Source organism: Aedes albopictus, chromosome 3, assembly GCF_035046485.1.
Source record: "Aedes albopictus strain Foshan chromosome 3, AalbF5, whole genome shotgun sequence".
Classification (NCBI taxonomy): domain Eukaryota; kingdom Metazoa; phylum Arthropoda; class Insecta; order Diptera; family Culicidae; genus Aedes; species Aedes albopictus.
In genome coordinates, this window is record NC_085138.1 from 34,101,289 (window position 1) to 34,245,467 (window position 144,179).

Genomic DNA, 144,179 nt, shown 5'->3' on the forward strand with positions numbered 1-144,179 from the left:
TCCGGATTCTGAAAGAATCCTCGTCCGGATTCTGAAAGAATCCTCGTCTGGATTCTGAAAGAATCCTCGTCTGGATTCTGAAAGAATCCTCGTCAGGATTCTGAAAAATCCTCGTTAGGATTCTGAAAGATTTCTCGTCAGGATTCTGGAAGAACCCTCCTTATGTTTATGGAAGAATCCTACTCAGGATTCTCGAAGAATCTTGTTCAGGATTTTGGAGAATCCTCCTCAGGATTTTGGAAGAATCCTCCTCAGGATTGTGGTAAAATCCTTTTCAGGACTTTGGATGAATTTTTCTCCGGATTGTGGTAGAATCCTTTTCAGGATTCTGAGAGAACCTTCGACAGGATTTTGGCAAAATCCTCCTCAGGATTCTGGAAGAATCCTCAAGATTCTGGAAGAATCCTCCTCAGGATTCTGGAAGATTCATCCTCAGGATTATGAAAGAAAACTCCTCAGGGTTCTCGAAGAATCTTGTTCAGGATTTTGGAAGAATTCTCCTCAGGATTTGGGAAGAATCCTCTTCAGGATTGTAGAAAAATCTTTTTCAGGACTTTGGTGAATCTTTCTCTGGATTGTGGTAGAATCCTTTTCAGGATTCTGAAAGAACCTTCGACAGTATTCTGAAAGAATTCGCCTCAGGATTCTGGGAGAATCCACCTAAGTGTTCTGGAAGAATCCTCGACAGATTCTTAAAGAATCTTCCTCAGGATTCTGGAAGAATCCTCCTAAGGCAATTGAACTCGACACTGAGGTGGTTATAGGGACCTTCAGGCAAATCTCCCTCAGCATGGCCTTTCGCAGGTTTACCCTCTAAAAAATCTTGAAAGTATAAAAAGAAAATGGATTTCGGAAAATAATAAATATTGTTTTACTGTACACATTTTTATTCATACATCTGGGCTACGATTGCGCGCACATTTATCTTGAGAGTAAAAGGAATTTCAAGGAACTTCACTAATTTGCTAGTAATGTGTTAGGAAGTACAAAAAATCGAAGAATACATTGTGAGTAGATAGAGAAGAAGTTGAGCAGAGATTCTACTGGATTGTACATGTTTCTACTGACTAAAGCTTGTCTTTGCTGTCTTACAATCTTAACGGTAATAAATCGAGAGATTTTGTCAATAAGTTACATAAGTTAGTGTTAAATCTAATGTTTAAACTGAGGATATGTTAAGTTATATACAAAATACTTGTTTAAATATTCGAATCTTCTCTTCTTCTATCACATATTTGTATCGTTATTTCTCCTTATGGCGATATTTGTTCGTTTCCCTTCCTCACTTCACTTCTTGGTATTTTCTCGTATCCACTCCATGTACTCGCTTACCCTGGTATACACTCCCGGGTATCCCGGTTCCCCGCACTTGTTCCCAAATGAAACCACTCCGACCTGCGTCCACCGTGCCTCGACCAGCATCATCAGCGGTCCACCGGAATCGCCCTGACAGGCATCGACGCCTCCCTCGGAAAATCCAGCGCACAGGAAGTTGTCCGTAATTGGCTGGAAGTACGCATGGTTACAGTCCTCGTTGCGCCAAACCGGAAGCGTGGCCTGCTGCTGCTTGGTCGATTCCTTCCCACCGTAGTAGGTCGTACCCCAACCGACCACCGTTGCTCGACGACCTAAAAAGTGTGCACAAGCGTTAACCCACGGCAGAACCCCCCACAACCGACCCTCACATACCTGCCATCCGATCTTTCGACGGAAGATTCGCCTTCGGCGTGCACACCGGAATCACGTATTTGGACTTCCGCACCGGCCGGTCCAGCACCAGAATGGCAATGTCGTTGTAGAATCCCACCCTGGAAAACTTCGGGTGAGCTCTCACCTCCGTGACCTTGAACGTCACCGGAGCCGATGGTTCCGCGTCTGTCGAAAGGTCGATGTCTCCCAGCCGAACGGTGAACTGCCGAGCGGCAAACGGCCTCTGACGGGAGTCTCTGGTGCAATGGGCCGCCGTCAGGATGTACTTCGTCCCGATCAGCGAGCCACCGCACCAGAACTCCGTCCTCTTCGGGCCGTGCAAAAAGATGGCTGCCATCCACGGCCATTGGCCAACAGGGGCTTCTATGCCGCCGACGATTCGCCCGGAAGAGTACTCCTGCTGACCGCAGTCTTCCGGATCCACGAAGTTCTCGGAGATGGGTTTCAACGTGGCGGCAAGAATCTGCTCCGTCGTTGTAACCGGCTGTGCAGGAACTGGAGGCCGCTTCGTTGTACTTGGTCTGGTAACCACTGGACTAAGAACCAAGCTTTGCGAGGTGGTTTGAGGGATTGGCCGCTGGGTAGGGCGTTGAGTTGTAAGAAGAGTACTAGTCGGTGCAGGGCAACACACCCCGGGTACAAACAACCGCTTGAAGCACAGAGATTCTCGAAGATGCGTCAGATCTAATAGCAGTCCTGGACAGGTACTCAAGTCTTCACATCGTCCTGGACGTCCGTCTGGAGTAGTGCACGAATTCTCCGAGTCTTTCGTCGACTCGACGATTTTGTCTAAAATTAAGCAAACATAAGGTTATAATAGTAGCTCATGACTCACAAAAGTACTCACTAATGGGGGCAGGTTTCTTCGTAGTTTCGACGTGGGTTGGATCCTTCCTCTTGACCTTGTTCTTCTTCTTTTTCTTTTTCTTCTGCATAGAACTGGATGGAGTCGCAGCAGCGACCTCCTCTTTCTTCTGTACCACCAAAGGCTGCTGTTCAGTAACCACCTCAACCACTTCCGTGGTAGATGTGGTCAACTCAGTGGTAGTCGTGGACTCAGTGGTGGTGAACGCATCCACAGGACTTACCGTAGACTCAACTTCCGGTCCTCCAACGCGCTTGATCAGCGGCTCAATTGTCTTCGTGACATTCGGGCCCAGCATCGTCTTCGTCAGAGTCAGTATGGCATTCGGGACGTTCTCCTTCTGGTCCTGGTTGACGGAGTTCACCGGAGCCGGTTCCTGTCCCTTGGTGATATTCACAATATACCTACCAACGGTGTTCAACGCCCCAAGCGTCTGAGATATCTTGTTGAAGGCATCCGCGGACCATAACCGACTACCACCATCGGTACTGGTTTCCTCCTCCGCCTCCTCTTCCTGTTCTTCCTCGTCCTCATCATCGTCTTCCTCTTCTTCCTCTTCGTCATCGTCATCGCTGTCATCGTCATCATCTCCGAGGAAATCCAGGAAGTCATCATCGTCATCATCATCGTCGTCCGTGCTTGGCTTCTTGCGCTTCTTCTTTGTCGTCGGTGTTGTCGTAGTTGACGGCGTAGTCTGCAAACGAGAACCTTTCGAAAAATTACTGGATAACTCTGGGCCGTGCAGAACCCTAGGCAGCAGTAGATTACTTTTATCTTTCATGGTCAAACATTGTAAATGTATGGTATAACTAAAGATGGGAGATGTGAGGTCAGATAAACTACTATCTCCTGGGTGCCTGTTAAAGAACTCTCGTCTTAAGCCTACCTAAAACCTTTATTTCAAGAAAATGGCAATGCAAAAATCGTTGCTTCCGGGAAGTAAAACTCAGTTCCCAAAGTACTGGAGCATGGCTTTACTGAAGTTATTGCCCATTCTCCGGCATCTCCTACCCCTACCTCCCGGACCCAGCCGGACTGTGAGCAGCCTCAAAGAAGATCGGGTAACTCAGTGGAAACTTTGGTCGTAGGCTGATAAGGGAGGGGTACCAGAAAGTTAGGGGATTGTCTGGTCCTATGAGCCAGTCGTAAATACAATTCCAACAGGAAGTCAGCAACCGTGTAGTACGAACCGCGACCAACGGCAACGATTCCAGCGACGAAAAATGACTTGCGATTGCAAGCTCTGTACGTGGAACGGTCGATTTCCCAACTTCCGCAAACTCGCCAATCTACTGAAAGACCGTGCGTCCAAAACTCTCCGTCATCAACAATGTGAACAACAGAATTTCAAGGCAACGTAACCGGACCAGAGTGAGATCGACCCGAGGCTATAGACCGCAGGAGTGGATACGGTACCGTCATTTGAGCATCTGAGAGCACCATTGGGTTTGTAGAATGGAGTCAACGAAACGAAGCGTTCGAGGAGTACTGAGCCCAGGCAGTATTGCTGCAGCATGGAACCCGATAGAACATGGAACGTTGCAAACACAATCATCTCTTTCGAGAGAAAAAGCCTGGAAGAAACCATTCTCAAGATGAACTTTAGTTCATCTCATCACAATTGAAACTCAATTCCGATGGCTCAGTGGAGTGATTCAAAGCCCGTTCGGCGATCAAAATTGTAGAGTACTACGGGACCTACAGTGTTGTCCACCTGAAGTCCGATATGATCGTAACCTCATGTCCCTGGCGCCCGGAACGAATTTGAAAAACAGAAGATGAATACCGTGATGATGTTCTTGCAGGGCGAACTTGAAGAGGTGGAATTATTTATGGAACAATCAGAAGGTTTCGTAGCAAGTATCAACCAAGGTCTGTAAGTAGAAGAAGGCTATGTACGGAGCTGTGTGTAGGTTGAAACAAGACGGCGAGCTAAAACGAATTGGGTTAAGATGAAACATCAAGGAATCCCATTACGATTTTGCATACAAACTTTAGAGGAACAAATCTGATGAACGAAGCATCAAACCAAGCCACACTTGTTTATCCTAGCTTTGCTCAATTGCAAAAAGAGGCAGTTTTTCCAAATCGAGAGCATTTGTTTACGAATTTTCAAGAACGTGAGTAGGGGACCAAGTGGGCAACTGTGACAGCCATCTTTGTATTCTCTCATGTTTCTCCTTGAAGTACTCCGAAAACGACACCTGTATTAGAAGTTTGAAAATGGGTACACTGGAACCTAATGAAACCTCATAAGAGCCCCCTGAAAATACCCTTGAATCTCCTCTGAAATCCAATGAAACATTCCCGGAACGCTCCCGAAACCCCCTGAAATGCCCAAGAGAACCAATTAATACTCTTGGAAAGCCCTGAAATGATCCTAAAACCCCTGAAACTCTTGAGATCACTTGAAACGTCCCTGAAACCCCACTGAATCTTCCTAAGACGCCCTGAAACACCTCTGAGATCCCCTTGAAACCCTAATTAAACCTTTTAATACGAATCCGTCCTAAGGCCCCTGAAACGCCCTAAAACCCCCTTAAACATCCCTGATGCTCCCCTGAAACTTCCTGGGATTCATTCAAAGGCTTCTTGCAACCCCAGGTAGTCGGAAGTCGGCTCCAGAGGCATTACTCCAGGTGTTCCATCAGAGATTCTTCGAAGAAGATTCAGGGATGTCTTCTCGAGATCCTTCTGTGATTTGGCTTTCAGTCTAACAGATCGCGTTGATTAATTTCTTATCATCGCCGACGTTTCGGTCCGGCTATTGTACCATCTTCAGGGCCTAAGTATTTTATTGAAAATTGGTACAAATTAACATCCAACATGTAGCATTTTGTCAACATTCACACTAACTCACTCAATTAATAAATCAACAGCTGACCTAGGTCACACAAATTCTGCTAATTTTCAAACAGTCAGGTTGTAAAGGGTCACGCCGTCTGGTACACTTCTGGTCCATGTTCCGATTTGATTGGGGAATTCCCTAGCTGGTGTACGGACACAACCTACTATCAACCGGTCGGTACAGATTATTGCCTCTCTACTGATAAGCTGATAAGCTGTTACCTATCGGTGTTGTGTTGTGTGTGTTGCAACAGTGTATTGGTTGCTCGATCTATCCGACCGCCCCTGTTTTTCTCCGGAGATCGTATACCGATGCGATGAGAAAGCTGTAGGTAGCGCTCATGTCTGCTGTAGGTATCGGTACGACGATTCACTGTTTGTGGGGTGGTGAGAATGCGGAATTGATCAACGCGACCTGTTAGACTGAAAGCCGAAATCTCCCAAAGTTAACAACCATCCAGTCGAAACTTGTTATCCTTCAGTGATTCATTTAACCCTTATGTGGCCGACAGGGTACCCGGGTACCCAGCACCCATTTAAAATACATGGTGTAGAAAAAAGCAAAAAGTTTGTCGGACACATAACGGTTAAAAGGGAAAGGAATTACCATAGGAGGTCCTTTAGAGATTAGTGTTGGAATTCCTACAGAAGTTTTTTAGGAATTAGTTCAGGCAGGAGTTCAGAGATTCCTCTGGAATTCTAATCAAGGATATTTCCTGGCGTTTCTTTGGGGTTCTATCTAGGAGTTCAATCAAGGGTTCCTACAGGATCCCTCCAGAAATTTCTTCAGGGATTATCGCAGAATTCCTTCAGAAATTTCTCCAGGACTTCTGCAGGGATACACTTCAGAAATTTCTACTGCAGTTGCGTCTGGGTTTCCTCCTGAAAATCCTTCGAGGAATCCGCCTGGAGATCCTTCAAGATGCCTCATGGAGATTTTCGAGGATTCTTTCAGAAGTTCTTTTGAAAATTTCTCGAGGAGTTCTTTCAGGTATTCCTACAGAAATTCCTCCAGTAATTAATCCAGGTGTTCCTTCAAGAATCCCTGCAGTACAGTACTGCCGCTCTTTGCATGTCAGCCCCATGTTGTTTTTCAAAGCGCCTACGTTTTGTACTATAACTCCAATTATTTAAAAAAAAATGTATTCAATTCTTGCAAACCCTTTTCGTAACATATTTAGCTGTGAAATGAGGCGGGAAAGATATCAAATTTGTTTAAAATGACCTCGTAAGTGACAAAAATATAATTCGCATTAGAAATGACATGGGACTGACATGCCAAGAGGGGCAGAGTACCCGAGCAAAGTTCAACAACAAAATTACAGCAAATCGAAAACATGTTTTGTATTCAGCAAAAAAATGATATCACATTTTAATATCAGTTTATCTTTACTTAATTCGATTTCAAATTTTGTTTTCAGTTTTCTGTCTTCTTCTTCTTCTTCTTCTTCTTCTTCTTCTTCTTCTTCTTCTTCTTGGCGTAACGTCCTCTCAGGGACAAAGCCTGCTTCTCAGCTTAGTGTTCTATGAGCACTTCCACAGTTATTAACTGAGAGCTTCCTCTGCCAATGACCATTTTGCATGTGTATATCGTGTGGCAGGCACGATGATACTCTATGCCCAAGGAAGTCAAGGAAATTTCCTTTACGAAAAGATCCTGGACCGACCGGGAATCGAACCCTGTTGTGTTTCGGGTTTGAGGACAGGAATAACTTGGGCAGACTTGAACAAGTAATAAGAGCTTTATTAAAAAACACGACTAGCTTGTAGGAGTTCTGGTTAGGGAATAAGTTTTTTACAGTAACAAACAAACTGGTTACCTAGGGTCACTAGGTGCTGTAACTAGGTATGTATCGCAGCCGATTGCTACTACGACAACAAACCCGTCACCCTCAGCATGGTCATGCTGAATACCCGTGCGTTTACCGCCTCGGATATATGGGTCCTTGCTTGCAGTTTGCTGTCATTTAGAATAAATGCAAATGTTAAGTGTTAGAATAGTTTTAACTATTTTAAGAAAACTATGTAAAGTAATTCTAGGCTAGGGATATATCATTAGTGCAATTATACTATTTGATTTATGATTTGATATCAATCGAAAAACTCTACATTTTACGATTTTTCATTTTTCTTGCACTGATAACAAAAACAGTTATCAATTTGCTATCATCGATAGCAGGAATTGTTTTCAATTTGCTGTCACAGGAACATTTTTCTGCTCTCATTTTTGATGTTTTAACCGTTAAAACGACCAAAACGACAACAACCTGAGTTATCAAAATTTGCAATATCATAACATCAAAATTAGTTTTCAATGTGCTATCAGACTTTGCTCGGGTAGTTCTCTCAGGGATTGCTCCAGAAGTTCCTTCAATGGTCTCTAAGAGAGGAGAAGTTCAGGAGTTCTTTCAGTGATTCCCCTGTAGTTCCGAAAGGATTCAGGAATGCTTCAAAATGTTTCATCAGGGATTCCTTCAGAAGTTCCCTCAGCTATTCTAACAGCAGGTAATTCAGGTATTCTTCCCAGAAGTTTCTGCAGAGAATGCCTCTTGGATGCCTTTTAGAGATCCATCAGGAATTCCCCCAGAATTCCTACAGGAAATTCTTTAGAAATTAGTCTGGGAGTTCCTCCAGGAATCCTTCCGAAGTTCCTTCATGAGTTCCTACAGGAGTTCCAATGGGAGTTAATCCTGAAGTTACTTCAGAGATTCATCCAGGAGTTTCAGCGATTCGTGCAGATGTTTTTCACAGATTCCTCGGAATTCGTTCATGGATTCCTCATTGAATTTCTAAGGGGATTTCTTCTCGAATTTCTTCGAGGATTCCTCTAAGATCTTTTTCGGGGATTCTCTTGTAAGCCCTTCTAGAATTCCTTTCAAATTCCAATTAGAGGTTTCTGCAGAGATCTCTCTAAGAGAGATTACTGAATCACCAGGAATTTTTACAGAAGTTCCGTCAGGGTTTTGTTCCTGCAAGAGGATTCCTAGGAAATTCCTCCAGGAATTCCTCCGGAATTTCCTCTTGGAATTCCTCCGGAAATTCCTCTAGCAATTCCTTCGAAAATTCCTCTACGAATTTCTCCGAAAATTCCTCTGGAAATTCCTCCGGAAATTCCTCTAGAAATTCCTTCGGGAATTCCTGTATGAATTCGTTCGGAAAATCCTCTAGATATTCCTCTGGAAAAGCCTCTAGAAATTGCTCCGGAAATTTCTCTGGGAATTATTCCGGAAATTCCTACAGGAATTCCTCCGGAAATTCCTCTAAGAATTTCTGAGGAAATTCCTCTAGGAGTTCCTCCGGAAATTCCTCTAGGAATTCCTCCGGAAATTCCTCTAGGAATTCCTCCGGAAATTCCTCTAGGAGTTCCTCCGGAAATTCGTCTAGGAATTCTTGAGGAAATTCCTCTAGAAATTCCTCCGAAAATTCCTCTACGAATTCCTCCGGAAATTCTTCTGGGAATTCCTCCGAAAATTCCTCTAGGAATTCCTACGGAAATTCCTCTAGGAATTCCTCCGGAAATTCCTCTAGAAATTCCTCCGGAAATTCCTTTAGGAATGGGGCACGTTCGGTGTAGTACTAGATTTGTAGTAATGAGCTGAAATTGTGTATGGTGAGAAGGACAATTCTCCGTTTCTGCAATGAAATGGTGCAAAAAGCGTGGGTATTATCATTGGCGTAGCTAGGGGGGGTTCCGGGGTGTCTGGCACCCCCTAGATTTTTTTCTTGACAGACACCTAAAATTTAAAACTTAAGACAATAATTATAATATTTGTTAATGGCACATTTCAACAAAACTTAAGCACACACAGAATTACTTGCATACTTGTTGTACGTTTTGGCGATTAGGATATTGGTAAGAACACTAAACAGACTTCTCTATGGATTTCTGCAGAAATACTTCTATCTATTCATACAGTAATTTCTCTAGGCTTCCTTATGGATTCCTACCATTTATTTATTTTTTTTTCAATACTTCCCTATGGATTCTCCAGGCAGTCCTGATGGGGTTGTTCATACTAGAAATTTCTGCAGAGATTGGTCCAGCAATTTCTCCTAGGATGTCTTTGGAAATGCTTACTTTGTTACTGCTCGGAATTCTTCTAGGGATTCCTTTAAAAATTTCTATTGGGATTCCTTCAGGAATTTCTGGCTGGATTATTCAAGACAAACTTCCTGGGATCCTTTCAGAATTTTGTCCGATGATTCTTTCAGGAATTCCTTCAGAGATTTTATTCAGAGATTCTTCCAAAAATTTCTCATGGAATTCCTCCAGGAGCTTATATTGGCTTTCCTCCGGGAATAGTGGCTAGGATTCTTCAAGCAACTTCTTCTGCGATTCTTGCAGCAATTTCTCCTAGAACTCCTCCAAAAATTCTCAGGTATTCTACTAGGGAAGTTCCAGAAATTCTTCCTTAAAATTTCCCTGGGATTTTTCTAAAAATCCCTTCGGTGATTCTACCAGAGATTTCTTCAATGATTTCTCCAGGACTTCCTCCAGAGTTTCTTCCAGAAATTCCACAGAAGATTTCTCCAAGAACTTCTATTGACCTTCCTCCATGAATTCCAGCTGGAGTTCTTCAAGCAATCCCCATTAAGACTCCTTCAGAAATACTTCTTGGGAATTCTCCTGGCATACTTACTTGCTGCAATACTTTCGGAGATTCCTCCAAAAATTCCTCCTGCGATTCCATCAGGGATTCCTCCAGTATACTTCTACCGATTCTTTCAAGGAAAACTGTAGGTATTCCTCCAGGCATTTGTTAGAGGAACTGCTTTTAGGATGCCCCCGGCATTTCTGATTCTAGCATTTTTCTAGAAATTTCTTCTATTAAACCTCCCGGAATTCTAAGAATTCCTCCAGATAACTTTAGAAATTTTAGCTTTCTCCTGGTTTTGTTGCTGGGATCTTTCCAGACAAACTTCCTGGAATTCTTGCAGAAATTTCTTTGATTGTTCTACCATAGATTTCTCCAAGGACTCATCCAGGAATTCCTTCAAAGATTTATCCAAAGACTCCTCCAGAAATTCCTGCAGAAATTCTTTTTGGCCTTCCTCCAAGGATATCTCAAACAACTTTTCCTGCGATTCCTCCAGAAATTCTTACTAGAATACGTCCAGAAATTCTTCTAGTTATTCCTATACGAATTCATCCTAGCATCCAAAATACCTTCACCGGTTCTTGCAGGGACTTCTCTAGGTATTCCAAGGATTTTTTCTTTGCACTTTCCCAGGCATTTCCTGTATAGTTTCCTCCAGCAATTCCTCCTAGGATTTATGCTGAGATTTCTACAATGATACATCCCAGAATCCTTCTAATAATACCTTTCGAGATTTTTCCTGTTATTTTTTCAGAAGTTCTCCGGTAATTCCTCCATGATTTTTTATCCAAAATATTTTATCCATAAGCTTCTCATGCTCTTCCTCTAGGAATTTCAGCTGGATTTCTCAAACTATTTCTGCTGTGATTCTTCCAAAAAATCCTCCTAGAACTCCTTCAGAAATTCCAACTGAAGTACCTCCCGAAATTCTTCTAGGGATTCTTCTAAAAATTTCTCCGGGATTCCTCCAAAAACATGCTGGGATTATTCAAGGCAATCTTCATAGGTGCCTTGCTTTCAGTGTTTCCTTCTGGAAATCCTAAAGGATGTTTTTCTTGGGATTTCTACAAATATTTATCATTGGATTTCTCCAGGAACTTCTCTGAACTTTCATCCAGGAACTCCTCCTGGGATTCCATAAGCGATTCCTGCTGCCTCGAATGTTTCAGCAATGCCTCCTTGGTCTCCTCCAGATATTCCAGAATCCTTCTAGGGATTTCTTCTGGCATTCTTGCTGGGATTCTTCTAGGTAATTTTCCTTGGATACTTTCAGAAACGCCCTTGATTCTGCCAGGGATTTTTCTTAAGACTCATTCAGGAAATCCTCTAGAGTTTTTATTCATGGAATACTCTAGAAATTAATCATGATATTACTCCTGGAACTTGTAACTATTCTAAAACCGGGCAATCTCTCAGTAACAAGAGACCCCTCGAGCTGGGTCTCAGGGTCGGCTTGCTACCGGGTAAGCTGAGGGGCTACACGAACAAGGTGTGCTGCGTACGGTCACCTGACTAGCACTATTACAAATGTGGATTGAAAGATTGAGTTTGGAGGAATATCTTGGAATTTATTTCAAAACTGGACTATTGAGTCAAACTAATCTATGGCGAATATTAAGGGTTGTATTTTGGTGTATTGCAAGCTATTTGTTCTGGGTGGGTGTGGGTTATTATAGAAAATACTATTCACGTACCGGTACGACTTCTCCTTCTTACTGCATCCGATGATTCTCTGGAGTTCAGCGAGCGCTCGCCGATGTTGGACTGGAGAACTGGCTATCTGGTGACTACGTTGACGACAGTATACAATGTCGTGAGGGGGTTGGTCAATACGGCGTCTTCCCTCTTTGACTGCAATCGGCGCGGTCCAGGACGGTACCAGAGTGACCGAGCCGAGAGGGGACAAGCTCCTTTTCGTTTAGGGGATTTGCCCGAGCTTTCGACCTCAATTACGACCGACGTGGCCAGAGGTCCTCGATGATCCTTGTCGGGTTAGGCGTAGTAAACTGAAGTCAACTAGGCCGAATCGTGTGTATCTGGCTGGTCGCCAGACCAGACAAGATGGCGAATTTATATAAAAGGTAAAAAGGTCCTGTGAGGGTAATGGGGCATTAACTGACCGTACTTTCCAACTTTCTTGTCATTAGTTTTAAGTCATAGATTAAGTATTAACTATACCTGACGAATTCAAGTTTCTCTCCCACTCTGACGAAAACCACTCACGTTATTTTACTATGGACACTTCTATAACTTCCTTATGCACACGAACGCCGTTTACCAAGTGAGGCAATGGCGCTTCTTGGAATCGACTCAACCCCCTCTATTGTACATTCTTCCCTTCCTTGTTTCCTTGTTAATTAGTTGGGGGGTTGTTGCCACCTGTTTAGTGCGATACGCCTGCCGACCCACTCCTCGTTTTATGTTGTACCCACAGCTTGTATGCAATTTCACCCTTCAGTTTCAATTACATTCAATGATATCGATCGATTCAAACAAATTTACTAACATTCATACTCACATTATCTTAGCACTTGACTTATCTTACTAACCCTTTTATTTATTACTCTACAAGTATCCTACACCACTTAGTACTAAAAACGTGACTGTACACAAAACAAAAGCACGAATTAAAAAAAACTAACAACTTGTAACAAACGGTTACAAACTCCTCTTGGCCTTCTTCAAGGAATTCCAGCTGAAGAAATCCTTATATAAATCTCTGGAGGATTCCCTAAACGAATTTTGGGAATAGTTGGAGTTTCCAGAGAAATCCTAGGAGGCATTACTAGAAAAATCTCTAGTGACATCCTATAGGGATGTACGGGAAAAAAATTGAAATTTATTAGAAGGCACAGAATATTGCTAATAGACAAATTGAGAGATGGGTGGGATTCGAACCCACGACTCCGTGTTCGTTAGACCGCAGTATGGGCATTTCTTTGCGAGTTCCTTCAGCATGTTTTATTTTTAATTTCTGCGGTAGTTTCATTGAAATTTAATTTATAATATTTTTTTGTAATTTCAATGGTCATTCTCTGAATTTATTTTAGCAACTTTTTTCAGTTGTTTTTCTAATTTTTCAGGCAATTTCATCGTGATCACTTTTGCAATTCTTTATGATTTAAGAAATATTAAAGCTTTTTTAAATTGGCTAAATCCAATCTCAAAATAAATTGCCGAAATATATTCTAAAAAAAAATTTACAAACAAATTTCCGAAGAAATACTCAAAGAATTTTCCAAAATCATCAAAGGAATTCCTAAATAAAATTTTAAAAGAATTCCAAAAGTAATTGTCGTAGTAGGGTGACGAAATGTATTATCGGCAGGTTTGTTCTCCTCGTCATGGGTGGTTCTTGTGAGTAGAATTACCTGAATTTTTGGCATATAACTCAGCTTGGTTGGGAAGGATTTGAAGCTAACTCTGAGCTCAAGAGGTTTCAAAAAACCCCCCATGATAAAGAGAACAAAACTGCCGAAAATACGTAAGTTCCCCTATAACCGTGACAGAATTTTTAAAGAACCGCCAAAGATTTTTTTTCAAATAAATTCTCGAAGGAAATCTTTAAGAAATTTGTCGAATCAATTTCCAAAGGAATTACCGGAGAAGTTCCCAAAGTAATAATCGAAGCTTCCAAAATTTTCAAGGGAATTGCTGATAGAACTCCCAAATAAACTTTCAATGCAAGTAATATCAGAATTGCCGAAGGTGATCTAAAACTATTTGCTGCAGGAATTCCTTAAATAATTTCTGAAGAAATCTAGAAGAAATGTTCTAAAGAATTTTCATTAAATTTACAGAAGCGATTTATAAAAGAATTTTGGAAGAAGTTTTCGAAGGAATTGGCGAAGGAATACCGAATAGTATAGATAATGAAAATCCAAAAAATCGACGAAAATCCAAAAAAAAAATAGAATGATTTGCCGAAGACATTTCCAAAAAAAAAAATGCGAGGAAGTCCCAGAGTCATTATCGAATGAATTACCAAGGCTTTACTAAAAGAACTTTAATAAGAAAATATCAATAGAATTGCTGGAAGGCTACTAAAAAATTGGAGAAGGAACTCCCGAGAAAACATTTCAGAAGATTTGCCAATGAAATTTAAGCCAAATGAACTCGTAATGAAATTGGCGAAGAAATTTTCAAAGTTATTGCCGATAAAATTTTCGAAAGATGCGTGAAAGGTGTTTAGTATCAATTTCTAATCATATTACCAAATGAATTCTTAAAGGATTTGCCGAAGGGAATCCAAAGATATTACCGAAGAAATTTGCCAAAACCAAAGGAATTACTGAGAGATTTGCAAAACAATTTCCAAAATACAAATTCCATGTATTATACGAAATCAAGTTATCAAGTTTCCAAACCTCACAACAGTGTACTAAGAAATTGAGGGCGGATCGGTATTTCCTTTTAGGCGCTGTCCATAAACAACGTAGACTTTTTTTCGACCATTTCAGATCCCCCCTCCCCCCTCGTAGACTTTTGTTCATACACAATTTTCGAAATTTGTATGGAGCGTAGACTTTGGCCAGGCCCCCCCCCCCGTCCCCCCTCAAGAGTCTGCGTAGTTTATGGACAGGCCCTTACTAAAATAGCAAAATAACCTAGAAGCCACTGAAACTGGCACCCCCTAGGTACCCCCTAGGAAAAAAATCCTAGATACGCCCATGGGTATTATGTTTCCTTACCTAATTTGATGCTGTTTGAGTAAAACTTTGGATAACTATGTTGTTTATGTTGCAAGAAATGGAGAAAACAACAACACTGTTGCCCAAAGTTTTGCCTGTAAATTTAATATTATGCATTTCTGTATTCAGTCAATGGCCAGTTGCATTTTTACCTTTTGCACCTGCCTTCACTGTAAGTAATCCTGACTCGGTCTTCAGCGATGGCTTCCTGCCGCCACCTCCTCCTCCTTCGCCTCCCCCTCCGCCGTCTTCCGCCTGGCATGCTGCAATAACAAGCATCGTTACGATCAACGCTGGAACGGAAAGAAATTGGTAAAACTTTGATTAATCCATTTGTCATTATACTTTTAATTATTTTTTTATAATAGACGAGCTTGGTGGTCTAATTGCTACCGTTTCTATTTCCTATACAGAAGGTCCTGGGTTCAATCCCTGGCCCGTCCCTTTCCTCCTACTTTGTATCTTTCTATGTACTCTCATTCTTTCTTTCTACATGTACAACACATGTACAATCATATGATCGTTCATAGCCATCGCTAGAACCAGGAAAGAGTTGAAAAAAAAAACCGTTTCTCTTCCATCGAGCTTTACTGCACAGTATTTATCAGATAACGCCTATGAGTTATGTAATCAAGCGAACTCTGCCGCATCATCTTCTACCATCTAACGCCTGGCATCCACGCACCACTGTGTGAACCCTTTGCCAACCATATCCCACTAACACTCCGACATCCGCATGAATTTGTGCAGACGCAAAGGTATATTCGGTCTGCTGTGGATACAAACCATTGCAATCATCAATTCCTTTCCCTTCCCCATATTGACCTGCAACCTGACGTGGCAGACGTAATTGTCGCCTTATAATAGAAGATCACCAACACTTACACACTGAAGATGCCTGCTTAGTCACCGGCAGAAATCTCATTGGTCCCATTTTTCTAACGGATTCGATAAAATTTTGTTATGTGGTATTATCTCCTATGCGCTTCAACCAATCTTAATGAAATAAACTGTACTGCAGTAGGCCTCAATATTGATATTATTCAAAGGTTAGTAGAAAAAAAAACATATCAGTCAGTATCAGTGGATTAGGTAATCCTCTCAACTCAACACCAGAAATCGTGTCCACGTTTTTACAGAACGTAGTGACCTAAATTTGGCGGCGCCAGCGCCTATGATTAACCCTTAGCACACATTTTAGGCGACGAGGAAAGTGAGTGCGAAAGCAAAATGCTAAAAATAGGGGCGGACGTTGTCGTCGGCGCCACTAACTGCTGGACCCCATGCTCTTTCTAGGCCTAGGCCGATCGCCGTAGGCCGTCCCCCCGCGGTCCGAACAGAGAGTGATCGTCGATTATCTAATCGATCGGACGGATGCGATCAAGTTAAGAAGGTGGTTTTAACGCGGTGTACAGATTTAACCCTCTAGTGGAAACCTAGGGTAAAACACGATTGGGATCATCAGATACAAGAGGACAGTAGTGAGGTGGTGCTTATCTGAGGATTGTGCTCGTTCGTAGAAGTGTCCATTCATTCATGCACGCACTTCACTGGACCATGGCTCTCTCAGAGGTGGGAAAACCGGAAAAATATCCATCCAGTAGAGGACTGCAGCCTGCAGCAGTCCACCCGGCGCGCGATCGATCGATCGCGGTACGCCCATGACCCACGTGGACGCGTCAAGTGAGGCACGCGGAAATGCTCGCCGCGTTGTTGTTGTTGACTCAAACGGAACTTGTTAAGGCAGGTCCAGTTGGTAGCTACACAGGTTCGATGTGGTGTTTGCGGCTGGCGGGCGACGCGATGCCCGCGACGACGACGGTAAGGGGTTCAAAGAAATGCGCGCATCGTAGCAACCAGCCAGCCCGCTGCCATGGCGACCGCTTAGAGAGGGCCGATGGCAGCAAAACGATGTAATGTGGATGGCAAAACAAACAACTCGATCAGCGCTCAGCGCAGCGCCGCGCCGCCTGCTTTTGTGGATGGTTGTAAAATTGGTTGTAGAGCAAAAAGAGACAACCTCGTCGAACGAGGCGGCTGACTGATTCGACAGACTTTGGCTTGCGACGGACTGAATGAATGGATGGGGTTGGTTAACAAGGAGGAGAGCTTTGGGTAAGACGCTCATATGAACAGCAAAATGGCATTCATTCTTTTTTTGGAAGTCTTCTTCTAGGTTCATCCTTCGTAAAATCTGGCAAGAATTTGAAGGAAGTTCTAGGCAAATCTAAGATGATAAATTATCAAACAGTTGCCCAGCTGTCAAAAGGCGATTTTAAAAAATCTCTTTGAAATTGATTTTAGGTATCAGAAGCAGAGATGGCATTCCGCGCTGAAAATGTGCACAGTGAAGCTCATTTTCATATTAAAATCGCGCACACTTGCACTCACACTGAGGAGCATGCCATCCCTGATCAGAAGGAAGTTCCTAAAATCTGGAAAAAAAATATAGTAAAGAAGTGGAACCATCTCGGCAGGGGTCCTATTTTGGGCACTTTTCTGCTATAACTCAGCCAATTCTAAACCAATTGACACAGTTTTTGGAACGCGATGAGATACGTAATAGTATCTAGCCGTGTACAAAATTTCAAGTCAATTGGTTTGTAATTGACTGAGTTATAGCGAAGAGTGCCCAAAATACCGGCCTGTACCCAACTGGTTAGCTACCCTAGCTCAAAAAATCCTAATTAAACTATCTAGCGGTGATGGCGCCTTTCTCGAGCCTTCCAAAGCCCATCTCAACCAAACTTAACTGACATGTTGATGAAAATCGCACTTTCAGCCGTTATTCATGGCACCGTTTATATGGCTTTTGATTTTTGAGCCTTCAACTCCATCTTGAATTTTTAGCCACCATCTTGAATTTGATACAGCCATCGTGGATATTATTGTCGCCATTTTTGGACTCAGCACATCTTCGCCATACCAAATATACCCAACACTAAAACCACATTTTATGCATGTTATTTTTATGCACTTTTAATTTATGCACCCTTTTTATGCCCTGGAATGATACTCAGAACCAATATTGTGCATAAGAATATTCAATAACGACGGGAACTATTCAGTGGCGTAGCAAGGGGGGGTGCGGAGGTGCGGTCCGCACCGGGCCCCCGAATTCAAGGGGCCTCCAAATCAGTGAAGGTTTCTTACACTAGTTTGAATAAAGTTTTTTTAATAGCGAAAGTTTGCTACAATTATAAGTTCAATACTTGCAGATCTGCTGAAGGGTTTGTAGGGGCCCCTTCGTGAGATTTTGAAATGGGCACACAGATGACTTATTTGAAGTCCTATTTTTTCGATGATTGCTCTTTGCACCTACAGGGGTCCCGAAATACAAGAAAAAATGTGCTAAAAATCAAAATATAATTTTACGAAATTCAGTACCGATATGGAAGTAAAATTCATGAGCATAATGAAAATGTCCCTGATACTTATCCCAACCACCGGACAAAACATAGCTGTTTACTTAGCTTAGGATAGCAATTGAAATTCAGAGGTCTCATTTATTAAAGTTAAGGACAAACGTCTTGAAATCCCGCTTCAACAGTGCATCAAAATTTCAGAAGCACAAATCTCAAGAAGCAAGATTCAAACAACAGTGCATTTTATTATTCTGTTCTTGCTCACTTGTAATAAGCTTAAAATGAGAAGCTCAGGTGCGCTGGTTCTGTTTACGAAGAGATTTGTGCCCTCAAAATCGTGAGTAGGTGCCAATGCCGGCCATTTTGGGATTCTAACAAGTCTGTCCTTAAGATCTGAACACATGTCACGTCAAAACTGTAATAACAAAAGTTTGTGGATAAGTTTTACTCTCGTATAAAAAATGCAATCAACTTATTCCAACTATTTCATCAAGTCTCGCGTTTAGTATCATACAGGCGTATCTACAATGATCGATTTCTCTTCATCGATTTTCTCTTCGGAGTATTCCGGAAAATACGACCAATATTCGGATGATCTCTCGGTGTATTTCGGTAAAGGACGACTAGGACTAGCATCTAAAACAACAAAAATAACCGAAAATGATTTACCGGCAAAGTTATTAAAGAAAGAAAATCGATGAAGAGAAATCGATCATTGTAGATACGCCCGTATGATACTAAGCGCGAGAAGTATTTCTTTCTACATATTATTTGAAGGGTTTCTGCGGGAATTCCTTCAGTTAAGGTCCTTGTCTCTGGGATATCTTTTACGATTTATCAGGACTTACATCAGGAGTTCTACAAAAATTCCTCTAAGATTAACTTCAGAACTTTTTTCAGGGATTACTTCAGAAATTCCTATAAGCATTGATTTAGGAAAGCTTACAATGATGCATTCCTTCAGGAACTTTTCCAAGCATTTCTACAGGAACTTCTCAAGAAATCCTTCAGGAATTCCTTCAAGGATTTTTTTCAGGAATTTCTTCAAACATTCGTTCAGGAATACCTCTTCGAATTCCTTCATAAACTCCTACAAGGATTATGCCATGAAGTCCTTCAAGGAATCCCTCAGATGAGCCTTAAGAAATAATCTTGTAGGAGTTCCTCATGGAAAATATTTTTCATGAATTTCGGAAATCACGCTTGGAGCCATACCTGAATGGATCCATGGAAGATTTTCTAAAGAAATTGTGGGGGTATTCCCGAAGGAATTCTTGTAGAAATGTTTGCAAGAATTTTTGGAGGAATTTCTAATAGAATATTTGTCTTGATGAATTCCAAGACGTATTCGGAAAAAATCATTGGGTTGATTTTGCAGGTATCTTTGATGACATTCTTGAAGGATTACTATAGTACTGTATACAGTACAAGGAGTTGCTTGAGGATTTAGGTAAACAATTCCTGAAGAAATTTTGAAGGCAAAGAGATTTTTGGAAGAACTAATGATGGCATGACTGTTATTTCTCAAAGAAATCAATGGCGGAAACCTCAATGAATTCCTCTCAAATTCTTTAGAGCAAATCGAAAAATAAAAGAGATCCTGTATATTTGGAGGAATTCATGCAGGAGGCCTTGGGGGAAATTCTGTATAAATCCTTTGGGGATGTATGTGTTCATACTTGTTGGATTATCTGTAGGAAAACTTTAAAAAATCCTTGAACGAATCTTTATATTGAAGCTTGAAAAAAAAATCCTTGGAGAAAAAGAATATATTTTCAGTGAACTTACATAAAAGATTATTGAACGAATTGTGAAAAAGGACTTGAAAAATTCGCATAAGGGATCTTTGGTCGATTTTTTACAGCAACTATTGGAGGAATTCTGACGAAATCCCTGCAGGTAGAACTAAAGAAATGCTTGAACAAATTCTTAAGAAATCCCTTAAAGAACTTCAAGAAAAACCATTTGAGGCATTGAAAAAAGAAATTCTTGGAGAAATTTAAAAAAAAAAGAATTCCAGAAGGATTCTTCTCCAAAATTGCCTCACATAATCAGGTAGCCCCAAAAGAATCATTTGTGGAAATCTTAAAAAACTTTTTTTAGAATTCATGGGAATACATACATATAATTGAAGAAATTGCTTCAGAAACGCATGGAGGAGTTTGTAGCAACTTTCGAAGGAAATCTTAGAGAAATTTGTAAAAAAGTCTTTGAAGTAATTCCAAGATAAATCGCAAAATATATTCAAGAAAAAGTTCTTGGAGTTCCTCACTTGGAACAAATACATCATGAAATCGTAAGAATCATTTTTTAAAGTTTCATGAAGGGAATCTGGACGAAACTGATGTTCCTGATGGAAACCTTGTAAGAATACCTGAAGGATTCATTGAAAGAATCACAGTAGAATTTTCAGGAGGAATGTCTGTGAGAATTCTGGAAGGAAATTTATTTTTTTTTATTAGAATTTCTGATGCATTTCTTCGGAAATTTCTTTTGGATTTTTTTCACCAATTACTTTGAAAATCCGTGCAGCAATTCGTTAAGGAATATCTTGATCTCTTCAGCAAATACTCTAAAAATTTTCTTCGGAAATTCCTTTAGGAGTTCCCTAAGATATTTTTCTGATTTCATTCTGCATTATTTCTAGAAAATTTCTGTGGCTATTATTTTGGAAACTGTTTCAGCTATTGTGTCGAAAATTGAGTGCGCTATCCCTTTAGTAAAAAATCTCAAGCATTTTTTAGGATCTCTGTTAGAAGTATCATTGAAAATTGTTGAGAAATTGTTAGGCAATTTCTTTGAAAGCTTCTTTAATGAACTCTCGGCAATGCTTCGGCAATGACTTTACGAGCTTCAGATTATTATTTCTATGGAGATTTCTTTAAAAATTTTGTCTGCTACCTTTTGCTGTTTTTTACTATTCATTTGAAAAATCATCTGATAATTACTTTGGGAATAACTTTAACACTCTTTTGAAAACTTCTCCGCCAATTCATATGGAAATTGATTGGTTAATTCATTTGGCATTTTTTTCGGCAATTCCTTTGGAATTTGTTTTTGTAGCTCTTTTGATAATTTTTTGGAAATAATATTCGAAATTGATTTTAGATATTATTTTTGAAGTTTCGATAATCTTTGGGCAATTGCTTTGGAAATTTATCAGGAAACTTCTACGGGATTTCAGCAATTTCATTGAAAGTTTCACCGGCAGTTCCTTTGCTAATATGCCTGAAATTTACGTTTGTTTTTATTTCAATAGTTCCTTTAGAAATTCATTCGACCGGTACTTTGAAAATTTCTTAGTCAATTCGTTTGTCTGACTCCGGTAATTCCTCAGAAAATTCCTTTGGTAATTCCTCTGGATTTTTTCATAATTCTTTACGGAATTACGTCTGTTATGCAGCTGGTTTTTGTCTGGTTTTGCAGTTCTATGAGATACACTCTAGCGAATTAAAAAAAAAATCCAAGAATTTAAAACGGAACGGCCGAAGAAAATCGCAAAGGAATTACCTAAGGAATTTCAAAAAAAAAAAAACAGAGAAGTTTACAAACAATTTCCTAAGAATATCACAAAGCAATTTCTTAAAATGTTTTTTTTTTTATTTTATTTCTTGAAAAAAAAATCTATTTTTTTTTAATTTCTAATGAGGAGTTCTTGAAATCTTGAATAAATTATTGAAGGAATTTCCTAAAAATCTTCGAAAAAATCTTGCTGAAGTAATTATATAAATACATGAAGAAATCCTTGCATGAAAGAATGCCCGAAAGATTTGTTGTAAAAAAATAATTTGTGAAATACTTGGGGACATCAGTTTAACCCTTCAGGACGCGCGTCGTTGTAAAAAGTATGTACATCAATGCCAAAAAAAAAACTCGCTCGTCGTATACAGCGCATGCACAGTGTATTTTTAGGCTCGAACAGGCGCACGTCCTGAAAGTTTAAGTAAGAATGAATGAAATCAATTGAGGAAATTCTAAGAGAATACTTTTAAAAATTTTGAACGAATCTTTGGAGAAATCGTAAGAGCATTTATTGGATGAACTACTAAAGACATCTTTAGAAAAATTCTCGAAGAAAGTTTGGGAGGGATTTCTAAAGGCCTCTTTGAAGGAATTTCTTTAAAATCTATATATATAAAAATGAGTTTGAAGTCCCTTTGAGGCAACAAAACTCAAGAACGGCTGGACCGATCAGGATGACTCTTCCATGGTTCGGTTCGTATTCGTGGTGGCTGTGTTTATATGTACAAAAAGTTACCAAAATCAGCTAGAAAAGTAACAAAATTGAAAAAATAATTATTTTCCATGAGCTGGGAAGGAAATCAACACGACCAAAATGAAATCAATCTAGAGTGCGGTGCTATTTTGAGCTCAACAGTTGTCAAACCAGATGGCAAGACAAAGTTTGCCGGGACAGCTAGTTTTGAATAAAACCTTGGAAGAATTCCTAAAGCGAGTCCTGGAAAAGTCCCAAGAGTAATCCTCGGTAGAATTCTTGGAGAAACTGTTAAATAAATTAAACAAGGAAAGCTTTACCCGATTGATGAAACCCTTGCAGTAATTTCTAACAAGATCCTTGAAGGAATTCTGAAAGATTTTTTTGATAATTTTCGAAAGTTTTGTTTTGGAGAAATATTTAAGAAATCCTTGGAAAAATTCCCGTAGGAATTCTAAAAGCGATCCTCTATGAAATCTTAGGAGGAATCCTTGGAGTAACATGAGATTTTTTTTTATTTGATAAGATAGGGCATCTGTTCCTTTACTATTTAAGCATATACCGTAATTTCGTGTGTAATTGATCAGTGGGGAGAAATTGATCGATGTGAGGGGCATTTTTAATTGTCAAAAATAACGCTCTAAACTTAAAACAATATGTGGGAAATGTCCATCTTCTGGCTCAAGGATTATTGAATGATAAATTAACATGTTTTGTAGCCAATTAGTCACATATTTCTATATTAAATCCAATATTTTCCAATACTGCGTGTTAGGCAAACTTCAAAGACACTTTCAAACTTTTGCAACCGCAGCAGTATCGCACTTGTAATCAATATCCGAATTAATGCTTCTAGCTTCCAAGCATTCGCTAAATCCGATTTCGTCATAAAAAATTCTATAAATATTCAAACTTATTTCGGAAGTACAGTAGTGTGATTACATATTTAGTATGGAATTGCATACTTTCAGGCGTTTTCTTGGGAATTATTAAACTTTGAACTTAAATAATTCAAAATTTAGTAAAGTTGTAAAAGTGTTGCAAAGCTTTTCGCATTCTGGGGTAGTTAATTGAGGTAGAAAAAATGTTTTCAGGACTTACAAAGGCATTTCACTGACTGATCAATTTCACCCCTAAAGTAAAATTCTTGATTTTTTATTTCAAATGACATTTATTGTGTTAAAATGATTTGTAACAAAAGTTTCATCTTCGTTGACTGATGAAAACCATGGTCGTACTTGTTTTAAAACTTTGAGTTCAACCATATCGTTGAATATTCAAACATTAGACGCGAAAAACTGTGAAAAGTGATCAATTTCACCCGAAATCACGGTACGCTCCAATTTTCATCCGTCTCAAATCAAAGGAATGAAGCGCTTTTTGTCTTGTTTCTTTTTTTGTATTTTTGTTAGAAGTGAGCACGAATGATAACAAAAATTACGTAATTATCGGTTCCGTAATAGCTTTGCTTTCGAATAGAATTCATTTGCGATTGTAGGATTATTAAGGGCATGTTGACCCTACCAGGAATTCTCAGAGATTTTTTTAAACGATTTTTTCGGAGGAATTTCTAGCGGAATCATTAATAACCTGGTAAAAGAAGGTATCGAAAGAACTTTGAAAAATCACAATAGATTTTTTTTAAATAGTGCCCAGAGAAATGTTAGCAAAAATTCCTGTAGGAATTTTTGGAAAATGTCCTTGAGTTGATGAATATTAAAGAATTCGTTGGCGGAATTCCAGAAGGATTTTCCGAAAGAATTTCTGCAAAACTCCTACGAAGTTCTTCTGAGGATTTTCTTAGAGGAACTTCTGTAGGAATCCTTGCAGATTTTTATCGAAACAAGCGTTCTTTAAGGAATCATTGGAGGAATTTCTGAGGAAATCCTTGGAATCCTTGTGAGCATAACGTGATTTTATTACGTTTCAATTCCTTTGTGTTCCCGGTTAAATTAACTAAACAGTTTTAATTTCCGTGGGTAGAATGACAATTCAATCGATAAAATGACAGTTCACCCCGAACAAAAAAAAAATCCCCATACAAACTTTAAATGGATTTTAAAAATAGTTCCCGGGCACCAGAAATGATTAAATTTTGGATTTCGATTATTTTTTGGACGGAGATTCCGATTATGAAGCAATCGGGATACCCCTAAAGAACCCGATTCCGATTTTATTTTTTCGGAAGAATATGTGGTTCCAAAAAAATCTTTGGAGAATTTTTGAAAACATCCTCGGAGACAACACTGTAAGAACTCCTGAAGGAGTGCTTATAGAAATACTGAATGACATCCTTGCATTAACGACTTGAAAGATTCTTGAAGACAAATTGTTCTTCAAGAAAGATTTTTTAAAGAAAACGGTAAAGCAATCTTTGAAGGAATTCCTTAAAGATTACTTGGTACAATTCCCAAATAATTTGGTAAAAAAATTCGACATAATTCTTAGAAAAAATCTTACGTTCATTGATGGATTTCATTGGTTATTTTCATCGTTTTGTACAAAATACAACAGTGCGAATTTTCATGGGGGCCCACGAATTTTGTTCCGCACCGGGCCCCCAAATTCCTAGCTACGCCACTGGAACTATTGCAACGGTGGCCAGGGAGTGTTTATATGGGAGAGCAAAGGAAGGTTACAGGGGCGTTCCAGTGGTTTCAGGGGTATCAGGAGATCTTAGGGAGGTTTCGGGGGTCTGATGGGGCTTCCGAAAGCATTGCAGAGAGTTTCAGAGGATTTTCGATGGGCTTTGGAGGCATTATACAGGTACGTTTTCGGGGGTTTCCGAAAGTCTCACGTGTGTTACATGGGGTCCGAGTGTGTATTAGGGGGTTTCGAAGGCATTTCAGGAAGTCTCAGAACATTTTAGGCTGGTTTCAGTGGCGTTGCGGAGGCGTTTTTGGGGTTTCGGAGGGTTTCAGATGCGTTACATGGGGTCCGAGGAGGTATAAGGGATATTTTGGAGGCATTTTAGGAAGTTCCAGATCATGTTAGGCGAGATCCAGAGGCGTTACGGAAGAGGTTTCGTGGGTTTCGGAGCCTCTCAGGTGCTTAACAAAGGATCCGAGGGGGTTTAAGGGAGATTTTATAGGCGGTAAGTTTCAGAGCATTTTCGGCGAGATTCAGAGGCGTTACGGAAGTGTTGCGGAGGAGTTTTCGGGGGTTTCGGAGTCTCAGGTGCGTTACATGGGGTCCGAGGGAAATTAAGAGGAATTTCATAGGCATTTCAGGAAGTTTCAGAGCTTTTCGGCGGCATTCAGAGGGGTTATGTAAGCGTTACGGGGGACTCTAAAAGGTTTCGGACCGTCTCAGGTGCGTTACACGGGGTCCGAGGAGGTTTCAGAGTTATCTTGGAGGCATTTCAGAAAGTTTCTGAGGATTTTTAGAGACTCCATCACAATATCTGTTGAAACGCCCCTGAAATACCCTTTGATTTGGAGGTATTCTTGAAACCCCCTGATACGACCCTGGCCTAAAATGCCTCGTAATGCTCCTGAAATCTCCGTAATCCCTATGAAACGCCCTTGAAATCATCGTAATCAATTAAAAATAGGTCTGAAACCCCTTTCAGACGCTTTTAATAGTGTCTAGAAACCTACTAAAACGCACATGAAAATCCCTTGAAACTCCCCTGAAATACTATCAAACGGCCCTAAAACTTCTAGGGACGCCCTTAAAATGTCCCTGAAACGCCCTGAAGTACTATTAAATGCCTCTGAAATGACTCTGAAATACTTTGAAACGCCCCTCGAACCCCTTGCAACGCCCTTTAAAAGCTCCTAAAAGCCCTTGAATTGCCCTTAAAGCCCGTTGAAACGCCAACAAATCTCGACACGCCCTTTAAAGGCTTCTCAAATTGTTGCAAATTAAGTCCTCTATTAGGGAAAAACTGGAATATTTGTATTTAGGACTTCTCTGTTAACCTAGAACATCCTGAACAACATGAAATTTGGAAAAACGAAATAATTGACATACCAGTTGTTCTAAAAGCTGAATTTGGATGTGGGTTACGTTTATATGTACTCATTAAGCCTTCGTCAAGAATATCAAAAGGTGTTTTATATTCTGGAGTGTTCTAGGTGTTCTAAACTGTCCTATAATGAAGTCCTTGAAATCTACCAGAATAATTATATGTATTTTCGCCACAAATAATAGCATTACATATACTGCTGGGATCCGTGAAGCTCTTGACATCTACAATGTCATTTCTAGACACTATGGGTATTCCAGGTCAGCCAAACTACTTTGGAGTTCAGAACTTCAGGTCTACACTCGTAACAGTAGTCATATTTGTTATACTGATTAACGTTGCATGATCAACAACAATTGCTGGAGCAATCTGAAAGGTACTAGCTTATTATAAACCTTTGGGGCATTCCGGGTCGTATCAAACTGTTCTATAATGAACTCCTGCAAATCTACAAGAAGAACTTTATGTGTTTTCACCATACACAATAGTATTGCATAATCTGCTGGAATCCGCGAAGCTTTTGAAATCTCAAATTTTATTAAGAGACACTACAGGGATATTCCAGGCCAGCCAAACTTCCTTAGAGTTCAGGACTTCAGGTCTACACTCGTAACAACAGCCATATCTGCTATACTGAGTAAAGTTGCATATTTATCCGTGGTTACTGGACCAATCTGAAGTCTACTTTTTTGTTATAAACCTTTGGGACATTCAGGTTCGTCCAAACTGTTCTATAAAGAAGTCCTTCAAATCTACAAGAAAAACTTTATGTGTTTTCCTCATAAATAATAGTAAAGCATAATCTACTGAGATCCATGAACTCAAAAATCATTAAGAGACACTATGGGAATGTTCCAGGTCAGCCAAACTATTTTTGAGTACAGAACTTCAGGTCTACACTCGTAACATCAGCTATATCTGACATACTGAATAACGTTTCAATCGAGGTCGACTGAAAAATCAATCGCGGTGACTGGACCAACTTGAAGTTTTTTTTTTAACTGTATTAACGAGATTTTTAGCCCTAGGCTAGTTCATCTCGGGACCCAGTAGTGTTACATAATCCACTGTAAAGCAGTTAACCCTCGAGCAGTCGCGTCTTTGACTACATGCAACGGCGCCACACTCACGCTGTGTACCACAAGCGTGTATTTTTCATGGTGCGTGTACTCAGCAGAGATGGCATGCTCCTCAGAGCGCTAAGTGAGAAGATAAAAAAATACACATTACACACAGCCTGCAAGATGAGAAAGAGTGCGTGTAAAGAATTATCTTCTGCGCTGTCGGGCTGTACGCGCTCGGCATCGTTGTCGCATCGCGCACGACGGTGAGCGCAGGAAAGCAAGAGAAAGTACAGTCCAACACACAGCTCACATCACAGCGCTGCGCTACTCTGTACTGCCGAGAGCCTACAACTTGCAGCTCAGACAGCGCAGATGTGTAGCACATTCCCAGAAATGAGCGAAGCTCACGCAGAAGAAGTTTGAGCTCTGCGACGCCTCGCGCAGATGGTGTGGCAACTTACACAGTCGCACTCTCACGCAAAGTTTTACGACTGAGCGATGTGTGTTTGTTGCCGGTCCACATTCGTAGCAAAAAAGAGCGGCGCACATTTTATTGAAGAAGTGTACGCAGAGCTGTTTATCAGTGTATCTATGCCATCTCTGGTACTCAGTACACGACGCGACCGCTCCCGGGTTAAAGGAAGAATAAGCGTTGTTATGTATTTTTGGGATACTAAGGGCTTCCTTACTGTTATGAAGCTGTTATGAAGATAAAAACATGTAGCTTTCAGAAGACTTACTGGACATGATAGATTACAAACCGTAGCTTTTAATGAAAAAAGTTACCATTACATCCGTAGACAGAAGGATCTAAACTCAAGAACAGTTTGGATGGCCTAGGATATCCCGACAGATCTGATACTGTCTATTGATCTTCCAGAAGACTTACTGGACTTGATATTGCATATTGTAGCTTTGTATAATGCAAGAAGTTACCGTTACACCCGTAGACTTTAGGATCTAAACTCAACAACAGTACGGATGAACTATGATATCTCGACTGATCTGATATTGTCTATTAACCTTTCAGTAGACTTACTGGACATGATAGATTATAAACCGTAGCTTTGTATGATGAAAGAAATTGCCGTTACACCTATAGACTTTAGGATCTAAACTCAATAATAGTTTGGATGACCTAGAATATTCAGAAAAAAATATTCTTAACTAGCTGTTCCCGGCAAACTTTGTCTTGCCTACTGCGTTTTTTGACGTTTCAAGTCCCTAGCCAAGCCCAAGTCCCCGTTCAAAATGTATGAAAACCCGATTTTCAAACTCTTAATTTTCCCATGTTTTTTGCCTCATAAACCTTCTGGAAAAACTTGTAATTAGAAGGCACGAAATGTTGCTAATTGGCAAATTGAGAGATGAAATTTGTGAAAAAAAATCGCGTTCTGGTGGGATTCGAACCCACGACTCCGTATTCGCTAGACCGGCGCTTTAACCAACTAAGCCACAGAACAGGTAATGGTTCTGCGGAATAGAAAGCCAAACTGACTCCGAAGCCGCACCATGAACACTCCTATTTCACAAACTCATCTCTCTTTTCGGCTTAGATGCCAATCCACAACACACTCCTGTTTGTGCCCACTACCTACAAGTGCGAGCGAGTTATTTATATGAAGCCGAGACTTACTCTCGCACTCCGCATACCTAGCCACCAGGCAGTTTGTTTTGCTGGTGTCTAATTAGTATGCGTCGAGAGCTCGGCACGGTCACAAATTTCATCTCTCAATTTGCCAATTAGCAACATTTCGTGCCTTCTAATTACAAGTTTTTCCAGTATGTTTCAGACATACCAGCTAACCTGGTAAAATGCCAGTAAAATGGGCAATATGTATCATTGTCATAAACCTTCCTTGGGTAAAAACTAATAGAACAAAACTTAGACGACCTAAATCGGACCATCCTTTCGCAAGTTATGCGCGGTCCCACGTATGCCACTGCATTTTTATGTATATAGATAGATTCTACCGTGTTTATGCTGTTGACCACCAAAACTACAGAAAAACGTAGAAAAAACTTTTTTTTTTTTTATTTGTATTTTAACTAGTCGCTAATTCTACACTCATAGAAAAAACTCCATAATAAAGCTAGGAAAAAATTCCGGTTTCAAAGGTTTAAATTATGAGCCACCATCTTGGATTCCAGACCGCCATCTTGGATATTGTGGTCGCCATTTTTGGACTCCTCCCCATAAACAAGTATACCAATATAGCATGGTTTTAGAGCCTTAGACTCTATCAAGCAGCTGCCATCTTGAATTTGAAGCCGCCATCTTGGATTTCGGACCGCCATTTCGGATAATCTGGTCGTTATTTTTGTACTCCGGACATCTTCCCCATACGAAATATACCCATATTGCATGGTTTTAGAGCCTTAAACTCCTTTAAACAGCAGTCATATTGAATTTTGAGCCGCTATCATGAATATTAGGCCGCCATTTTGAAGTTTGAGCCGACATCGTCTAATTTATGGTCTCGGGGAGATCGCAGTAGGCGTGGACGAGAACGGACGCGTTTTGTTTTGCTCGTCGCAAAATTTTCCGAGTTCCCGTTTTTCGTGATTTGGCTAATGGTTTGACTGGGGCTCAGCCACCCGGACTTCCGACGCGAGTGAATTGTTGTTGCATCGAATGCAAGCCACCGCAAAGTAAATTGTCCGTGTCATGAGAAAGAATCAGCCTTATAAAAGTTCACGTGTGGTTTCGATTTTGGTGTGATGAAGTGCGATGCGTGGGGGCCGTATGGTAACGGGTGTGGAAAATGTGAATGCTTTGTGTAGTTCCGCAGATGCGTAACTAGCCCCAGTTCCGCAGATGTGAAACTAGCCGCGTCGTCCGCTGAAACCCCCACAGGAGGTGGTGTTCGGTTTGGAAAAAAAATCACTTCTCCCGCGTTGTCTGTGTCGTACATGCTCTGCCACCGGTGTCGTGCAAATTGGCCTCCCTTGTCCGAAGAGATTTCTTTAGCTGATGCGAAGCTGCCACCGGATAGACAGGAATAATTGTGATTTCATATAAATCTGGAGCAGTTACGTGAGCAGTTATCAAACAATCAACATCAAGCCGTTTGACGTCGTTGGAGCAACAAAAAATAGACCATGGCGTGGATATACCTACATAGATAAACTTGGTGAGAATGTTTCATGCTTCTTGTTATATTATAATATAAATTATTCAACTATATTTTTCACAAATCACGGAGCGTTTGGTACGGTATGTCCACGCATCCTTCCTCCCCTGTAGATTCAAGAAGTGAATCGATGTTAAACGAAAGTTTATGGAAGTCGAATCATTTCAAAGAATCATCTCTGCGGTAAACGCTACGCAGTAGGCCTGGCCGCTTTGACGCTTGTGTCATATCTTTGATATGCTGCAAGCATCAATATTGACAAGAAAAATAATTGGGCGTAATCTAACCCGATTATTTTCCAGGATGCTTTCTTGTACTGGCTGCGTAAGTGTTAGATTAGATTAGATTAGATTAGACATCGTCTAATTTATGGTCTCGAGTGTTGATTTTCGCACAAAACTCGTCAACCATGCTAAAGGTTGCAAAAATCGGCACAATTTGATGCGTCGCATGATGGGACTTGGTTCAGTTTTATATATGGCCGCCAGTTCTAGCAGTGCTGGTCCGGATTACTAAAATGACATAACTCCGGAACGCCTTGGTCGATCCGGACCATTTCCAATAGCAAACAATGTGGTAGAATTCTGGTTCAACTCGGGGTAAAATCTGAAAAATCGGCCAATGGGAAGTGCCTTAAAAGTGGGTGATCTTTTTTGTTCACGGACATACATACACACACATACACAGCTAATCGCGTTCGGTAATTTTTACCGAAATTTCAACTGCTGAGCGTTCGGTAATAGATTTTACCCGGAATTCTGTAAAAAATTCAAAATTTTGGTAACATGTTATCGTTATCTGTCAAACTCTGACGAAGTTCGGTAAATGTTGCCAGCTTTACCGATTTTTGCCTGTCTCGTCCCTAAAATAACCGGAAAAGCTATATGTTCACTCAAAAAATGACTTTTTGATAGAAGGCCCGGTGAGTCGAGTCACATATACCAATCAACTCAGCTCGTCGAGTTGAGGTGATGTCTGTGTGTGTGTATGTGTGTGTATGTATGTATGTATGTGTGTATATGCGTATGTGCACAAACAAACTTACGTCACTTTTTGGCAGTAAATCCCAGCCGATGTTAATGACCGATGGTCCATTCGATGGGGAATCTTTTCCCACTGTTTCCTATTGGAAACGATTCGGATCGGTCCAGCCATTCCGGAGTTATGGCCATTTAGGTGTTCCGGACAGGAAGGGGTGAAAATGCAACAAACCCATGCATGCAACACACCAAACCTGGGCATTTTCGATAACCTGCTGAATAATAAGCAGAAAAATAATTGCAGACCATATCTGAACCGGAAGTATTCCGGAACCGGTTCCGGGTGTCCCGCCGGAAGTGGCTTAATATAAAAGTGAACCACACATCAAACGCGGCTTTTTCGATATTCTGATGAACAGCTTTTTGGAAAAGCTAATGAACGGTTAGTAAGAAAATAGTCTCAGACCACATTTTGGTCAACTGTTAGTTTTTGGGAACCAGCTCCGGGTGTCCCACCGAAATTGACCAACCGGCAGTGTTCCAGAATTGGTTCCGGGTGTCTTGCAGAAAGTGGCCAAACTGAAAAATAGACCAAACCCGTGTATGTGGCATATCAAACAGCTGCTTTTTTGATGGCAAATTAAAAAGAAAATAGTCTCAGACCATATTTGATACAACCGGCAGTGTTCCGGATCCAGTTCCGGGTGTTCCAACGGAAGTGACCAAATGTTAAAGTAAACCAAACCCATGCGACGCATCAAACCAAGGCTTTTTTGATAACCTGATGAACGGTTTGCAAGAAAATAGGCTCAGACCACAATAGTGACTGCCGCTAGTGTTGTCGGCCCAGCTTTGAGTGATTCGCCGAAAATACGAAAGTGAACAAAACCGGTGCAATATGAGAGAACAAAATCTTGACAAAACTAATCATCAAATCACACCTTTTCAGATTTCTGAAGTTAAACTGTACAGTAGGATGGTAGAACGAATTAAAATTGAATCGCAACAACTCCAAACAAAGTTTTTTCAATCCTCAATGATCTGCCTCCAAAGATAGTGAAGTGGTCATGCCGTCAACTAAGAGGTCTGATATTTTTCATGTTGAACTCATGTTCACGTTGAACTCGGAATTTGTCAAGAATATGTGCCTTTAATAAGTTTACCAAATCGATGATGGTTTTGAGAAAACAAATTTTGCTTTCAGGTTGCTTTCAGGAACACTTTGACTTCAGTCGATGAAAAGATCATGAGTACATATTCGACGAGAAAGGCACTACCACCACTAGGTGGATTAATCTGGGTTTTTTTGGTAAACAAAACTTAACGGTTGAGATTTCGGTAAAACATTACCGAAGTCGGTGATTACATACATACATCATTTCAATTCGTCGTACTGAGCAGATCAGTATGTGTGACTAAACCTTCTGAGCCCTATATCAAAAATTCGTTTTTTTGTTAACAGACTACCTATGATCACGTAACTGTCCCATATGAATAGGAAACCCAACAAATACGGGACCAATAGGCAGCATCATAGCCATAGGCAATGGCAGCATATATAGCCTTTCAGGCATAGGCAGCATATGTAGCCTTTCAGTACACTTTGGTGTACGAGAAAGGCAAAAAGGTGCTCTTTCGTATAAAAATTAAAAATCAATATTTTTCAAAATTGTTAAATTTTTGTGTCTTTTTTTTTGATATTTTCAGCTCTAGGCTGGTTTATCTCAACAAAAAAATTTTGTTGAACCCAATTATGTCCAAAAAGAGCGTTTTAGACCCGATCCCCCACTGTATAAACAGAAACCGAGAGATAAGTACCCGGTAAGAGGCGCTAAATTGTACGCTCTGTGTGTGCATATCTCACGCGTCAAAATCACTTTTTTGCGGTACCCAATCAATAATGGTTTGTGGCCTGGGCGGAAGCGCACGTGGACATGAATGGATCAAGTAAAATACAAGGCAGAGGATGAAAAATCCGATCAATTCAAACCCCTCTGGCTGAATCAAAGCCAGTCAGTAGGGTACACGATCGAATCGAGATTGATAGTACACCGGTATACACCCTTTTTCTTCTATTTGAGCGATAATTTCTGCTGGATTGGAAGGTACCCGCACCGCCACACTGCCAAGGCGGTGGTCCCCGGTGAAAGTGACTTATGGATTGACAGATTTGCGCAACATGTCTCAAGAAGAATGGAGATAATTTTACCGTTTTCGGTTGAGCCAGAGCACGGCGGCGACGTCGAATGAGATAATCCGATAATTCCGGATGTTGGGTTGGGATTTAGGAGGCTGGATACAAGCGCTTTGAATGGCGAATTAGGATCAATTGAGTTGTGAAGTTAAAAAGGCAGGCACGATGATTGTGTAAGCATGATTACGTTTGACCTACTTCAGCGGAATATCACATAATAGATGCTTACAAGCATTGCTTTACAAAATCATGACATATTAATTGCCTACATGATTAGTGAAAAGCTGAGCTGGCAAACCGTCAAGTCCAGCTATTCTCATTTGTTCATCTCCTTGATACCTACCAGGGTACAATTATAACGAAAATATACGGTTTTGTAATTTCGGATATAAAACAGACAAAAAACAAACTCTTGAGTCTTGTTTAATTATAGCGTAAGTAAAATGATAAAAGTGATTTATGCAACAAGAGTTACTTTTTCAATACGATATGTGCTGATATTTATCCTATAGGTCTCCCAGGTAACCACTAAGCATTTGAATAAGCCGTACAGAAGACCGTAATAAGCATTTGAACTGCTTGCCGCCCTACATCAGCAGTTCGAATGCATAACTGCCTCGAGCTAGCATAAACTGTGAAGATTTCGGCCGTTAATTGGCATTTCAACAACTTGAGGTGTTTTCGCTACGAGATGTCTCCATTCGCTGATTTCAATAACAATAACAACGCTACACAGTAGGCATGACCGCTTCAATGCTTTTAATACATCGCAAGTGCACTACAAGGATTAATAAATAATAGAGACAAGATATAAAAGTAGTCGATTCTATCATTTTCCAGGATTCTCTCAATGGATGGCTGTGTATGTGTAGACTAGACTAGAAAAGACTAGAATCTAAGGTCGTTTTAAGTGGTCGCGTTTTATTCCAAATTCTGACATTTGGATAGACAAACTCGAAATTTTAGATCTCCATCGGGGCATTCCAAATTCACTTTTCAAACAGTCCCGGTCTAAAAAAATGGAACTGTTCTATGCCTTGTTCAAATTTGCACACGATTTGGAACGACAATCAGTCCGTTCTTTTTTTTTTTTGACATGTGTGTTTTGTTTTTGTTTTTCGTCGTCGTTTGCTCGATCTTCGGTTATTCCCATGAAAAATATGCCCGCGATTTTAATTTATTCGATGCGTGAAGTGGATCATTTAAAAAAAAAACCCGGTTCTTAAGCGCAAGTTAATAAAAAAAATGTGTTGTGATTCTGCTGATTCTTGGGTGGTGCTTAATAGCTTGAAAACTCCAACTGGTTCGGTCACTTGGGAGCCGGAACGGACATCAACACCGCCACTCAGGAGTATCTGCGCTATGCTTCTAACATCAGGCAGATTTCTCCAGGGATTCTTCCAGATATTCCTCCAGGAACATCCACCAGGGATTTCTCCAGAAGTTCCTCCAGAGATTTTTCCAGGAACGTCCATTGGTTCTTCAAGGAAATCCTCCAAGAATTCCTCCAATAGTTTGTCAAGGAATTCCTTAAGAGATTCCTTGAGAATTTCTATACGAGATTTCTCAAGGAATACTTCCTGGAGACCCTTCAAGGGATTCTTTGAGGGGTTTCTCAAGGAATATTCACCAGGATGTCTTCTACGGATTTTCCAAGAATTCCTCAAAGTATCGCTCCAGGAAATTCTTCCTGAGATTCCCTCAGGGATGACTCCAGCCATTCCAGTGAAGATTCGTCCAGGAATTTCTTTAGGGATTCCTCCAGGAGGAATCCGAGGAGTTCCTGGAGGAACCCCTGGAAGAATTCCTGGACAAATCCTAGGAGAAGGTTCTTGAGGATTCCCTGGAGGAATTCCTAGAAGAACCTATGGGGAAATACTTGTAGGAAATTCGAGAGAAATTCACAAAGGAAGCCCTCCAGGATTTGCTGGATGAATTTTTGGTTGCATTCTGAAGGTATTCTGAGAAGATACCCTGTAACGGAATGACCGATTAGTGAAAACTGATTGTAAAGGGAAGGTTAAGTGTTATTTTCTGTAAATTGTTTCCGTAATTTATCCCAAAATCCTTACAGACTTCATTCCGGAGTTCCCACGGAAAAAACCTTAAAGTGTTTCTCTGGACTTCCTTCCGTAGGTCTTAAATTAATTTCCTTCAAAGTTCCTCCAAGAATCTTTTCTCAAATTAGTCAGAACATTCCTTCCAAAGATGCTTTGGAGTATACTTCTGAAGAATCATCTGCCGCTTCTCTAGAAATTCCTCTCAAAGATTCTCCGGGAATCCTTTCTTTCGGAGTTCTTAAAAAAAATACCGTAGTTCCAGTGCGAACTCCTATTGGTGACTCTATAGATGGGGACTTAGGGACTTGCGGAAGAATTCTTTGTGGAATTCCTGGAGAAATATCAGATCGAACTCCTCAAACAAATCCCCGGTGGAACTCCTGGAGGAATTCCTCCTGACGAAACCATAAGTGATCCTCCTGGAAAAATTCCAGGTTGAACTCCGGAATAAATCGCAAATTTGCTGGAACTGCTACTAGTGGAACTCTTTGAGGAATTCTCGGAGGAACACCAAAAGGAATTGCTGGAGGGACTTTAGAGGAATTTCCGGAGGAAACTCTTGGCTCATCCAGTGTGACTTCTAGGAAAGCTTGCAGACCAACTCGTAAAGGAATTTCCTGAACAACTTCTTGAGGAGATCCCGGTGGATCTCTTAGAGGTGTTCCGGAAGCTTTTCATAAAGGAATTCCCGGAGGTACTCTTAGATAAATTACCGGATGAACTCTTGAAGAATTTCTCGGAAGAGCTTCTGCATAAATTCCCGGATAAACTTCTAGAAGAAATCCTGAGAGAACTTCCAGAGGAATTCCCGTTGAAACTCCAAAAGGAATACCCGATAAAAATCGTTAAGGAATCCCCGGATGCACTCGTAAAGCAATTCCTGGAGGAAATCCTAGAGAAATTTACACGGTTATTTCTAGGAATTCCTAGAGGAATTCCAGGAGAAACTCGTAGTGGTATTCCCGGAGCTACTCCTCTATTTTTTCCAGGATGGACTCCTAAAACAATTATCGGACGAATTTCTAGAAGGAACACCCAGTGGACCTCCTAGATGAATTCCCAAAGAAATGCGTGAAAGAATTCCCGGAGGAACTCCTAGGGCAATCCCCGAAGGAGCTCATAGACTAGCTCATAGAGGAATTTCCGGAGACAATCGAAGAGCTTGCCTAGAGCAATCCCTGGAGGAACTCCTAGAGAAATTTCTAGGAGAACTCCTGGTAAAACTACAAAGGGGTACTCCTAGAGATATTCCTGTTTTTTTTTTCTCTGTTCGGAACATAAACCACTGCGACCAAAATTTGATGTATTGTGGTATATCCCGTGTCCTTTGTATAGTGCATGTCGTATTACTTTATCGCCATTGAGAAGTTATAAAGTATTCGGTTTCGTTACAGTAGTCATTTTCAATTTAATCGCAAGGGAGGATTCTGATTGATAGGTTCCGCTTTGAACACGCTCCTTTTTCAAGCAGTTTTTCAGTCAAAATCAGATCCACTAACGAAAAAATCAAGAAATGATACCGATATGGACCATGCTCGGAACCCTAGTCCTTACTGTTTCAAACTAGTGAACACCGAAAAAAAGATTAGGAATACTAATCCATTTGTCCTTGTTTCAAGATCTATCTCGGCCACACCTAAAACCGAGACCTATCACTTTCAACAAGGTGTGAAATGTAATAAGAACCCAAGTGTTTTCCTTTGATTACTAAGTTAGGGAGCGTCCATAAATTACGTCACATTTTTTAGCGGGGAGGGGGGGTTCAACAAAGTGCGACGACCCATACAAAAACTTCAGAGGTCTCATACAAAGAGTGTGACATAAGGGGGGGGAGGGGGTTGAAAATGGGCAATTTTTTCGTGAAGTAATTTATGGACGTTCCCTTATGCTGTTCCACTCTAGTTGGAAGCAGTTAGGACTACACTCTTAGAAAAAATCATGTAAATTTAAGTTCACTTGGATGCACATAAAAGGAGCGGCCCGTTTGACACAAATTTACATCTTCTGTGACAAATAAAGTCGAGCTAGCAATCGCTAGAGCCGAAGCGAGAGATAAAACATATGTAAGTAAAATAATGAACTGGATTCGAACTCTGGTCCGCTGGCACGTACTATACCTCTCGGCTGTATCACCGAGTTGTGGGACAAACGATAAATGTAAAACTGTCTCTACCTATCTGGTCAGATAGGTTTGTTGACATCTTGTGCAACCAACTCGAACTTACATGATGGATGTACAATTGCGTCAATTTTGCCATTCAGTCTTGAAATGTTTACATACGTTTATGATTTACATCACGTGTAAATTCCTAATTTTTAAGAGTGTAGGGTTCGGTTTGATAGATCTTTCTCCGCAACGCAACCCAAAAAGGTGATCTACCCACGCTACGGGCTCCGTTAAAGATCGATCATATTTTAAACCCTCTCGACCATACATCCCTCAGCACGGGTCGCCTGACACCTTGGATTGGGGTTACCTGTTTGATGGACTTTTACCCCCGGAACAGTTGGTCCGTAGTGCTATTCTAAGCTGGCAGCTACACGGGCACTTCTAGGAGAATGTTTGAGGAACACTGGGTTCTAGAGGAACTTCTAGAGGAATATTCGAGGAAGAACTCCTAGAGAAATTCATGGAGGAACACCCGCAGGAACTCCTAAAGGAATTTCCGGAAGAACTCGTACTAGAACTCCCGGTATCTCCTCCAGAGGAACTTTTTGAAGAATTTCATGGGGATATCGTAGAGATATTCCTGGAGCAACTTTTTGTGGAAATCCTAGTGGATCAGTGTAACCAGTGTAATTTCTAAAGGAATGTCCAGAGAAACTCCTTGAAGAAGTCCGATTCGTAAACAACAAGGCCCCGAAACGTCAAAGAATTAGAAAAAAAATCCGTAGCAACCGCAGTATGCAGTGCCCTATAGGGCACCGCACTGTTTTGATTTTGTATGGGATTTTGACGTTTCTTGGCCTTGTTGTTTACAAAATTTCTGTAAGAGTGAAAGAGAAGGAGATAATTTCATGCAGTGCCCTATAGCCATTGTGATCGTGAACATGGGAGTGAAAATGGACGTTAAGAAACATAGGAGGAAAAATGATGGTTTTATGCATTGACGCGCTAGGGAAACACGATTCAATCAGGTAAGAGTGGTTCATGTAAGTTGATTCTCAATTCCAACATGCCATACATCCACAAAATCCTCGTTTCAGGAATCAAACCAAGTTTAAAAAGAGCTGATGACCTTGGCCATGAGGAAAGGGTTTGCAAAATCTGCATTGAGCAGATTTTTTCGGGAACAAGGCGCCTTCAATGGGTCGTTTGGGAAAGTTCTATAGAACGCATACGCTGCTTTTGGCTTACCCGCAGATCGTCGGATTACAAGAGTTGAACTCTGAGCCATTTTGTTTGCCGATAAATAAGCACATCATCATGCCGAAATCTAAATAAAAGAAAAAAACTCCATGATTTGTTTTCTAAGGTTAACCAGGAGTTCCTGTTGGGACCGCTCGGTTCTTGGATTCCTCTAGGAGTTCCTTCAGGGTTTCCTCCAAGGGTTTCTTCTGAATTTTCACCAAAATTTCCTTCTGATTCCTTCCAGGAATTTCAACTGGAATTTCTAACGGGATTCATCCAGAAGTGTCTTACAGGATTCCGCCAAAAGTTTCTTCTAAGGGAGTTTCTACCGGGATTCACTCATTCATTCCAAGATTCATTTAGGAATCCCAACCGGAATTCTTCCAGGAATTTCATCCAAAACATCTCCAAGAGCTCTTTCTGGGATTTCTTCTGGAATTCATTCTAAGAAGTTCCTGTCGAGATTCATCCAGATTTCTTCAGGAGTACTTTTGGGGAATTCCTTGCTTGGTTCCTTCTGCTAGTCCTTCAGGACTAGTTCCTTCTGTGATTCCTCAAAGAGTTCCTGTTTCTTTCTGAGATACATCCAGAAAATATTTCGGGGATTCCTCCAGGAACTCCTTCAAGTATTCCTCCAGGCCTCCGGAGGCTCCTCCCATAGATGCTTCAAGGATTCCTCCAGGATTTTCTTTTGAGATTATATCAAGAGTTTCTTCTAGGATCGCTCTAGGAATTCCACCCGGGATTTTTACCGTGATTCCTCCAGAAGTTCCTTCCGGAATTCCTCCAGAGAGTTTTTTCTGGGATTTCTTAAGGAATTCCTCCCAGCCTTCCACCAGGAACTCCATCCAAGATTCTTCCGGAAACTCCTGGGATTCCTAAAGGAACTTCTTTCGGCACTCCTTTAGAGTTTCCTCTGGGAATTCCTTCCGGGATTCCTCCCGGAGGACTTCTACAATTGGTTTTTTTTTGTTGGGAAACCCCAAGATGAATTGCTGGAAGAACCTCAGAAAGAATTCGTGAAGGAATCTTGGAAGGCATTCCTGAAGGAATCCCGGAACAGCTAGAGAAATCCCAGAATAAATTCCTGGATGAATCTCAGCACGAACCTATGACCAATTCTTAGATTGAATTCCATAAGAAATTCCAGAAAGAACTCCTGCAGAAGTTTTGGGTGTAATTCCTGGAAGAATTCCGGTAGTAAGCGTTCCCAACATGAACTTTTGGTTAACCTTAGAAAACTAATCATGGAGTTTTTTTTTTCTTTTATTTTGATTTTGGCATGTCGACGTGCTTATTTATCGGCAAACATGATGTCTCAGAGTTGGCATTACTGGAAGGTTCAGATTGGTCTTGCAAGAAAGATACAGCCAGTGTCCTTGTATTTTCTAATATCGTGTCGATTGAAAGTCATTGTAGAGCAATCGTAAATTTTATTCAATACATGACCAGTAGTTCAACTCTTGTAATCCGTCGGTCTGCGGGTAAACCAGGAGCAGCGTATGCGTTCTACAGAACTTTCCCAAACGACCCATTATAGGCGCCTAAAATGAATAAATCTTCTCAATGCAGGTTTTGCAAACCCTTTCCTCATGGCCAAGGTCATCAGCTTTTTTGAACTTGGTTTGATTCCTGAAACGAGGATTTTTTGGATGTTTGGCATGTTGGAATTGAGAATCAATTTATAGGAATCACTCCTACCTGATTGAATCGTGTTTCCCTAGCGCGTCAATGCATAAAACCATATTTTTTCCTCCAATGTTCCTTAACCCATATCCGCCCAGCGTCCTATAAATAGGACAGTCCTTTTGATGCGAATATCTCCAGAATTATGCAAAATTTTAGAATACTTTCTTCAGAGAAAATGTTCTCCACACCCATACCTTGCTCATAGTGAACAATATAGTTTGTGACTGGTTCACTAGGTGGTGTAAACGATGCTGCAAAGAATGCATATTGTCACGATTTGTGAGCTTCATTTCCAATGCGAAAAAAAATATTTCCCTGGAATCTTGACTATGGTTAATAATTTACAGTTCATTTCTTCGGCAGAGTTGTTAATCAATACATACAAAAGTCGATGTAGGGGGATTAGGGGCATTATTGAAAAACACCCTAAGCAAATCAGTACGTTAGGCCTATATAACAGAGAAAAACTTAACATATTATAATACTGATATATCAGTTGGCTTACAACTTTAACTTGTTTCCTACGTATTTCAATCATTTACAGCATGTAAAATGTCTTTATTGTGGAGAAATAATGAATTTAAAACCGTGTGTTTTTAAGGGCTGGCAGGAAAGGTACGGGGCGAAATGGACACCCATCGGGGCATAATGGACACCCCTGCATATTTTATGCTGTATCTTTGATAACATCGACCAGTTAAATAATTCGCATACGGAGATCAATACCTTAGGTATAATACTTTATCTTAGACGAGTTTACATAACATCAAAGTTATTTAAATAAACTTTAGACTAAAATAATCGGATTGATTTTTTCCAAACTCTCTTAAACGTCTAACAGTATGCAATGGACGTACATCCATTCGTAATTGCCAGTGTTCATTTCGCCCCGAATCGACTACAACATTAAAATTGCTGTTTTGAGTAAATTCTGATCAAAAATAAAATATTTCATCCATTGCTAAATCTGCGTATATATGTAGATAAGGTAAGAATTTACTTGTTTTTATGGTGGACACTCTTAAACACTCGTAATACCTTATTTGCTGCTCCTTCAAAATTATAAAAATTTCACCAATTGAAAAACATATTTCAATTTCAATGATATTTTGGTTATTTTGGAGGAATATAAATGGAACTTTTGCAAAATAGAACAATTACTTGTTCCTTTACACTTATGCATTAAAAATTTACCATAAAAGTCAACGTTTTCGGCAAAACAGGGGTGTCCATTTCGCCCCGGGTGTCCATTATGCCCCTAATCCCCCTATGTATGATTGTATGTTTATATGCTTGTATGTTTGTCTATTTGTATGTTTATATGCCTGTATGTATGTATGTATATATGTATGCCGGAACATAGGCATAACTCTGAAATGCGTCAAGAAATTTCAATCAAATTTGGTATACACATTCCTTAGGATGTGGAGGTGGTAGCAGGGATAATGAAATTTAAGATGACGGCTTAGGTTCCAAGATGGCGGTCAAAACTCCAGAATATATGTCTTTAACGGCAATGCTGCTTCGGATATGGGTATCTGTCGATCGGGCTTCACAAGTAGAACTCAAAAATGAATATCCGACGCCATTTTGAAATCCAAGATGGCGGACCATATTCAATATGGCGGCCATGTAATGGTAGTTTGATCTATAATACCATGCAATATGGGTATCTATCGATCGGGCTTGATGAGTAGAAGTCAAAAATCGATATTTTACGCCATTTTGAAATCCAAGATGGTGGATCATATCGAAGATAGCCGTCACGGAATGGTAGTTTGAGCTATGATACCATGCAATATGGGTATCGATCGATCGGGCTTCATGAGTAGAAGTCAAAATCGATATTTGACCCCATTTCGGAATCAAAGATGGCGGACCATATCCAAGATGGCGGCCATGGCATGGTAGTTTGAGCTACGATACCATGCAATATGGGTATCTATCGATCGGGCATAATAAGTAGATGTAAAAAATCGATATTTTACGCCATTTTGAAATCCAAGATGGAGGCCACGGAATGGTAGTTTGAGCTTTGCCTTGAGATTCCCTCAGAACTCTACCAGATATGCCTCTCAGAATTCCTTCTGTAAATCCTCCCGGGATTCCTTCGGGGATTTCATATTATCTTTTCGATGTAACTTTGATAGTGCCCAGAATAACACCATAAAACCCACATATTGTTCACGAAAAGCAACCATGGAGTAGTACAAACATAAGTGGAGAAGCCGTGTCGAGTATATCTGGTTGAAACGTGGAATGATGATGAACCTGGGCGTGTTAGTGGAATACCTGTAAATATGAGACACCGCAGACGACCTTATAGTTGAGGTCGAAATACGTATCTGTCAAAGGATACAAATTAAATGGAACAGTACTTAACACGATTTTCTATGAAAATCTTCAGAAAAGTTTGCGTATGGTGAGTACGTAAAGAGAGTTTGTGGGGTGCTGAAGGAACAACTTAATTACTTTATTAGAAATCATTATCTGTGTAAAATCTAACTTCCACAGCATTTTAACGTTTGCTTACGCTACACATTGTCAGCTCTCTTTGTTTGATTTGTTAAAAAAAAATGAAAAATGTTGAACACTGCAGTCGAAATTACATGAAATTACAAGAATCATGCATTGCATACTTTTAGGCGTTTACCGGGTTATATTTCTGTACCAATTTATAAGTCATTTTTCTATTCTTTTTGAGTGGTTATCATCTCTCTCACTTGTTTAGAGCTTTATTGTATCTATACGGATCAGAATATAACAATAGCTTAGAAGTTGGGCTGAAATAGAACTCGAGAAAATTATCAGACATTGAGGACCTACAATGAAGAATTTTTTTGGAACTACACCATAGACTTCCATTTTTTTTCATCAAATCATGCTTATTTTAATGGAACTTGACCTTTGATAACAAATTTATTTGGAGATTAAAATTGTGAGACACCTTGGACGTTAACGGGTTAACGTCCATTTTCACTCCCATTTTCACGATCATGCCGTCCTCAGAAACCAACCAAAGTTGCTAAAATTTTTCTAAGTCCGATTCGTAAACAACAAGGCCAGGAAACGTCAAAGACTTAGAAAAATTTTCCGTAGCTACAGGGGATGAACTAGCCTGCTGAAAATCCCCATAATAAAGAGCCAATAATAATAATAATAATCCGTAGCTACCGCATTATGCAGTGCCCTATTTTGCAGAACATTGAAGACATCAACGCTAAGGGAAAATTTAAGTAACAATCCCAAACGCTCGATAAACCTTAACGCACTTTAGGAAAGTTGAAATATGATATCGGGTTTCGAACCGAAACGAACAAAAAAAGCAAATCAACCTTTTACGATACTACCTCCATTCGTACAACTGTCCCATGTGAATAGGAAACCCAGCTTTTCTAAAGCTAAATCTTACCACATCTTATTCAGCCTTTATAGCGCATTTAGTTCACCACTGGACTTCGCACTCCGTCTTCATAAGTGCGAAAACGTAAATAAAAGTGCGCGTTTGCCACAAATCAACTCGGTGTGTTCAGAGCACTTATTCAGCATAAATCAAAGAAATAATGCGCCGAAGACATCAACTGCATTTGATGCAATCGCGCACTTTTTTTCACGTTTTCGCACTTATGAGTGCGAAGTCCAGTGGTGAACTAAATGCGCAATATTATCTGTTTGTAATCATGTAGTAGTAGTAAATTTTACATACCTGGAAAGAGAAAAAAAAAACAAAAAATGTTGGGAAATTGATAAAATTTCATAAAAATAAATAAATAAAAGTTGAGAAGCTCAGTAAGTCATTGAGAAAATGGCTCAAATTGGTCACACGTTTGCTTCATAAGCAGATGTTCATGGGTTCGATCCCAGCCCCACCAGTTCAACCAGAATATCTCCATAGTAAACAAAATTTCATAGGAAAAGTGCATCGACCCAATTCACGCATCGGATTATTTCCTCCGTCATAGTGTGACATCACCGCGCGCCTTAAAGACCCAGTTTTACCGTTCAAAGTCAATTATCGGTTGCATAATGGTACCGGGGTACCGCCATGACGGTTTGTCGAAAACAAAATGCTATCCAACGCAGGAAGACAAACGTTTCGAAGAAGAAAAAACAGGCCAGGCCATTCACAAGTGCGAGAGCGCGGCGCAAAAAAAAAAAGTGGCACTATACCGAAAAAGGTGTGAATGAATTGTGAAACAAGCGCCGCGCGCAGCCGATAAGTAAATTCAAACGCGCTAAAGCGAAATTTTTCTTCGGAGTGCGAAAGCAGCGGAGAGAAAAGGCGGTGTGGATTGATTCTTCCGTTTTTTTTCTGGCAACGAAACGACCTTCAGCCAATTATATCAATAAACACATTTTGTTTGCGTCGATTGATCATAGCTCGGTGGATGTTTTGGCGGAGAATGTGTGGAAAAATTAGAGTTGAAAATTCGATTGATTCGGTAATAACTTTTGACGGAACCACGTGAAGAAAAAAATAGGAATTTAAATATCAGATCTCAAGTTTTTCATTGCTTTTACATTTTATATTTTATTTGAATAAATGTGTGTTTGAATGATTTTATTCATTAATTTACAAAAAAACGAAGAAATTGACGAAACAGGGCACCTTTTTGGAAAGTGCCCATATAGCCACAGCTGTAAAGGCGTTGGTTGAACATGCTGGTACTGACGGGTTTGATTCCCGGTCTGTCCAGGAACGTAAAGGAAACTTCCTTGACTTGCTTGGGCATATAGTATCTTCGTGTCTGTCACTAGATACACACATGTAAAATAGTCGTTGGCAGAGGAAACTGTGGAAGTGCTCATAGAACACTGAGAAGCGGGCTTTGTATCAGTGGGGACGTTACGCCACGAAGAAGAAGAAGGGTATCTCTTCATCCTGAACCAAGGCGATTAAAATACTCATCAGTGAGAAATTTATTGCCCGCACCACGCGTACTGTCTAATTACGCTTCCGGGGACGGACGGGACAATCAAAGTGCTGCTGACAGCTCTGCTTAGTGACTTGCTGACTTGATGGACTGGTGGTACGACCCGACTCGACAGCATGGTGCCATTAGGGTGCATTTAATTACAATCATGATCGGACAGTGAGGTGAGTGGTGGTCGTTCGGTGCGGGCAATTCAAGATGGTAATTGCGCAAATAGAGATACATAGATGCAGTTGAGCAATATTTTTATGCAATAGATTTGAGATTTTAGTGCTGCAGCTTTGCTAGGCGCAAGTCACGAGCGGGACTGCCAGTTCAGCGTCAGTTCGTTGTGAATTACTGAATTTGTTCATCAAGTTGATAGCGATCTGTTGAATCATGCCAAATTATTAGCAAATGATTCGATACTTGAGTCAAGAAATAGCTATTTATGTAACGAGTTACAAAAAGTTGATTTTTCAGCATAAGTCGTACATTTATCCAACGAGGTTCGCCGAGTTGGATAAATACGAAGAGTGCTGAAAAAATCGAGTTTTGCAACGAGTTCCATACAAAATTGTATGCAATGGTTGTTTGATTATGAACATAATGCAACTATTTTTTATTATACAACTCATTTCTATTGCATAATGATCCAGTTCGGAAAAAATGGCCATTATGATATCAAAATGAGTTATATAAAATAAAAATCATAATACAGAACTGCTTAAAGTTATGTATCAAATGGTGAGTGAAGATTATCATGTGTTCGATATCTAAGAATTTGATTGATATTTTATAACATGATGTCAATTGGATTACGTCACCGACATCCTTCTTGGCGTGTAGATCAGGATTCTTGTAGAAGAATACCAAGAACGTTTTGAATTTTGAGCAGTTCAAGTTTTTCTTGATCACATTTTTTATGCTTATAATTTCTTATTCATCATTATTATTCATATTGGTAATTTTGTCCAGTTCAATGAATCCGCAAAGCAGAGAAACTGACCGGGTTTTGTGAAAAACCATAGCAAACGGATTTCCGAGAATCCGGTATTTAGTTTCACTGAATATCGATAGAAGTATTACCGAGACAACGTTAAAACTTTGCCGATATCTCTGTAATGCAACTTTTTACCGAGATTTCGGCACAGTTTACCGAAACTTGGTAACGATTTACCGATATTTCGGTAAAAATTTAACCAAGAATCAGTATATATTTTACTGAGATATCAGCTATTCCCAAATAACATTTTGATAGCCAATTAGTCTTGTAGAGGTTTTTAAAACCGTCATAAAACCAAATACCTTTTATGTTCGTTTTATGATGCTTCTAAGAACCTCGTCTAGTCTTTTTGACTATAAAATGTTACTTGGGATTGGATTCACTTAGGATGCCTTATGGGATCCCTTCAAGTATTGTATTAGGACCCCTCCACAAATTCGGATTTTTAGGCGCTCCTCCAGAATCCATTCAGGGACTCCTCCCAGGATTCCTTTAGGTATCTCTTTCGGAATCCCTTCGTTGATTTCTCACGGGATTTCTTCAGAGATTCCTCCTAGTTTATCGATTTTCAGGATTTATTGGAGATTTCTTTCGGCATTTTTCCGGGATTCATTCTACGATTTCATCATTTTTTCATTATTGTTTCCGAACTTCTACATAAGTCTTTACCTAGCTTTTGTTCCTGCGAATCTTTCGAAGATTTCTCCAATTTTTTTTGAATTCCGTTGGGATTTTCTCCCGAGATTCTTTTATTGGTTGTACCCGGGATTCGTTAGGAGATATTTTCTGGCATTCCATCAGCGATTCCTCTCTGTAATCCTATTCTCGAGACTGCATCAGAGATTACCTCATGATTCTTCCTGGGTTTTCTCCCGGGATTTCGTCAAGTATTTTGCCCGGGTTTTTGCCAGGGATTCCTTCGGAGATTCTTTCATTGATTACCACTGGGATACCTTGCAGGATTTCCCCCGGGAATCTTTGCAGAGTCTTTTACGTACTATTCCATCAGGGATACCTCCAGGATTTTTCCAAGGTTTTCCCGCAGAATTTCTTCATTGATAATTTCCGGGATTTCGTTATTCATTTTTACCCGGTTCTTTAGGGATTTTTCATTAATACCTTCAATAATTTCTGATTTGATTCCTTTGGGGATTTCTTTCGGAATTTCTTAAAAAAAATTCTATAGAATTTTTGTCGACTTTCTATCATTGATTTCTCCAGAAATTCTTCTAAGAATTTATTTTGGCATTTTTTCCTGCGATTCCTTCAGCGATTTCCCCCGGGATATTTTCCAAGATTCATTAATTGATCTCTCCTAGATTTTCTTTAGGTAGTTCTGTTTTGTTCCTCCAGAGATTTTTTTATGATTCTGTTCCGTAAGCAATTCCTGCCGCAATTTCTTCAAGAAATTATTGTGGGATTCTTTCAGGGATTTCCCTCGATATTACATCAGGGATTTCTCCCAGGATTCTTCCAGAATTCGCGTAGGAATTTCTTCGGATAATTTCCGAGACTGTATCAGAAATGCCTTCAGGATTCTTTCTGGGTTTTCTCCTGGTATTCCCTTACAAAATCATTATACTTTTTGTTTATAGAGCAAAATGTAGTCGTCGTCTTCGCATTTCAACCAAAAAATCATTGGAAAACTTAATACACTTTCCGTAATAACGCACAGAGAGGATCGATGAAGAGAAATTGAGAATATCAGTTAGGCCCTAATGAAGAATCAGTGTCGATTTCTCCCGGATTTCTTTAGGACTTCCTCCCGAGATGAATTCAGGGATTCTTTCAACCATTCTTCCAAGAATTCTTACAGGAAATTCTTCCAAAATTCCTTCTGAGATTCCTTCACTGATTTTTTCCCGGGATTTGTTCAGGCATCCTTGCATTTAATCGTCTCGTAATTATCCTGTGATTCCTTCAATGATTATTTTCGGATTTCTTTAGGTATGTATCCCAGTATTTCTTTAGGATTTCTCCCGAGATTCTGTTAATTTTTCCATCAGGAATTACTTCCAAAAATCCTTCAGGGAGTTCTACTCGGATTTCTCCATTATTCCAGGTTTCCTCGAGGATATTCAAAAAGACTCCTTTCGAGATTCTTTCAGGGATTACCCACCTCATAGATTTTTTTTACTTACAATAATTTTGAAACTTGTAAGTGGCTAGTCTTTGATCAAACCAAAAACAGGGCCACAAAAAAGAGACCTCAAAATCACCCACCAAAATACAACCTTTATTCGCATAGTCCACCAGGTGAAGACCGTAGTGCGGGCAGTAATGCTGCAGCATGGAACCAGAAAGAATGTAAACAGAAGAGTGGGCTGGGGCTTATTTTGCAAAATCTCTCCGGAATATGATTTCCCAAGTGGAAAGTGATCTACTAGTAGAAATAAGGACAAATTTTCAAACATAACTTTTCTAAACTAAATCGGTGATTCTAGAAACCAATTGGGCTAAATTTGACCTCAAAATAACGATATCTCTACTTGTTTTTGAGATATTTGAAAAAAATATCCTTTTTTAGCAACTTTTTCAGTTGGACAAAAATCCTTGAGGGAATCCCCAGTGCAATTCATGCAAAAATGCTGGAGTTAACCCTGAAATAATCTCGAGGGGAAGTTCCACAGAAAATTATGGTGGAATCTCGGAAGGAATTCTAGGAAAAACCTAGGAAGTAATCACAAAGTGTACTGGAAAGGTTCGGTACTCCAGGAAGGGATCAAACATGAAAATGCTTCAAACCCGTGCATGCGGCTCATTTTCGATAACCTGATCAAGGGTAAGCAAGAAAATAGTCTTAGATTCTATTTGAACCGGTAGTGTTCCGGAACCGGTTCCAGATGTCCCGTCAGAATTGGCCAAATATAAAAGTGAACCGCATCCATGCATGCGACACCTTAAACCGCGGCTTTTTTGATAACTTGATGAATAGTTAGCAAGAAAATAGGCCCATACCAGATTCGAAACTACCGGTAGTGTTCCGGAATTGGTTCCGGGTGTCCTGCCGAATATGGCCAAATTTAAAAGTGAACCAAACTCATGCATGCGACACATCAAATCTCGGCTCTTTGGGTAACCTGATGAACGATTAGCAAGAAAATAGTTTCAGACTATATTTCGTACACCCGGTAGTGTTTCGGAACCGGTTGCGGGTGTCCCGCTGGAATTGGTGAAATGTAAAAATTAACCAATTCCATGCATGTGGTTCATCAAATCGCGGCATTTTCGATAACATGATGAATGGTTACCAGTAAAATAGACACAGACCACTTAAGTTACTACCGGTAGTGTTACCGGTTCCGGGTGTCCCGCCAAATGCAATTTGGTCAAATTTAAAAGTGAAACTCATTTTAGCGGCACATCAAATAGGTGCTTTTTGATAAACAAAACTACGAATTTTTAGGGGGTACACTACAAAAAATATTAATTAGTTCAGCAACATATTCATCATTCAACGCCTTATGTCTCACATCAATTCATTTAAATTCTTGAGGGTGCCTGGCAAGGATGGGAACACTCACTTGCAAAGAATTACACTCATTTGCAGTTTTCTCAGCTCAGAAGCGTACAATCAAAATTAAATCAATCAAATTTGATTTGGTAAAACAAAATATTTTGCATGAATCGTTAATTTAGATGTCAATTGACCAATTTATCCTTTGATTGCTTAAAAAATATATTTCCATGCTTAATGGCTTGCAGTCAAAAAAGCCCAGTGGAGCGGACCTGGTGTGTTGGTTATAGAACACTAGACTATCACACCGAGGACCTGGGATCGAATCACACTCCCGACAAACTCGCTAAATGTGAGTTTTTCCCTCGGAAGGGAAGTAAAGCGTGGGTCTCGAGATGAACTAGCCTAGGGCTAAAAATCTCGTTAATACAGTTAAAAAAAATCCCAAAATCGCATATTTTGCCCTATAAATTGAGGTATAGCTCAAAATTGTGACGTGCTGGAGCAAATCTGAGCCCGGATTCAGATTCAGTGGCCCAAAATCTGTCAGAGACACATAAGTTTGCTCTTGAGACAAAAAAAAAAATTGCGCTGTGTAACCCCGAAAGTGTTTCTGGAAGGATTCACTGGAGAAATCACAGTAGAAATTCCAAAAACCAATCTGGGAGAGCTCTTGAAAGGATCGCTGAAAAAATCATTGAAAAAATCTCGGGAGGAATCCCAAAGGAATACCGGAAATTCCTGGAGGAAGCCCTGAAAAAATACAGCTGGAATCCTTAAATGAATTTCGGGAGGAATACCTAAAAGAATTGCGGAAGAAAACCCAGAAAAAAACAAAGAAGGAATTTTAAAAGCAATCCCGGAAGAAATCTCTAAAAGAATAACAAGAAGAATTCTTGTAAAAATCCGTGAATGAACCCTGGAGGAATCTCTAAAGGAAACCTGGGAGAAATCAATGAAGACATCCCGGGAGGAGTTCTCGAAGTAATCCCGGGAGAATCCCATTTGGAATCCCTGAAAGAAGTTCGAGAAATATCCGAGGAATTCCGAATAAAACTCAGGAAGTATTCTGGAGGAATCCGTGGCGTATTCTCGAGAATGATCTTTTTTTTTTTTGAATACTTACCGGCATAAATCCAGGGTAAAATCACTGAAGGAATCCCAGGAAAAAGTCGAAAGAATTCCATAAAAGAACCTCTATAGAAATCAAAGTAGAAATCCCGGAGTCTTTGAGAAATGCCTGAAGAAATTCAGGAAGAATACCTAAATAAATCTCGGGAGGAATACTTTTAGGAATGCCGGTAGTAGTTATTAAAAATGTTGAAAGTAATTATGGGAGAAATCTCTCATGAAATTCCAGGAAAAAATAGCTGAATGAATCTTAGGAAGGATCTCGGTAAAAATCAATGAAGAAATCCCGGAAGGCATCAGTGAAGGAATTCGAAGAGGAATTCCTAAAGGAATCCCCGAAGGAAACCCACACACTAAGAATGAATCGCATAATTCTGTGAAATATTTCACCGAATCTAATCTGTAAACTTTGATTTAACAGATTTTTCTGTGAAATTGAAAGCTCTTCCATCCAACTGTCATAAATTCACCGAAATTTCGGTGAAGGTAAACAAATCACCGAATTCTGTGAAATTTTAACATTGCGGTACGGTAAACAACTAAAGTTTGACAGCGGACAGCGATTTTTACAGAATTTCTGTAAAACCGGCAGTCTTCCCAACCCCGGATTGTCAAAACATATTTGATTGGGTTCATTTGTTGTTCCGCCATCCGTGAAGGTAGTAAAGTTAGTTTTCAGGAAACTGACGTGAAAACCAACAAAAACATAAACATAAGTTGGTTGTTATTTTCTGTAAGTATGCTAATTGCTCTTAAATAATACCTGTTTTTTGTAGGCAATTATCCGTTTTCTCTGCCAGAGAGAAATGACCGGATACATCGTCATAGAAAATCACGTAAAAGCTCCACTTTCGTCTCGATAATTTGTACATCTTGCCTTCTCAATATTGACAATTAAACATTGAAATAAATGTTACAGTTTGAATACAGAATTGAATTTGATTCTGCTTTTGATTTAAAAAAAAAACTCCAGAAAACATCGAATAATTCGGTGGACTGTAGGAAAATAACCGTAAATTTGTTAAAAAAAAATACAGAAAGTTCTGTGAAACCTATAAAATTAAACCACGAGTTCACAGAAAAACTGCGAAAAAAATCACCGAAATATTCGGTGAATTTGACAGACGAGCATTTTCAATCTTTACCGATCGTTCGGTGAATCAAAAAATCACCGAACAATTCACCGAATATTCTGCTGTTGAGATTTCGGTGAAATTTCACAGAATTCTGCGATTTATTCTTAGTGTGCAGAGGAAATCTCTGAAGTAATCCCGGGCGAAACCCCAGGAACTCCTGAAAATCCCTCATAGAATCTAAGTAATCATACGTGAAAGAATTCAGAAGCTATCCCCTAAAATGAAGAAATTTCGGATGAAATGCCATAAAATATCCTTGTACGAAACCCGGGAGAAATCTCTAAGAGAACCCAGGTAAAAATCAATGATAAGTAGGGTGCTGGGTGAAATTCAAAACATATTTCCAGAGAGAGAATAAAAACTAGATGAATGCTAGACATAATCCTAAGGGAACCCCTGAAGGAATCCCAAGAATGGCCTATGAAGAAATCTCGGAAAGAATCCCGGCAAGAGTTATTCCTTCCGGAGACAATGTGCTGGAATATTGTCTATTTATCAAGATATTCACTTCGAAGGTACTACTCTTGTAATAGGGCGGCCCGTAGATGCTACTCCAGTATCGCCAGACCAGCTACATTCACACAAAGAACCAATGAGATATCTGTCGGGGACTAGCATAGGCGAAACTACTGGGGGTGCCAGACACCCCCTAGAATTTTGATGCATTGCTGTGAGATATGTGGCGATGAATAATGAATGGATGAACTTATGAATAAATATGTCCCAAGTAACACAGAAAACATCTTTTCAAATCAGCATTTCTAAAGATGTAATAATAATGTTGTATATGGGTTTCTGAAAACATCTAATGTTGTTTTCAAGCTCTAATTATGCTTCTGAAATACAAACAACAAAAATCTTTTTTTTTCGCTCATCGGTTTCATCATGTATAAAATATAGTTATTATACTTTCAAATAACTCTACCCAAACATCGAAATACAAAGTAATCGTGCTATATTTTTTTTGCGATTCGAACAACTTTGAACATACCCTACAGAAAACATACTCAGCACTCTGCTCAACCGCAAGGTCAGAACAGTAGTTCAAAGCGTTGAAACCCAATCGATGATCCACCCGCATCCACTTGAGATCCATTCAATGCAGCAAACTTTTTGGCTTCACTAGTAATGTTATATTACGTCTTGCAATGGAATCAATTAATTTTTGACGACACCGTCCGCGCCCCACATCTACATCCACCATTGATTCACCAGCTTCCTGATGCGGCTGTTTTGCTTACCTCACCATTTTGTTGGCACTTCTAGTAGCTGCTCATTGCCGATGGTTCTTCTACCAGTGAATATAAACTGCACTGGGATCCCGTCACAGACATCCGATGCTCTCTCGTCATCTCAATTCGTTAGCATCCTTGTACTACTGGTCAATTTTCTTACCATCTATTCCGGTATGTACGTCCATTTGTATAACACTCGCAAATTTTTGCGTACGCGTTTATTAGGCAACAACTGACGATGATGTTGACCATCAAAATAGTAAACATCGCGGTTCTTGACAACAATACTTTGACATTTGATAGATCTAACCTCACTCACGAATAAGTTGTAATTGAGTTATTTTAATGTTGTAATGATTGTTCCAAAACTAAATCAATATTTTTATGTGCGCGTGTTGAACAAATGTTATTCAGACATATTATAAACTTTAAAGAAACCCAAACACAACACCCATTGTTGGATTGCTGTCATAACGCATTTTGAACGTTATTTCAACTTCAGTTCAAATAGAAAATTGTAGAAATGGAAGTATTCTTTGGTAAAAATGTGCACAGTACAGTACCGTACAGATATATGAATACAAATACTTTAAATTATTTAAAAATGTTAAGTAGATTTACATGTTTCCCTTCATTTTCCGATTGAGCAGTGTTTTTTATGTTAACATTGTGATAAGTGAAATTCATTTGAGGCATTATCAGTGACAATTATTATCACTCAGGTTATACAGTTAATTAAAATTGCGATTGGTATAGTTTATAACACTTTGAACGGCACTGTAATTTACTCGGGGAATCTGCCATATTGTATTTCATGTGTATTTACAAATAATATTCACAAATCAATATTATTAGGTTTGTTTATGTAACTTTCTTAATTCAATTCACTGGCGCTAAATTTACGGGCGAGTAAAATCGGTGGTTTCACGATAAATCTCGCGCCGCACGTGAAACAACACCATCACTACTGAGCGAAACCCATTTCAGAATTTATTATCTGACCAAATTTAAAAAGCCATTAAATCATCGAGTTCGAAATTATTTTTCGGGTTGGAGGAATTAGGTTTATTTATAAATACAATTTGTTTTGATTTTCAGTTTCTGCGTCGCTCATTGATTTACTTCATGGTTTGTTATGAAGTATGCATAGTTATATCACCTAGAATTAGTGTAATCTCAACATCTGCACATGGTATGAACTATATGCGTATTTTCTAGGTTATATCACTTGAAGGCAGCTGAATTGCAACCAACAAATATGATTGTATTATTAGCGAATTTTCCAAGTTTATGTTGCCGCCTTGCAGCAAGATGTCGACACTGTAGCAGAATGGTGTGTCGCAAATGGAATGGAGATGAACGCTCTGAAGTGCAAGGTAATAAGTTTCAACAAATCGCGGGGACGATTAAACTTTGAGTACACAGCCAACGGTGTCATATTGGAACGCGTTACAACGATTAAGGACTTGGGCGTGATAATGGATTGTAAGCTGAGCTTTAATGAACACATCACAACGACCACGGCAAAAGCTTTTGCTGTGTTAGGCTTTATTCGTCGAAATGCGTCCGAGTTCCGCGATGTGTATGCCCTAAAAGCTGTGTATTGCGCGCTTGTTCGCAGCTTGCTCGAATATGCTGTCCAGATCTGGGCGCCACATCATGAAGTGCATATCATGCATATCGAAAGAGTGCAACGTAGCTTCGTCCGTTTCGCTTTGCGGCGATTACCTTGGAATGATCCGCTAAGGCTGCCCCCGTATGAGCAGCGGCGCCAACTGATCAAACTTGAATCCCTCAAAGATCGACGAGTTTTCCTGCAAAGAATGTTTGCTTACGATATTGTTACAAACCGGATCGACTGCCCTTCGCTACTGGAACAAGCTAACTTCTTAGACGATGCCCACCAATGCGTGAGTAAACCCAAATTGGCAACCGCCTTCATAACGCACGAACCCCACCAACCGTTGCCAAATCGGTGTTAAAATGACAACCTACCTTCCCGGTGAACAGTGGATTCATATATTTAGCAACCAGACCCAACCGTTGCTATCGCGGTTGATATCACTTTCTTCATGATTTCAATCTGACTAACAAACAAAACAAGACAGCTTTCTACAAGTAAAATATAAAAAAATGATTATCTTTGATAATTTTTGAAACTGTTGTTCTCTCATGCATTTAAGATTGCGTTTGTCACAAATGGACACATATTGAAGATAAAGCTTAATGCTAGGCGAGGTTTGATGTGACGAAAGATTCGATTGTCCAAACGAACCGAAGAACGGTGTATTTTTATAACTATTGTATACGAAAACTTCCTTAAAATTTCGAATGGGAACGTGCAAATGGCTTCGGCAAACCGCAAGCCCCGAGTGGAATACAAAATATTGCGGATTTTTTGAAAAATTTCCACTCTGCGGTAGCCGCCGAGTTCTACCGCAGCTGTCAAAGTCCTACCGCAGCCCTGAAAATCATCGTATCATTGAAACAGACGGTTTAATCAAAGTATGCTTGCAATGTGAATTGCTCTGGGAAGCAACAACAAACAATGATCATCGGCGTCGTATTCAAGGCATCTTTGACCCGATTGATGATAACTTTGTGAAAATCAGTAGTCTGACAGCTGCGGTAGCTTTCTCAATCTTCCGTAAAACGGAAATTTTTCTCTAAATTAGCAATAGGTGACATTCAATCAATAAAAGCGTCAGCCAATTTACTGACTGCATGGCTCCAATCAACACTTGTTCGTAAAAAAAGTGCTTCAGCAATTCCTTCAGGGATTTCTCTAAGAATTCCTTGGCGAATTTCTCCAGGTGTTCCTTGAGGTTCCTTGAGATTCTTCCACCAATTTCTTCAGGATATCTTTTAGGAGTTTATTCTTGGACTACAATGGGAGTTCCTTCCGAGAATTCTTCAGGAGTTGCCTCTGAAATTTCCTAGTCATTTTACCAGGAAAGCTTCATCCGTCCGTTTATATAATTTTCTAGAAATTTCGTCAGGAATTCCTTCGGAGCATCCTCTAGGATTTTTTTTTTCGGGAAATCCTCAAGGAATTCGTTGGAAGAATCATCCAGGAATTCCCACAGGCATTCTTCTAGGAATCTAGAAGAACTCCTGGAATTCCCTCAGGGATTCCTCCGAGAATGTCCTCGGGGATTTATCCAGGAGTTTCTTCCGGGACTCACCTTAGAATTCCTACCGGGATTTTTCCGGGAATTTCTACCGGGATTCCCCCGGTAATTATTTCCAGAATTGCTCAGGGAATTCCTTCCAAGATTCCCAGGAATTCCTTCCAAGATTCCCAGGAATTCCTTCCAAGATTCCCCGGGAATTCCTTCCGAGATTCCCCGCGAATTCCTTCCGAGATTCCCCGGGAATTCCTTCCGAGATTCCCCGGGAATTCCTTCCGAGATTCCCCGGGAATTCCTTCCGAGATTCCCCGGGAATTCCTTCCGAGATTCCCCGGGAATTCCTTCCGAGATTCCCCGGGAATTCCTTCCGAGATTCCCCGGGAATTCCTTCCGAGATTCCCCGGGAATTCCTTCCGAGATTCCCCGAGAATTCCTTCCGAGATTCCTCGGGAATTTCTTCTGAGATTCCTCGGGAATTTCTTCCGAGATTCCCCGGGAATTCCTTCCGAGTTTCCCCGAGAATTCCTCCTAAGATTCCCTGGAAATTCCTCGCGGGATTGCCCCGTGAATTTCTTCCCGGATTGCCCCAGTTATTCCTTTCATAATAGGAGGCAATCAGTGAAGTACTAGATTGAAAGTAGTGAGCTGGATTTTAGTATGGTGAGATGATCAATTCTCCATTTCTGCAATGAAATGGTGCAAACAGCGTGGGTTATATGATTTATTTACTAATTTGATGCTGTTTGAGCAAAAGTTTGGATAACTGTGTTGTTGAAGTTGCAAAAAAAATAATACAACAACACAGTTACCCAAACTTTTGCTCAAACAGTATAAAATTAGCCAATAAATCATATAACCCACGCTGTTTGCACCATTTCATTGCAGAAATAGAGAATTGATCATCTCACCATACAAAAATCCAGCTCACTACTTTCAATCTAGTACTTCACTGATTACGTCCTATTCCCCCGGCATTTCCTCCCGGGAATTCCTTCTGGGATTTCCCGGAAATTTCTTCCGGGATTGCCATGGAAATAGATTCTGGGACTTCCATGGCAGTTTCTTCAGAGATATCTTCAGAAATGCATTCAGGGATTTCTCCAAAAGTTCTTTCAGGGATTCATCAATGAGTTCATTCAAGGATTTATCTAGGAGTTCCTTTAAGGAGTTCTATCATGAATTCTTCCAGGCGTTTCTTCAGGGATCCCTCCAGGAAGTCCATCAGAGATTCTTCAAAGAACTTCTTCAGGAATTAATCTTGAAATTTCTCCAAGGATTTAAAAATTTGAACGAAAGACTTGAGGAATTAATTATCCACATTCGAGATCTTTCGTACAATTGAAAATGATAATATTGTGCCTTGCAAGATAAATCCGCGAAACGCGTTTGTCTTCTTCTTTTTCATCAAGTTGCAAAAATATGACCGCACCACTATGAGCGATCTGATGGTTAGAAAATCTGCATGCGGCGCTTATATCAAATCCACACGAGGCTGCGGCGATATAGCCGCGAGGAGATGCACGTGATACAGACGCAATGTGGAAATGGAAAAAATGAAGCCGCATCCCCCTGCAGCATCACCAAATAACATCCCGATTATTAAACACAAAGGCGACGAGGTGATGCGTATAGTGAATCAATGTCGCGATTAATATTATTACGATTTCTGGCCACCTGAGTTGCCATTCTGTTAAGTTTTGTTTTGATATGAACGGTCTGAAGGCTGCTGCGATGTTGCTGGGTGGGTGACAGTATCTGTTCGATTTTGACATTGCGTCTGTATCGCGGGAATCTCCTCGCGGGCATATCGCCGCCGCTCAATGTGGATTTATTATGAGCGAATATGAGGAACAATAAATGATGTTGTCATTTATTTGCTTCTACTACCAACCACCGGTGGGGAGATGAGGTAGTATTTTACCAACGATGATGTGAACGCCCGGTGCGAAAACGGGTGGGTATCAGAAATAGAACCGATTTGCACACCTCTACTACTCACCGACTTACTACGCACTGATGGGGATAGTCTTAGTACCTGTACGCCGTACTCGTCAAAGGTTGTCGTTTTGGATCCCTGGACATCGGACGCTCTTTGGTCAGAACAATCCTTTAGAGAAATGTTTTAAATTGTTGAACACTGTTGAATCGTTTGATTTTGTAATGAGTAGAAATAGGTTTAAAGCTAGTATTAGGTAATAGGATAATTACTCAGTCTGTACAGCTACTGCTGAAGACATAGTCAAATAAATAAATAAATAAATAAATAAAAATAAATAAATAACCTAATTATAACTATTATTTACTCAAGTGTTGAATTCGTCGTACCGTGGACGTATATGTTAGTACTATAAGTGTATTCGAATACATCTTATATAACTTGTAAGATGTTTTATAAGCCGCCATTTTTTGCGCAGCCGCAAGTGTTTGGTTTCAAGTCAATATAACAAGAAGTTTACTCATGAATAAAGTGAATGAAGTGGATTTTTTACTGTTATGTAACAAGTTGTGTTACTTGGGGTGTATGTAGTGCATCCCCTGGCAAAAATCCGTAGTTTCGCCCATGGAGACTAGCAGGCATCTTCAGTGTGTGAGTGTAGGTGATCTTCTATTTTCAGGTGACAATGGCGCCTCCCACATCAGATTCCATCCAGGTCAATGTGGGGAAAGGGAAAGAAGTGATTATTGCAAAAATTTGTGTTCACATTAGACCGAATATACCTCTGGGTCTGCACAAATTCATGCGGATGTCGGATATGTTTTGCAAAGGGTTCACACATTGGTGCGTGGATGCCAGGTGTAAGGTGATAGAATTGTTTGTTTTATTATTCTGAAGATGTTCAGTACAGTTCGCAGTAAAGCTGGCAGGAAGAGAAACGGATTTTTTCAATGAACTAACATATGAATGTACATGAGTTGTACATGTAGAGAGTAGGGATAAGAGTACATAGAAAGATATTGCTGACTGCACCCCAAATTGGACTGACACAATAGCACAGCAAACAGACGTAACACTTGCGAAATTTCCATCGACCACGCTTTTAACGATCATTTTAAATTTTCATAGTTGTGGCTTTCACAACCAGAGGCGCGCGCATCGTTTTTCTATGCGTTTGACGTTTCACACTAGCGCCTTCTGTTGACGATATTGCACAAGACAGTGATTCGTGCAACTTGTCCACCAGGTGATGGTAGTGTGAACTGGGTGATGGATTTCCATGAAAATCGTTCAAGGTGTTACGTATGTTTGTCTGTGACAATAGTGTGCACATACCTTCAAAGTGTGATTGTGGCGCAGGGCCACGTCGGATTGAGTTGAGGTCTACGGTGCAGTTATTCCTTGTGAATGGAGGAATAAGTGCACCGAAGACGTCGAGACGATCCGACGCAAATGTGCACTTTTATCACACTTTTAAGGCGTGCCAATAAAAGTGTGATAGTCCAATTTGGGATGTAGTCTGCAATACAAAGTAGGAGGAAAGGGACGGTCCAGGGATTGAACCCAGGACCTTCTGCATACGAATCAGATAGAGCGCAGGGTGAACGCAGGATAAGAACAAACTAAGAAAGTCTTCCTTCTCTCTGTCAGGATGAAGCCGTAGATTCAACTAAGTTTCATTCACAGACCCAGAGATGGCTATTCAGCTAAATGTATCCATAAAAAATACTTATTGCTATGTCTGGCATAATCTTCGTGCATGCCTCAATTACACAAGCTTAAGCTTTTTAAAGCCCTTCAGTTTGACTTCGTTTGTTCATGGCAATTAACTTCAGAATAGAACGTCAGTAATTACGAAAGCACCGTTATTTTCTTCACAAAACCAATGAAAAGAACTAAAGCAAGTCAGTGACCTCTAAATACCAAACTAAATGACTTTTACATCATCGCTCATTCTCGGTCAGAAAACGAGAGTTCAACAGCAACAAAAAGCACATCAAACTCCGCCATAATCACCATCATCATCAATTTAATCTCCAGCGGCGATCTTCGCCGCATCACGCCGAATCAGCTAGATCAGCTAGCGCCCAAACGATCGTACCGCGTACCAAAAGCTCCGCCACGGAAAGTGAGATGCACAAAGTAAAACGAAGAATCGACGACGACGGCAAAGCAAAAGAAAGCAAAAGTAAAGTTCCGTGTCAAGGTAACTGCGAGTGAGCTAGCGAAGCCAAATGCAACCCACGCCGCGCAACGCAGAGGTCCGCGTCCCGGAGAGTCCGGTTCGATTCGATCGACTAAAAAACAAAACCACAAGAAGAAACAACAATAACACACGTACGATCGACCAGTTAGCGCACGCGGTTGCGCCGGCGATCTTTCACTAGAGGTAGCGCAGGCGGCTAAATACAGCAGCGCAGTCACAACAACAAAGTAGGCAATCGCGGAGTTTCCAAGTTTACCAACGCACACCGAACGGCCTTCTGCGGCAATCTGCCTGCCGAGCCGATGGGGGTTTGCGTTTGTTGCGGATATGTTGTTGATCATTTAGCATATCCCCAAGGCGGTCACATTTCGTAAACGATGATGACGAGGCGAGGAGAGATGACGATTTCGGACAAAGTGAGTCGCCGCCGCCGCCAAGTTGAGTCGAGCCGGTTGACGAGAGATCACATCTTGGATCACATCACAAATCGACTGATGATAAATGATGTCTGAGCGAGAGAGAAGGGAAGGTCGGATAACCTGTTGTTGGGCCGGGTGAAGAAAGCTTCGGCGCCTGCTTAATGACCAAGTGACTAATCGGTTTGATGGCTTTTAATAAACTCATTTGTTTATTGCCGCAATTAGTGCGCGGGAAATGATTCAGAGCGAGCGGTTGGCTGATCGAGAGAGCCGCTTAGTCGTCCAGTTAGGATTTCCCATCTTACATAATTCGCTGAAGCGCGCAGATGGACGCAGGAGAGGAGGTAGTCGCGTGTCGAAGGCCGATCGTGTCAATACGATCGAAGAGCTGTGCACCGCGGCTTGCGGCGTTGACCCGCATCTAGGTCACACTCACCTCACACTCCGCAACGCAACCCATTCTCAATCGGTGCAGCAATATGTACGGCAGCGTGCGCGCGAACGGCGCGTAATCCATAAATTACGTCGAGCCGGGTTTTGTAAATAATAAATGTCCCTTGGTACAGCCCGGAGAAGTGTTTGCAGACAAGCCGTTTAGTGAGTATTATGCAATCCGCTCGACGTTGAGTAAGTGGTATACAATAGTGTCAACAGCCGTCAGGGTTGTGATTATTCACCACTGTCACGTCGAACGCTGTCATATTATTCACCTCTCTCAATCGGTTATGGCTAGTTTGATGAGGTGGTAGACCTTGAAGTTTCGTTGTTGAAAAGTTTTATATGATTTTGATCAGGATTTCCCCGACACTTCGAATCATCCAAGGCCTTTTATTCTGAAGATTGCAATAGGACAAAGAGAGGGACGTGTTGCTTTCATCAGTCGGATTCAGGGAATTCCAACTAATGTCAAAAGCAGGCGTGCCACGGCTGACTCAAGAAGTCTTGTGTTTCACGTTGTCTTTGCTCATTATTTTCTCAACATGCTCTGCCCATCACATCCTTCCTGCTTTGGCAACGTTCTGAATGCAGGATTCGTCGTACAGTGCAGTTAGCTCGTAATACAGGTATACCTCGATTCAGTGGACCCTCGATTATATAGACCCTCGATTTTATGTACTTCGATTTTATGTACATTTTACCTCGATTTTATGTACATTTTTTAATGGTATTTTTTTTAATACTCAATGAGTTTAAAACTTGCAGATTGTATCATAATGACTTATAATGCAGGGGGTTTCAGCTATTTGACACGCGGGGCACTTCATATCAATAAATTGTACAGTCAGGTCTTTTTTACGTGGTTTTCATTTACGCGGCCGCGTAAATGAAAACTCCATACAAAAAAAAATTTCATCGTCTTATTTTTGCATGATTCGTCGAGAAATGGTGAGACTTTTTTTACGCGGTTTTTCGAATTTTGAACTGAGTTTTTTTTACGCGGTACGTATCCCCCGCGTAAAAAAAACCTGACTGTATTGTGGAGCACCCATACTAGCGCCAAAGCATACCTCATAACATTCTTAGTTCTGTATATTTACCGTAATCTCATACTTCCCTTTCTGACTTTATTTTTTTATAAATATCCCTGGCTTTGTCGATGACCAGGATGAGCGGAGTATATGGAGTGCTTTCTGGCGATATTTTTTTTAAATATCCTCTAGCAATGACAACATTTTAGACGGATGCATGCAAACTGTTTATTCGCTAGACCTTCCCTTAAAATTTTCTAACGAACCCTTTCAAACATGACTTCCTCGCCGAGAATTGTATCATATACCTGATATTTTTAGTAGATGCCTGCTGATTGAATTCCAAAATTTGTCGCAAATTCCATGAAAAGGTCATTGTAATGCTTCGGCTGATTGCTGACAAGATGTGGAATAAGTTATTTATAGTGCTATCATAGTAGAATCAGATATAGTTAGTTAAGGTTCTCAGATTTCAGCGTCCCTTCACGTGTATATTCACAAGGACGAATTCCTGGAGGAATCTTTGAAGGAACCGCTTGAGCAATTCTTGAAGCAACTGCTGGAACAACTTAAAGAAGAATCCATGGAACAACTTTCGAAGAAATCTCTGCCGATATTTCTGAAGTAATTCTAGTAGTATTGAACAAGTATCTAAAAATATTTCCAAAAGTATCGCTGAAGAAATTTCTGAAAGAATTTAACAAAATCTGCAGAAAGTTCAAAATAAATTCCTGGAAGAAATTCTGAAAAAAAGGAATATTTTTAAAATTCATGGATGGATTTTCTGAAGAAGTTCCCGAAGAAATACCTGGGAACTCCTGGTGGAATTACTAACAAAACCTCTTGAGATATTTTTGAAAAAAAAATAATCCTGGAGAAGTCCCTAAATAAAAAACATAAACAATGTTTTAATAAGTCCTTCAGAAACCCATAGAGGAATTCTTGGAGGTACGCTTGAAGAAAATTCTGGAGAATTTCTGATATAATATATAACGGAATAACCGGCGGATATTCTGATGAAATCTCTGTGTCAATTTCTGCAGAAATCTCTGTAAGAATATCTTCAAGCCTTTCCATAGCAATACTTGTAGAAGTCTGCAAAATTATTAAGAAATCCATTTCTGGAAAAGAAATGTCTTCAAGCAATATCTAAAGGAATGTGAAACAATTTTGGGAATTTTCCATATTTCCTGGGAATTCCTACAGCAATCCTTGGAGACAGTTCTTTAGAAATCTATTGAGAAAATTTTGAAAAAGTTTTGAGTTTCTGATTCTGATACATTGAGAATCAGAAACTCAAAACTTTTTCAAAATTTGAATCAAATTCTAAAAAAGTTCATGGAATATTTTTGAGAAATTTCATGGAAGGTTTTCTGGATGGATGCTTTGAAAATATTCTGAGGGAATTTCTTTCAAAGAAATCCGAAGAAATTCGTCGATGAACTTCTGGAACAATCTATGCAAGATTTTTCGAACCCATGCAAATTTTTGAAAGCTTTTCGTGCAAGATTTTCTTAAGGAGCTCTTGAAGAGGTTTCTAAATTACATTCTAAAGTCTAAAGAAATCCCTAAAAGATTTTGTGAAAAAAATTGTAACGGATTTTCTTTTGGATTTCCTGGATAAATTTTTGAAGTAAATCTATGAACAGTTTCCAAAGATTCTTTCAGGAACTCGTGAAAGTTTTTTTTAAACGAACCCTAGGATGGATTTCAGCAAGTGTCCATGAAAGAGTTATCGAAAAATATGTTGAAGTTTTTACAAATTAATAGAGAAATTTGTAAAAAAATCTCTGGAGGAAAATCTGGAGATATTTTTGAAGAAATTATTAGTCGAATTTATAATTAAAGCCATGAGAAATTTTCTGGAGGAACCCCCAGGATAGTTTCTACAGGAATCCTTGCAAAAAAATCTCGAATGGATCACACATTTTTGAGTCCCTGGAGAAATTTCTAGAGAAATTCCAAGAAGTTTTTCTGACTGAAATTCAGTTAAAAAAAAATCTGGAGTAATTTTTAAAGCCAACCCCGGAGATAATATATAATAAGTCATTGAGGGATCATTTGAGAGAATGCCTTAAGGAATTTCCGAAGGATTTTTTGGAAAAAAATATAAAAAAGTCTTGAAAAAAAGGTAAATCTCTGAAGGATTTTCTGAAGAAATCCCTGGAGGAATTCCTACAAAAAATCATACACAACTCTTTCTGAAACTTTTGGAGAAATCATTAGTGGAATTTCGGTAGAAATTGGAAGTTGCTGTGGGAATTTTTGGTGAAATTCTTGGAAAAATTTCCAAAGTAACCCCAGTTAAAATTTTTGAAGGAACTCTTGAAATATTTCCTGAAAAATAGTTTATAAAGGCAAAGCTGAAAGTTTTATTAAAGAAATCTCTGGAAAAACTTCTGAATAAATGTAAGAATCCCTAGAGGAATTTCTACTCAAATTCATGAATATTTTTTTTGGAAAAAAGTGGAGGAATTTCAGAAGTAAATCATGAAAGATGCTTTGAAAGAAATCTTTGTGAAATTTACAGAATAGAAAAAATCTAAGCAATTCTCTGAAGAAAATTTACAAATGAATCTATGGAAGATTTTTTGGAAGAATCCGTAAAGGATTTTCCGGCCGAATACTCGGACAAGTTTCCGTAATCAAAAGCAGAAAGATGTTTCACAAGAGTTTCTGAAGAAATTTTTGGTAGATTTTCTAATGAAACTTCCAAGCATTCTTCAAACGAATGCCTAGAGAAATTCATGAGTAAATAACTAGACGAATTTCTGAAATAATCCCTGGGCAAATTTCTCAAAAAATCTCTGAAGTGATTTGTGAAAAATCATGTAGAAATTAATAAAGTAATTCTTGCCAAATTTCGTTAAATAATTCTTTGTGACTCTTCTGGAGGAACACATGGAAGGTTTTCTTAAATATTCTTCAATATGGTGATTTGATGTGGAAAGTTTCGTTCAGAGACCGTCGTAATAAAGTTGAAAACTCTGGGTTCACTTAATTTTATTTAACAACTCAGAATTGCAACAAAAGGCGACCGAGAAGATAGCTGCACAAGCCTTCACTTCTCGTACAGAGAGATCGTTCGGCAAATATAGCACACCAGTAATCATGCTCTATCGAGTGCTTCTCAGGAATCTTTAAATTTCCGAAGGAATCCCTTGAGGTTTTTCAGATGGGATCCCCGGGGGAATTCATGAAGCAATTCGTAAAGATATTCCAGGGTAAATAAATCCTCAGAGATATTTTCAATGGAGTCCCCGAATGAACTCCGGATTTTTTTCATTTTTGGGACACTTATGCAAATAGCGTTATTGTGTATGTACATTGCTCAAAATATTGAGCAAAAATAAAATAAATATTCAAAATATCAAATCAACCATACATAGTTTTGGGGGCTGTCCATAAACCACGTGGTCATTGGGGGGGGGGGGGGCTCGGCCAATGACCATTTTGTATGGACAAATAAAAAAATTTGTATGGACAAATTGCCACGCGGGGGGGTTTGAAAACTCCCAAAAAAATGACCACGTGGTTTATGGACAGCCCCTTGTGGTTTATTCGTTATTTAGCGAGAATTACTAATTTATGCCAAAAACCCCGAGCCTTTTATCGAAAACTCAATTTTTATGCCGTTTTTATATGTTTTGAAAAATTCGATTTTATAGACATTTGAAGAATTGAAATGTCCACTAAATCGAGTGTACATGCTTCGCCGCCTCACACCATTCTCCAGAACAACGCCAAAGATCGCCTTTAGCACTCATCGCTAGAGTACTGTGCTCAATTATCGTACTGGGCTATTGGTGATCGTTATTTGCATAACTCTGCAGCTCATTGTAACTTCGCTGCCTTTGTTCTACGCGCCATCAGCTGCTCAGCGAAGTGCCGGTTCCACCTTTCGATCACTTCTCGGACGTTCTTCGCAGTGCTTCCGTCTATCATCCTTGCACATTTCGGCTCACAGCGTAGAATCTTTTCGAGTTTCATAAATCTTCTGATAGTACTTTTTCTTCTACTTTGCCCTTAACCCAATAACCAATACCGACCATGGGATGAGCTTGGAGCGGCGGCATGCTATCGCCTCAGTAGGGTCGGGCCTTTTGTCTCGTAATCCTAGCTACGCCTTAAGATATGTTCCTGACCTGTATTCAACCTAGGCAACTAACTGGAAAAATAGGTTCAGATAAATCCTCCTGATTACCGTTGATCTGATTCTGAGCTCAGTCCCCATAAAGGCCTGTGACAACCTTCGGGTGGCATTCCTGCTTGCATAGATAACCACCAGGATCATGAGCGAGTACTTCAATGGTAGACTAATGAAACTACAATGCAAAAAGTGAGCGAGAGCGATGTCGCAGAGCGAGCGACAGTTAACCCGTTCGCGAGAGAAGTAAACTGGCGAGATCGCCACTTCGAGGACTGAGGGTGAAAGCCGGAGTACCCCCCAGTGAGCAAGTAGCATGAGGAGCACTAGGCGGTGCAGCGCTGATTGTGCAGGCACCAGACGACTAGTGTAGATTTCACGCGAGCGTTGAACCGCAACATGAATGGGCTATCAAAAATGTTGGAAGTCGTCGAGCAGCTGGACGAGCTGATCGGCTACACGAGCGGGCGGAGTAACACCAGCAAGGATCTCAAACAAGGTCTGCTGAAGCTCCGCAAGTCGGTGACCCTGGCCATGAAGAAATACGACCTTCTGGCTGAAGAGAGATGTGAGGTCGACACATGCAAGGAAAAGTGGTCCACTCAAATGGACAGCTTCTTCTTTGCGGGCAGCGCTGCGACGGCACATGAAACCATGCGAAACCTGCCGAAGTGGCGTAGCTCCCGAGTGGCAAAAAGCACTAATGAAAGTAAAATAGAACATTTTTACATTACTTGATCTTCAACAGTCTAAATCGAACTTATGTAGATGTCGAGCACTGTCAGTCAGCAATATACGCAAAGAAGATGATGATAGGAGTGCATATTCGTCCTCTCCGATCGTACCAATGCTAAACAGCTCTGGTTGTCCTCCTTCACTACCGTCGGTTTATACTGGGGTTCGCAAAAGTCTCGAAGTAACTGTCGCAGTCACAACGCGCTGTATTCGGCCTCCATGGACGAAAGGGTTACGGATTATTGGCAACAACTTGCCCATGAAATGGTACCGCCGCCGAACTGAAATACCATTCCGGAAGTAGAACGCCGACTTTCAGCACCGCCAGCCCAGTCTGTATCGGAGAACCCAATGAGCGGCTGATCGGCGATTCCTCCTAACTGCAGGTAGCAGCTTCTAGTCTTCTTCAGGAACCGCAGCACACGCTTCGCAACCGTCCAATGTGCTTTACTTGGTGCACTAAACCTCCTTCCCAACATCGCAGCAGAAGTTGCAATATCCGGTCTCGCTACGACGGCCAGGTAGAGTAACGCACCGATGTGCTGTGCCTACATCTGTTTTACATCAATATAAATTCTTTACCCTTAGCAGACCACCCTGCTTCATACAGTTCATAAAACTGCAACATAAATCTTTTACCGAAACCTAAAGCATGTCGTAACCACTCGAGGTGACAGACCCGAACCATACCCAGGTCAATTTACATTTCACAGCGTGAGAACACAAATGCGAACGAACTGCAATGTAACAGTCAGCAGTATGCATTCTATTTTACTTAACCCATCTGTTTCCTATTAACGACACACAACTGACTAGCACAGCGCAACTCTATCTGTCCCTCTCTATATTTCTATATACTTTAAACGTGTAAGTGAGGATCGATACATATTTGATCGATCCCGAAATTCATGTAACCTAGCAAGTAAGATTGGTTGAAATAAAACATTCATTCAAAACCGAACCACCAAAGTATCCGCTTGTGACGACAAGTCCCCACATGGCGACACGTGCAGGTTCTAAGTCCTAAAAAGACTTAGAATATTTAAATTCAAGTGCAAGTAGTTAAATCCGTGAAAAAAAAAAAAAGTGAATTCCTACGATATGGGTAAAACGCAGTCTAAACAGAACAATGAAAACGGTGACGTACAACTCACCGCAATAGTGCAAAATCAAGAAGAGCACACCGATGAGCATGGTGTGCAAACCCTCCTTTTATGGGTTATCCTGTTCGCGGTTCTGGTGCAACTCGCAATTACGATTTACGGCGCTTATAAAAAACGCGAAAAGAAGATCGCGCTGAAAGCAGCAAAATCAATTGCTGCTCTGAATGTGTAATAAAAAAAGTGAGCAGTACTAAGAACTAAAGTGAAAGTTACCAAAAGTTCAGTGCAATGCTATGTGCAATACTAAGAACTAAAGCGAAAATTACTAAAAGTTCAGTGCAGTGCTAATCAACTACACAGCAATTTGGCAGCGTTCCGGCGACCCCAGCGACCCCTGTTTGCTACCTGATTGAGCGTTGAGGAGAGCGCCTCCGCCAAAGACATCAGCAGCAGAGAATTTTCGATCACCGAGCGTCGAGGAGAGCGCCTCCGCCGTTAATATCATGTTTGAGTCGCGATAACAAATGCCCGGGGCAAGCAGCTCGGCGAGGCCAACCGATTCCAACAACATTCAGATGGGCAGTTGGAGCCAGAGGAACGCGAAAGGATTTTTTCAGTGAGTACACAAATGTTAGTCTAAATTATTAGTACCAAGTGATTATAAATGAGGCAAAAATACGAGAACCTCAAGAAGATCTACCTTGATTTGAAATTAAAAATAAACGTAAGATCATCTAATAGAATATTATCGAATCAAATCAAATTAGCAAATGAATTGTTAGAACAAATTAAAAATATTGCTCAAATTGAAGACACTACGGAAAATCAAGTAACCCTAGAAAAAGCGAAACAATATTTCCAAGCCATAGAACATCTGGTAGAAACGAAAAGAAAAACTGAGGTTGTGTCTTTCAAAGCATTAGGTGCAGCAATTATATTCGCGAATAAACTTACGAAAATTTCCAAAATGGCACAGGCTATGGAATTAATAAGAACGATTCCTGTACTGATTCAAATGTTCAATGGTGATGGCGAAAAATTAAACAGCACGGTGGCCGCTTTAAAAGCGTGTAAAACCTTAATCAACGATGGTAACCAAGCAGTCGCTATTCAAATAATACTTTCCCGCCTAGAAGGAAAAGCTAGAGCAGCTGTGGGAGATAATCCCCAAAATGTAGATGAAATAATTCAAAAATTAGAGGACAAGTGCAAAACTAAAATTTCCCCTGAGACTGTGGTAGCTAAACTTAATGCCACACGGCAGAATGGAGATGTGGGAAAATTTACCGAACAAATAGAAAAACTTACCTTAGAATTAGAACGCGCTTATATAAGCGAAGATGTTCCTGTGGCTACAGCCTCGAAAATGGCCGTGAAAGCGGGTGTAAAAGCCCTTGCCACGGGTATTAAAAATAACGAAACCAGACTTCTCTTGAAGGCTGGACAATTTGCCACTCTTTCTGCAGCAGTAGAAAGAGCTACTGAAAATGAGCCGACCGGAAATAACACAAATAGTATCTTACATTACCGCACTCAAAATTTCAGAAATGGCAATCGTTTTTCGAACAATTACCATAGAGGCCGCGGAAACGGAAATAGTCACAATAATTTTGGACGAAATGAAAGATATCAGTCACGAGGCTTTACAAACTATCGACGAGGTAATGCGGGTAATAATTACCAAAGGCAAAATAACCAACAATATGATCGTTATCAGCGTAACAGGTCTACTTTCCAAGCCCCTCGCGTTTTCATGGCGCAATCGGGAAACCAACCAGCTCCTCAACTGGGCCAGGTTGGGGGCCAAAGAGCACATCAAGGCCAACCCCAAAACATCAGTCATCAGCCACAACTATTGAATCAACCGCAAGGTCAGGTTATACATCATATAACCCGAAACTGAATAATAGACAATGTTTTCAAATTAATACCTCTTGCAACAACTTCGTATGCTTAAAATTAGAATTTTCAGCAACAGATTCGACTTTACTAGTTGATTCCGGTGCCGAAGTTTCTATTTTTAAAGTTAATATGTTAACACAATCCCACTCAATTAATTCTTCAGAAAAATGTCAAATAACTGGCATTAATAATTCACCTATAGAGACCATTGGAACTGTTTCAACACATATTTTACTACCAAATGGCACATCTGTGCAACACAAATTCCAACTAGTAGATCAAAATTTTCCTATACCGACAGACGGAATTCTCGGTAGAGATTTCTTAATAAAATTTCATTGTTCCCTAAATTATGACACATGGATTTTAACAGCTATTAGCAATGGAGAAACAATAGAGATTCCAATCGAAGATAATTTGAACGGAGATTTTATCTTACCACCAAGATGTGAGATTTACAAACACGTCTACACTAGCGAAATTAACGACGATTATGTATTACTATCCAAAGAAATCAAAACTGGAGTTTATTGTGCTAATGCAATAGTAAGCTCTCAAAATCATGTCGTGAAACTAATCAACACGAATCAAGAACCCATACGTGTGAATAAAAATTTTGGAAGGACTTATGTACCGCTACGAAATTACCATATTCTCAACTATGACAATTCTAATACCAATGATCGAAATCAAAAACTCTTTGAAGAGTTACAACTAAAAAATACGCCCGAAACGCATAAACAAAAACTTTTGGATCTTTGTGCAAAATTTAACGACATATTTGCTTTAGAAGGAGATACACTGTCAAGCAATAATTTTTACAGGCAAAATATTAACTTGTCTGACAATATACCGGTATACATAAAAAATTACCGATCACCAGAAATTCATCGACACGAAATTGACACACAAGTCGATAAACTTTTAAACGATAACATAATACAACCTTCTGTATCGCCATATAATTCACCCATACTTCTTGTTCCAAAGAAGTCCTCAACGGATACCAAAAAATGGCGTTTGGTCGTTGACTTCAGGCAGCTAAACAAGAAAATAGTTGCCGACAAATTCCCTTTACCTAGGGTAGACGACATTCTCGATCAACTAGGTAGAGCGAAATATTTCACCACATTAGACTTGATGTCCGGTTTTCATCAAGTTGAACTCGATGAAAATTCTAAACCATATACCGCCTTCTCCACGACGTCAGGTCATTTTGAATTTAACCGATTACCATTCGGTTTAAATATATCAGCAAACAGTTTCCAGAGAATGATGACCATTGCTCTGAGTGGATTGCCCCCAGAGAGTGCATTCCTTTACATAGATGATATAATTGTTGTCGGATGCTCAATTAATCATCACTTGGCAAATCTTGAAAAAGTTTTCGAGCGATTACGGAAATTTAACTTAAAATTAAACCCTTCCAAATGCAATTTTTTTTGCGCTGATGTTACCTATTTAGGACATCATATTTCCGAACAAGGGATCCAACCGGATAAAAGTAAATACTCTTCTATTTTGAATTACCCCGAGCCAAAAACAACAGACGAAGTAAAGAGATTTGTAGCGTTCTGTAATTATTACAGACGATTCATACCTTACTTCGCTGATATAGCTGCTCCATTGAATGCATTATCACGTAAAAATGCTAAATTTATTTGGAACGAACAATGTAAAGAAGCTTTCGTTACACTCAAAAATAAACTTCTATCTCCAAAAATCTTAAAATTTCCTGATTATGGCAAAACTTTTATTCTCAGCACTGACGCATCCAAAATAGCATGCGGTGCTGTATTGTCACAAAGACATGGTGATATTGACTTACCAGTGGCATACGCCAGCCGATCTTTCACTAAAGGAGAAAGTAACAAGTCAACTATTGAACAAGAATTGACGGCTATCCACTGGGCTGTTTTGCACTTTAAACCCTATCTTTACGGTAGAAAATTCGTGGTCAGAACTGACCATCGCCCACTTGTGTACTTATTCTCCATGACAAACCCGTCATCGAAACTTACCCGGATGAGAATAGATTTAGAGGAGTTCGTTTTCGAAGTTGAATACGTGAAAGGAAAAGAAAACGTCGGGCCCGACGCACTATCTCGTATCAGCATAGATTCGGAACAACTCAAAAATCTTCAAATACTAAGAGTACAAACAAGATCCATGACTCAAACACCACAACAAACTTCAGCAAGAACTCAAACTGCTAATGAGATTGATCACCTTATGGCATATGATTCTATTAATAATATCGATGCATTTAACATGCTAAAGCTCAATTTTTCAATTCAGCAAAACCACCTATATGCGACAATTTACTCGAAAAATGTGAAAAGGGTTATTGCTCAAGCTCAATTTCCCTATGCATTGAGAAAACTTAATTTAAAAAGGTACCTTAAAATAATCAACGAAATGGCCAAAAACGTTGAAATTAATAAACTAGCAATTGCAAGAAACGACGAAATCTTTACAATGGTGACACCTGAAAATTTTAAAATAATATGTAATGAAACACTGACTCATGTTCAGTTGATACTTTACGCCCCTGCGCAAATATTGAAAGATGAAAACGAAATAATGAAAATCATTGAAGAAAACCACGTGACACCCTTAGGAGGACACGTAGGTATAAACAAACTTATACTCAGATTGAGGCGAAACTATTATTTTTCTAATATGAAATCTATTATCACGAAATATGTTAAATCTTGTCTTTTCTGTAAGCAGAACAAGCACTCGATTAAAACAAAAGAATCATTTACTCATACAACAACACCCGAAAAAACTTTCCAAACTATCTCGATGGACACTATAGGACCATTTACGAGATCAAATAATGGTAATCGCTATGCATTAACTATCCAATGCGAATTATCAAAATATGTCGTAGTTACACCAATAGTGGATAAGCAGGCGAACACACTAGCAAAAGCGTTCGTCGAAACCCTAATTTTAAAATATGGTAGCCCCTCTATTATCAAAACAGATATGGGTACCGAATATAGAAACGAAGTGTTTCAGAATATTTGCAATTTGCTTCAGATACAACAAAACTTCTCGACTGCATACCACCCAGAAACAATTGGTAGTTTAGAGCGTAATCACAAATGCCTTAACGAATATTTAAGACATTTCATAAACGAGCAACATGACGATTGGGATTCATGGTTGCCTTACTACACATTTTATTACAATACCACACCTCACTCGGAACACAAATTTTCCCCATTTGAATTAGTATACGGAAGACAATGCCAAATTTCAAAAACCTCAACTAGCAATATCGACCCAGTTTACAATACAGATTCATATTTTACCGAAATGAAATACCGAATTCAAACAGCATGTGCAAAAGCCAAAATTTTATTAGACAAATCCAAAACTCTTAGAAATCAAAATCAATCACTATCATCAAACCCATTGGAAATAAATGTAGGAGATACAGTTTACCTAAAAATAGAGAATCGAAGAAAACTTGATCCCGTGTACTCAGGACCATATAAAATTATAAACATAGACCATCCTAACGTAACAATAGAAAACGTAATATCAAAAGAAAAACAAAGAGTTCACAAAAACAGAATTATCAAATGAATCAAATTTGCAATTATAATTTACTTTATTAGAACAATCAAACTAATATATAACACAAAAATAAATGAAATAATAAGAATGTATAAGGTTAACGCTTAGATTATAATTAATGGTTAACTGCGTAAACCATTCTTCCCAAAGGGGGTAGGTGTGCTGTGCCTACATCTGTTTTACATCAATATAAATTCTTTACCCTTAGCAGACCACCCTGCTTCATACAGTTCATAAAACTGCAACATAAATCTTTTACCGAAACCTAAAGCATGTCGTAACCACTCGAGGTGACAGACCCGAACCATACCCAGGTCAATTTACATTTCACAGCGTGAGAACACAAATGCGAACGAACTGCAATGTAACAGTCAGCAGTATGCATTCTATTTTACTTAACCCATCTGTTTCCTATTAACGACACACAACTGACTAGCACAGCGCAACTCTATCTGTCCCTCTCTATATTTCTATATACTTTAAACGTGTAAGTGAGGATCGATACATATTTGATCGATCCCGAAATTCATGTAACCTAGCAAGTAAGATTGGTTGAAATAAAACATTCATTCAAAACCGAACCACCAAAGTATCCGCTTGTGACGACAAGTCCCCACACCGACAAGACTGTAGTAATTCGTCGGATCGCCAAACGGTTTCCCACATTCGGTCTGTTTGTGGTATCCGAGGTTCATGGGCGACTTTGCAGGTTTTGCTTCTTCCATACCGTGTGACTTCAGCAGTCTGTCGATATAGTTGCTCAAGCTGATCTTGAACACGCCGCCGAGACGCCGAGACAATGACTCACTTCCTCCAGATTGGACAGTTAAAACTCTGCATTGAGACATCGGTGCATCGGTTGATGCAAGCAGAAGATCGTCAACATACATCAGGAGAAGAACTTTTGTCTTGACATTGTCCCGAATGTAGAGGCAAGGCTGCAGCGGCCTTGAATCCATTCTAGATGAGCACTTCATCCGGCTTCATGTTCCAGCAGCGAGCAGACTGGCGGAATCCGTAGATGCTACGCTGGAGCCTGCACATCATCTGTTCCTTCCCGATCTTCTCGAATCCTGGCGGTTGTCGCATGTAAACCTCCTCCTTCAGAGTTCCGTGCAGATATGCCGTCTTAATATCCCAGATGCTGAACAATCATGCCGTGCTTCGCCGTCACTGTCAAGAACGTTCGGAATGTCGTTTGATTAATAACGGGGGCAAACACCTCACCAAGGTCGATTCCAAATCGCTGTGCATATTCTTGGGCTACCAGCCTGGCCTTGAATTACACTACATGGTTTTCTTAATAATTCTTCTTTACCTTGTAGACCCATCTCGATCCGATGACCTTCCGCCCATCGGACAACTTCACCAGTCTCCACGTTCCTCCAGGTTCTTCAAGAGCTTCCTTCACAGTCACAGGTTCTTCCACTGCGCACGCTACAACGTAGTCCAGGTCGTAATCGCCGAGATGCTTTGGCCTTGTACCTCGATTGGACCGCTCCGATCTACGGACAGTCGAGCTTTCTTCGGGCTCTCCATCGTCGGCTTCATAAAAATCTCTCGGATCTGACTCGTGTTCTTCATCCACTTCGTTATGAGGAACCTTCTTCAGCGGCAGCACCACAACCTGTTCCTCCGGCTTCTAGCTTGTTGCTGAAATGCCAGGATCGTTACTTCCACCGACGACGTTCTGTTCCCCATCTCAAGGTCAAGGGTAACCCTTTTGTTCCATCGCGTACCCGATAAACCCTATCAGTAGTCGCTTTGCTGTCTAGCTTCTTCCGCTTCGAGTCCGTCACATGCACGTACGCCTGGCATCCAAAATCCGCACTTTGCTCAAGTCCGGCTTCCGGTCCACCACATCTGGTATGGTGTAGCATGGATTAAACCTAGATGGGAGCCGATTTTGAAGGTAAGTGGCAGTCAGCATCGCTTCGCCCCAGTAGCGCTTCTCCAAACCTGCGTCCACCAGCATACAAGTCGCCATCTCGGTCAGGGGTCGGTTTTTTCGCGTTCAGCGACACCGTTTTGTTGCGTGTAGTAGGGGATTTGGATTTGTATAACGCCCGAAGCTCCTTATTGTCAATCTCTTCCTCGCCATCGAAGCGTGCAACGCGGTTTTCGCCTGAAGATGGTACTCACCCACCGCACGTAATCCCTGAAGTTGCTAGCCACTTCGTTCTTGCTCTTCATGGGTAGTACGCAGATCGCAAGAAATTTCTTGGCCTATCTCGATGCGTGGAAAATTCAGGCAAGTAATCGCTCAAGAAATAATAAAGCATCGCTTTATTCCGGATCCTAGTACGGAGCTAGGATAGGATGTGACACCTGCAACTTCTCTGTCTAATTTCACAGCTTGCTGTCTTGTTTTTCCGCGTTGCTAAGATTATTGGTCCCCAAATTGGTCTCTTTTGGGCTGACTAGTTGTCGTATCCTATCCTAGGTACGGAGCTGAAACGAAACGTCAAATCAAATGGGGCTTGCTGTGTTAAATTTCTTGACCATTTCGGTCACGGAAAAATAATGCACTGAACGTAAATTACTTGAGCGATTCCGTTTGAAGTGGATACCTCGCATCAACTGATACGTAACCGTGAACCGACTACATATAATCATCGGTAATCGTCATGGCATACCGAGTTTCTTTAGACATTTGCGCACTGGCACCCCCATCTATTACCCAGCTCAACGATCTTTCACCACCGACATTGAACGCCATGCCTCTGACATCATTCTGCGATGCTTTGGCTCTTGGATGACCCAATGCCCATCCGTGTCTTGCCTGGAATGCGGATGATTTCCGTCTTTCTTCTACGCCGACAAAAACTTTCGGCAGTTTCCCTTAATGTGGCCGGACTTCTTGTAGTAGTGGCAAGTTCGAGATTTCGTATTCGGTTTGCCATCACCAAATCACACATCTGACCTCATCGCTCGTGGCCGTTACCAATACATTGAAGGAGGCAGGAAGACTCTGTAATAATAACATGCAGATATTCCCGGCAGCATCCAGGCGATCGAAGATAGCGTCTAACTCTTGGAGATGTTTTTCGACATCACCATTATCGGACAGATTGATGGAGCAAATCTTCTTCAGTAGTGATACACGAATCAAGCGTGTAGTCTTCTGACGGTAACTTCTGAACGCATCTTTCGTATGCATCTTTCGCGGGTACAAAGTTCCGCACTAGTGGGAGCTGACTGTCCTCCAGCAGTAGGATCAATCAGTAGACTTGTAGTGAGCTGTACTCGTACTGCTAGTGTTGACGATTCGATCTCCTCACCGTCTAGTTTGTTGGGTGAGGTGGTGGACGGAGCGTGCAAGATGAGGGTCATCAACAAGAATTGAGATGGACTCTCTGCAGATGACTGTGCAGCAGCTTGACTCCAACATTGACTTTGCGTCCTCGAAGTCAAACATTTGCTAAGATTTCAAGCAGGTCCTGATGAGATTTCGAAAGTCATTGACGGCAGCCAAGCAAGACCATGGAAACTGCATCAACGGCAGAACCCGCGAAGACAAAGGTTCCGATGACTACCCAGACATAGGCCTTCGCTTTCGCGGGTAGCCCAAAGAGTGTGGCGGGTGTTATTGCTCACAGCCGTCAGGTGAGGAGCTACCAAGCGCTGCCGGGTGCCCGCAAGGCTAGGCGGCTGTTAACCCCAAAGGCCGGTAGTAAAGCTAGCAAGTCAGACCCCAGCCAGGCGTCCCGCAAAGAAAGAACAGGGGGTTGCGACCACTGATTGATCCTCAGCAACCACAAGTTAGGGCGGGTCAGGGGGCATGCCTTGGACCAAAGTAGAGTGCAAGAAGAAGAAGAAGAAGCAGAAACCGCAGGAGAGTAGGGAACCCAAGCCTAGAAAACGCAGGAAGGCAGGTGCCAATCGCGAGAAGGGCGACGTGTTCGTCATCAAGACCGAACAATCTAATTACTCGGACGTCTTGAAGGCGATGCGGGGCGACGCCAAGATCATGGATCTGATAGCCGACGTGCGCATTATTAGACGTACTCGTACGGACGGAATGATCCTCAAACACAAGCGCGACCAGCAGCGCCTTTCGCCAGTCTGGCGAAAGAGGTTCTTGGAAAGGGTGTCGAAGGAAGGGCTTTTACAGCGGAGGCGACTCTGAGGATGAAGAACCTAGAAGAGTTCACTGACGCAGAAGAGCTTATCGCGACACTGCGGCAACAGTGTGAGGTGCAAGTGGCCACCGCGGTCGTTCGTCTAAAGAAGGGTCCGGAAGGGACATAGGTAGCCTTGGAACAGCTACCTGTGGCGGTCGCTAACAAGTCCGTTGAACTAGGGAAGGTCAGTATGCCAGCTAGGTTTGCTTCAGGTATATGGAACCAGGAAACAGGTCATGGGACTGCAAAGACCCTGACAGGAGTAAGCTGTGCAAGCGATTCAGCGCCGAATGCCATGAGGCACAAGCCTGCACGAGTAATTTGTTCCGGGAAATCCATGAACAACAAGCACCCCAATGGGTGGTCAAAGGTGCCCGGCCTTCAAAAAAGCCGCAGTGAACAAATCACAGTGCAGGTAATGCAGCTGAACCTAAACCGATGCAGCTCAGCAGCTGCTTTTTCAGGCAGTTTCTTCATGCAGTCAGGTAGTGGGGAACAGATATCACCGTCATAGAGCCCCGAGAACCCGCCGGCAACGGCAATTGGGTCACGTATGGGCCTGGAAAAATGGCAGCGATATTGACGACGGGTAAATACCCCGTCCAAGAGTTGGTGTGCACCATAGGACTTCGTGGTCGCCAGAGTAAACGGGATCTTCTTCTGTAGCTGTTAAGCGCCTCCGCGGTCGATCGAGCAGTTTACGCAGATGCTGGACTGTATGCACGCAAAAAAATCTGTTCCGATGTACGTGCACTCTCAGTCACGGTAACGGGAACAAACGGGAACTATGCATAGCAACGATAACAACAATAAGAAATGTACACTGTGAACTAGATGTCACGGTTTCTAGAACGCCCATATTGACAGCTGGAACTAGTTCCAGTTCACGGTGTATATTTGCTTGTTCTCATGTTTGCGTTTGTTTGTTCACGTTTATCAGAACGGATTTTTTCGCGTGTGCTGGCAGGGCGAAGGCCGATGAAAATGGCGGGGGACTTCAGTGCCTAGGCTGTGGAATAGGGAAACCGTTTACGAACCAACGTGCTAGAAGCACTGGCTATGCTAGATGTAGATCTAACGTCAGTATCTAAGGGAGCATCCATTAAGTACGTCACGCTCATAGAGGGGAGGGGGGTTCAGGAAAGTGTGACAAGTAATGCATTAGGTATACGAAAAAACAGCACGAAGGGGGGAGGGGGGGTCTAGAATTCCCAAATTTTGCGTGACGTACTAAATGGATGCCCCCTAAAGTACATTTAGTCAGAAATTCTGACTCGGAATGTAACGGAGTTGATCATCGACGTCAGTTTTTGAAGTCCTGACCTAACAAGTACACAGCAAAAAAATATGAAAGTTAAACAGCACGTAAATTGAAGATCAACTGAAATTTGCGACAGAAAAATGTAAATCGCCAACATTAAACGTCAGCCGAACAGTCCGCTGCTGGTCAGACGGCTTGTTTACAGATTTTAAAGCATATTCGCTTTAAATTTACATGCATCTGCTATAAACCATGCCAGCCACTCTCCGTCGTCAGCTAAAGAACGGCTGCTCGCAGCTGTGGCGGTTTTCCCGTTGTCTCTCTCAGTATTCTTTGCAGCAGTCGAAGCAAGTCGGGAATGCGTGCATTATGGTAGAAGCAGTTTAACTTTGACTGTCTGCTTTTCAACAAGCTGAGATAGCCGAGAGAGCTCGGGCGTGCTACTCACACTCCAAGGATCTGAGTTCAATTCTCGCTCGGATCTCAATTTTTCTTTATATTTTCTAACAGATATCTGCAATGTAATTTTAAGATCGCACAAAAATTTCCATCATATATGACTGGGTCCTTTTGTTACATTCGATCCGTCATAATTTTACAGGTTTTTTTCGAACTGTGTACTTCAACGACGAGGTATTTAGGGAGGCGTTCTGACGTGAATGAATCCTACTCGGTTTAAGCGGTGGCAAGCTAACGTCGAATAGGTCGTAGAAACTACGTTCTACAATTACAATGGGATCGATTTGTGATTCCGTTTATTGTCGCGATCTACAAGTATGACTATTAGCATTTGTGTATTTATTGCGTTGACTCGAGCACCATGAAGCCTTACGGTGCCGAAATCATTCAGTCAAATTTGGTACCCGTAGTAAATCACTTCGCACCAGGAAAATTCCAAGTAAACAGAAGACCTTCATATATATGCATACCCCATTTGCTCGATTATTTCCGTCAGCTCGTTTGATGGATTGAAATATGTTAGTAAAGCACTTTCGCGGCTGGTTGCACGCGATCCACGGCGCTAGTGGGCGCATTGTTTTCACTAACTACTACTGTAATCAAAACAATCGGTTCGGAATTGTTTACATTCAGACTGCGCGGCTGCCTACCTACTGCCATCATCAAGCTCACTGAAATCTCGAGCGAGCAGTACAAATAAGACGCCATCAGGAAGCCATGCTTGACTTCGAATTGTCGCCGAGTCACCGTCATCTTCCGATTGTACAAGCCGGGGGGCTTGCCAAAGCTTAAGCCGGCTTGTTTTTTTTTTTCCTAGATAGGATGACAGTTAGCACGAGCCAACAACTACTGAAAGGAACATGCCTACCATGCCCATAGCCTACCACAATGACTCGCGGCGAATCCGATTGAATAATAAACTAGATAGGATTTTTACTTTCTTCCGCGATCTTAAGTCTGAGCAAGCCGGTTGTAGACTGCGCGGTATGCTCCACTGACTGCTTTGGTAAGCATGGAAGGCTAGCAGTATATCTTTTAGCTGCTCGTTCCATGCGGCTTGTCAGCGTGGAAGATTATATTTTTATGACTTTTCTGTTTAAATTTCCATTTCCCGGTTTGGCCGCGGCGGTTGGCAGCACAGTCGTCGTCCACATCAGGTGAATGTTTTGATTTGCCTGTCGAGCGGCTGTCCATCGCGTGAATGACTACTGACTGACCATCATCGCATATAGGTGGCGCCGGCTGTCAACTCGCTGTCACTTTTATCACACATTACTACACTACGGACTGCTTGGCTTGGCGGAAGTTGTCGACGCATGGCGGAGATGGCCTTTAGCAATTACGATTTTACGATATTGATCGGCTAATTGAGACCGGAGACTGAATGTGGGATAACGTTAAGTGTTGCCATTTAAATTTAGAAAGTCGCGAAACGCTTAAAAGTCCATCGTAATGGCAGTCTGATGAATTACAGACCTAAATGGAGTTTGCATAATCCATCAAGCCTACGAAAGTCTTTTCTCGTCTGAGTATAATGTAGTCTGTAGTATAATGCTGAATAAACGATTGAATCCTGAAGGAATTTTCAGGCAGAATTTCTAAAGAATTCCCCAGAGGAACTCCTGTAAAGATTTCCCCAGGAGCCCACGATTTCCTTGTTTGGAATTTTCGAGAAATCCCTTCTGGGTAACCTGGGGAAATAGACTGGCCCAAATACAAAAATGTCGAAAACATAGCTGCCTACGATGTAGCTCGGAAGCTACGACCTTCAAACACGTGCTGCATGTAACAACCGAGAGTAAACTGGGGTAGATGTCCTCATCCTGCTTTCGTTGGCCGAAACCGCAACTGTATTGAGTTCTATCATGATATGGTCTTCTACAAAGTTGTTCTTTAGGGTATCAACTACCATTCTTTCAATTCTGAGCCAAATCGAACTTGCCAAACCGGCGTGCTGAATGAGGGACTGGAGGTCATCCAATTTCCCATATATTTGGACTGAACAACCCATACAAACCTTCAACTCATTTGCGCCAGCTCAATTTTCAACCGATTGAGCTGAATCTTTCATAGATTGTTCTTTTCATCCAAAGGCACGAATCTAGAGGGTGCTCCGTGAATTTTGAAAACTTTTTTTCGCATCATACAAATGTGGGCCGGTCTACTGGGGAAATCTCTGACAATTCCTGCCGAGGAAAATAGGTTGTTGTTTCAGAATCTATATCTATTAAGAAAATGAATTGTTGTCTGTCTGTCTGTCTGTCTGTCTGTCTGTCTGTCTGTCTGTCTGTCTGTCTGTCTGTCTGTCTGTCTGTCTGTCTGTCTGTCTGTCTGTCTGTCTGTCTGTCTGTCTGTCTGTCTGTCTGTCTGTCTGTCTGTCTGTCTGTCTGTCTGTCTGTCTGTCTGTCTGTCTGTCTGTCTGTCTGTCTGTCTGTCTGTCTGTCTGTCTGTCTGTCTGTCTGTCTGTCTGTCTGTCTGTCTGTCTGTCTGTCTGTCTGTCTGTCTGTCTGTCTGTCTGTCTGTCTGTCTGTCTGTCTGTCTGTCTGTCTGTCTGTCTGTCTGTCTGTCTGTCTGTCTGTCTGTCTGTCTGTCTGTCTGTCTGTCTGTCTGTCTGTCTGTCTGTCTGTCTGTCTGTCTGTCTGTCTGTCTGTCTGTCTGTCTGTCTGTCTGTCTGTCTGTCTGTCTGTCTGTCTGTCTGTCTGTCTGTCTGTCTGTCTGTCTGTCTGTCTGTCTGTCTGTCTGTCTGTCTGTCTGTCTGTCTGTCTGTCTGTCTGTCTGTCTGTCTGTCTGTCTGTCTGTCTGTCTGTCTGTCTGTCTGTCTGTCTGTCTGTCTGTCTGTCTGTCTGTCTGTCTGTCTGTCTGTCTGTCTGTCTGTCTGTCTGTCTGTCTGTCTGTCTGTCTGTCTGTCTGTCTGTCTGTCTGTCTGTCTGTCTGTCTGTCTGTCTGTCTGTCTGTCTGTCTGTCTGTCTGTCTGTCTGTCTGTCTGTCTGTCTGTCTGTCTGTCTGTCTGTCTGTCTGTCTGTCTGTCTGTCTGTCTGTCTGTCTGTCTGTCTGTCTGTCTGTCTGTCTGTCTGTCTGTCTGTCTGTCTGTCTGTCTGTCTGTCTGTCTGTCTGTCTGTCTGTCTGTCTGTCTGTCTGTCTGTCTGTCTGTCTGTCTGTCTGTCTGTCTGTCTGTCTGTCTGTCTGTCTGTCTGTCTGTCTGTCTGTCTGTCTGTCTGTCTGTCTGTCTGTCTGTCTGTCTGTCTGTCTGTCTGTCTGTCTGTCTGTCTGTCTGTCTGTCTGTCTGTCTGTCTGTCTGTCTGTCTGTCTGTCTGTCTGTCTGTCTGTCTGTCTGTCTGTCTGTCTGTCTGTCTGTCTGTCTGTCTGTCTGTCTGTCTGTCTGTCTGTCTGTCTGTCTGTCTGTCTGTCTGTCTGTCTGTCTGTCTGTCTGTCTGTCTGTCTGTCTGTCTGTCTGTCTGTCTGTCTGTCTGTCTGTCTGTCTGTCTGTCTGTCTGTCTGTCTGTCTGTCTGTCTGTCTGTCTGTCTGTCTGTCTGTCTGTCTGTCTGTCTGTCTGTCTGTCTGTCTGTCTGTCTGTCTGTCTGTCTGTCTGTCTGTCTGTCTGTCTGTCTGTCTGTCTGTCTGTCTGTCTGTCTGTCTGTCTGTCTGTCTGTCTGTCTGTCTGTCTGACAAAAAACACAGTAGGCAGGCAGTACGACGTTTGCCGGGACAGCTAGTCTAAATAATAAAATGAATTTTGGTCTGTCGGTCTGTCTAGGGGTCGTACACAAATTATTTCACGCTTTTAGGGGGGAGGGGGGTTTTGCAGAGCGTGACGACTCTTAGAGAAAATATTGTGGTCCCATACAAAAAGTGTGACATAGGGGGTTAAAAAAGATCGATTTTTGCGTGACATAATTTGTGTATGACCCCCTATCTGTCTGTCTGAACCTTTATTGTGAGACCGGGTAAGGTTCTTAGCATAGTGTGAGACCCCTTCCCCCACAGGAAAGGGGGCCAGGACTGCTAGTCTCATATAAAGTAATCACGCCAGTAACGCTGGCTCTACTTTGCTGAATGACCTGTGCAGAAAATCTACTACCTTGAAAAAATATTTAAAACCAGCTGTCCCCGGCAAACTTTGTCTTGCCTACTGCGTTTTTTGACGTTTCAAGCCCCTAGCCAAGCGCCCAAGTCCCCGTTCAAAATGTATGAAAACCCGTTTTTCAAAAACTCTCCATTTTCCCATGGCCTCATAAACCTTCCTTGGGTGAAAACTAACAGAACAAAACTTAGACGACCCAAATCGAACCATTTGTTCGCAAGTTATGCGCGGTCCCACGTATGTCACTGAATTTTTATATATATAGATATAATTTTAAAGCTTGAAATTTGGTGACTCTTTACTGATAAAATTAATCAAAATTAGAAACAAAATATCAGATCATCTTTAAAGATACTAAAATATTTCTGAGATCTCAGGTTCTAGCTGAATTGTTGGACAAAAAACACACAACAAGCAACAAAGAAGGCGTGGCGATTACTCTTCGTCCCAACTGGTAACAGACAATGGCATGATCTCGTAAATTTATGTTGGTTACACAACAGAAGCTGAGTTTTTTGCGTTTTTTTTTAACTCGTGAATATTCGATTATTGCCAACCCTCAATCAAAACTGTTTGATAGAAGATCTTCAATAACGTTTCAGTGATTACTGACTCGAAGTTACCCCTTGAAAATCGTAATACAAGGCTGAAAAATCTCTATACTCGTGGTGTACAATCTTTATCCTATTCTGTTCAAGTTTGGATAAACCTTTGTTGCATTGGGTGGATTGTCGCAACAAGTGCAAGTTGCGACATTGTCGTTATTGTTGCGCGATGGTTGAAATTTGATTCAGTGGGTTCTAGATTTGCCTTTCCGGGAAATAATTTTCGAGAAATAGTATAGAACCCAGAAGGAGCCCTCAATAATCTATGTTGAAGGTGGAATCTCGACATTACGTTCTATTTAAGTCTTCGACGACGAATCAGGTGCCGGTGATGGCCACTTTAAAACCAACGCATAACAATCACCCGGCTCAACAACTTTTTCCTCACCGGATTGAACTGCTTCTCTTAATTCCATCTTCCATCACGGTTCTCCGCAGCAGAGCCAGCACTGACAAAAATGACCCACATTTTGCAAATAAATCTCCGCATTACCTCACCGAGCCACACTCCAACACGCCTTCTTCGCCGGTTTCGGTTCGAGTGAGGCTGAGAAGCTATACTTTTCTCGGCTTAAACCGCCTATGCAACAAAACAACTTCCCTTTCGCGATCACGATCGGTGCAGAAGAAGAGATGTAGCCACATCGCAGCGATACTCTCGCTTTTTTCTATCTTCATCTCCATACTTCAACTCACTTTGCTTAGTCATGTTTTTTTTCTTCAACGTTGTTGCAGTAGTTTATCGTCTAGCCGGCACAGCCATATGCCTTCCTCCGTAGGTTTCGCTTTCCTTAAGATTGGAACAAATTTTGTAATAGTTAGTCGTAGGTTGTACCCAGTCGTCACTCCTCCATACTCCGGTTCGTCTGTCCGCGTCGGTAGATTGTAACATTACATATGTAGATATGTATTATGGATGTTTTTTTTTTTCTACAGACGGCGCATTCTCCGACCTGTTTCCTTGCGCGTCGATCGCACTCCTGACGGACGCGACTGAGTAGGGAAAAATGGTGCAAAACGTGATTCAGGAGAACTTTTGGAAATCTAAAGTATCAATAGCTAAAATATTGAGATAACTAATGCGCGGGAGAGCGTGGATTAAAGTAATATGCAAAGGTTTTAAGCCACTTGCAATAACACGAGGTTCAAGATTGCGCTCTCACTGTAGATAAAAATCGTTGCAAAACTAGATTTTCAGCTCCCAATGTTAAGGAGAATAATTTTGCAACTTGTAGTTTGTTTAACTAGTTGAGTCATTCCACAGATAACAGATGTTTATGCTAGTACAAATTTTTCGCAGAATCCTGTGTAAATGTTCAAAACGATATACGTTGGCTCACTACCGCCATCTACTCAACTGATTGCGGCATTACATCTAACTTGAATGCAAGAATAGTTCAAAGTTCCAGTTTCATTCAAGATCGAATACAATCTTGAATGTAAAATTGCGTAGTGCATGCAATCTTGAAAGCGATCACTAACTATCGATCACTGCGCCATCTCTAAATGATTGCCACATGAGTTTCAGCTGCTCGTTACATACAAAATGGCTGTTGAGCATTTTTACACACATTGCCAATATAAGCATAAACGTCTGTTATCTGTGGTCATTCCATTCCAGCACTGCAATGGCGCATTTCGCACCTTGATTCCTTCTACACGATGAGGCTTTCCGCCACCCACCACACATCCCCATCTGCATTTGGCTAGGTCTACTTATTTGATCCGAATGACCATGATCGCTGCTCACACGGTAGCGATTACCGTAATACATGTTATCACATCTAGTGTTTTTTTTCTTTCTCTAGCTCTCTTGTTTCTTTCCCTATGTCTTCGGCTTTTATTGCCAATCACCCCTTGTTTTTGTGTTTTGTGTTGTCGCACCGAGCACGGATGTTGGACAGAAACCGTATAGGTATGACCTATCCCAAGCTGCCGATCACCGAACGACCGAGTTGTTGGAGTGTAAATTGAAAGTGTCTTTCAGACGTTCGTCGGTTCCGTAATACCACAGTGGTAACACTTTCGGAACATGGATTTTTCACACCCGGAGAAAGGTCAAGCGCAACTCGATACGATGTTTCGAAGCCAAATATGAAAGGATGACACAGTTTTGGTTCAGCTTACATGTGTTAAACAACAGTTTATAAACTAAGTTGAATATGATTCAACTGGAAAATTGGTCGGTTGTTATCATAAGAGTAAAACCATAAGGGCACATATAGCAAATGCGGTAAGCGCGCGGGTATTCAGCAAAACCATGCTGAGGATTCGATTCCCGATCGGCCCAGCAACTTTTCGTAATGGAATTATCCTTGACTTCTTTGAGCATAGAGTAGCTTCGGGCCTGCCACACGATATATAAACACATGCAAAATCCCAAGTAACGATTTCGTTGCTGGATGGTTTTGTTTGATTTTTATTAGGGTTTTATTACAGAAATAAATGAAACCCAGTTTTATGACTACTTTTATGAAAACCATTGATAAAATGTTTTATGGTATACTTGAAGATATTCATAAAGCCAGATTTTAAGAGTAAACAAAACTCTCCGATATGTTAACCTTCTGGCATGCATTATTACCACAACAAAACTGTTCAAACTGTTAAAAGATGGCGATTCATTCGATTAGTAACGACATCTGTTGGTGGAAAAGCAGAAACTACGACACTGCTAGGTTTATTGCAGTCGTTATAGAATCTTGAGCTGTCTTAGTTTTTGTTGAAAAAAAGAAAAATTATCATCCCAAGTAACCAAAAGTTCCGCTTCCCTTGACAAAATGCACTTTCAGGTTCCGCGAAGTTCAGATAAAGCTCCAAATGGAACTTTCTGGCTGCTTAAGAGGCTAACGATGAGCCTTGCTGGAACTTCAGTCACAAGTTCCGGCAAGGCCCATTGTTAGCCTCTTAAGCAGTCGGAAAGTTCCATTCGGAACTTTATCTGAACCTCGCGGAACTTTAAAGCTGCTTAAGATGCTACTCGGAACTTTGTCGGAACTTTCAAGTTCATAGAAGTTCAGTTCAGTAGCATTGTGCTTCAATGAAGATTAAATTTATTTCTTTTACAGAAAACAACTGTTTAAGCACAAACGAAAAAAAGACAAATATGAATTTATCAAATCAATGAATACTAAGCTTGAGCAGAAAAAAAAGAATTGCCGCCCATCGGATTCGAACCGATAGTCGCTGCGTGAGAACCCTACGCTCTACCACAGTACTACAGTTGCGATTGAGTGAGAAGCAGGTAAAGTCTAACTTGAATCGATTTTCTGTCGGCAGCTAGTTTTGCACATATGTACAGTAGTGAAGTTAGCTTGACTTTGTCAAGTGTCTTCTGCAGCGCAGCGGTAAGTCGGCAGGCTATCACGCAGGAGGATCCAGTTAAATCTACATAGCAGCGACATGTGTGTAAATACAGGGTGTTAGGTTCCTGAGTGCAAACTTTTTAAAGGGTGATAGAGGACCATGAATGGTGAAAAAAAATGTTCTACGCATATGGTCAAATCTCAACCGTTACGTAGTTATTGAACTCCCCATGTTTTTTACTGTTATTGCCTTAACTGGCTATAACTTTAAAATTGGCAAACTTATCGCAGTTTTTTTACCCTTATTCGAAAGAATATTGAATTTTCTATCAAATGGCATCTTTGAACCGATTGGTTTAGTTAAACAGCTAAGTTTTCTTGACCAAATAGCTCAAAAGTAGTGTGTTTTAATTTGTTTTTGTCAATTATCTTTGAAAAATGCGTAATAATTTAAAAATCTTTCTTTGGCAAAGTTGTGGCCTCTGTTCTACTCTACAATTCGTTCTTTGACATCAAACTTCTATCTCTTATCGTTTTCTTGCAATTTCGATTTAAACGTCGCATTTCAGATCATAAATCGTCATGATAAGCACTTTTTTGCGCACTGTGCCGCACATTTTAATGAAAATTGCAAGAAAACGATAAAAGATAGAAGTTTGGCATCAAAGAACGAATTGTAGAGCGGAACAGGGGCCACAACTTTGCCAAAGAAAGAATTTTAATTCATTACGCATGTTTCAAAGATAATTGACATAAACAAATTAAAACACACTATGTTTAGCTATTTTGCTCTAGAAAACTTAGTTAATTAACTAAACCAAGTGGTTCAAAGATGCCATTTGATAGAAAATTCAATAATCTTTCGAATAAGGGTAAAAAAAACTGCGATAAGTTTGACCATTTTAAAGTTATAGCCAGTTAAGGCAATAAGAATCAAAAACATGGGGAGTTCAATAACTACGTAACGGTTGAAATTTGACCATATGCGTAGAACAATTTTTTTTACCATTTATGGTCCTCTATCACCCTTTAAAAAGTTTGCACTCAGGAACCTAACACCCTGTATAATTATCAGAAGCAATTTCCAGATATGAGCATGAGCATGAGCATAGATGACCGCACAATTCGTAGTTGCTACTCCGTGATTGACCAGAGCAATCGAAATTGCACAAGGAACCAATGAATAGGGCTTGGGACTAGCTTACTATTCTCAATGACACAGTTCGAGAGCTCTCAACTTTAATAAGGTCAATAACGGCGCCGGCCACGTCCTTACGGTCATCGAGGATGGGAGGGAATGTTAGTAAGACAAACGTTGTTAAAAAGACCGCGAATCGCTGCATCTCCACGTTTGTCTCAGGAAGGAATTTTTTGTTAGTAGGGTAAGGTACATTGTCAGTCCGGGAGTCACCTATGGTTGGTGATATGATTTGACAATGGATCAATATACACAAACCGCCGTTAACAACCGACCACTTTTCGACGCAAAAACTAGCCAAAAGGAAAATTATAACGCGCGTCTCCACTCCACTACACTGCGAATCCAGCATTACCCTTTGAGGAATAAAAAGTACCCTTTTTTGCTAGTATATGAAACTGTCAAAATAAAGGGTACTTGTCAAATTTTGAAAATGGGTAAATTTTGCCCATATCTTAATTCCAACCGAGTACTCTTCAATGAGTGAAAATTTTGTTGAGCATTTTCGAGGTGCATCCAATACTGATGTAAGTGATTTTACTGATTTTTGCGGGTAAGTAAAACAAAATATTCAACAGCGTTGTTAAGTCGCGAACTAATTAGTAAATTCTTTATTTCATTAGGATGTCGATGGCTCCGAGAGTGGCCTTCCTTTTGACCTCCACCTGGATCAAAGTTGGGCCCAGGACTCCTACAACCAGGCGCGGTCCGTGGTCCGGCTGGCACAGCCCACATGAATAAATAAACATTAAAAGGTAAAATAACAAAAATTAATAAAAAGTTTGCAAAAAAAAATATTTTAAAGTTGTTTTTTATTTATTTATTTATTTAAAAGTTCAAAAATTTCATAAAGTCCCCATAAAATGAAAAAGAGGGTAAATTTTACTCTCTTCATAATTTGAAATCGTTCCAGAAAAAGAGTAAAAATCACACGTTGATTTGACGTACAAGCAGTTTACCCTTTAAAGAGTAAAGACCGTTTACTCTTTTTATGAGTTCACCTAGTTACTCTCGAAAAGGGTACTTTTTCACTCTTTAAAGAGTACTTTGACCTCTCAGTGTAGGGAGCAGAGACCTTTAGTCTATTCCACACAGAAATACACTGAACGCGACTCACTTGTCGGCGCCCGGATTTTTTTCTCGACCGGCGAGCCCTAACTATCATTTTCCACTCTTTTGTGTTAATGCAAAAAAAAATATTTATTATCCACTAAAAGTGTATTGGGAAGTAGCGCCGACGGAAAGCGAAAAATTCGGAACCGACTCGAGCCACGACGCGTCCACCGCACACTTCGTCCCGTCGTCGGAGCCCCGCAGAGAAGAAAAAAAAATCGCAAAAATCTAGCAAAGCCAGCGCGCGAAGCTTTGCTGCTGCCGAACTACCGCACACTACACCGCACACTACTGACTGCTTGGCGTCCCGTCGTCGTCGTCGGAGCCCCGCAGAGAAGAAAAAATCGCAAAAATCTAACAAAGCAAGCGCGCGAAGCTTTGCTGCTGCCGAACTACCGCACACTACTCCAAGCGAAACTTCTCGAAATTCATCAAAAAGTACTTCTGGAGAAATCTCTCGAACTTCTAGAAAATTTCCAGAAGGAATTCCTGCAGGAATTCCCAGGACAAACTTCTAGCATAACTTTTTCAAATATCGTTAGAATGAACTCCTGCTTTGCTCCTGCTAGAGTCCCCAAAAGGAATCCTGGAGGAATCGTTAGAGGACACCGCGACAGAAACCCTGGGGGACTCCAAGAGAAATCTCCGGAAGGAACTTCTGGTCAATTCCTATAAGGCACTCCTGAAGAATCCCCAGAGGGAGCTCCTAGAGCAATCTACAGAAAAGACTTCTAAAGAAATCTCCGGAGGGAACTCCTGAAAAATTCTTAGAAGGCACTCCTTGAGAATCCCCAGAGGGAGCTCCTAGAGAAATCTTCAGAATGAAGTTCAGGAAGAATCTGCAGAAAAAAACTCCTATAAGAACTCCAGGAAAAATCACAAGGAGTAACGCCTAGAGCAATCCATAGAAGGAACTTCTGGAGGAATTTCACGTCCAAAACGAAGTACATGCTAAGACATGGAAGACTTGGTCTACGTGGGGTTCTAATTAACGGCAGACGTTAACCGCAAAATACGAAGGCGCATCATCAGTCGGGCCTACTATGGACTTCACAAGAATGTGCGGTCGAGAAAGATTCACCTCCAAACCAAATGTACCATTTACAAAACGCTGAATAGTCAGGTGGTTTTCTACGGGCCCGAGACCTTGACTATACTCGAGGAGGACATGCAAGCATTCGAAGAGTTCGAGCGGCGGGTGCTTAGAACTGTCATTGGTTAGAGCTCGCTGAACTCTACGACGAACCTAGCATCCGCAAGGTCGCAAAGCTGGAAGGATACGATGGACAAAGTATGTTGTGGGAATGCCAGAAAACAACCCTGCCAAGCTGGTGTTTCAAGAGATCCGGATGGTACACGATGCCCTAGAGGGCAGCCTGCAAGATGGGCGGACCAGGTACAGAACGATCTGGCAAATGTGGGACGCGGCCGAGGATGGAGGACTGCAGCCACGAATCGAGTGTTGCGGCGAGGAATTGTTGATTCAGTTTAGTTTTGATTGTAGTGTAATGCTGAATAAACGATTGAATCCTGGAGGAATTTCCAGACATAATTTGTAAAGAACTCCCCAGAGGAACTCCTGCAAAGATTTCCCCAGGAGCCCACGATTTCCTTGTTTGGAATTTTCGAGAAATTCCGTCTTCTAAACCATAGGGGGATAATCTGCTCAACACACACCCTAACAGGAAGGTTAGGGTAGTGTGAGGCTGAGGCCGTCTTCTACAACAAAAGCAAAAGCCAGGACTACTCTCTCCTCGTACCCACTAAACCATTCCTATGGCCGCCAAACCCTACGTCTCTCCGGAACCACCAAGAAGGTATTGCTTCAGAGAGGGGCTAGTGCACATCGCACCCACAAGGTTAGCTGCGTAGCCTAGCAGCAACGAACATCGATAACTCGCTCTGGAGAGTCCATCACGGTAACATGCTGGCACTTAGCCAGTTTCCCGAGTGGTCCTCGCCACTGCCTTTGTCCTCGGAAGGCGGGCAGGGTCAACCCCGCCCGCGCCCAACTGCTTTGCAGACATCAAGAACTGATGCCCACGTGCAACCCGATCTGACCTGCTGAAGGCAAGGGTATCACTACCCTTCAGGCCCTATCAGCTGCACCAGAAGGTTGCTGACAGCAGGGTCTCCACCTGCCCCGACCCTTGCCGAGGACCCCTTTCCAACCGCGGGCTCGGATCCAACCCAGTAGACTGACGCCACGACAGCACCGCTACCGGGACTTCCTCTCCGCGGCCACTTAATCGCTGTAAGGGTCGATCTCTACCGCAGGGCACCGGTATGACCTACGAAGCCGACTCCGAACCCCTGGACCACCTCTTGTACTGCATCTGGACTAGCCATTCTTCGAGTCCACGCGCCACCTCCTCTGTAGCCCCCAGACGATATGGGTGATAGCCGTTGAAACGGCGTTCCAGCCCATCTCTTCCCTACACATCCTCTGGACCAAGTTTTCCGGGTTTGTGTCCTCCCCGCATGTGGCAAGCATGCGGTCACGCATTGTGCGAATACGCGGGCACACGAACAAAACGTGTTCCGCCGTTTTCTCTAAACCATTGCACACTGGGCATTCGGGAGAATCCGCATGCCCGACACATCCGACATCGACAATCCGACAATCTCCACTCGCACTGGGTACTCTAACCTCAACACCTCGTCGTACATGACATTCCATAACACCGGACCCAGGATGGAACCTTGCGGGACTCTGAGGTTATGTGAAAACACTTCCGACCCACCTCCGTGTCGTAGACTAGTAGACGATTCTGAAAGTAATTTCCGAGAATCTGGTACAGGTACTCCGGTATCCCCAGACGCAAGAGCGCATCGGCAATAGCAGACCAGCTGGCGCTATTAAACGCATTTCTTACATCCAGAGTCACTACGGCGCAAAAGCGAATTCCCCTCCTCTTAGGCTCAAGTGCTTTCTCGGAGGTTTTTGTAACCGACAAGATAGCGTCTACGGTGGATCTCCCCTTCCGGAAGCCGTACTGGTTGCTCGAAACACCATTTTCGCCCTCGGTGAACCTCAACATTTTATTGAGGATGATCTTTTCGAGCACCTTCCCCGCTGTGTCAATCAAGCATATTGGTCTATATGCCGACGGGTCTCCGGGTGGTTTCCTCGCCTTTGGCAATAGTACCAGACTCTGCCTTTTCAATCTTCTGGGAAAACTCCCTCGTCCAGGCATTTCTGCATAGCAGACCTGAACATCTCGGGAGCCTCTGTAATAGCTACTTTTAAGGCCAGGTTCGGAACTCCGTCCGGACCTGGGGCCTTACCTACGCTAAGGGACTTAGCTATTCCCGCAAGTTCCACATCGGTGACCCTCTCCTCATCGCCAGCCCTAGTCCCCGGCTGTCCTACGAAAGGAGGCCAAGGACTAGGATCATGACGCGGAAAAACGCGGAGCCATCACATCACACCCTCAAAGCAGGCCTTTTTGCTTGCTCTTATCTCGGTCTTCTGTCTGTCTGTCTGTCTGTCTGTCTGTCTGTCTGTCTGTCTGTCTGTCTGTCTGTCTGTCTGTCTGTCTGTCTGTCTGTCTGTCTGTCTGTCTGTCTGTCTGTCTGTCTGTCTGTCTGTCTGTCTGTCTGTCTGTCTGTCTGTCTGTCTGTCTGTCTGTCTGTCTGTCTGTCTGTCTGTCTGTCTGTCTGTCTGTCTGTCTGTCTGTCTGTCTGTCTGTCTGTCTGTCTGTCTGTCTGTCTGTCTGTCTGTCTGTCTGTCTGTCTGTCTGTCTGTCTGTCTGTCTGTCTGTCTGTCTGTCTGTCTGTCTGTCTGTCTGTCTGTCTGTCTGTCTGTCTGTCTGTCTGTCTGTCTGTCTGTCTGTCTGTCTGTCTGTCTGTCTGTCTGTCTGTCTGTCTGTCTGTCTGTCTGTCTGTCTGTCTGTCTGTCTGTCTGTCTGTCTGTCTGTCTGTCTGTCTGTCTGTCTGTCTGTCTGTCTGTCTGTCTGTCTGTCTGTCTGTCTGTCTGTCTGTCTGTCTGTCTGTCTGTCTGTCTGTCTGTCTGTCTGTCTGTCTGTCTGTCTGTCTGTCTGTCTGTCTGTCTGTCTGTCTGTCTGTCTGTCTGTCTGTCTGTCTGTCTGTCTGTCTGTCTGTCTGTCTGTCTGTCTGTCTGTCTGTCTGTCTGTCTGTCTGTCTGTCTGTCTGTCTGTCTGTCTGTCTGTCTGTCTGTCTGTCTGTCTGTCTGTCTGTCTGTCTGTCTGTCTGTCTGTCTGTCTGTCTGTCTGTCTGTCTGTCTGTCTGTCTGTCTGTCTGTCTGTCTGTCTGTCTGTCTGTCTGTCTGTCTGTCTGTCTGTCTGTCTGTCTGTCTGTCTGTCTGTCTGTCTGTCTGTCTGTCTGTCTGTCTGTCTGTCTGTCTGTCTGTCTGTCTGTCTGTCTGTCTGTCTGTCTGTCTGTCTGTCTGTCTGTCTGTCTGTCTGTCTGTCTGTCTGTCTGTCTGTCTGTCTGTCTGTCTGTCTGTCTGTCTGTCTGTCTGTCTGTCTGTCTGTCTGTCTGTCTGTCTGTCTGTCTGTCTGTCTGTCTGTCTGTCTGTCTGTCTGTCTGTCTGTCTGTCTGTCTGTCTGTCTGTCTGTCTGTCTGTCTGTCTGTCTGTCTGTCTGTCTGTCTGTCTGTCTGTCTGTCTGTCTGTCTGTCTGTCTGTCTGTCTGTCTGTCTGTCTGTCTGTCTGTCTGTCTGTCTGTCTGTCTGTCTGTCTGTCTGTCTGTCTGTCTGTCTGTCTGTCTGTCTGTCTGTCTGTCTGTCTGTCTGTCTGTCTGTCTGTCTGTCTGTCTGTCTGTCTGTCTGTCTGTCTGTCTGTCTGTCTGTCTGTCTGTCTGTCTGTCTGTCTGTCTGTCTGTCTGTCTGTCTGTCTGTCTGTCTGTCTGTCTGTCTGTCTGTCTGTCTGTCTGTCTGTCTGTCTGTCTGTCTGTCTGTCTGTCTGTCTGTCTGTCTGTCTGTCTGTCTGTCTGTCTGTCTGTCTGTCTGTCTGTCTGTCTGTCTGTCTGTCTGTCTGTCTGTCTGTCTGTCTGTCTGTCTGTCTGTCTGTCTGTCTGTCTGTCTGTCTGTCTGTCTGTCTGTCTGTCTGTCTGTCTGTCTGTCTGTCTGTCTGTCTGTCTGTCTGTCTGTCTGTCTGTCTGTCTGTCTGTCTGTCTGTCTGTCTGTCTGTCTGTCTGTCTGTCTGTCTGTCTGTCTGTCTGTCTGTCTGTCTGTCTGTCTGTCTGTCTGTCTGTCTGTCTGTCTGTCTGTCTGTCTGTCTGTCTGTCTGTCTGTCTGTCTGTCTGTCTGTCTGTCTGTCTGTCTGTCTGTCTGTCTGTCTGTCTGTCTGTCTGTCTGTCTGTCTGTCTGTCTGTCTGTCTGTCTGTCTGTCTGTCTGTCTGTCTGTCTGTCTGTCTGTCTGTCTGTCTGTCTGTCTGTCTGTCTGTCTGTCTGTCTGTCTGTCTGTCTGTCTGTCTGTCTGTCTGTCTGTCTGTCTGTCTGTCTGTCTGTCTGTCTGTCTGTCTGTCTGTCTGTCTGTCTGTCTGTCTGTCTGTCTGTCTGTCTGTCTGTCTGTCTGTCTGTCTGTCTGTCTGTCTGTCTGTCTGTCTGTCTGTCTGTCTGTCTGTCTGTCTGTCTGTCTGTCTGTCTGTCTGTCTGTCTGTCTGTCTGTCTGTCTGTCTGTCTGTCTGTCTGTCTGTCTGTCTGTCTGTCTGTCTGTCTGGCGATTACTTTTTATCCCAACTGGTAACAGACAATGGCTTTTCAACTCGTGAATATTTGATTATTACCAGCACTCCAGTTAGCCTACCTAGTGGTTAAGGCTATAAATTGCCAATCCGGAGACGGCGGATTCAATTCCCGTTTCGGTTGGGACAATTTTGTCGACTCCCTGGGCGTAGCGTATCATTGTACTTGCCACACAATGTTCAAATTCATGCAATGGCAGGTAAAGAGAGCCCTTCAATTAAGAACTGTGGAATTGCTCTAAGAACACTAAGTTGAAGAGAGGTAGGCCAAGTTCCAATGCGATCGTCATAAACACATAAAGAAGAAGAAGAAGACCAACCCCAAAAACTGCTTGGTAGTAGATCTTCAATAACGTTTCAGTGATAACTGACTCCAATTTACCCCTCGAAAATCGTAATATTACAAGGCCTAAAAATCTCTATACACGTGGTGTACTATCTTTATCCTATTCTGTTCAAGTTTGGACAAACCTTTTTTGCATTGGGTGGATTGTCGCAACAAGTGCAGGTTGCGACATTGTCATTATTGCTGCGCGATGATTTAAATTTGATTCAGTGGGTTCTAGAATTGCCTTTCCGGGAAAAAATTTTCGGGAAATAGTATAGAATCCAGTAGGAACCTTCAATAAGCTATGTTGAAGGAGGAATCTTGACATTACGTTCTATTTAAGTCTTGACTGCGACGAATCAGGTGCCGGTGATGGCCAGCTTAAACCAACGCATAACAATCACCCGGCTCAACAACTTTTTCCTCACCGGATTAAACTGCTTCTCTTAATTCCATCTTCCATCACGATTCTCCGCAGCAGAGCCATCACTGACAAAAATGACCCACATTTTGCAATTAAATCTCCGCATTACCTCACCGAGCCACACTCCAACACGCCTTCTTCGCCGGTTTCGTTTCGAGTGAGGCTGAGAAGCTATACTTTTCTCGGCTTAAACCGCCTATGCAACAAAACAACTTCCCTTTCGCGATCACGATCGGTGCAGAAGAAGAGATGTAGCCACAGCACAGCGATACTCTCGCTTTTTTCCATCTTCATCTCCATACTTCAACTAGGTTTGCTTAGTCATGTTTTTTTTCTTCAACGTTGTTGCAGTAGTTTATCGTCTAGCCGGTACGTCCATGTGCCTCCCTCCGTAGGTTTCGCTTTCCTTAAGATTGGAACAAATTTTGTAATAGTTAGTCGTAGGTTGTACCCAGTCGTCACTCCTCCGCGTACTTCTGTCCGTCCGTCCGTCGGTAGATTGTAATATTACATATGTAGATATGTATTATGGCTGTTTTTTTTTTCTACAGACGGCGCATTCTCCGACCAATTTCCCTGCGCGTCGATCGCACTCCTGACGGACGCGACTGAGTAGATCTCTATCATTATACGATGGTGCAAATGGTGCAAAACGTGATTCAGGAGAACTTTTGGAAATCTAAAGTATCAGTAGCTAAAATATTGAGAATACTAATGCGCGGGAGAGCGTGGATTGAAGTAATATGCGAAGGTTTTAGGCCACTTGAAATAACACGAGGTACAAGATTGCGCTCACACTGTAGATAAAAATCGTTGCAAAACTTGATTTTCAGCACTGAATGTCAAGGATGCAACTTATTGTTTGTTTAACTAGTTGAGTCATTCCATTCCAGGCAATGGTGCATTTTGCACCCTGATTCCTGCAACACGATGAGGCTTTCCGCCACCCACCACACATCCCTAGGCTAGGTCTACTTATTTGATCCAAATGACCATGATCGCTGCTCACACGGTAGCGATTACCGTAATACATGTTATCACATCTAGTTTTTTTTTTCTTTCTCTAGCTCTCTTGCTTCTTTCCCTATGTCTTCGGGTTTTATTGCCAATCACCCCTTGTTTTTGTGTTTTGTGTTGTGGCACCGAGTGCGGATATTGGACTGAAACCGTATAGGTATGACCTATCCCAAGCTGCCGATCACCGAACGACCGAGTTGTTGGAGTGTAAATTCAGACGTAAGACAGTGTCTTTCAGACGTTCGTCGGTTCCGTAATATGTACCATCACCAAGTGGTAACACTTTCGAAACAGGGATTTTTCACACCCGGAGAAAGGTCAAGCGCAACTCGATACGATGCTTCGAAGCCAAATATGAAAGGATGACACAGTTTTGGTTCAGCTTACATGTGTTAAACAACAGTTTATTAACTAAGTTGAATATGATTCGACTGGAAAATTGGTTGAGTGTTAATTGCTTTGGCAGTCTGGGGAGCTCAAAACGAAAAGTTTTGTTCTTCCCGACGTTTCGGCACTTTGTATGAGCCTTTAAGAGTAAAACCGTAAGGACCCATATAGCCGATGCGCTAAGCGCGCAGGTATTCAGTAAAATCATGCTGAGGGTTTGATTCCCGATCAGCCCAGCAACTTTTCGTAACGGGAAATTGCTTAACTTCCTTGGGGTGCCTGCTACATGCAAAATGGACTTTGGTGGATGACTCTGGACGTCTTGAGGACGATGCGAAGCAACGCCATGACGTTTCGGGGGTTCGGAGGGTCTAAGGTGTGTTAGATGTTGTCCCAGGGTGGTTAAAGGGGATTTCAGAGACATGCAAAGAAGCACCAGATCATTTTCAGCGGATTTCAGAGACGTTACGGAGACGTTACATAGGCGTTTTCGGGAGTTTCGGAAAGTTCAGGGTGCGTCACATGGGGCCCAGGAGGTTTAAGGGGGATTTCAGAGGCATGCCAAGAAGCTTCACAGCATTTTCGGAGGGCTTCAGAGACGTTACGGAGTTGTTTTCAGGGGTTTCGGAGAGGCTAAGGTGCGTTACATGGGGTCCCAGGGGGTTTAAGGAGGATGTCGGAGGCATTTCAAGAAGCTTCAGAGGATTTTCTGTGGGTTTCAGAGTCGTTACAGAGACGTTTTCGGGGATTTCTGAAACCCCCAGTAGTGCCCCCATATTGCCCCTGAAACCCAAAGCGCCATCTTTAATTCCAAATGCCCTACGATAGCGGGTTCCACCATCAACTCAATGAGCCAGATCCGAAAATATACATATGACATTTTATTAAACGTGAGCCGTAACTATGCAGTTGGTAACCACTGACTTTTGTTCCACAGCTGCTCCATTGGTGGCTATGACCCTCGGAAAGCACAATCCGAACATCTTTGTCTCTGGGATTTCATAAGTTCACTCAATTTGCCAATCCACCACATGTTTTGCCGTGATTAAAAAAATGTCACAGGCATCCATGAATGTTTCATCTGGTCATGCGTAAATGTTTTTGTTGCAGTTACAGTTTTAGACAGTACATTTTGAATCACCGCAGCCGTTTAGCTACGGAAAGACCCGGTGGGACACGAGTGGCCAGTACAGCTACCTGTGGTGGACATAAACAAGTCCGTTAAAGTAGGGAAGATCAAGGTGGGCTGGTCAGTATGCCATTTGACCTTCCATGAGCAACCAGAGGTTTGCTTCAGGTATCTGGAACCAGGACACAAGTCATGGGACTGCAAAGGCACTGACAGGTGCAAGCTGAGCACCAGGCGATGTGGTACCTAAGGCCATAAGGCACACAACTGCACGAGTCCACCCATTTGTCTGATTTGTACCGGGAAATCCGTGAACAACAGGCATCCAACGGATGGTCCAAGGTGCCCGGTTTCCAGAAGAGCCGTAACTGACAAATCACAGTGCAGCTAACGCAGCTGAACCTGAAACAGCTGCTATGTTAAGTAGTTTCTGAGTTTGGGATAGATATCACCATCATAGCGGACACATACCGAGCTTCCGCCGGCAAGCAATGGACGACGGTTAAATACCCCGTTCAGGAGTTGGTGTCTACTATAGTATACCTACGAGGACTTCGTGATCGCCAAAGTAGAAGAGGTCTTCTTCTGTAGCTGTTATGCACCTCCGCGGTGGTCGATCGAGCAGTTCACGCAGATGCTGGATTGTATTACGACCGTGTTGACGGAGCGAAGGCCGGTGGTAATAACAGATGACTTCAATGCCTGGGTCGTGGAATGGGGAAGCCGTTTCACGAATCAGCGGGGTCAGATCCTGCTAGAAACATTGGCGGTGCTAGATGTCGATCTGGCTAATGTCGACACCAAGAGTACATTTAGTCAGAATGGAGCGGAGCCGATTATTGACGTTACCTTTTGTAGTCTTGGCCTAACAAGTACTTCAAACTGGAGGGTAGTCAATGGCTACACTCACAGCGATCACCCGGCGTTCCGGTACAATATCGCCTACAACAGCAGGCAGCGGGTAGAGGAAGAGTTGGCTAGGTCAAGGCCAAGCTCTCGTAGGTGGAAGACGTCATACTTCGACGACGAGGTATTTAGGGAGGCACTCCGCCGTTAGCGAAACTTATTCGGCTATAGGTAAGTCTACCATAGAATTGGAAGACTACCAGCTTTCTGGTGGTCTCAAGTAATTAAGGATCTGCGACGCGCCAGCCTACGGGATAGACGGCGGATGCAGCGAGCATGATCTGAGGTAGAGCGAAACGAACGGAGGATGGTGTTCGCCGCTGCTAAAGTCGCGCTGAAGACCGAGATGAGGGTAAGCACAAAGACCTACTTTAGAGGTCTCTGTCAGAGTACCAATGCGGATCCGTGCGATGATGCCCATAGGATCGTGATGGCCAAGACTAGAGGTGTAATGGCTCCAACAGAGCAATCTCTACAGATGTTGGAGGGGAACATCGAGGGGCTTTTCCCGCGTCATGATCCTAGGCCAAGGGACCTCCTTTCGTAGGACAGCCAGTGACTGGGGCTGACGATGAGGAGAGAGTCACCGATGTGGAACTTACGAGGATAGCAAAGTCCCTTAGCTTAGGTAAGGCTCCAGGTCCGGACGGAGTTCCGAACTTGGCCTTAAAAGTAGCTATGGCAGAGGCTCCTGAGATGTTCAGGTCTGGTATGCAGAAATGCCTGGACGATGGAGTTTTCCCAGAAGTTTGGAAGAGGCAGAGAGTCTGGTTCTAATGCCAGAGGTGAGGAAACCACCCGGAGACCCGTCGGTATATAGGCCAATGGAGCAGGTCGACACGGCGGGAAGATGCTCGAAAAGATCATCCTCAATAGAATGTTGAGGCACTCCGAGGGTGTCAATGATCTCTCGAGTAGCCAGTACGTCTCCCGGAAAGGGAGGTTGGCCGTAGACGCTATCTTGTCGGCTACAAAGACCGCCAAGATAGCGCTCCAGCAGCTACTGTGCAGTACTGACTGTAAGGAACGCGTTCAATATCGTCAGTTGGCGCTCCTGCGTCTGAGGATACCTAGGTACCTGTACAAGATTCTCGGAAGTAACTTTCAGAATCGAGTATTACTTAGTTTACGACACAGAAGTAGATGGGTCGAAAGAGCTTTTACATAACCTAAGGAGTCCCGCAAGGTTCCATCCTTTATCCAGTGCTATGGATTGTAATGTACGACGGGGTGATGAGGTCGAAATTCCCGGTGGGAACATGGTCAAGTGGCAGCGCCCGTGGGACAGTTCCACCAAAGGAAGGTGGACCCAGGTATCAGTAGGTCGGCTCCAGAGGTACGTTCTCCTCCATTTGGGAAATTTGTGCCAAGGTGGACCCACATATTGATCCCGAGGGTAGATAGTTGGGTTAACAGACACCGTGGGGAAGTAACAGTCTACCTGACCCTGGTCATGGTTGCTTCCGGCAGTATCTACATCATTTCGGTCAAGCGGATTCTCCCGAATGTTCGGTTTGTGCTGGTTTAGAGGAAGCGGCGGATTACGTTTTGCTTGTGTGGCCGCGTTATTCGCACAATGCGTGACACATGCGGTGAGGACACAACTCCGGACAATCTTGTCGAGATGATGTGTAGGGATAAGTTTGGCTGGAATGCCGTTTCAAAGGCTATTACCCACATCGTCTTGGAGCTACATGGAGCTCTAGAGTAGATGGCGCGTGTACTCGGAAAAGGGCTAGTTCAGGCCCTGTGGTCGAAATCGACCCTTACAGCGATTATGTAAGTTGCCACGGGAAGAACATCATCGTAGCGTTGCTGTCTTGGCGTTGGTCCACTGTCTACTAGATTAGATAGGATCCTCGGCAAGGTCGGGACAGGTCAAATCGCTGTGCACGCGGTATCAGTTCTTGATACTTGCTGCGCAGTTGGAAGCAGGCGTGGTGTAGACTCTATCTCACTTCGGAGGACAAAGGGGGTGGTAAAAACCACTCGGCCAACTGGCTAAGCGCCAGCATGCTACCTTGGTGAATTCTTCAACGCAAGTCATCGATGTTCGTTGCTGCAGGCCACGCCGCTAACCTTCAGGGTGCGATGTACACTAGCCCCTACCTGAAGCAATGCTTTCTTGGTGGTTTCGTTCCGAAGAGACGAAGGATTTGGCGGCCATGGGAAGTTGTTTAGTGGGGCGAGGAAAGAGTAGTCCTGGCTTCTACTTTTGTTGTAGAAGACGGCCCTTAACTCTACACTATCTGGATCTTGCTGTACAGGTGGCTGTTGAGCAGATGATCCCCTAATGATAAACACCTGCAAAAAGGTCATTGGCAGAGGAAGCTCTCTGGTAATAACTGTGGAAGTTCTCATAGAACAGAGAAAGCTGGCTCTATTCCATTGGGACGTAATGCTTAGAAGTAAATGCATTAACATTTTTTTTTGTCTGTGTTAACGAGATTTTTAACCCTAGGCTAGTTCATCTCGGGACCCACGCTTTACTTCCCTTCCAAAGGAAGAACCCACATTTGTGAGTATGTCGGGAGTGGGTGTATTTTACGCCATTACATTGAATTATTTTCTCGTTATCAGAAAGAACTGCATTTCGGATGGAGGTTGGTGATAAATTTGAAGCTTATGATAATTTCGGAGTGGACTGGTGGACGCAACACGGACCAACCAAATAATTAAGAGAAACTTTTGCCTTGAGCCATCAGCGCATTCGGTCTCAGTGTGCCAATATTTGCCAACGAAATGGGCGGTTTTGCCGTTTCTTCCGCTGATGTGAAGTTTTGATTTTTTGAATGGCCCATATCGAGACCGGAAGAGGCACATTATGATTGAGCAAGATCACGTATCGTTGATCTATACCTTTCAAAAGAAGGATGGCTATTAGTGTAATCTTACATAGATTAAAAAGAACATACATAATAAGAGGATTTAATCGATCTTTTGCACCATCCTGTTGTTCCCCAGTTTTTTGTGAGTGTTAACCCTCTAATACCCAAATTTTTGATTTTGATCTAAATATCATTTTTCGTCATCTAAAATCGATTTAAACATGTTTTGGAAGATGATTCTTTTTAATTCTCGATTTCGTGAATTTCAGTTTTTGATTTTTCTAATTTTTATTTTTGAACATCCCCACACTTTTATATTTTTCCTGGAAGCCAATTTGGGGAACGGATTTTTTGAGATGAAAACATTTTGAGATTTTATGGTTATTGTTGAAATATTATTATTTTAAATTTTTTTCACAGAAAATTTTATTTTCCGTGTAATTCTAAGGAAAATAATTTTAGAGTGTATTCGATTCCCTTAAACTATTAAACAAGGATAGAATGATTTGGGAAAAATTTAAAATATGTTAATTGTAGCGATTCAATACAAAATAATCAATGACTTCTAAAAGGTGACTAAAACATCAATTTTTCAATGATTTAAAAAAAATGTAAATACGCTTTAAAATACACCAAAAAACATTTTGAGATATACAGAACAGTCCTAAATATCAGCCAAAAATATAAAAAAAAAGATTTTCCACGAAACAAAAATTACAAAAATGCTCAAACTATACCCCGTCTAAAGGCGGGATTGGGTATTAGAGGGTTAATAAGATGTAATCAAAACTTTCAATTGTGCATTCAACTTCCTCTGGTTTACTTTTCCGAAAGTTCACCAGCGACGAAAGTAAAGTAAACACATAATCACATCCGACCAAGCCTGCCAACAAGCAATAAGATCGCAATCTCCATGCCAAATTAAACACATCACAATACCAACAACATACAAGGCTGCTCGTCAAGCAGCAGCAGCTGATTTGCGACGTGCACCCACCCACGACAATGAAGTGAAAATAAAAACTGGTTGGAAAAAGAGAATTCAGGATTTGCGCAAGCTGCGGATATCATGCGCGATCCCCTCTGTGTGCTAAATGCACGGCAATCAGTATCGTGTCACACACGGTAGGTCATCAGTGGCTTACAACCTGTTTCATACAGCGAACGCTTCCTTAAACAGACGTTACACTCCAATTACTTCCCATCCATAACCTTTTCAACGGTTGATTCAAATATTCTATAGGTGGTCGATTGACCACTCGCGGCGCTGGTATCGTTTTTGCTTCTGTTTGACGTTTGCTCACTACCGCCACCTAATGATGACCCGACCAAACACATCTCGTTTAGCATTGGGCGATTATGCTGGCGTGACGATGTTTTAATGAAATTTGTTCTAAGTGTTACGTCTGTTTCTCTGTGCCTAACTCGTAAATGCACCGTTTCTCGAGAATGTCTTCACGGTTCTTCTTAAAACTTTGAGAAACATCTTTCCTTTTTTATATCGTGCATTTAGCCGTAATGACTGTGGGGTATGAACAAAGATAAGTGACATTCGCCTTGCGTGTCCTTCCCCTAGCATGCGTCGGTGACAGCAAGCATCATGACGAGGTGGGCCGTGTAATGCTCAGTGTAGCCACAGGTACAGATTTATCTGGAAATATTTTTTCGGCTTTTTGGTACAGATTCTGTACGGTACAGATTACAGATTTTCAGAAAAAGGTACAGAATGGCACAGATTTTTTTTATTGAGGAAAAATCCATTGAAATGCAAATTCAGAATACTTTTTATAATCATATTTTCGTTTTCTAAGCTCAAGAATTGATCATAGTTTCCCAAAACCAACTGTTTTTCATAGTTGAGTAATAATTTTATACACTTTTTTGAATATTCCAAGTCAAATATGGTATGAATTTGGTAAAGATTTTTTAAATGTCTGGTACAGATAAAAAAGATTGTTGAGCCTCCGGTACAGATAAACATGTGATAACACTGGTGATGCTACCTCATTGAGGAGCGAAGCTTTGGCGGAGCAAGTCGCCTGTATCGTGGGGTCCCGTATCATGGCAAAGTTGTTCTATTGTAGTTTGCTAAGGCCGGGAGTGGATTGTTCCGATGCGTTACGCAATGTTTACAATGACAAACGAAAAGAAACCATGAATATTTTGATTTTCCAAAATTTCAAATTATAAACCCTTCCCACTCTCCCAGAACGAAGATGGTCAAAACTGTATGACTTCCAATCTAAGGCAATCAGAAAAGGTGAAATTTAAACTGGTCAATTGCATTTTTTATTGGACAGTGTTATTAATTTAATCTACGTTAATATTTTGCCAGAATGTTTATCACAGCATGGGCAATACTTCTATGAAATTGAAAATAATTGCCTGTTTATTACAATATTTTTTTTGTAATCGATTTACTTTCCAAAATTTCTCCAAATTGAAACTATTTTTATTCAATTAAATTATGGTTAAAATCTGCAATAATAATTCACTTTCACAGAACTTAAACATAAGGCTTTGTTCAAATCAAGTTACGCGTCTTTTTACAGCCTTGTAACCTTACCCGTTTAATAAATTGAGCATTCCTTATTGCTAGTACTATTGTGAGTCGAAAGTCGAGTCAAGTATAAGACACTGAAGACGACCTTGCAGTTGAAGTCGAAATACGTATATATCAAAGGATGCAAATTCTTAGTGGAATTCAAAGCAACAGTACTTAACGCGATTTTCTTTTTACTTACAGATATTCCCCTAACAAGCCCAGGTTAATCATCAACGAAAAAGATTTTTTTTCGCTAACACTTTATAAACCACCTAGGTGCTGATATCAATAAAAGTGGTAATGTTTAAACAGTTTCAATTCTGAAAAATCTTCTAGAAACTTAAACATGCTTAAGAAACTGCTCCATGTATTATTTCAGAAATTTCTCAGGGGATTCTTTCAGAAAACCATCCATGGATTCCAGACATTCTAACAGCGAACTATTTTTAAGCCCATAATTCTTTCAGAATTTTTCCAAAGATTTTTCAAAAAAAAATCTGAAAGTTTCTTCAGAAATATTTTCAAGAGATGCCTTAAGTTCCTCTAAAAAATTTACAAAGAATTTCTATGAAGAACCTCCTGGAATGGCTCCATTAATTTATGGAAAAAGTATCCATTTTCAACCTCTCCCCCATATGGCATACTTTATGTATAGGTCCCCCTCTGAAAATATGACACTCTTCGAACCTCCTTTTTCCTTAAAACATGGCGTAATTTATGGACGTTTAGAAATAACTCCAGGAATTATATTTACATAGTAATATTTTAGAAATTCTTCCATCGGTTGCTTCGTAAATTCAGGACTTCTTCTATAAATTGCTTTATGGAGTGTCTCCAGGAAACTCTCCAGAAGTTCTCTATGTTTAGTGATTCCTGTAGATATTCTTTCAGTGATTCAAATGAGTTCCTCCGGGTATTCCTCCATGTTTTCAACAGAAATTCTACCAAGCATACCATTAGAAATTTTTACTCAAAATCCTTAAGAAATCCTTGTAGGAATAACACCTATTTTTTAAGCAACTCTTTCTAGAATTATTTCAGAAAATTCCCTGGGATTCTATTACATAATACTGCAGGGATTCGTTTAAGAATATCTCCAGCGATTTCTTCAGGAGTTAAACTGCATGGGTTCCATCTGAAACTTACTATGGAATTCCTTCGGAAATTATTCCAAAGGGTCCTCCAGGAATCCATTAGAAAATTTCGCCAGGAGTTACCAAAGAAATTTCATAAAAAGTTGTTTCTTTTTGGAATTCCTCCTGCGGTTCTTTCAGAAATATTTCCTGGGATTCCTTTAGTGATTCCTCCGGAAATTCATTGAGATATTCCTCCACAGATATTATCAGAAGTGTTTTATGAAATTACATAAACATTTTGGAGTTATTCTTCGAAGATTACCTAAAGGAATTTATATAGAAATGTTTAAAAAATTTCTGATGAGATTTAGTTTCATAGAAATAATTTCAGAAACAATCGTTTGAGGAGCTCCTGGAGAAGTCCCTGGGGAATACCTGGCGGAATTCCTGAGATTCGCCACAAAAGTTCAGGTAATTAGACGCAGTGGTTTAATTTGCCCAACAGAGGGGTAGGAAAAAAACTCCTTAGCTTTGGAGGGACCGAATTTCTAAAAGGATTTTTTGAGAAATTTTTGAAGAAATTTAAGGTAAAAATCCTTGAAAAATTTATCCGTGCAGAAGTTGCAGGCAAAGGTATTAGAGGAATTCTTGAATTAATAATTAATTTTTGAAGGATAATTTGAACGAACCCTGGAAGAACTCCTGCAAAAACTTATGGCTTTTCGATAGAATTTCTTGCAGAATGTTTGAATGGTATTAGCAGATAAAATTCCCTGATACAATTTCCCTAGAGAAACTTGTAAAATAATCGCCAAAAGAAATTTCTTAAAATGTTTTGTTTTTCGAGGAATCTCTGAAGCAGTGCCTGGAAACTTGGTGAAAACTGTAATTTTAAAAACAATTTTTTTGAGATATTCCTGGAGGAACGTCAAGAAATAAATGCTGAAATGATTTCTAAAGAAACTCCTGAAAGAATCTCTGAAGGGATTTTTTAAGGGTCCCCGGGAAAAAAATCCTCAAGAAGGTTTCTATAAATTCCTAGAGAAGCTTACGCTCCACCCGTGGAGGAACACCTAAGGATCTTCTATGAAGTCAGAATCTTGGAGGAAATCCTTAAGAAACGCTTGAAAGAATTCCTGGAGGAATTCCTGCAAAGAACCCGAACAGAACTCAACAAAAATTTCAGATATTACCATGACAGCACTGGTCTAATATGAGTTTAAGAAAAAAATATCCTTAGAAGACACGTGCGACGTAGTGAATTTCTTTCTAAAGGAATCCTTTAAAAAATCCCGGTAAACGTCCTCAAGAATTCTCTCTAAAATGTATAGCTTATTCGTATGAGTATACTGCCGTAAATCGCAAGTCAATCCCATCTGCATTTTAAATAAAGATGAGTTAATAACCGTTTTCGATCTTTTTTCGGATAATCTTTCAGCTGCGTGAATAAAAATATATAGTTTGTTCAGTAAAATTGTCCCATAATGAAATGTAATCGCAAGTCAGTCCTATTACGAACTTGGGTACCCTCAAGTACAAAACTTAACACTGTTTAAGCCAGTTTTATATTTTTCACTGTGAAAACGTACGTTTGAAACAATTTGTGAAAGTTTCATGATAATCGCAGATTTTTTTAAATTTCGCAAAGAAATCGAATCCATTCTCTCATTGCCTACTTTTTACAGATGGGTCTGACTTGCGATTCACGGCAGTATAGTCTTTATTGAAACCTCTAATTTACATACGTTTAAACCATTTATACAAAATAGATGAAAATTGTACTTTAGAATACAGGAAACAAATTATTCTGTATTTTTTAACGTTTTTTAATTACTAAAAGTAGCACTTCACTAGAAAAAAAAATGAATTAAGGTCACGCCGATTACGCCGCCGCCGCCGCCGCTGCCTTAAATGGCTATGAGCGCCGCCGCCGGTGAAAACTACTTCGGCGCACACGTCTAGTCCAAACTCTTACAAAGTTATGTACTTTTTGAGTTATTTTAGGATTGAAATCCTCTAAACCGCGAATAACGCCTAAAGTTAGGTAACGGCTTAAGGAAATGATAAGGTACATCGGGGCAAGTTGAAACTTGTTGGGACGAGCTTGGTGGTCTAGTGGCTACCGCTTCTGATTCGTATGCAGAAAGTCATGGGTTCAATCCCTGGCCCGTCCCTTTCATCCCTTTCATACTTTGTATCTTTCTATACACTTTCTCTCTCTCTCTCTCTCTCTCTCTCTCTTCTCTCCATATACAACTCATGTATATTTATATGTTCGTAGCCATCGCTAGAACCAGAAACTAATTGAAAAAAAAATCGTTTGCCTCCCTTCCAACTTCCACTCACAGCACAGTGTTTATAACGCCTACAAGTTATGCAACCAAAGCGTGCTGTGTCGCTTGACCTTATTCACCTTATTCACCACACAATCTATCACCTTACGAACACTATAAATAACCCCCTATCCATGGATCGCATCACCGACCCAACGGTGACTCCCAGATCTCCCATCCTTTCCGACTAACAAATACCCCAGTCCGTGCTGGTTGTGGGGATGCAGAGGTGATCTCGGTCTTTAGTAGCAGCAACCAGCACACTCTAACATTCCTTTCCCTTCTCAACTGACTATAAGGACGTGGCCGGCGCCGTTATTGATCCAAAATGTATGAGCTGCTTAAATTGCACTTTGAGAATAAGTGCAGTGTCCCGGCTCTTATTCATCAGGGTCTCAGTGCAATTGCTACCAGCTCAGATCAATCACGGAGGAGCAACCATTGCCATGTATAGTCAGATTTGATCGTTTTGATCGTTTTTTTGATCGGAGCAAGTTGAAACTTGAAGAACAGAAAGATAAAACACCGGGTTAACTTGATGTTATCTATTCATGATAAACAATTTGAGTGCCATAACATATAGTTTTTTCATGGACAAACAGACGTAACACTCTGATAATTTCCACCGTACACCGATTCCACGATTTATTTCCAAAAACTGATAGTTGCCCAACCGGCCATCCGTGGTACTCGCATCGTTTTTGTTCGAGTTTGACGTTTGTCCACTACCGCCACCTAGTTGAAGGTTGACCAAACTCAGTCCTTTTGGCATTGGGCGAACATATTTCCGTGACTATTATTTGAATAGAAAAATTTTCGAAGTGTTTCGTCTGTTTGTCTGTAGTTTTTGATTCAAACAATTTTGGTAAAAGATAAATTCCCAAATTGTATTAAAATCTTTTTTCGAAACTTTGTGTTAAATCTTGCCCCACCTGTTTCAACTTATATAAAAGTTTTGTTTATTATATCGAATTTTAGGATATCATATTGAAGTTATACAGTAATTTGAAATTTTAGCCTAATATTGCATTAACCCTTATGTGGCCGACTGAGCACCCGGGTACCCAGCGCCCATTTTAAAAGCACCGTGTAGAAAAAAGCAAACATAACGGTTAAGTATTCATACCAAGCATAAATATTTGACATGTATCTGATTGCGTTACGAAACACAGTTAAGGAAAAATTGATTTATTTCAATGTTAATTATATTCAATTTTTATGAATACCGTCTCATTTGATAGCGAAATAATGGCAGATTACGAAATACCTTTCGTGAGCAGAAACTGATTTGATTAAAAAAAGTTTGTTTGGACATTTCTTGAGGTCGCTCAAGCCAATCAATATTACTTCGCTGATAAATGATACCTCGTTTCACGGTATATGAAAAACTTGTGTGGCTAGACCAGTTCCACAAGAAAGTCACGAGAAAACCACACTACTTCTAATATTTAAGGTAAATGTCAGTGAATACCATCGAAAAATCCCATTTGATATTCACCGTGAATATCAATTGGCGTTTTTCAAAGGTAGTCCATGACATTAACCTTATGTATTCGAAAAAGAGCGATTTTTCTGTTGATTGATTGATTTGTCTTTATTAGAGAGACTTTCAGCCCTTGGCTGGTTCGTCTCTTGATTTTTTTTTTTTTTTCTGTAACTTTCTTGTAGAACTGGTTTAGCTGCACAAGTATTTCATATACCATATTCTCAGGTTCAGCTTCTGAAATGAGCTGTAGGTGATTGAATTTAGATACATGTATGTTGAAATGTCATTTTCAGCACTGTATGAGACCCCCTGAATAGCTTCTGGAATCCCCCTGAAGCCCCTTGTGATCCATTGGAACGCCCCTGAGACCCCCTAAAACGCCCCATAAACACCTTGTAACGCCCCTGCGACCCTGAGACCCACTAAAACCCCCTCAGAGCCTCTGAAGAACTCCTGAGACCCCCTGGGATCCCCTGAAACGCCCCAGGTACAAACGTGAAACTTCTTTGGACTACCTGAAACGCCCCTGCGACCCCTGAGATCCCTAGAGCCCCCCTATAAACCCCCTGAAATCCTCTGAATCTTCTTGAGATTCCTGAAACGCTCCTGAGACCTCCAAGAACCCCCTGAGTATCTCCAAAACACTACTGAGATGTCCATGTGCTCCTTGAAATCCCCAGAGAACCACTAAAATGCCTCTTGGAACTCCCTGAAACCCCCTTGTACTACCTTAAACACCTCTGAGACCTCAAAGTAAAACCTGATACCCCCTGAATCACTCCAGAGACCTTCAAATACACCCCTTAATCGCTCCTGAAACCTCCTGAGAGCCCCTTAAAAGCACCTGAGACCCCTGAAGCGCCCCTAAGAACTCATGGTACCCGTGGAACCCCCTGAAATGCACCAGAGATCTCCAGGTGCCCCCGTGAAACACCCTTGGACACCCTTAAACTATCCTGAGATCTATAAAAACACCCCTGAGACCCCCTAGATCGCCCCTGGAAAACCCTGATACGGCCCAGAGATCCTTCGGCAACGTACTTCGTAAGACCACCAGCCAGCGAGGCCCTTGGGCCAAAACAACTTTGACAGCAACTGACAGTTAAAAACCCGATTTAATCCACCTATGGTAAACAGAACCCAAAAAATAGCTTGCAAATTCTGGAATATTGTATCTTTTGTTAACTGCCAAAAGATCTTGAATCGATTAACAAATTAGACAACTTTGTCTAATATCTCTTAATCAGTCGATTAAATTAGCTCCGAAGTACTTGGTATTCATGGTTATGGTGTAGAAAGGATAAAAACGATATATCTACTAAGTTAATCAGTTTTGGCATTAGCTAGTTATTTTTGCTGTCCGGTTCTTGCATTTTTCCCACAATATATAAATTCAAAGCTTTCATTTAACATATTGCTGGTTTTCAGAAGATTTCTGTGTATTTGTAATTTGTTATTTATAATTTTATTGAAAACAACAATACACTTTGTCAGCATTATTTATTGAAAAATAATTTCCCATAGACTGGTTAAAAACTAATGCAAGATAACAAGTAAGTGAATAGATTAATAAAAAAGAATTTATTGAAATACTCTTCGTAAGATATCTCAGTAATCAAATGTCGAATCGAAATAAAATTTCAGGGCCTTATACAAGGATATTGTAGCTTTCAATCGGTGCTTAGAGAACCCAAATCGGTTGACAGACAGCTGAGATATTTATTATGGTACCCTTGGTCAAAAATCTCTCAAAAAGTTAACCTTACTCCCAAGAACTCTTTGAAAGATATCTCGGTAACCAAATGTCCAATCCTAATTAAATTTTATAGGATTCTACTAGAATGTTGTAGCTTTCATTTGGTGCCAGGATAACCAAAATCGGTTGACAGACGGCCAGAATATTTATTATGATACACTTGGTCAAAAATCTCAAAAGGTTTAGTTGTTTAAATTCTAAAAACTCTTCGAAAGATATCTCTGTAACCAAATGTCCAATCAAAATAAAATTTCTGGGCGATCTACTAGGATGCTGTAGCTTTCATTTGGTGCCAAGAGAACCCAAATCGATCGACAAACGGCCAAAATATTTATTATGATACACTTGGTCAAAAATCTTAAAAAGTTTAGATGTATGACTCATAAGTACTCTTCGAGAGATATCTCGGTAACCAAACGTCCTATCGAAAAAAATTCAATAGCGTTCTACTAGGATGTAGTAGCTTTCATTTGCTTCCAAGAGAACTCAAATCGGTTGACAGACGGCTGAGAAACGTGCGTGACTTTTTTTTGTAACGCACACACACACACACACACACACACACACACACACACACACACACACACACACACACACACACACACACACACACACACACACACACACACACACACACACACACACACACACACACACACACACACACACACACACACACACACACACACACACACACACACACACACACACACACACACACGCACACACACACACACACACACACACACACACACACACACACATACAGACATTTGCTCAGTTCGTCGAGCTGAGTTCATTGGTATATGAGACTCGGCCCTCCGGGCCACGGATCGAAAGTCGGTTTTTCGAGCGATATTTATACCCTTCTTATGGGTGTAAGAAGGGTAAAAACAATTCCTAAGCACCTACTAAAACCTCATGGATCTCCTTGAAATGCCGTTGAGATTTGCTGGTAAATTTCATTCGGTGGAATAAATCCCCAAATCTAATCTATAGAGAAAAGTTGGATAAACGTTCGAGTGGGGCAAGAGTTTCTTTTGAAGTTTAAAGGTTTTAAGGCTCAAGCATCCGTCATCATTTTTCGGAAATAAAAAAGCAGTTTTATCGCTGTAAATCAAAACAATGACCACGAAAATGTATTCACTGTATTCTGTTTCTCATGTGGAATACGATGAATCCAATTTCGTTGCAAAAATGATTGATTTGAACGAAAAAACTGCTTTCAAAGGTTTGATAATGACGATGATTTCAATGTCGAATGGTTCAACGTTAAGGCTAAACGATGGTTTTTGATAAAAAAATATAATAATTTGCGATTGTACTTTCAACGCATGGAATTGTAATACATTCCAATCCGGTCTTTTATTTTTGGGCATAACTAGGTATATTTTGAAGATGCTTTGGCATATAAAAGTTTTTGCAAAAAAGATTTTAAAAACATATTTTACACATAGTGGGGCAAAAGTTCGAGTCATGTGGCAACTTCAAATAAAAACCTAAAATAATTCAAAAATTACATATTATCTCTAAAAATGAAGAAACTAGGGATCAAATTCGATCGAAGTTAAGAATTGCCGTTTTATCTGGATTTGGCCAAAAACTAATAATTTTTGGTGTGGTTAATGTAACCCTAATATGGATAAAATCCAGATCGAACTTTAAAGTGTATTCCACATCAAACATGATATGTTAATTGTTTTCAGGTATTCCTTTTAGCTAAACTCGACAAATACTAGATTCGAACTTTTGCCCCAGAGGTGGGGCAAAAGTTCGAATTGGACGCACACTTACAAAACGTGTTCTAACTTAACTTTGAAAAGACGTTCGGCGTAACTTTAGTTTTAGCTCATGGATGGTAGAATCGCCGAACGGTATTCATTTTTTTCTGTTTTTTTTTAAATATTGAATTTTCAACTAGAGTTGAACTTTTGCCCCACCTTACCTGAAATAAGATTCATTTACTTGAATGTGCGGATTGAAGATACTGGTGTTCTTATGTGTATTTAAAGAGATGTGTATATATGAGATATATTAGTACTTTCTGAAAAGTCTGAATATGTTGTTAACCCTTGTCGTGCATTGGGGTCATTATGACTCCAAAACGTGCACTACGCCAGCGAGATGAGCGTCAGTTAATGCACAAAGATGGTTAATTATATAAACATCAGTATCTGTGACGGAAATGTCCAGGGATGTTAAAATGTTAATATGTTTTCAACCTTCATAGCATTCATTCTTACACTCAAATACTCAATAATATTCGTGAAATTTAAACATTGCCTATTAGTCTTAGCCTATTTAAACAGTGTCTATTAAATTAGTCCTGTTATGAAGCAGAACGAAAACAAAACTAGCAAATGATAAGACCTTAGAAAAACGATTGATTTAACATGACTTAATATCGATAAGGTAAGCACATTGCTTCTAGAGCAATTTCAGCAAAGTGTTCATTGCTGTTACAACAACATTCGTTCCCGGTTAAATACCACTGGTAATATGCAATCACTACTGCGGTGGCTGCAATTCGTGGGTTATTTTTAACCCATGCACTTACCAGTTATTGAAACGTTAATCCAGTTCGGTCTCATTTTTTATTCGGTTGAGTCTCCCTCGGCTGCCGTGGGTCTGCGCCTTTGCGAATGTCCTCTTGTGGTGTGCCTCGTCGTTCAATCCGCCTCGTTTTTTTTTTTTAGTTTCTTTCCTTGCGGGAGTTGACGACTGCAGCTACTCTCCTTACGTAACTTCTGTGTGCTTTCTGAGTCACACAAATATCCCCGCAGAAACGAATCGGAGCACTTGAGACTCGACAGTCGGTCACCGGCGCTGTTCGACACACTTCAAATTCAAACTCCAAACAAAACTCGACCGATCGTCGAAAAGTCGCAATCTTTTTTTTTTTTTTGCTTCTCAAACTTCTCTTCTGTCTTCGCGCGCGGATGCCCTCAAAACATCGGTCGGCGCACCACAAGTTACATGTACAACTGCCCCGGATTTTCACTGCTTCAATCTCTTCTTCTCTGTGGCTTAAGCTTTCAGCCGATCGAAAGACGTTTCATTTCCTTTCGTCACTTGTTGCCTTTTTTTTTCAAAAACCATATTACACAATCGACGACGACGACGGATTCGAGCCACTTGAATAATTTCGCTCTGTACGCGCGCTTACGGTTGACAAATTACGTACTCTTCACCTCCTCCTAACTAGCTGGCGCGTTGATGACGATCGTCGAGCACTTAGGACCCCGCGCCACTCACTTTCGTACTCGAACGCGCGAAACTACATGTGTTCCACACAAAAAAAAAATAAGTAACTGACGGATTTGGGAACAACCCCCGATCGCGTTTTCTTAGCAAAAGGCTAAGTAGGGATCTTAATCCCACCGAAAGACTTGATCGCGACTGCAAGCGATGAACCCCGTCTGTCGTCGTTAACTACCAGCGTACAACTGCGATCGACCCAAAACGAACCCCGAGCTCAACTCCCAGCTCAAACAGTCGAACTCGAACCCTCCACCCCGAATTAAAAAAGCGCCAATGCAGTGCAACCAACAACGGCGACGTCCGATCAACGACGACGACGACGCCACACCGACGCGATCACGCCGCGTGGTAGGAGAGAGATGATTCGGGGAAAAGCGCCAAGGACTGCAACGCGACAGTCCTAAACTAACCATATGGAAATGTTGTTGTAGAGGAAGGTACCTACGACTGCGACAAGGTACAGGTATGAAGTGTCTGGGTTGTGACGCGATCGCGATCGGAACCTAGGCCCGGCAGCCAAGCGCCAGCAGGCCATGCCGAGCTCGATGAAGTAATCGCGAGCGCGCGCAAAGTAAAATGCAACTCCCCCACCCGCGCACACGCCTTCTTGGGCATTGCACGATCGCCCGCGCTAGCTCTTGCGGTGAAGCATTCACTTATGGAACAAACTTATGGGCTATGCTGCAGCAGTAACGATGATGGCAGGCGCGGGTGAACGAGTAGAGCTGTTGCTGCCGTAACCATTCATACAGAGTTGGCAATGCTTTTGATTCCGTATTGAGCTAGGCACACCAGCAGACAGACCAACAACGCAACGCTCAGGCAAATGGGAATGGTGAGTAATGAGCGGAGCGTGGCATGGTTCGTTCAAGTTTCCGATGAAACCGAAAGTGAATTTCAGTGTGACGTCGCCGCGCAACGTGTCAAGCGAAACGCAATGCTGTTGCGCTACATTCAAGAGACACGATCGGTTCGGTGCCTCAAATGTTGGTTGTTTTATGAAACTCTCTTTGGATCTGACGTTTATGAAGGAATTCATGAAGTTATTCCTGTACGAATTCCTGGAGGAATCTTTGTAGAAATTTCTGGAAAAATGTCTGAAGGAATACCTGGAGGAATACCTGAATTTCTAAAGAATTTCTGAAGAAATTCCTGGAGTAATTCCTTGAAGAATTCCTGAAGGAATCCATGAAAAAATCCTGGAGAAATCTCTGAAGGAATTCCCGGAGAATTGCTGAAGGAATTCCTGGAGGAATCTATGAAGAAATTCCTGGGAAAATATTTGAAGGAAGCCTGGTGGAATCCCTGAAATAATTCCTGGAGGAATTCCTGTAAGCGTTTTTGAAGGAGCTGCAGAAAGAATTCCAGGAGGAATTCCTAGAGGAGTTTCTGAAGAAAATCCTGGAGATATCACTGGAAGAATTTCTGGAGGAATTCTTGAAGGAAATTGTGGAGGAATCTCTGAAGGAATTCCTGGAGGAATCTCTGAAAATATTCTTGGAGGAATCTCTGAAAGAATTCCTGAAGGAGTTCATGGAAGAATCCTTGAAGGAATTCCTGGAGAAATCCCGGAAATATCTCTGGAGGAGTGCTTGTAGAAATCCATGGAGAAATCCAGCTGTATCCCGGTGCTTTTCCTGATTAGAATAATAATTTTCTGGTCCTAACATCAAAATTAGCTATTATTGAGCGTTTTTTCTCTGCTCGGGCATACAGCTACCAAACTCAGTTTTCAGAAATCAATCACTTGTTACTGGGGCTGCCTTTGCTGTACTCTATTCCAACTCCGGGAGATTTCCCGAAAGATGTGAAAACCTGAACAAATCGAGCAGGAGTCCCCACTAACAAAACAGCTTCTTCTATACAGTACAGTACGTAATACTGAAAAATCCACAAACCAGCAGCGCTTTGAAGGCCGTAATGCGATACCATTACAGGTAGAAGCTGTAGTAAAGAAACTGTTGATTTTGGTATGCCAACACGGCTTGTCGGATGTAAACATTATTGTCAAACCAAACTTTAAGCGGGATATATCTACTACACAAAAACTCTTCAGCTATCCCTCTCTGTGCTGTCGAACTATTTGGGTTGCTTTTATAGCACTTTAATCCAACTCCAGAAGATTTGCCGGAAGATGTTCAAACCGAATAAGAGTCCCAACCAATAAAACAGCTGCTTTTATACAGGGGATAGACAAAATGATCGGGACAAGCAAAATTTTCCCTTCTCAAAAAAAATTCAAACAGCTGTAACTTTTCGAAAAGTGGATAAAATATTCTCAAATTTTGACTGCAAGTTGATCAACTATTTGTGTATCAGTGGACAAAATTTGGAAAAGATCGAACTATTCTGCACAAAGTTATAAAGATTCTAAAAAAAGTTATAATTATTCGATAGCCAACTTTGAGCTGTTATATCTCCGGATTCAATGAACCGAATGCAATGAAATTTTGACCATTCATGACTTATGTAATGAGCTTTGAAAAACTTTTGACATAACTTAAAATTCTTAACACGGAAGAAAGTTATAACGATTAGATTATTTTTCTAATAAAACACCAAATTATCTAAAATTTCAACACCGATTCAAAATTCAAGATGCTCATTATAGTTCATTTAAATTCCCTCTGATTGTCTTGAATACAGATATGTTTTGAAAGAAAGTAACAACATAGGCGGAAATTCATTGAAAAAGTAATGGGATGCATATTAAAAATACACCAATTTACTTAAAAATCATAAAATCAATGAAATCACTATAACTTTTTCTCTTGTTAATAATTTCAAGTTTGATCAAACGTTTTGAGAGCTCATTATAAAAGTCATAAATGGACAAAATTTCATTGAATTCGGTTCATTGAATCCGGAGATATTACAGCTCAAAGTTGGCTATCGGATAATTCTACCTTTTTCTTAAATGATTATAACTTCGTGCAGAATAGCCTGATATTTTCCAAATTCTGTCCACTGATACACAAATAGTTGATTAACTTACAGTCAAAATTTGAGAATATTTGATGCACTTTTCGAAAAGTTACAGCTAATTGGACATTCTTTGAAAAGTGAAAATTTTGCCTGGTCCGTTCATTTTGTCTATATCCTGTACATTACATTTTGTAATGTTGCCAAATACACAAAACAGCAGCACTTCGTAGCTGAACACTAGAACACTCTTTCAGCTAGAAGCTTTAAAGAAGAACCTATTGGCGCAACCACACTGCTTAGTCAATGTTAACATTGCGTTTGACGTTTCACAAGCTTTTGCAGCAAGATGTTAGTTGGGTAAGTTTCTTGTGGCACAATTATGAAGTCTTGTCTGGAGTAAAACAAAACGGGCTACTTTCTATGCTATTTATACATAGCAATGTGGCAGCGAGGATATTATCGGAACCAGTGATACGGAGATCGGGAGTTCGTTTCCAAGTAGCGGAAAGTACTTTAATTATTTGATTTTAAAAACAATAATTCCAGTTTCACATGTACTGCCTCACGGTATCTATATTCTACTTATATTCAATCAAATAATTTGGGGATGCCGTATAACTATTATTTAACAACTGTGAAAAGGCCGGAAAAGCGCCTTCTCAAGATGTTATTCAGTTAGTGATTACAAAGGAGCCGAGAAAAGAGCTATGACTTGGTGGCTGCTCGCACAGCATATCGTTGGTATACTATCTATGATCGCATAATTGTCCCATATGAATAGTAAATCCAGCAAATATGGGACCGATAAGTGATCATAGGCAGTATAGAAGCTTAGAAGCTTCTGTACATATGTTCAACACAGTAACTTAGCATTATGGGGATTGGGGGGGGGGGGCACAGTGGTTGAAATCGCGAAAAACACGATCGTGGGCATTTTGAGTGTGATAATGTGAAAATAATATAATGTGATGGTCTGCAAAGTTGTTACATATTTTAAGGAGCAACTTTTGATAACTTTTGATTTTTGAAAAATTTACCCAAAAGATAGATGAAAAATCTATTTTCTTCAAAAGCAAAGAAAACTAAATGGTGTCTTTGGTAAAGTTATAGATAATATCATGCAGAGAAATATTGCCGAAGAAACTTTTGCTCTATCTTTTGAAATGAGCGATATATAATAAATTTAGTATAAAAACCCCTTAAAACCTTGAAAAGCCACTAAATGCTTTATATCTCTTTTGGATTAGGTTTTCGAGGCTTCCGATGTTCTGAAGACTTTTTCATTATGTTATTGTGCATCTTTTTTCTTAAGACAGTGTTGCCATATTTTCATTGTTTCTATGTGATTTTTTAATTTTCCTATAAAAAATGACTGTTTTTAATAATGAGATATTTCGAAAAGTTGCAAAAAATTCAAAGCATGATGAAAAGTTGAATAAAATTGCTATCTTGTACAGGTCAACTGATTAGTTGCTCTCTGTCTCTTCGATGCTTAAAATCTGTTTGTAAATTGTCACTTTCACACTTTTTAATGTTGAAATAAATACTTTTTCCATGTGATAATCTAAAAATTGTGCTATACAATGTTCAGCAAAGTTGTTGCATATTTTTAGAGCAAACTTTTGACAAAATTACTTTTTTTAAAAAAATTGCCTTAAAGTTAGATAAAAAAATATTTTTCTCAGGAATCCGCAAATCAAAATGGCGTCTTCAGGAAAGTTGTTCAAAATGTTAAATGAAAAAACTTTGTCGAAGACACCATGACTCTATCTTCAAAAATGACCATTTTAGAGCTGATTTTATGAAAAAAAAACCCTTAAAAGTTCAGAAAAACATGAAAATCTCACTTAACTTTTTTATATTTGATTTCCTTGACATGGAATGTTTTAGGAACTTTTGTGTATTCAATAAATGCACAATTTTGTCGAAGACACCAAGAAGTTATCTTGAATATTTCCCTTGATAACATGCGTTTTCAAAGAAAAAAAGCACATTTTTGAACCAAAATATTTTTTTATCTAACTTTAAGGCAATTTTTGAAAAAAGTAATTTTGTCAAAAGTTTGTTCTAAAAATATGCAACAACTTTGCTGAACATTGTATAGCACAATTCTTAGATTATCACATGGAAAAAGTATTTATTTCAACATTAAAAAGTGTGAAAGTGACAATTTTCAAACGGATTTTAAGCATCGAAGAGACAGAGAGCAACTCATCAGTTGATCTGTACAAGATAGCAATTTTATTCAACTTTTCATCATGCTTTGAATTTTTTTGCAACTTTTTGCAATTTTTCGAAATATCTCATTATTAAAAACAGTCATTTTTTATAGGAAAATTAAAAAATCACATAGAAACAATGAAAATATGGCAACACTGTCTTAAGAAAAAAGATGCACAATAACATAATGAAAAAGTCTTCAGAACATCGGAAGCCTTGAAAACCTAATCCAAAAGAGATATAAAGCATTTAGTGGCTTTTCAAGGTTTTAAGGGGTTTTTATACTAAATTTATTATATATCGCTCATTTCAAAAGATAGAGCAAAAGTTTCTTCGGCAATATTTTTCTGCATGATATTATCTATAACTTTGCCGAAGACACTATTTAGTTTTCTTTGCTTATGTAGAAAATAGATTTTTCATCTATCTTTTGGGTAAATTTATCAAAAATCGAAAGTTATCAAAAGTTGCTCCTTAAAATATGTAACAACTTTGCAGAACATCACATTATATTATTTTCACATTATCACACTCAAAATGCCCCACGATCGTGTTTTTCGCGATTTCAACCACTGTGGGGGGGGGGGAATATTTGAACAAATTCGTATAAAGGATTCCTTGGAAAAAACTTTGAATGATTTTTTGAATGATTTTCTGGCCAAATTCTTGAATGCATTCCTGAAGAATTTCCTGAAAGAATGCCTAAAGAAATCGCTGGAGGAGTTCCTCTAGAAATCATTGAAGAAATTTATTTAAAAAAAATGCAGGTATTCCAGGAAGCATCCCTGGATAAATTCTTAAGCGCACCGCTGAAAACGAGTTCTGAAATTTCTGAAGGAACCTTCAAATGATTTTCTGAAGGAATCCCAAGCAGATTTCAGGGAGGAATCCTTCTAGAAGGTATCTCGGAAGCCATCCTAAGAGAAATTCTTGAAGAAATTCCGGAGGGAATTCCTGAATAAATCTCAGCAAAAATTTCTAAATGAATCGCAAAAGGAATTCCCGAAAAAAATACCAGGAGAAGTTCCTGAAAGAATCCCGGGAGAAGTTCGTGGAGGAATTTCTAAAGGAGTTCCTGAATAAGAATTCTAAACAAATCCCTGGAAAAATTCCTGAAGGAATCCCTGGAACAAGATCTGCCATAACTTCTGGATCGCTGAATCAAATTTCAACAATCGCGAAACAATAACTACAATATCTCAACCTACATTTGTTTGCGACAATCCACCCAATGCGACATGGATTTGTCCCAACTGGAACTCCTATTCTGTTCTGTAATATCCTACACCACCAGTTTGAAGATTTTTAAGCCTTACATTACGATTTTCGAGGGATAACTCCGAGTCGGTAGCGCTATTGAAGATCTATGTATATACCATCAGTTTCTTTGCTGCTTTTTTGTGCCTCTCTCGCCCGACATGTCTCTTCTCTGTTCTGGGCAAATTGGCAAGGGAAGCCTTCTTCTTCTTTTTCTTCTTCTTCTTTTTCTTCTTTTTCTTCTTCTTCTTCTTCTTCGGGAGTCGAGAAAATTTTCCCGACTGGTACGGTAATCGTACCCGCCGGATTGGCGATCCATAGCCTTAACCACTAGGCTAACTGAAGACAAGGAAAGTCTTAGTACAACTTTTGAAAATCAACAACCACCACGTGGCGCTAGTGTGCATCGCTACTTCCGGTATGACTCTGGTGAGATGTATCATAAGATTGAAGCTAGGTAGGAAGGTACGATCTTCGGCAAAGTTGTTCAGGACTACGAGTTCTTCCAGGTAATGAAGAGCATAGTTCCAGATTCCACGATCACGTGGCGCTAGTGTACATAGTTGCTTCCGGTGGGGTATAGCACGAGATTGAAGCCAGGCAGGAAGTTTGGAACCATTGGAGGAATTTCTGGAGGATCTCCTGGAGGAATCTTTGAAGTATTTCCTGGAGGAATCTCTTGGAAAGTCCCTGGAGAAATTCGTGGAAAAACCGCTAGAGGAATCCCTGAAAAATTTCTGAAGATATTCCTGGAGAGTTTCCTGGAAGAATATTTGAAGAAATTCCTGCAAGAATTTTGCTGACATTATCTATTAAGGGTATCCAGGTGCAGATCCTGGAAAAATTCCTGAAGAAATTCCTGTGGGAATTGCTGCAGGAATCCTTGAAGTCATTCCTGGAAGAATCCCTAGAGGAATTGAGGAATTCCTGGAGGAATTTCTTGAGGAATTTCTGGAGAAATCCTGGAAGGAGTTCCTAAAGGAATTCCCTGGGAGAAACTTTGGAGAAATATGTGGAGGATTCCCTGAAGCAGTTCCTGGAGAATCTCTGGAGGAATTCCTGGAGGAATGTCTGGAAGAGTCCTGAAGGTATTCCTGTAGACTTTTCTGGAAGAATTTCTAAAGAAATCCCTAGAGGATTTCCTGGCGAAAATCCTGGATAAATTGCTGACATAATTTTTGGAGGATTTCCTGGGGAAATTCTTGGATCATTTTCTGGGGTAATTCCTGAAGAATTTTCTGAAAGAGCTCCTGGAAAAATTCCTGGATAAAATCCTGGAGGAATCACCAAATTACTGGATGAATTTCTTCTCTGGAGGAACTCTGGAAGAAATTTCTGAAAAACTTCCTCAGAAATTCCGAGGAGACCCTGGAGAAATTGCTGCATGAAATCCTGGAGTAAGGTCCGCATGAATTTCAGGAGGGATCTCAGGAAGAATTCCTGAAGCAAGGAGAAACTGCTGCAAGAACTCCTGGAGAATTCCTGGTGGAATTCCTGGAAGAGTCCCTGAAGTAATTCGTGGAGGAATATTTGGATGAATTCCAGGAGGAATCGCTTAAAGAATTCCTGAAGATATATCTGCATGAATCCAAGGAGGAATCCTAAGAGTCTCTGGAAAAATCCTTGGAAGATTCCCTTGAAAATTACTGGATAAATTCTTGTAGGAATTCATAGGAGAATTCCTGGTAGAATTCTTGAAGGAATCCCTGAAAGAATTCCTGTAGCAGTTCTTTGAAGGATCTCTGGAGGATGTACTAAAGGAATGGCTGTAGGAATTCCTGAAGGAATCTCCAGAGGAACTCCTAAAGAAATCTTTAGAGGAATTCCTAGAGGGATTTCTGGCGAAATTTCAGGAAGGATCTATAGATGAATTTCTGGATGAATGCTTAAAGAAATCCCTGCAGGAATTCCCCGAGGAATCCCTCGAAGAAGTCCTGGAGGAATTCCTGAAGAAATTTCTGGAATAATCCCTTAAGGAATTCGTAGAGAAATACCAGGAACAATTCCTGATGGATTTTTTGGAGAAATTCTGAAGGAATTCTTAAAAGCGTTTGTGGAGAAATTACAGTAGAAGTTCCTGAAGCAAGCCCTAGAGCAATTTCTGAAAAAAAAAACTCCAGAAGGAATTTCAAGAGGAATTCCTAAGGGAATCCCTAAACAGTTCCTGGAGGAAGTACTGAATTAATTCTTGGAGGAGTTTCTTAAAGAATACAAAAAGGAATTCCTAGAATATATTTTTCTTAAGTTGTTTCAGCCCTAATCAAAGACGGAATTCCTGAGTAGAGCCTCTTGGAGAAATTCTCGGAGGAATCCCTGGAGGATATCCAGGTTGATATCAAGGTTGGATATGGAGGATATCAATATCAAGGTTGATGATTTGAAATCGATTTTTGTTCTTTCTAAACAAAGTCGCTCACTTCATTCACCTCATTCTCCGTAATCAATGCTCCGATTAAGCTATTTTTACTGTAACTCGGCTACATATGATATATCAAATCTGGAGCTCGATTTGAATAGGTCGTATGTGCTTTTGTCGATATAAAATTCGATCAGTTTATTTTAGTTATTGTAGCAATATGGCAGATATTTTGCAAACTTTTAATGATGGAACAGAAAGCCTGTTTTGTGAGGATTCTGCTGTATGTATAAACTTTGCTCAATTTCAACGGTTTTCGCTATAATAAGCGAATCCAACTGATCGAATTTTTGATCGACAAAAGTACATACGACCTATTCAAATCGAGCTCCAGAAAAGAACGTTAAGAAATTTTTAAATTGTTTTTTTTTTTATTTAAAAAATTACATTTCTTCACATATTTTTGGAAATTTTGCTAAAATTTAAGGAGATCGTCCCTCAAACTAGGGTGACGATGGATATTATCGGCAGGATTGTTCTCTTCGTCATGAGGGGTTTTTGTCGTCCAAATTTCCTGAAACTTGGTTGAATAACTCAGCTTGGCTGGGAAGGATTTGAGGCCAACTCTGAGTTGATTTCAAAAAAAAACCAGTGACGGAGAGAACAAAACTGCCGAAAATACACAATTGAAAACAATTGAAACAATGGAAACAATGGAAACAGTTTAACACAACAATTTTATACTGTCATAGTTTTATAAAAATCAGGACAGAGTTGGCAGTTCTACAGTCAAAATAGTGCACAATTTAAAAATATTAAAAAATTGGTTTTAACATTTCAAACAAAGAGATTAGCAGATATTTAATCTAATACTGAACAAATTAATTTATATATAATGATTCCTACATAAACTAGTATGTAAAAGGCAAAACTATAGTTTAGAAAAACCTGCATGAAATACGGTAGCAGCTTAACACCTTTTTGTATGGCTGTGAACAAGCGTGTACGTTAAGCACGTCCACCTAGCGGCCAGTAGCAGAAACCACGCAGGCAGACAAGCAACCACGCTAAAAGAAAAGCCACCATAAACGAATTTTTCTCCTGGATTTTTTTTTTAACTAAGAAGTAATTGATGCTATATGTATAATGAATGATTAGTTTATATATTCTGTTGTTTATTGCAGGGAGATATCGAAAGTTTGCACTATTTATTATTGATTGAAGAGTTGGATACGGTATTTGTTTCGATTGATCTTGAAAATATAGCCCTTAAGCTATTTATTGATTCCAATATTTAAAAAAAAATGAATTTGATGTTTTCTATTGTAATGTACTTAATATGATTCTGTTAAATATTATTTTTGAAAAACAAGCTACTAAGATTGGGATTGGGCACCCGTATGTGAGGACAAGCCTGAACATGCATTTATGGAGAAGAAGATTGCTGGATATCTGAAGGGATGGTCTACGATGAATCAGCGAATAAAAGGAACGGAATAAGCAGATGACTTATGGCTTTGTGCGATTAATGTGCTTAACATACAGAAACTTTTCACCTAGAGTCAGTTCCAGATACTCAACATCCTATTTTCAGTCGAAAGTTGTAGCATCAAATTTGATAATCACAACGTCTTGTTCTACGTAGTACAAGCCGATAATCCATATTGCTAATGCAAACATTGCATATTGGTTTTCAGTCCAGTATGAACATTTCGGGATGTATTTACATTGACACTGATCCTTCCGGTTGGCCTATAGGGCATATAGGGTGGGGCGGGGCAAGATGGGTCGCATAAGGATGGATCACCATAACTTCGTAAATACAAATCGGATTGGTTTGCATTCGTCCGCTACTCTTTAATACACTAGTTAGCTATGCTAAAAGTCGATAAAAAGTTCATTAAATACAAAATATGATGTTAAACAAGCAGTTTTAAAAAGTGATCGATTTTGTGCCGTGAAAAAAGTGCGGGGCAAGATGGATCACCTTTTAAGTAATTAACATTTTCTCAACGAAAAACGTCAAAATATAAGATTTGTTCCGCATTCAAATATGCTCCATATCCATACTGAGTAAACAAGAGCTACTAGTAAACATTTTATAAATTTATTTGGAATATTGAAAACTTTACGATTTCAGTGGTCCTGAGGCGACTTGAAAATCGATGTTTTTACTAAAAAAATATCATAATTTTATGTTATAATTTTGAGCGTTTATTCCGCTTGATTGAAGTCATTTATGAGATAGTCTTGTAATAAAAAATAGATAACTTTTGAATGCTCCAAAAATACGTTCAAAATTGAAGGTGACCGATCTTGCCCCGCGGCCTTTTATATGGAGAATATATGGAATGTATCACATAAGAAAAATGGCAAAAAACCATTTTATTTTGTATTTCCAATGAGAGTGAATAATTTTTCAATCAATGCCCCAAACTTTTGTATATTCATGCTGGTCATCTAACAAAATTATTAACATAATCAAAACATGAGTAATGCGCCCGAAAATGGCACTGACCCATCTTGCCCCGCGACCCATCTTGCCCCGCCCCACCCTATGCAGTCACGAGGCTTAAACGTTAAAAAACGACAGGAGAGCTTTTAGTGTCTTTCAGCGTAAATGCTACGAAAAATGCTCGACGGCAAATGAGCAAACGACATCTGGCGCCGTGCCGTGAATCACGAGTTATACTCGAGCATGCCTAGGTCCTAAATGGAGGATAATGTGCCTCTGGAGCCGGCCTTCTGATACCTGATACGATAATATTCAGCTGAGAAGCAGGATGGCTGTATGCGATATACGTTCTTGGTGACTAGAATATTGGCACAGGACTGCATCAGTGGAGGAGGATTCTTCATTCGGAAACCCCCTAAATTCAACGGAGAGAATTGTAACCCACTAACAAGTAAGCAAGTAGGTATGAAAAATATTGAGTATGGGCGAAAATTCATCTCTCTCCTTCGGCATAATTTCTTTCCATAGAAGGGTCAATCGTCTTCAAATAGATATATGTATTTCATCCGCTTTTTAAGTATTTTACACATCTCGTCTTCTGATTTATGCATTAACATGTACACACGATTCTCGAAAATCTGTTCACGTGATTGGTACAAAGAAACCACTGCACGCTCTGTGCTATTCAAAATGGAATTAATTTCACGATCAAACCTCTCTATCTTCGAGCTGTAGTTTTTCCCTAATCCTAGACGGTGTAAGTGTAGTCGGTTGACATTGCTTTCGCATTATTTTTGGCGCCATTTGTTTCCTCAACATTTTGAACTGACCTCGCGCGACGACTAATATTTACAAAATCGAGACCCTCCCTAACTCGCACTCAGATCTAACGCTATAATACAGGTACCTCACTATGATAAAAAAAATAACTAAAACAAAAAATGGTTAAACAATATCCTATTGCCTACTGTCTGACGCCCTCCCCCTTAAACCCCTTCCGAATACTCCTCCTTCAGCCGACTCTTGATGTCCTTGTGCCGTCGGAGGGTCCTCGCCGCCGGCAGGGGAATGCCCTGCCTCCGGAGCAGCTCGTAGTCGCGGGTGCCGATTTCGTTCTTGATGTTCAGCGCCGAATTGATCATGTGCTGTGTCCACCGTTTCGGATTCTCCGGCAGTGTATTGAGGAACTCGACGTGATGCTGCGACAGTTTGCTCATGTCGAACGCCGTCACGTCCTTATCGAAGATGGAATGGTGCTCGAAGACGCCCATGTGCGAGTCGTCGCCGGTTCCGTTCATACCGCCCCCGGCGTAGTGGTCCATTGCCTGTTGGGAAATGAAAAGTATGTGCGTTTAGTTTATCGAGAAGAATCAGTCAAGCACGGTGGTGCCTTGGTAATCAAAATTGATTCATAAAAATACACCACACTCACCTGCAGTTCATTATCATAGTCCTGCTCCGGTTCCTGTTCCGGTTCCTGGTCGTCATCGTCGTCAACGTCCTCGGCGGCCACCATCGCCGATAGATCCTCCAGGCCGTTGTCGTGCTCATACCTTTTCAACACCGCCAACGTTGGAATGTGAAGGCATTCTTGCTTCCGCAGAATTTCGTAATTTTGGCCACCGAGTTCGTTCTTCAACTCCAGCGTTTTCTGCAGTTCGTAGTCGGAGAAACCTTTCGTGTTACCGGAAAGCGACTGCAGGAAATCGATCTGCTGTTCGGTCAGGTTGTTGATGTCAAAGTATCCATCCGGTTCTTCCGCGTTTAGGATGTCGTCGTCGGGCAGCTCGCCGTTCACACCGTGTCCATTGGTGACCAGGCCTTCGACCATTTCGCGGTAACTTCGCTTCCGGCTCATCACGTCCACTCCGTCCAGGTGGACCGTGTGTTTGTACTTTCGCAGGGTTTTGGCGCTTGGCAGTGGCATTCCGTCGTTTTTCCGCAGCGAGTCGTATTCCTTGCTGCCAATGATCCTTCGGATGTCCATACAAGTGCGCAGCTCGAAGGGGGTCCACTTCTTCCGGAAACCAGTCATCGACTTGAGGAACTCGATGTGAGCCATTGTGAGGGTATGCTGCTGCTGGTAGGTGTGTTGGTTGGGATGGCGCTGGTAGTTTTCTCTGTTGGTAAGGTCATTGGGGTCACCACCGCCGCCGCCGCCGACGCCGTTGGAGTACAAATCGGACGCTTGGTCTTCATCGAAGTCATCGTCCAGATCATCGTCATGTTCCATTTTGCCGCGGAAGTAGTTAATATCGGGCATGGCTGCAATGGAGGGAGAAAATAAAGAAATTGATTGTAATGTGGGTAAGAAATTCAGGAATGTTGGAGTATGATTGTGGATAGAGTACGTGGTAAAATCGGCATAATGCAGAAAAAGGCCGTAGTTGAGTCATAGATTGGTCACTTGTCCACCCGTCACTTTTCGACGATTGTAGACAAGTGACGCGTCGATGTAGCAGGAATTTGTTAGCCGGATTGCCGTCAACCGCCGACTAATTCAATGTTCATCTATAACTAACCCACTAAATGAAACTCCTGGAAAAAATGCCGAGGAATCTCTTGTGGAATTCATGAAGAGCATCTAGAAGAGTTTCAACAGAACTTCTAGATGAATTCCCGAGGAACTCCTGGAGGATTTACCGAGTAACTCCTGAAAGAATTCCCGGCGAAATTCTGGAGAAATTTCCGGAGAACATCTGGAAGAATTTACAAGAAACTCTTGGAAAAATTCACAAGAACTAATTGTGGAATAAACGAACAGCTCCTGAAGGAATTCCTGTAAAACTCCTGGAAGAAATGACGAGAAACTCATGGAGGAATTCTCGAGAATCTGCTGGAGGAATTACCGAGGAACTCTTGGAGGAATTCTCAAAGAACTCTAGGATGAGTTCTTGAGGATCTTCTGAAGGAATTCCCGAGGAACTCCTGGAGGAATTTTCTAGGAACTCCTTGGGTAATTTCCGAGCAACACCTGTAGGAATTTCCGACGAACATCTGGAAGAATTCCCAAGGAACTTCTGCGAGATATCCCGTGGATCCAGTGGCGTAGCAAGGGGGGGGGCGGAGGGTGCGGTCCGCACCGGGCCCCCGAATCTAGGGGGCCTCCAAATCAGGGCAGGTCTAGTGTTATAAACCTTCCCTGATTTGGAGCGCTCCTGAATTCGGGGGCCCAGTTTGAATAAAGTTCTGTGATTAGTGAAAGATTCCTACATATAAGTATAAGTTAAATACTTACCGATCTGCTGGTAGGTATGTAGGGGCCTCTTCGTGATTATCAAGAGATTTTGGAATGGGGAACACAGATGGCTATTTTGATGTTCTATTATCTATATATATAAAAATGCAGTGGCATACGTGGGACCGCGCATAACTTGCGAACGGAAGGACCGATTTTGGTCGTCTTAGTTTTGTTCTGTTAGTTTTCACACAAGGAAGGTTTATGAGGCAAAAAAACATGGAAAAAATGAGAGTTTTTGAAAATCGGGTTCTCAGACATTTTGAACGGGGACTTGGACTTGGCTAGGGATTTGAAACGTCAAAAAACGCAGTAGGCAAGACAAAGTTTGCCGGGTACAGCTAGTTAATTATAATTATAAATGTACACACTTTATTCATGTAGTTTCGTTAGTTTTGTTTATATAAATTTGATGACTACTCTTTGCACCTGCAAGAGCCCCAAAATACAATAAAAAATGTGTTCGAAATCAAAATTGAATTTTACGATATTCAGTACCGATATGGAAGTATAATTCATGAGCATCATGAAAATGTCCCTGATATCCTAACCACAGAACCAAACATAGGTGTTGATTTAGCATAAGATAGCTGCTGAAATTCAGGGGCCCCATTTTTCAAAATTAAGAACTGAATGCATGTTACGTTCTTGAAGGGTTTCTGCGGGAATTCCTTCGGGCAAGAATATATTTTTCGATTTATCAGCGAGTTACTTCAAAGACTTCTACAAAAATTCCTCTATGATTTACTTCAGAACTTTTTTCGGGGATTGCTTAAGAAAACTTTCTAAGCATTGGTTTACGAATACTTACAATGATTGCTTCAGGAACTCCTCCTGACATTTCTTCAAGAATTTCTTCAAACAATTATCAAGAAATCCTTCAGGAATCCCTTTGAGATTTTTTTTGTAAGAATTTCTTCAAACAGTCGTTCAGAAATACCATTTCGGAACCGTTCATAAAGCCATTCAAGGATTATATCATGAAACTCTTCAAGAAATCCTTCAGATGGACCTCAAGGAATTTCTCCAAGAATGATTTTAGAGATTTCTTCAAGAAGGAATCTTGCAGTAGTTCCTCATGGAAAATATATTTGATGATTTTTTGAGATTTTTGAAGCAATACCCGAATGGATCCTTGGAAGATTTTCCAAAGAAATTTGAATGTATTCCCGAAGGAACTCTTGTAGAAATGACTGAAGGATTTTTTGTAGAAATTTCTAAAAAAATCTTTAAGAATCGTCTAGATGAATTCTAAGATGTATTAGGAAAGAATCATTGGGTTGATTTTGGAGGTATATTTGATGATGTTCTGGAAGGATTACTACAGTACTATGAAGTAGTACTACAAGTACTAGGAGTACTATGAGTAATTACTTAAAGGATTCCTGAAAAAAATCTATAAGCAAAGGGATTTTTGGAAGAACTAATTATGAAATGCCTACCGTGACCGGCCCTAATTATGCGCAGTCCCTAATTCGGCGCACTTTCTCGAATATACACAAAATCACGGACGCTAGTTCAATATTAGCTTCAAATATATTTTTTGAATATTGCTTCAATAGTAATGAAAAAGTTTGTGAAGAAAAATTTTTCAAATCAACGATCATTATTTTTTAAAAAAATATAATGATGTCGTAAGTACTATAAATTGCCTGAAATCTGTGTCCGTTAGCGAAACTGCTAAAGGTTGCTTCATGAGCTGAAGCATTTTGCGACATAAATAATGAAGAGAATGTCTGCTTTTCCATGCGCATCCTGTACTGCTGTCTTCGAGGAATCAGAATCGGCAAAAACAATTGAGTTTTCTTCTTCTTTTTTAATCTTCTTGTTCTTCTTAGGTGCGCAGAATTAGGAACCGGTATTAAATGGTGGTCCTAATTCTGCGCAGACATTTCAACACTAAGTTTTAAACATATAATTAATAAACAAACATCATATAAATGCCACCATAGTTATAACTAGGATATTCTATGTTTCTAGCAATCCGGTGAATGTAATTACGGCTCAACAAGTTAGTTTATGAACTTTGAAGGCTAATTTACGATTTTTGAATTTTTGATCTGATATTTCGACCGTACTAACCACTTGTTTTAAACATTTGTTATCAACCTCGGGGGAAATTTAATGTATTCATGCAAGCATTCGTCAAATGCGATATATGATGTGAGTTTACATGGAATTTTCTTAAACAGAGGAAACCCTGGAGTTAGACAAGAAAGAAGTCTCAGTTTGCAAACAAAGATTGTGCCACATTGTCATGGCGAAAAAGTTTATATTGCTTTCAGAAATGAAAGTAAATTTTACTAAAATGTGCATATGCGAATAACTAAAAAGCTTTACGTAGTAATATTCGATAATGCTACAAAATCCTTTTGTGTATTATAATTAAAATTCCCTTTGCTTAGTAATCAATGTTGAGGACATGCAAAGTTCCAATATGGTCGTAATGTCGTATAAAAGTTGAAAATGAAGAATTTAATTGAATTTCATCTATGAATCATGTTCTCATTACAATATGTTATCTTTTTAGAGTTTTTCCCATGTGCGCAGAATTAGGAACATTAGTGCGCAGAATAAGGAACATTCCAAAAAAGAGTGCGCATAATTAGGAACAGAGACACACTTTAGAATTTTCATGATTTTACATATAAATTGAGTGTTTTGTATGAGAATTATATTTTTCCCTCAATTACAAAGCTAATAACTATGTGCAGTCAAAAATTCAGCCAAATCGGTTCGATTTGGAATTTGTTACAGCTGATTGAAATTGAAAAAGTCTTAGATGCGCAGAATATGGGCCCTCCACGGTAGATAATTTCTCAAGAAATCAATGACGGAAACCCCAAAGAATTCCAAATTCTTTGGTGCAAATAAAAAAAAACAATCTTCAAAAGAATTTCCGCAGGAGGCCTTGTGTGAATTTCTGTAAGACCCCCTGAGGAAATTCGTGCAGTAATTCTTTTGTTATGAATGTGTCCATCCTTGTAGGGTTATCTGAAGAAAAACTTCGAGAAATCCATGAACGAATCTTTATACGTAACATGAAAAACAAAATCCTTGTTGAAAAGATTAAATTTTTACTGGAATTTTGTAAAAGATTCTTGAACGAATTGTGAAAAAGGACTTAAAAACATTGCCTAAGGAATCTTTCAATGATTTTCTACAGAAATTATTAGAGGAATTTATGAGAAAATCCCTGCAGGTATGATTACTAAAGAAATGCTTGAACAAATTCTTAAGAAATCCTTGAAAGGACTTCCAAGAAAAATAGTATGGGGCAGTGCAAAAAGAACCCTTGAAGAAGTTTCTAAAAAAAATCTTGAAGGAACTCCAAAGTATTCCTCTGAAAAAATGCTGAAGAGAACATGTGGGAATCGTTTGTGGATATCTTTAAGAAACTCTTCATAGAGTTCTTGGGATTACATAATACTGAAGAAAATCCTTCAAGGAATTGAAGAAGAAGTTGTTGCAACTTTCACAGAAAATCTTCGAGGAATTTGTAAAGAAGTCCTTGAAGTATTTCCCAGATGAATCGTAAAAGATATCCAAGAAAGAGTTCTTGGAGCTCCGCACTTGAGAAAAAAATATTGATGAAATCGTTAGAAACATTTCGTTAGAAGTTTCGTGAAAGAAATCCGGACGAAACTGGTGTAATCGCTAAAGAAACCGTTAAAGGTATCAATAGAAAAAAAGCTGATAAAAACCTTGGAAGAATTCCTAAAGGATTCATTGAGGAATTCCAGTAGAATCTCTTGGAGCAATTCCTGTGAGAACTTTTACATCATTTTTTACAATTTTTGAAGTATTTCTTCGGATTTTTTTTTTATCTTTTTCAGTAACTAATTCGGAAACCCGTGTACAGATTCGTTAAGGAATATCTTCAAACATTAATTTGAGAATCCATTCGGCTATTGCTCTGAAAATTTCCTTTGACGATATATTTGATTAATTGTTAGGCATTTCCTTTGGAAACTTCTTCAACTAATTCTCAGAAATGCTACAAAAATGGCTTCTGATTTTTATTTCTACTTCGAAAATGTTGTTGGGAATTCCGTCTGCAACTTTTCACTGACTTTTTTTTTGACAATTCGTTTGAGAAAACTTTTGGTAATAACTTTCGGAATAACTTTAACACTTTTCTGGAAACTTCTATGCCACGGGAATTGATTGGGTAATTCATTTGGCATTTTTTTTGGTAATTTATTCGGCGAGTTTTCTGTGAGTTACCTGAAAAAAACTTTCAAATATCTTTTGGCGATTTTTTTTAGCAAATTCTTGGGAAATGCTTTGATTGGATTTGTTCCGAAAGTTCCTATAAGAGTATTCTTGGAATTTTCTCTGCAAATGTTTTTGAAAACTATTTCGGCATAACTCTTTTGGAATTTCTCGGCAATAATATTTAAAGTTGAATTAGGTTATTATTTTTGAAAACATCTTAGACTAAAGTGATCAGATATATTATGCACTAATGCGGGACACAGTTTTATATAATTCAAAATTGTAAGTATTTCAGTGGCTCAGTAACCTCTTAAAAAATAGTAAATAATACCAAAATACAGGTTGCAGGCGTAACAAATAGAAACGTTGAAATTGTTGTTAAATTTGCGAAAAATGCTGAAATTTTTATGAACTCGACTGACATTGATGAACATATAGATAATGCAAAACAAAGCCCCAAATTAAAAAAAAATATTACAATACAACGACTATACATTTGAAACAAAAAGTTTTAAATTCAAGGTGTGCGAAACATTAACATAAAGATATTAAAAAAATGTTGTCCCAGCATAGTTCATGAGACTGTTTTAAAAATAAGCTTGTTAGAATCCCAAAATGGTCGACTTTCGTACCTGCTTGCGATTTCAGGCACACAAATTTCGTGAAAAACAAAGCGAGCTCTTCTTATTTGAAGCGTGTTTTTCTAGTAAACAAGGGCAAAATAAAAAATACACTGTCAGACGTTTACTTTTTGAGACTGTACATGCTGTATTGGGATCCAAATTCGTTTGTTCTGATAATATTATTATTTTAGAGATCCATATATTTTTATTGACATCTTTTTTGGTTTTCCTGAATTTTATCTCAAAAAATTTCAAGAGAATTCTTTCGAAATGTTTGAATATTTTGTAATGAAAAAAATCTATTAATACATTGAAAGAAATTGCTATAGAAAATTTAAGAAAGAATTTTTGCCAAACCTGTAACTTTTTTAGAAATCCCTTGATCATTTCTAAAAAACCATCTGTTGACGGGAATCCTGGTAAAACTTTAAAAATGCATTAAAATCTCAGCAAAAAAAATAGCTAGTGGAAACTTTGAAGAAAAAAATCTTTAGAAATCTTTTTAGGTATTCCTAGATGAATAGCTGCAGGAGTTTTTGAAGAAACTCTTAAAAAACAGGGAAAATCCTGCGTGAATTTCAAACTACCTTGCTTAAGAAAATCTTGAAGAGGCTGTAGCAAGTAAATTTTAAAAATTTTCAACAATGTGTTCGAGAATTGTCCTTGAGAGCTTACTAAGGCATTTTCCAGTATTTCGCTGGAAGAATTTGTTCATTTTCTTTCTGAAGTTTGCATTTAAAAAGAACAGAAGAAGTTCAACATATCAGTCAGATATATCTGTCAGGAAAAAAATAAAGCATTTTAGCTATTGTTGAAATTCGGGACCTTTCCGGGACACTTTACAATGCGGGACGACTAGCTTCAATCCGGGACGTCTGGTCACATTATCTTTGACAGAACTTTTTGAAATTCTTTGGGTTTGGAAATTTATTACGGGATTCAGCAATTTCTCTAAAAGTTCTACCAGCAGTCCCTTTGCTCATATACCTGACAATTACTATTGTAATTCTTTCAACAAAAATTAACTTTTGGTCTGTCTCAAGAGCAAACTAATGTGTCTCTGACAGATTTTGGGCCGCGGTTATGTTAGGTACGATACATACCACCCTTCAAAAATTGCATTCAAGTTTACATATTAACATAAAATGCTTAAATCTTTCAAATTTGATTTGATAAAACGAAATATTTTGCGTGAGTCGTAAATTTAGATGTCAATTGACCATTTTACCTTTTAATTGCTTAAAAAAATATTTCCATGCTTAACGGCTTGCAGTCAAAAAAGCCCAAAATCGCATATTTTGCCCTATAAATTGAGGTATAGCTGAAAATTGTGGCGTCCTGAAACAAATCTGAGCCCGGATTCGGATTCAGCGGCCCAAAACCTGTCAGAGACACATACAGGTACTTTGAAAATTAATTAGTCGATTCGTTTATAAATTTAAGTGGCAACTTTTAGAAGGTAATTCCTCTGTAAATTTCTTCTGATAATTCTTTATTAAATTTTGATGTTCTATGAGATACAGCTTTGCAAATTAAAAATAAATCCACGAAATTACAACGACCGAGAAAAATCTGAAGAGAATTACCAAAAGAATTTCCAAAAAATTAAATGATTACCTGAAGCGATCACAAACAATTTGCTAAAAATGTATGAAGAAATTTCTATAGAATTTCCAGGAGGAATTTCTGTGAGAATTGAAAGAATTCTTTTTTTTTTTGAGTATCTAAAGTATTCATTGGAGGAATTTATGAATCCTTGAATAGGCTTATTAGAGGAATTTCTAAAAAAATCTAGCAAAAACACTCAATGCATCCCCTGGAGGAGTTCCTATTGAATTTCTTGGAGGAATTTGTGTAAGAGTCTCCGGAAAACCCTTGCATTAGTAATTAAATTAATACTTGAAGAAATCTTTGCATAAAATGACCCCAAAAGATTTCTTGTAGGGTATGTGTGCCATCAGTAATCTCACGCTCCCATATTCATCCTATTCGAAAACAAGCGATTGCGGCACCGATTGATTCCGTTCTTTTTGTTTTCATGGGTGCTCACTTCTAATAAAAAAATACAAAAATAAGAAACAAAACAAACAGCGCTTCAATCCTTTGTTTTTCGTAGGATGAAAATGGGAGCCACATGCTTAATAAGGGAACCAATACCCTACAAAATCTATATATATAAAAATGCTGTGGCATACGTGGGACCGCGCATAACTTGCGAATGGATGGTCCGATTCAGGTCGTCTGAGTTTTGTTCTGTTAGTTTTCACCCAAGGAAGGTTTATAAGGCAAAAACATGGAAAAATTGAGAGTTTTTGGAAATCGGGTTTCCCTACATTTTGAACGGGGACTTGGGCTTAGCTAGGGACTTGAAACGTCAAAAAACGCAGTAGGCAAGACAACGTTTGCCGGGTACAGCTAGTTATTTGTAAAATACCTGGAGTCGATTCAAGTACAAGACACTGAAGACGACCTTACAGTTGAGGTCGAAATACGTATCTGTCAAAGGATGTAAATTCTTAGTGGAATTCAAAGGAACAGTACTTAACGCGATTTTCTTTTTATTTATTGGAGAAATAAGTTTAGGAATGAATGAATGAAATCAATTGAAGAAACTCTAAGAGAACATTTAAATTAAATCTGAACGAATCTTTGGGCAAATCGCAAGAGAATTACTAAAGAAATCTCTGGAAAAAAAAACCTGAAGGAATTTTGGGAGCAATTTCTAAAGGCTGCCTTAAAGGAAATCTTTTAGAATTTTGAATAACCTTAGAACATTTCTTAAATCCTTGGAGAAGCTTCTGGAGAAGTTATTTGTTTTGATAAGATAGGATATCTGTTTCTTTACTATTTAGCCATTTACGCTGCCATTTTTATCCCACTCAAAACAATGGAATGAAGCGTTTTTGTTCGGTTTCTTTTTTTTTTCTCTGTTCGGAACATAAACCACTGCGACCAATATTTGATCTATTGTGGCGTATCCCGTGTCATTTGTGTAGTGCATGTCGTATTACTTTATCACCATTGAGAAGTTATAAAGTATTCGGTTTTATTACAGTAGTCATTTTCAACTTGATCGCAAGGGAGGATTCTAATTGATAGGTTCCGCTTTGAACACGCTCCTTTTTCAGTCAAAATCGGATCCCCTAACTATAAAGTCAAGAAATGATACCGATATTGACCATGCATCGGAACCCTAGTCCTTACTGTTTCAAACTAGTGAACACCGAATAAAAGATTAGGAATACTAATCCATTTGTCCCTGTTTCAAGGTCTATCTCGGCCACACCTAAAACCAAGACCTATCACTTTCAACAAGGTGTAAAATGTAATAAGGACCAAAGTGTTTTCCTTTGATTACTAAGTTATGCTGTTCCACTAGTTGGAAGCAGTTAGGACTAGGGTTCGGCTTGGTAGATCTTTCACCGCAACGCAACCCAAAAAGGCGATCTACCCACGCTACGGGCTCCGTTAAAGATCGAGCATATTTTAAACCCCCTCAACCATTCATCCCTCAGGACGGGTCGCCTGACACCTTGGATTGGGGTTACCTGTTTGGTGGACTTTTACCACCGGAACAGGTGGTCCGTAGTGCTATTCTAAGCCGGCAGCCACACGGGCATGTTTCTTATTTTTGTATATTTGTTAGAAGTGAGCACGGATTATATAAAAATAACGTAATAATTCTGGAGGAATCAATCATAAATTCTGGAGAAATAGAATTTTTTTGAAAAGTGCCCAGAGGAATACTGGCAAAAATTCCTGAAGGAACTCTTGAGAAAACTCCTAGAGTTGATGGATATTGAAAAATTCGTTAGAGGAAATCCAGAAGGATTTTTCGAAAAAACTCCTACAGAAGTCCATCTAAAAAATTTAATTTAATTAATTCAATTTAAATAATTCAATTTCTACAGTAATAATCCTTGGAGATTTTGTTTAATTAATGGAGAAATCCTATGATGAATCTCTTAGTAAAACCTTAGAGAAACTTCTTGAAGAATCCTAGAAGATTTTTTTTTGGAAAAGGGAATTTTTGGTGGGATTTCTGATGTAATCTTAGGAAGTAATTCTTAAGAAATCTTTAAAAGGACACTAAGATAAGTGATGAATGCTTCAGGAAATTCCAAGTTTAATTATTGGAGAAATATCTAAAAGAGTTATTTGAGGGAAGAATTGAGAAATACTTAAAGAATCTATGGAAAATCACCAAAGGAATATTAAGAGGATTCTCTGAAAGAAACGGAAGAATGTTTAAAGAAACCCTAGAAGGGCTTCTCTTTCTCTGAGGGAATCCCGATGTAATTTCTTGGAAGAACATCTGGTTCTAAATGAATCATTGATGATTTTTTGTAGTATTTCTGGAATTTTGAAAGAATTATTTAGATGATCTGGTAGATGAATCCTCAGAATATAATTGATAGATTCTTGAACTAATATTTCGAGAAATACTCGATGAAGCCTTTGCAAGAATCTTTTGAATTACTCTGTAGTATTTTGAAAACATTCCTGCATGTCTGAGGTGAACCAGCCAAGGGACTGAAAGCCTCATTAATAAGGCTAATTATAATAATATCATTCCTGAAGGAGTGCTTTTAGAGGAATACTGAATGATATCCTTGCATTTACAACTTAAAAGTTTCTTGAATACACATTATTCTTCAAGAAAAATTTCTTAAATAAAAAAGTAAAGCAATCTTTGAAAGCGTTTATAAATGATTATTTGATGCAATTGTTAAAACATTTTCAGCATAATTCTTATAAAAAAATCTCGCGCTCCCGAAAAAAATCATAAAGGAAAACAGAAAATAAGATAAGATAGATAATTTTTAACCTTCCGTTGGCCATCACTGCCAGCATCACTAGAATACTGAGTACAAAAAGCGAGATTTTTTCAAAGTTTTGTACAAAATATAACAGTGAGATTATTCGACAGTTAAGATTTATCATTGTAAAATATGTACATATTATGTAATTTTCATGGGGGCCTACCAATTTGCTTCCGCACCGGGCCCCCAAATTCCTAGCTACGCCACTGCGTGGATCTTCTGGAGGAATTTTCGAGGAACTCCTGGAAAAATCCCCAAGCAACTACTATTGGAATTTACAAAGAACTCTTGCAAAACTTCCCAAAGAACTCCTGGAAGAATGCCCAAGGAACTTCTATAGGAATTGCCGAAGAACTCTTGGAGGAATTCCGAAAGAACTCCTGGAAGATTTCCAGGAAAATTCTTGCAGAAATTCTCGGGGATCCCAGGAGAAATTCCCGTGGAACTCTTAGAGCAGGTCCGGGGGCATCCCTATGTGATTTCCTGGGAACTCTAAAACAAACTTTCGAGGGCTTTTGGAGAAATTGCCTGGTAACTCCTGGAGGAATGCCAGAAGAACTCTTGGACTTATTCTCGGGGGAACTCCAGGAGGACTTCCCGTTGAACTGGGAAATGCTCCCGGGCTGGAACTCTTGGGAATTGTTAGAAATGTTCCCGGGGAATTCTTTGGAGTTCTTGGGGAACTAATGGAGAAAATTGTATGATTTAGTTCTCAGATGTATCCCACAAGGAATTCTGGGAGAACTCCAGGAGGAAACCCTGACGGAGCCCCTGGAGAAATCCAAGGAAGAACTCCAAATTTGTTGATGAATTTGTTTAGAAGTCCATTTATGAATTTTTAAGCAATTCCTCTGTGAAATCCTCCAGAGAATCTTCAATAAATTATGTCAAGGACTCGTTGAGATTTCTCTGAGAATTCCATTAGAGATTCTTCCAAGGTTTCCTTTAGAAAATTAATAGATTGTTTTAGTAATTCCTCCGAAGTTTCATTAACCGTTATGTGGCCGGCAGTTTTTTTGCTTTTTTCTACACCGTGTCTTTTAAATGGGGGCTGGGTACCCGGGTACCCTGCCGGCCACATAAGGGTTAAATGCCTTATTGGTTATTCCAGACATTCCTTCCAAAATTGCTTCTTGAATTTAAAATAGTCTAAAAATTATTGTGTTGTTAAGAGTTATTAACACTGCTACGGACTAAAATGAATGAATTTCATAAGAAATATATCCCGAGTTTGCTCCTTAAATTTCTGCAAGATTTTTTCCAGAAAACTTTTCATGACTTTTCTTTGAAATTCCCAAATGGATTCTTTCAGAATTTTTTCCTTCAGAATTTTGATTTCTTCAGAAAATGATACGTTCAGCATTTCTTCACAATTTCATCTAAAGGTTTCTTAAAAAATCTTCCAAAAATTCCTCAAGGATATGTCCAACGTTTCTTTCAGGGACTCATTAAGGTTTTTTCCAAAATTTACTTTATCAATTCTTCCAGGTATTGCTCGGAATTATAGATTCGCTCGAAAGTTCCTTCAGAAATATCTCCATAAATTTATCCTTTATTTTAGAATTTCCTATCAAATCTTTCACGGATTACGTCCAAAATCGGTTCATGAATTCCTTCAGAAATTATTCTAGGAATGCGTATGTAAAATATACCATGAAGTATTTAAAAAAACTTTTCCAGAGTGGAGTGGAGTGTTAAAGCCCTTATTTATTAGGATGTCAGTGCAATAGATACCGGATCAAATCAATTACGGGGGAGCAACCATTAACAGACAACGTAGAAGTGGCTCAAGACTACGCGAGCAGCTAGCTGTGGTCCTACCAACGGAAGAGCAGCTTGGCGCAGCTACACTTGAAGATGGCTGGAGGGACATCCGATCCGCCATAGGTAGTACCTCGGCTACAACACTAGGCTTCGCGACTAAGACGACGGCGAATGTGAACAGTTGAAAAACGAGAAGAATGCAGCATGGGCGAGAATACTGCAACTTCGTACGAAAGCGAATGAGGCACGTTACAGACAGGCGCGGAACAGACAGAACTCAATCCTCCAGAGGAAGAAGCGCCAGCAGAAAGAACGAGAACGCGAACCGATGGAAGAGTTGTACCGCGCTAAGGACACACGAAAGTTCTACGAGAAGCTGAACCGCTCGCGCAGAGGCTTTGTGCCACAAGCCGACATGTGCCAAGATAATCACGGGAATATTCTCACGAGCGAGCGTGAGCTGGTCGAGAGGTGGCGGCAGCATTACGATGAGCACCTTAATGGCGACGTTGCAAGTACCGAAGGTGGCGTGGTAACAGATCTAGGAGTATGTGCGCAGGACGAAAGATTTCCAGCCCCTAATCTTCAAGAGATTGAGGAAGAGGTTATCCGGTTGAAAAAACAACAAAACCGATGGAGCAGATCAACTACCAAGCGAGTTACTACAATGCGGTGGAGAAGCACTGGTAAGAGCACTACACTGGGTCATTACAAAGATTTGGGAGAAGGAAGTATTACCGGAGGAGTGGACGGAAGGTATCGTCATCAACAAAATGGGCGACAAGTTGGATTGCGGGAACTATCGCGCGATCACACTACTGAGCGCTGGTTACAAGATACTTTCTCAAATTGTATGCTGCCGTATATCGCCGATTGCAAGAGAGTTTATGGGGAAATATCAGGGTGGACTCATGAATGAACACACTACTAAGGACCAGATGTTCACCATCCGCCAGGTGTTGCAAAAATGCCGTGAATACAACGTGCCCACACATCACTTGTTCATCGATTTCAAATTGGCGTATGATACAATCGATCGAGAACAGCTATGGCAGATTATGCACGATTACGGATTCCTGGATAAACTGATACGATTGATCAAGGCGACGATGGATCGAGTGATGTGCGTAGTTCGAGTATCAGGGACACTCTCGAGTCCCTTCGAATCTCGCAGAGGGTTACGGCAAGGTGATGGTCTTTCGTGCTTGCTGTTCAACATTGCTTTAGAGGGTGTAATAAGGAGAGCGAGGATAAACATGAGTGGAACGATTTTCACGATGTCCGTTCAGCTGCTTGGTTACGCTGATGATATTGATGTTATTGTTCGTAAATTTGATACGATGGCGGAAACGTACATCCAACTAAAGAATGAAGCCAGGCGAATCGGATTAGCTTAAAGTGTCGAAGACAAAGTACATGACGGCAAAGGGCTCCAGGGAAGAATCACCGCACCCGCCACCCCGAATTACTATCGATGGTCATGAAATCGAGGCGGTTGAAGAATTCGTGTACTTGGGATCACTGGTGACCGCCGACAACGACATAGGCAGAGAAATTTAGAGATGCATTGTGGCAGGAAATCGAGCTTACTTTGGACTCCACCGAACTCTACGATCGAACTATCTACAAAACGCTGATTAGCCCGGTAGTCCTCTATGGGCACGAATACCAACGCGCCCTTGGAGTTTTCGAACGGAAGGTTTTGCGTATAGCAACCCGATTGAAATGGTTATCAAGAGTCATCCGACCGGTACAAGAAGACGTGGTGCGCAGCGAACTAGGTGGATCGATGAAGTGGAGGACGATTTGCGGAACCTTCGTTGAATGCGGAACTCGAGACACACATCCATCCATCGATTAGATAGGAGACGACTCCTACGTACAGCAGCGGACACTCAGGCCGCAGTCTGACCGCTACAGAACTGTAAAGATGGCATCTCGAACATTTCGGGTTAAGTTTCAAATGCTTGAAGTTCTACAGAATGACTTCATCGCTTCATCGAATTTATGAAGTTAGAAATCACACGATTGATGTTGATAACATTGTTGAAATGGCGGAGCATGGGAGCCTGAAAGTACTATTTTCCTTCACGTTTCGGAAGATCTTGAAGTGTGAGGTGCAGTACGATTGATTTGACCAAAGTTGAGGGAGTGAGGACATCCGAAACATTTCGGGTGTATTCAGGACGTCATAGGAACCTAAAAGGACTGTTTTCCTTCACATTTCGACATATCATGAAATTTGAGGTGTCGAACGGCTGATTTTGACAATATTTCAGAAATGACCACTCCCCTGCGACCTTCCGAAATAGTTCGGGTGTGGCCAGACCGATCCCAAGGGGCCATAAGGGCCTAGATATACTGTTTTCCTTCATGTTTCAACAAATCATGAAGTTAGATGTGCTCACGATTGATTTGACCAACTTTGTAGAAATAGTCATTTTGACCACTTCCCTGCCTGGGGGCACCCGGAACATTCCAGGTATGGCTAGACCGATCCCAAGGGGCCATAAGTGCCTAGAATGACTTTTTTATGCTTAAACATCATGAAGTCTGAGGTGTAGCATGATTGATTTTGACAATGTTGTGGACATTGCCACTTTTGTCACATTCCTGGGGCACCCTGAACATTCTGGGTACGGCCAGGTCGTTCCCGAGGGGTCATAAGAGCGTAGAAGGACCCTCCATGTTTGGACAAATCATGAAGTTTGAGGTGC

General features: G+C 40.6%; 2 protein-coding genes across 6 annotated transcripts in view; both read right to left on the reverse strand.

Annotated features, from left to right (window-relative positions):
* Positions 1-854: 854 nt before the first annotated feature.
* Positions 855-115,841, reverse strand: LOC109407483 (uncharacterized). The gene is made up of 5 exons (XM_029867533.2): positions 114,880-115,841; positions 14,864-15,004; positions 2,558-3,283; positions 1,690-2,499; positions 855-1,628 (listed from the first exon to the last, which is right to left on the reverse strand). Exons 1-5 carry the CDS (start codon positions 114,911-114,913, stop codon positions 1,288-1,290), a joined length of 2,052 nt encoding a protein of 683 aa, XP_029723393.2. The 5' UTR covers positions 114,914-115,841; the 3' UTR covers positions 855-1,287.
* Positions 115,842-127,338: 11,497 nt separating this feature from the next.
* Positions 127,339-144,179, reverse strand: part of LOC109419235 (uncharacterized) — an 83,909-nt gene continuing 67,068 nt past the window's right edge. For all 5 annotated transcript variants that reach the window (XM_029867546.2, XM_029867539.2, XM_029867552.2 and 2 more), the window contains exons 4-5: positions 128,229-129,061; positions 127,339-128,121 (exon numbers count right to left, since the gene is read on the reverse strand). In XM_029867546.2, coding sequence (XP_029723406.2) covers positions 127,783-128,121; positions 128,229-129,061 — 1,172 coding nt within the window. In that variant the 3' untranslated portion in view covers positions 127,339-127,782. The remainder of the gene's footprint in view (positions 128,122-128,228; positions 129,062-144,179) is intronic.

Coding starts and splice junctions, on each gene's coding strand:
- LOC109407483 (XM_029867533.2), bottom strand. CDS start 114,913: ATGAGACCGAACTGGATTAACGTTTCAATAACTG. Junction 15,005..114,879: donor GATTAACGTTTCAATAACTG/GTAAGTGCATGG, acceptor TTTCCGTTCCAG/CGTTGATCGTAACGATGCTT. Junction 3,284..14,863: donor AGTGAAGGCAGGTGCAAAAG/GTAAAAATGCAA, acceptor ATTTTTCGAAAG/GTTCTCGTTTGCAGACTACG.